Source organism: Teleopsis dalmanni, chromosome 1 (assembly GCF_002237135.1).
Source record: "Teleopsis dalmanni isolate 2A chromosome 1, ASM223713v2, whole genome shotgun sequence".
Classification (NCBI taxonomy): Eukaryota; Metazoa; Arthropoda; class Insecta; order Diptera; family Diopsidae; genus Teleopsis; species Teleopsis dalmanni.
Window position 1 is genome coordinate 199845911 of NC_051846.1, and position 144179 is coordinate 199990089.

A 144179-nucleotide genomic window follows, 5' to 3' on the forward strand; every position below is an offset into this window, starting at 1 on the left:
TTTGCTGCCTCCGAAACAAATCCTTTGCCTTCAATATATTAGTTATCACTAAAAAAATCTCATCATCTGCAACTTTAATTGAAATTTTACAGAAGTTGCAGAAGTAACTTTATTTTAATCGGTACTACAAATATATAAATTAGAGTATTTATGCAGCAAAAACTTAAATAAATGGAAATTGTAGTTCTTATTGATATATTCAGCAGTATTTAATAAATATATTATAAATAGACTATTAATTCCGGCTTTTATAGATACATACTAACTACACTTTCAAGCAATATCTTTATAATCTAGTACTCAGGTACATAACATGAATTAGAAAGAATTGAGTTATCTTGCGAAGGTTACCTAATTGATATCGAAAATATTGGGAAAATGTTCTCCCCCAAATTGCTTTAAGTGCTGGTTTGCTGTCTAAAGAGTGCTAAAGGTGGCTTTCATGTGGTCGCCAGATAACATATAATATAGATTTGGATAGAATCTTCATAACACACTTTATATGGAACGATTAACTACTATTTTTATAGTGAGGATTATTCATTTTTTTAGATTTCTATTATTATTTAAGTTTTAGAATGCAGGGTAGATAAAACTGTTTTGCTAAATTTATCTCTCTAATATCCCCCAGAGATATTTAATTTTAATGAGTCGCAGCACTGAGTTCGTATAAATATGTGGTTAACGGACGAAATGTCGGTCTAATATTATCTCCCTGTTCCACATCAGAGCGAAGAAAACCCAAAAACAATATATGTAGAAATTTTTGCCTCTTCTCAGCAAAAGAAATATTTAATTTCGTCAAGTAAACCTATTTAGTTGAGAACAGGAAAACGTAGGTGAAGGTTTCCGGCAGATAGTCTGTCAGTAAATTCATCAGTAAATCCGATTGCTGAGAACTTGGATTTAATAATAGAGAACAAAAGTTGTGATTACTGGTTTTAACCTCAACTATTCATATCAATTTCGGAACCTTTTTAAGTACAGAAATATAATAGGTACAAATTAAACGATTTTAATTACACTAATAGCTAGTATATGATAATCTATTTGGGTTAGCCATTTTTAAAGTAATGGTGGTTCATTTACTTAATATTTTTGACTGTCCATACAGTTATTTCGAATATTGCCAAATGTCCATCATCAATGGTCTTGGAATATTTTCTTAAATTACTAGTAATTAATTTTACTAGTAAAAATATTTTTTAAAGCTAGTAATAATAGTAATAAGTAGTAATAATAGTAATAATAACTAGAAAATAATTTTTTAAAGCTGCTAATACCAAGAGTTGAAATCGTGCGCTACCAAATTTAAAGCTCAGAGTCAGTCTTCATTAACCAACTGATCCAAAGCCTTACTTGATATATATGTTCGAACTTGGAGTTTTTTCTTAACATTAACAAATTCACTTGCTGTGTTATTATAAACCACCTGTAGAATAATTGAATTAATTAATTATATTAATTAATTAGTGTAACCTTGGCAACTTGTGGAAAAACACGTTCACTCATCGCTTCTATTTTGACAAGCACGAGCCTGGCACTTGCACAAACTAATCAAGAAATTCGAATATTTACTAAGACCACTGATGATGAGTACTTGGCAATACTCGAAACAGTGTTGTATGGTCAGTCAAATTTCAATAAATTAACTAAAATTTTTGTTGTTGTCTTTTCATTTCTATTCGAAGCCTTTTAACTTTTAAATGGTTTGTTTTCGTCATTAAAACATTAAAACTATATTTTTATTTTTAATTGATATATTTCAATACTATCCTTTTGTAGAGTTATTATTTATTGTATGATTTTTATTACTCTTTTTTGTGTATACCATAGAACTTAATCTAGGAACCTATTACAGTAAAAGTGCTTTCTTCTGAAAAAAATAGCTTATTTTAGGAATTTAATTTCTTTGGTTAAGACGGACGTTAAAAGTTAACTAAATATTTTTTTCCATTGAGGGTTTCTTCCACATTCTATGTCTTAGTAAATATACGACAATTCTTCATTTTTGGAGCAGAGGAGTTATTTTCATAATTTTCTCTAATACTATTAGAAAACCCCCTATGTAATTTATTAGTAGAATATCTGTGAAATTCTAAAAGCGTGTATTAAAAATACATTAAATTAAATGTGAAACATATTTAAAGCTTGTTACGTATTTTTCCGGTACTAATGTTTATGCTGCGTTGAAGTCTTTCTGAAAAACTTCGAAATTTATTTTTCATGCCAAAGTCATTACAAAATGTAAACTCTTAAAAACATATAACATTTGTGGCTTCATTAACGAATTTCTGTTTTTACTGTATTTTTTTTTGTTTGTTTTTATATTTTTTGTTGTAAAGAGAAAATAAAACATTAACAAAATTGACCGCAGCTATTCGTGTTTGAACATGTAGCATTTCAAATTTTTTGGAAATTTTACAAAACATTAGAAAAACACAAAGTATGTAAAAAAATCTTTACACAAAAAGTAATTAAATGAAACCAAAAAAGGACCCACTTTGGAAGCTTTCTTTCTTCACAGCTAACAGAAAATTAGCTTAACTCAATTTAAAATTGTGTCATAAGTAGCCACAACTTTAGCAAATCCTGTAACCGTGAGTCCACTTTAGGTCAGAATGCGAGTATATTTCAGCTTATTAAGCTGATTTAATAAGGCTACTTTATATGTCTGTATTAATCTCAATTTCAGCAGAACAGAAAAAAGGAAGATTTGCCTTTGCATCATAACTAACTAACTTACTTACTGTAATGTACGCACGAAATCCTTGTTAATGCTGCTCCCTTTTATTAAATCCTACGTTTTGAAGTAAATTATCCTTACTTTGCACTTTAACACGCTCCTTGCTGGAACCGATTTTGCTAAAGCTGAATCCGATGCTGATGCTGTGACTGTGACTGAGACGGAGACTGATGCTGATGCTAGTACTGATGTTATTCCACTTCTGCTGGTGGCGTTGGGTGTTGAGTATATTTAAAATTCTCTATAAATCACAAATGTAGGAGGAAAATATTGTTCGCACTTAATTTTCTTCTCATTTATTTCCATGTACTTTTTTACAAGAATTCCACTTTCTTTAGGTTATTTTTTTTGCTCAACTTTGTGCCTTTTTCACTTTAAACTACCATATTATGTCCTTCCATTTTGATGTAATCATGTTTTTTCGTCCACTTAAATATGCGGAAAGATAAAAGTGGCAAATCCTTGCATTCAACGACTACGGCACTTTTTATTGTACGATTTATTATGAGTTTTTATAAGAATTTTTCTTTTAAAAATTTTTTCGCCCTTATCAGCGCTTTGTATTTGTATTTATGTTATTTTTTTAAATATTCATTGGTTTTTTATGTTTTAATAATTTTTTAGTTCACTCGCATTTAAGATGAAATTTTTTCCTTCACCTCTTCGTAGGTAGTTTTAAATCTGAAGTCACAAAGGACTCTATATATATTTCCTTATCCTAATGCCGCAGGTTGGTTGCTTTTTTTGTAAGGGTTCTACATTTAATTTGCGGTTTAGTTTGTTGAGATTTTTATTTAAATTTTTTTGATTTTATTATCTTTATAAATATTTTATGAAAAGTTGATAAAAAGTTTCATTAACATTATTTGTTTATTAATTAAAAACATGCAATATTTATTTAATAAATAACATAAATAATGACATAAAATTAATAAATTTTAAATATTAGATGAAAATCTACCAGGAGAGAGAATGCAATAAACATAACCTCTCTTAGTTAACATCAACTATGTCCTTCTCAAAACACATCCCGCATATACTAATGAAGGTTCAGGTAAAAAAGCAATAATAGGAGCAACCTTGTTAATATCTCTGCAGCAGACAAAGGCCTTAGCAAACGCAAACTATAATATTTGGAAAGTTTCGAAGTCACATAACAACAACCACATCGAAGGCAGCATCTGTTTCACCAAACTATGGATCAGAGGCGATAGCGAAGCTAAGATTATGGCAAAGGGGTTAGATTAAGTTGTAGTGGCATTGTGGGTAAATGTTAACTTGAGCTCAAATAATGGCCCGATGTGCTACCACGAATTAGCGTTGAATTTTCTGCAGAACGGAAGGGTTCCCAAAAGAACTGCAGTGCTTAGCCTATGAGCAACGCCGTGATTTCATTAACTATCTTTAACGATACTTATATTACATTCATACGGAACTGTGAGGTCATTAGGAGATCTCGACCAACTGAATCTATTGAGTAGGTAGATTTGTCAGGTCTAGAAAAGTATTGTCAGGTCTATACATGATATCGACTAATCAACTCCACCTTCCTACCTTCACTAATTGTCTTTAAGAATTTGGTATCACTTTACATCCGTCAGGTCTATATATAATGTAGATCCACGCTCTTTTAACCTATTCTTCTAATTTTTTTTACTCCTTCCTAACTCCATTCCCACCTTCGTTAACTGCCTTTAAGGACTTCTTTCTGATATATCTATGATTGTATCAGTTCTGTACGTGATATCGACCAGCAAACTATACATAACTTCTTTTTCATCTTTATTAACTGTTCTTACCTATCCACCTAACTTCTTTGACTGCTTTTAAGGATTTGTAAGATGGTATAGATCCATCTTACAGGTCTATTATTAATGTCGACCAACCAAATTTACCTCTTTACCATCCAATATTCGTTAACTGCCTTTAAGGTCTCCTATATGTTATTGCTAAGGATCTGAATAATCTTGGCTAATCAACTAATCCACTTAACTAAAGCTTTAACTAAATGCTTTAGAATTGATAATCTAAACGAAGTTTTGGCAAAATCTTTTTTCAAAACTAAGAAAAAACTAAAACTTTTTTTGCTTTTGAAAATCAAGTTGATTTAAGCAGTGAATCAATACTTTAAATTGTTAACAATCAAATTTTATTTTCACAAGTGCATAAGTTTGTTGTTTGTCCCTTTGTAAACCATAATATGGAGTATCCTCCAAAACTTTCTACCAAGTTGTGCTAATATTAAATTAACATACAAATGAGCATGACTTCATGAACTTCATAAATTTTTTGTGTCTTCTTTTGTAGTCTCTCAACAGTGGGAATCGTAAAAGCATCTTTAACTTGAACAACTTCTCCCAAAGGAAATAAGTATTTTCTCATGCATATCCTTAAATTTATTTTTAAAATTCAGTCATTTCGGAATCTTTCTTTGTTGACATTTAAAACACAAAAAAAAGGGAAATTTTAGATTCTAAAAAAAATATTAATATATTTATTTCTTATTTCTTAGTTGAGGATATAGATTCGAGGACATTGCACCACATATTTATCGGCAATATTTTTCTATTATTATCTGTACTTAATACTTACACAGAAAGTAAATATAAAAACTAAAATAAATGAAACTATGAAAATCTGTGCTTCGTTGGAAAAAGCACAGGATATCTAATAACAGACAGGAAAATTAAGTACATCTGCAGGAACAAAAATTCAATTTGCAACTAAGGACTATAATGCACTTCCAGAGAACTTTACAGAAATGTTTTTGAGTTCCAATAGTTTTTTGTCATATTTTTGTAAAATTGTAAATATGAAAATGCTCGAAGGCAACATCCTTAAAGATAGTGTCATGCTTTTGTAACTAAAATATATACACGCACTTTAGCATATGCGAGGCAACAAAATTAAATTGTACACTAACTCTTCAACATAATCCACTTAAAATAAAAAGAATCCTTTGAAGGGATTCATGAAATCTCAACAAACTCTTAACCTTTTTATATTCACACTTTAAACGCACTTAAATCACGCGGAACATTGTTTGTATGTGAAAACTCAAATAGTTTCGCCGTCTGCTTTGTCGGCCCAATTAATACACAGAAGATTCACTAGAATGTAACGCTTGTTGACGTGGTTAAAAGGAAACTGCAACTTGTTGTCTGTTTTGACACTTTGCGAGGCTGCACGAGCAACAAAGTCGTAAAGCTGCTGTTAACTTAACATAGCGGTTAACAGTAATGTTAAATTGGCATCTTTTAACACAATGAAGCAGTTTGCTGATTAATTTTTAAACTGTTAAAACTGTTAACGTTTTAAGAGAAATAAACAATTTAAGAAACAATCAAGAGAAGTTCAAAATTATTTAACATAAACAAAAACTGTTTTTGTCATGTCCTATATTCGGTATTAAATTCCGAAAAATTATAGTACTTTTCATATATTGAAATATAACGGTTGAAACTATAAACAAAAGCTTATTATAAGCTCTTTGCTACAATTATAACTAAAGACCGTAAGTTAAAACAGGCGTTTGTTCAACCACAATTATTTCACGCTACTGTTTATACCTATATACATATGTATATATAAACAGTAGCGGGACAGTAAAATGGTTAAAGGTACTCATTTATTTAACGCTACTGTTTATACGTAAATACATATATATATAAACAGTAGCGTTACAGTAAAATAGTTAAAGGTACTCATCTGTTTCACGCTACTGTTTATACATATATATAAACAGTAGCGGGACAGTAAATTGTTTAAAGATATTCAATGAATACAAAAACATTATTCCTCTTGTGTATTGTTTACTCGAGCCCAAAATTCACTTATTAAACAGATTTTAAAATCAATTTTAAAAGCATTGATTAACAAATACGAAATAATTGTAATTTATTTTAATTTATTAATTTAATATATTTTAATTTAATTTAATTAATTTAATAAAGAGGTTTTTTTTTCGAAAAGTATTGAACTACAACAACAAAAATTCTTTTTCTATTATTTTTTAATTAATTTAATTTTTGGCTGAACATACAGTTGTTTCAAGTATTACCAAATACCCATCATCAGTGATCTTGGAAATAATTCTTGTATATATTAAACGTAAATAATTTTTTACGAACTTCAAGTACCAGGAATCGAACTCGTGTCCTGCCAAATTTAAAGCTTAAAGTCAGCGCACCTTAACCAACTGACCCAAAGCCGTACTTGACTTTTATGTTTACAGATTTTTCTGAAGTTTTGTTAATTTTGGAATTAATAAATTTAATTTATTTTACGTAATGTTTCACTTACTTAATTATTTACTTAAATATTAATTTACTTACTAAATAAAATGGATGTTAATTTGCTGATTTATGGTATATAAATGTCTTATAGTTTGTGAGTTTTTTCCGCTGCGAAAATCGTCGTCAACTCATGGAGAACCAAAGATCTTACGATAACACCTAGTACTACTTTATCATTTGGTGACAACGTCAATGCTTCTGCGCAATACAGAAGCAATAGTAGGATAAACGACCTACTGTACAAAAAGCATGTATATTGTACATGAATATATAAAATACATATTTTCTAATTTTTAAAAATACAGTATAGTATATCAGAACATTAACGTTTGCGTCGTATTAAAAATGAAGTAAGAAATAATTGTTTAATTTTTACAAATTTTAATGAATTAATTAAATTAAAAAATTAATTAATTAAAATTAGAAATGAACGTTTGTATTTTTAACAATAAAACATGATTTTATTAAAATAAGGGTACGCATGCAAGGCAATAAAATCGGCAAACGTACAAATTTACGAGAATGAAAACATAAAACTACTTCTAAACACATTTTATGCTAAATCTGTGCAACTATCAGCTGTTCATTTTTCAAAACAGATAAAAAAACATAAAGATTGAAATCTTTTAACTACAATTATATATTCTGTGTTATACTACGTTTGCATTGTGTGATTAAAAAAACGGGATTAAATTAATCTTCATGTTTTAATCTGCACCGTTTACATTATACATTGGATGTTAATTTTGAAGTTTCTCTTGTTGTGTTTTGTTTCGTGTGTTTGAGAAATCCCTGCAAATAAAGCATTAAATAACAACTTTGTACAAACAAATTATAATATACAAATTTTATTTATAATTATGTACAAAACTATTATTAAACAAATTTAATAAGAGTTTCACTCATACAAGTATTTTACAGCAATTTTGCGAATGTATGCGTCAGATTCTCTGGTATACGTATTCAAATTTTTGTTCATTTTTATTATTTATTAATGATTCATATGAGTTGAAGTGTTTAATATCACCGTGACCGTAAAATTACGTTATTATCTATAAAAAGAGATGGTAACTCTACATTTGTTTTGCAGTCAAATTGCGGATGACAGTTCATCGTTTAATTTGGTTATTACTGAATTGTTGTGTAAACAAAATTTCGTAGATTTTGTTAATAAAAAGTATTAATTATGGGCAAAATGAGCACGGATGTAGTTGAAGAAGGAAAAGGTAACGATAAATCTGACGAGTTTGATTTCATCATAGAAGAAGAAGATGCTAATAGTAATAACTCCGACAGTAATGATTCTGATGTTGGCACGGAGATGTCGGATTTATCAAAATGTAAAAAGAACCAAAAAAATAATTTAATAGCAGCAAATACTAAAAAAACTTCACAAAGAGGTCGAAAAAAAAAGAATTTAACTGTTGAAAATAAAATAAAAATATTACAATATTTAAAAGAACATGGAACGACAATGAAAACAGTCCGGGATGTAATTGCCAAATTCAAGCTGCCAGAATCTTTAGTTTTAGGTATAACAGCATATAATATTCTTTATATTATTTATATAAAAATTGACTACATATTTCCCATTTAATTATTAGAATATGTAAAGCAGCAAATGCAAATTGGACAGAGAAAAGCGGCAGAAGAATGCAAAAATGAATCTTTCATCAACGCAAACTTGTGGATTAAAACATATGAAAACTATCAGGTTTCTAGTCACACCGATTTCGAACTTGCGTATCTATATAATAATATTGCTGATACCGAAGAGCATCCAGACCCAGCAGAATTGGATGGGATTGACTTAAAGTAAGTCTTAGTTCTTAATATAAACATTAATTTTTTAACACAAACTATAATCTTTAAAGAAAAGCATACAAGTTTTTGGCTAATGCATTAGAGGGTAATCCTCAAATTCCACCGGATGGTCCAACAAGTGAATTCCTAAAGCAACAATTAAAGGCAAGTATACATTAATCATAAAGCAATTATATAATATATGAACATATATATTTCTTTTTTAGAAATTAGAAGAAACTTCTGTTGAAGAGGAAGCTCAAACACAAACTAATAATATAAAATTAATGCTTGGAAATAAACATCAGCAAGAAGGTACAAATAAGAGATCTAAGATAAGTCTTGATCCTTTAAATTACATCCCAAGCATAGAAGGACATATATAAATATATGATTTTTAATATTGAATAAATTACTTTTTATTTGAATAAGTATAATATAACTTTTTATATAATACAATTTCCTATATTGATTTCAATATAGCTTAACAATAGTCAAACGAGGTTAAGATAAGTAAATTAATTTATTTATTATTTTAAATAAAATTGTACAATCACTTCATCAATTGTATAATTTTTGTCATTTAATTGAATATTGATTATAAAAAGTTTATATTATTAATTTAAAAAACAATTATTAAAATTGCAAATTTTGAAGTGGATGACTGTCTTAAAATGGGCAAGCCAAATGAAAGAAAAATTAGATGAGGCATCAGGAATTCTTAACTACAGGCTAATAGAGCACCCAATCCACAGTGAAGCAACAGTCTCTGGCTGCTCTATTAAATATAACCAGACCACAGTGCAATCCATCAGCACCCTGTTATCTGCTTACAGGTCCCAGCAGACTATACCGACGCGCTCACAAAAGCCATACAATAATGTAATACATTGAACACACTTGTTTTGAGGGACCGTTTAGTGTTCTTCTGAAAGTTTTCTTCGTGAATTGATCAATTCGTTTCTACCAAATAAGTAGAAACGCTCTCGTTTTACCACGTTGGATAGATCATATTGTATTGGTAAAATAAAATAAGTTCATTATCAATAAATCAGTATAAAATGTCGAATGCAACCTTTAATTAATTTTTCACAAGAGAAATTACCAAAATATGATATATGTGTCATATGTTTTATATGTAAAATGTAAACAAATAACAGCTGAGCTGTAAACAAAAGCACTAAGGAAGTAAGTATTTAATAATATCTTTGTTTTTATTAATTGAGTATGTAATGGATATATAAAATTTATATTAAGTGATCAATTATATATTTAATTTTTTTGTCTGATATATTATCAAATGAAGTTTATAAAAGTTTAATCAACTGCATAAATTAGCTCATAATGTAAACGTTCACTCATTATTATAAATGAGCAAGAACCTAAATGAGATAGTCTGAATGTACTATTATATATAAATATTTATTTTGTAATTACAAATATGATGAATTAATATAAATCATATATCATACATAATATGTGATTTGTATTAATTAATACAATATTACTACGAATATCTTCTGATAACTCGAGGAACTAAATTTTACTTTAATTTGATGTTATACCATTTATGTATTATTAACTTTATATTGTAATTCTTTAATAACTTTTTTTACATAAGTGCTAAAAGATAACGACCAATTGTAACTTAGAAGGTAACCATAGAATTGGAAATTATTGAAAAATTGGTTAAGTAAAGAATTGATAATAATAATTAAGAAAATAATTAATATAAAGGTTGTTCAACGTGAAAGAAATTTCTTTGAAAAATCAATTGTGAATTTAAATATTTACGAAATAAAATTACAATCTATTACATTATTCTTCATAGAAAAATTTGATAACTCTAAAATGCATTGTCCTGTCTTCTTGTGGACGCCATTTCTTTGATTGCTATTGGTGTAGTACATTAAATGTAAGCGGCAAAACAGTGTACAATAATGTCTGAAATGGAAAAACCAAGTGTAAGCAAAAAAAAAGATAACTAGGAACTCTAATAATTTCAAAGCAGATGTTCCAATAGGAAAGACTGGTATGCGTACTCGTAAGACATCATATAAAATTGCACGCCACAGTCAAAATCGCAAAAAGGGGCCGATGTTAAAAATAACAAGAAGTGCATCCATTATAACTATGCGCAAGAAGAATTCCAAACCCAATGTGCAGGCAAAACAAAAACGGGGTGCAACAAGTGCATCTAATAAAACCAAGGACGAAAATCTTGACTCACACGAAGAAAATGAATCGGAAGTGCTCACAAAAGATAACATGGAAACCCTTCCGGAAACTGATCACATTGATTTGGATACACCTTTAATAAAAAGCACAAGGCGTGTAGTAAAACGTCCAGGACCGAATGTCCAGGCAAAACAAATACAGGGCACAGCAAGTGCATCTACTGAAACCACGAAAAAAAGTCTCAGAAAAAATCTTGATTCCCACGAAGAAAATGAATCGGAAGTGCTCACAAAAGATAACATGGAAACCCTTCCGGAAACTGATCACATTGATTTGGATACACCTTTAATAAAAAGCACAAGGCGTGTAGTAAAACGTCCAGGACCGAATGTCCAGGCAAAACAAATACAGGGCACAGCAAGTGCATCTACTGAAACCACGAAAAAAAGTCTCAAAATAAATCTTGATTCCCACGAAGAAAATGAATCGGAAGTGCCTACAAAAGAAAACATGGAAACCCTTCAAGAAACTAATCACATAGATTCGAATACACTGTTAATAAAATGCACAAGACGTGTAGTAGCACGTCCAGGACCGAATGTCCAGGCAAAACAAATACAGGGCACAGCAAGTGTATCTACTGAAACCACGAAAAAAAGTCTCAAAATAAATCTTGATTCCCACGAAGAAAATGAATCGGAAGTGCCTACAAAAGAAAACATGGAAACCCTTCAAGAAACTAATCACATAGATTCGAATACACTGTTAATAAAATGCACAAGACGTGTAGTAGCACGTCGAAAAGCGAATGTCCAGGCAAAACAAATACAGGGCACAGCAAGTGCATCTACTGAAACCACGAAAAAAAGTCTCAGAAAAAATCTTGATTCTCACGAAGAAAATGAAACGAAAGTGCCTACAAAGGAAAACATGGAGACCCTTAAAAAAACTAATGACATAGATTCGAATACACCGTTAATAAAAAGCACAAAACGGGTAGTAAAACGTCCACAACCGAATGTCCAGGCAAAGCAACAACGGGGTACAGCAAGTGCATCTATTGAAACCAAGAAACAAAGTCTCAAAGAAAATCTTAATTCTCACGAAGAAAATAAATCGGAAGTGCCTACAAAGGGAAACATAGAAATCCTTCCAGAAACTGATGACATAGTTTCAGATACACCGTTAATAAAAAGCACAAAACGGGTAGTGAAACGTCCAGGACCGAATGTCCAGGCAAAACAAATACAGGGCACAGCAAGTGCATCTGATGATACCACGAAAAGAAGTCTTATAGAAAATCTTGATACACACGAAGAAAATGTATCAGAAGTGCTTTCAAAGGAAAACATGAAGACCTTTCCAGAAACATGGAGACCCTTCCAGACTGATCACATAGATTTGGATATCCCGTTAATGAAAAGCACAAAACGTGTAGTAAAACGTCCAAAACCGAATGTCCAGGCAAAACAACAACAAGGTACAGCAAGTGCATCTAATGAAACCACGAAAATAAGTCTCAAAGAAAATCTTTATTCACATGAAGAAAATGAATCGGAAGCGCCTACAAAGGAAAACACGGAGACCCTTCAAGAAACTGATGACTTAGATTTGGGTATGCCGTTAAATAAAAACACAGGACGTGTAGTAAAACGTACATTAAAGAAAAATTCTCGCAAAACTCTCAATGAAAGGAAAAGCATATTTAAAGCTGCAAATAAAACTTTGTTCAAAAGACGAGAAATCTTAAGTGCCGAAAATAAGATTGAAATATTAAAACAATTAAAATCATTGGGAACATCTATGCAAACAGTTCGAGAAATAAGCTCCAACTTGAAGCTTCCAGAAACTTCAGTATTAGGTATAAGAAGAAATCATTTTTAAGGAATATTTAGATTAGCATTAAATTGCATGTTGTTCTTTTGTGTTAGAGTATGTGAAGAATCGAATGCAGATTGCAAAGAAGATGTTAGCAAGCGAATGCGATGATGAACACTTTGTCAATGCAAACTTATGGCTTAAAAAATTTGAAAAATCGAAGATTTCTGATCACAGCGATTTTGAACTCGCCATAATATATCATGAAATTGCTGATCATGTACAGCATCCAGATCCAGAAGAATTGGATGGTATTGACTTAAAGTAAGTTTAATTTATAGATATATAAAATATGTATTTATTTTTAATACCTATTTAATCTCTATAATAATCTTTAATATATAATCTTTAAAGAAAAGCATACAAGTTCTTGGCTAATGCATTAGAGGGTAAGCCACAAATTCCACCGGATGGTCCAACAGGTGAATTTTTAAAAGAACAATTTGAAGTAAGTACACATTATTTATCTTATATCTTATTTATCTTATATTTATTTGCTTTTAAGGATTTAAGAGAGCTATGCGGTACAAAGGAAGCTCAAGCGCAATTCAATGCTTTAATAAATAACGGAGCTAAGGTACAGGATACAAAGAATATCAGTTTAGATCCATTAAACTTAATGGCTGACGCAGTATAAATATTTAAGATTTTTTTTATCGTGCATTGGCAAAGTATATTTCTTATTCTTACAATTGCTATTTATACTTTAAATTACAATTTGGTGTTTAAGTTTAGTTTCTCAATTTGTCAAGTAATCAAGATCTTTTCTTAACTGTTCATAATATTATTAATAATATGGATTTAATATTACCATTTATGAATGAACCTTTTTGTATATTAAAAAACACGTTTTGTTCAAATAGAAACACAAATTTAATCTAATCTAATGTAAAATCTAATATCTAATGCAAAATTATTCAAAATATATTAGAGGCGAAATCATCCATACCTCTTTGTATACGCCACTGTGAAGATAGAAATAAAATTTCATTTAAAAATATTATTAATATTTCATTTTACACCAATTACTATTATAAGAAGAAACAATACAATACTGCAACTTATAAAATCAATTGTGTTGTCCTAGAGAGACTCTCCTAAGCTCATTCGAACTATTTATGGGAATTGATAAGCCTAATAATATCATTAAGTTGAGAATTCCAAACCTAATTCGATTTAATGGAAACAGTATGGAGTTACTAAACACATTTTCTGAAACAAGCAGAGAAAATAGGAGCAAGTTAACTCTGCAATCACAGAAATATATTAGTGTCAATAACCTGTGAAAAAAGCTACCGAACAGGAGCATATCCAGTTAAAAAAGCAGTTTAGAATCCTGAGTTTAGATCTATTTAGACCAAGAAATCTGCCAACATTTTTGCTGTTAATTGAAATGGCCTGTCTACTTTTGCTTAGACAGGCCAAAATTGACCTAACCTTCTCAAGGGCTTTATATTCGGTGTATCCTATAGACACTAATGCAATATGATTAGTGAATATTCTGCACAAAGGTTTGGGTTAATTTGCTAAAGTAAAATGTGAAAATATGGCAAATCTAAGTCATTAGCGTAATTTAAGTCAAAATCGTAAATAAAGTCTCAATACTAACTTACGTTTCCAAGTTAGTAACGACTGTCAAATCTGCTTCAGAAGAAAAAAATTAATAAAAAAGTGCATACATGTAAATCTAATAGGTGGTTTATGTATGTATATACGAGAGTTTGGGGTGATAATTTTTATAGAGACGATAATTTAATCTAATGGCTGAAGATGTCACCCACTAACAATCCAGTCGATTCAATTCATATAACTTCTGGTTCAATTCTTGAAGAATCTCATCCATCAATGTTAAGCAAATTTATTCATATTTATTTATTCATAAATCAATATATTATTAAGATTATATAAATATACGGAATTAATAATATAATTTATTAATATAATTCATTTATTAATTGATATGAAATAAATATTTTTTAAACGAATAGGCTTCCAGAACAAATCTTAAGTTGTCAGGTAATTTATCGAAGTTTCTTATTATAATACTTTAATATAATTGGAAACTTTATATATATATATATATATATACAAATATAAAAAGATATCAATTAATTCACATTACAGAATACATACACATGCCAGAAATATTTAAACTAAAAAATTTAAGTACTTCACCCTTTTTTCTATCATGGGTCTTCAAAATATTTCTTAAGCATTTATTTTTTTATACTTTCTTAGATTTCCAATGTTTAATATCATAGTCTTGTTAATATTGAGGTGAATTATCTGTTTATCTGTTTAAAAGCCTTTAAATTTATGGACTATATAATAACGAAAGTATCTAAACACGCCTTTTGAGCATAGTATTCTTTAAAACTTATTAAGAAACCTGTAGTCACTGCATAACTTCGGGTTTAGTGTGAACAACACAAATTTCCAATCATAAATAAATTTTCCAAGAATGCAAGGAAAAGTCCGTATAACCACACATCACGAATTTCAAAAAAAAAAAACAATTATAATTAATGCAGCTTTATACTTCCACGTTAATACCCTTTAATTTCTTTTGTTGCAATTTATTCCGCTTCACACTGCTAGTCGAAAGTCTAGTAACCAAATTCTTGTAAAATAACTCCGGCTCACCTTGTTTTTTCCAATCGTAATCGAAATCCAATGTATATTTTAATTTTTTATAAAATAAAATGCTAAACATAGTTCTTAAAAAATTATAATTAGGTTCTTCATCGAAATTTAAACTGCGGCAATACCATATATAGTAACTGAACTCATCTGGAAGTCCTGTGCAAAGTTTCTCGATCGGTATGCTTAGTTTCAATTCAGTCATCTTCTCAAATTTTTGCATGGGCCCACAGGCCACTAGATCATACCAAGGTAATTTTCCACGATGAAAATGTATCAACAAATAACCTATTGATTCCAAATCGTCGCATCTACTTTGTGCTAAGTTTTTAACAGAATTTATCGATGCATATACCAATGTTCCTGCGAACTCTTTGCGCTCATTGGGTACATGTTCGTTGGTAGTCGGATTGCGATACAATTGAGCCAAACCAAAATCAACCAAGTGTAGTGTTTGAGATTGATCACCAACGCCTATAACAAAATTTGCAGGTTTCAAATCTCGATGGACATAAGATTTTGAATGAAGATCCTCGACACGATCCAACATTTGATTGAATAGCATTAAAATAGTTTTTAATGAAAAATGTCCTTTACAAGTCCTGAGCAACGATTTAAGCGACGGTCCCATTAGATCTAAAACTATAGCACGATAATTACCCTGATTTCCATAATAGTACATATTCGGTACTCCAGTTGACTCCTTTAATAAACGATAGATCTTATTTTCAGTTAGCAATTGTGATCTTTTCAATTTATTCGATTCCATTTTTATGGCCACCAATTGGTTGCTTTCTAGATTTTTACCCAAAAACACCCTACCAAAGCTTCCCGAGTCTATAAATTTCAATACTTTAAACTTTTTGCCATCAAAATATTTTGGATAACTTCTATATTTTCGAATAAGCCTTGACATATTGAAGAATTTAGGTAATTATAAAAGATTAGTACATGTACATCAAATTTTTTTTTTTTCCATAAATTAATTTTATAAAAAAAAGTTTTTCTTTTAAATAAATAAATAAAATAAATTAATTTAATTTTCACTTGGTTTGACATTTAGAAATAAATTTTTATTACTGAAAGGAAAGTATTTTATACTTGTGGGATTGGGAGAGAATCGTATGCATCTCATAAAAAGCTGTAACCACTCTGCGTAATATTTCAAGCTGAATACACTTTTAAGCCAATATCTCAAATCTTTTGATTACACGGTATTTGTAGTAATAGCAACATTTTCTCCCTCATCCTTCGTTCCTAATTACACACGGGCTTCCACAGTCCAGTACTTAGAGACACTTCACAAGGAGCTTAAACTCATACTGAACGCCCACACAAAATAATTTCTAAACAAAAAAATTATGTAGGACAGTAAATTGTTCAACATGTACTCGACTTATTCCAATTCACATGAAATTTCATTGCTAAGAATGCTTTTTTGAATTGCATCAAAATCGTTGTGGTGTTGATTTTTATAAAAATACAAGCTGATGATCAAATCTAGTTGAGCCCGCGTTAGAAATTCTTGCTGCTCTATTAGTAAAACAAAACTATATATATTCACGCGATTCAACATTTTATCTTGGTTTGATTTATTCTGCCTTCGCTGCACTGACTCCATGTAATTAAAAAGAGTAGCTATACAAAAATAGATCTTTTCCAATAATGATCTTTTTCCACTCTTTTCTGCGTTTTCATGCGATATACTGATTTCTTTGTGTGATGCAATGAATGGGCAAAAATCGACAACCACCAAAGTGGGTACATACACCCAATCATGTAACTCAAGCAGTTTATGTGTAATTTCAGTGATACTCTTAAAATACCTGAAATATATTTTGAAATAATGAATAAATATTGACTGCGTTTACATTTTCAATACATACATTATTATTAAATATTGCAAATCCTTTTTTGATATTTTCAAGTCCTTCACCAAGGTCAGAATATTGTGTTTATCCCGTGTCATCAACAATACGGTTTCTTTAGTTTTTATTTTGTTTAAACATAACTGAAAAAAAAGAGAAAAAATTTTAATTATGTATAACTAAACAAATAAATCAAAATTACTGATTTTAATGTGAGAAATATTACAACAAAAAACTAAACATAATTTAAAATATTTTAATTTATTTAAAATCCTTTATACTTTTTCAAAATACTATCATTTATATACCCTTGTACCCTACGTCCTCCTTAGGACTGTTCAGCTTTAACAACGCACAGAAGAAACATGTTTCATGTGGAAGTTTCTGTCACCAGTATAGCTTAAGAACTCCACTCCAAATTTACTTCTGAACGTTGTTCACAAAGCTTTAAATGGCTTTGTATAATTCAAAGTGAAATTGGTACAATGGGACTCTTCTGGCCACAGTACCGGTTGTTGGGCGAATTCACGACAATAATTTTAATAATAACAATAATGCCCTTGCATACATTTATCGTTTGTAGTATTATAATAAAATAACTTCATACTTTGTAAACGTTTTCGTTTTCACAATCCTGATTTGAAATAAATACATAATTGTATATGTTTTCTCCTAAAACATTCATATTGACGTTTAGTTTGTTTAAAATTAAGAAAACTTGCCGCATTTATAAAGGCTGCCACTCAAAAATGCTATAAAAAAGTGTTGGAAAACAAATAAAATATTCTGCTTTATTTTGATACAAATATGAAAAATTTATGTTGTTTAGTAATATATATATAAATATTTAAATAATTAAGTAAATCATATATATTAATCAGAAAATCAATTTTTAAATGTTAAAAATATTAATTCAATAATTCAGTGTGCAAGAAATAAAGAACAATAATACGTATTCGAGTGCAATTCTGTCAGCCCGTCACATTGCTTGCGCTCTGTTCAATAAATATTATTAAAACATTTTGAAACTATTTATATTGCAGCATAAAAATTTTGTAATTTTGTAATATTTTATATAAAATAACATAATTTAATATTTTAGAAAATCGAAATCTTCCTATTTAGGCATATCGTTTAGCATGCTAAATAGTGACAACGTTTCAAATATTTGATAAATATTAGGTCTGTTCCACAAACTACTCTTAGTAAAACTCAAGTAAAATATATAAGTAAAGTACAAACTGAGAGCGTAACTCAAATAAAGTGCCAAATTACGCTCCTTACACAGATTTTCATGGAACAGCTTTATGTAAAGTCTGGTGAGAACACCAGTGTCGTGCAAATAAACAATACAAAAATTTAAAATCAACGCAAAACAGCTGATTCACACATCAACACAATTTTACTTGAAATAAATTGTACGATTATTGTCTGTGTAGCATTTTCAAATTTCGACAGGGATATTACACTCTCAGATGCTTTCATTTACTTGAAAATTTGAAAAATTTAAATTAAGTTAAATAAATTTGAGCTGATCATAAAAATATTACTACTGTAGACTGAATTTTTCTGACACAGTAATCTGAGTTATTGATTTATATGTAATAAATACCCAATTAAAGAATAATGTGAAAGTCATCATTATGAGTGTGTTCCACAAGCTACTCATAGTAAAACTAAAGTAAAACAGAAATAAAATTTACACGCACTTGTGTATTCACAGTGTTACTCAAAGTTACCACGAGTAGCTCGTGGAACAGACCTTATATGAACCATATGAATACAGAAATTTGTAATAAACAGTTCGATCACAATAAAAGATTCAATTGTGAATGTACAATAATTCATCTTGTTAACGTTGACATTAGAAAAAAAGAGACAACATAATATATAAATGATTTTGACAGCGGTAAAAAGGAGCGCGAAATGGAGATGCTAAATTCACCTCAAATGATAATTACCGAAAGTCAAAGCATAACAGGCAAAAAAAAATTTCATCAAGTGTAGAGAAGGAAAACGCATCAAAGTAAAAGTTCTAAATTCTGTTCTATCTTGGGAGTTTGTAAAATAGCATTTCTATATTGAATGTAAATTATATTATATAAATTCTGAGAAATTACATGTAGTTTGAAAACAAATGAATTAATTCAATATCTCCAAACATAAAAAACACGTTCGTTAAGAAGCAATAGACAAAACGAGCGGAGTCCCAATTAGCTACGTGCGACAACCCGCATTGAATTTTATGATTCCGATTTTTGGTCTTAAGGAAAAATATATTAATTGAAGTCGCAATTTTATAACAAAAAAGAAAGAAAACAGCAGACGAAGGGATCGTGCAGAATTTGCATTGATGGTAATGCATGCTAGAAAACCGCAACGTTTGAATGATGGGTAATATTAATAATAATCATTTGTAGATTAAAATTTGTTTCAGCTTTTTGAATTTATTTACTACTTTTCTTACGAGTTTTTTCTTAACACTTTATTTATTTATTTGTAAAACGTTTTAGCTGGCATTTTTCCGCTTTATATCATTACCTGGCCATTCTTATGGCTTTGATTTCATAATCTGCTTTGTGTTTATTTTTCCACCTTACTTGCTCTCTCTCCCTTTGAATTTTTTTTTTTTCATTGGTTCTGTCGTTTTCCGATTTCTTTTAGGTGGAAAAATAAAAAATGTCTGAATTAAATTTTTTTTGCTCCAAATTGTATGTGAAATTTTCATAATTTCCCCGCAATTTAGTGAATAAAAATATTTGTTTTTGTTAGAATAAATTTGTTAAATGTGAAAACATATGCCATTTCCGCCATTTTCGGCTTTTTGTCAACATTCTTATATAGCCAGTAATTGGATTCTGTGTATCTGAATTCGTCATATTTTCAGTCATCTGTTCTTCAACAAATTCCTCATATGCGGTAATTATATCGACATATTTACATTATGTATATATGTTAACACAATTAATATTTTAATTTTGATTAATTTTTTCGGTTTTAATTTATTTTTTATTTGTTTGTAAATTTTCAGAACATTTGGCCTGCCTTGCCTGCCTTTAACGTTTGTTCCCATTTGCTGTTCTCTACGGAGCTTGTGCACTCAATCGACAGAAAATTTGCAATTAATTAATTCCATAATTGAATAGTGCATTTTCTTCACTTCTTTAAATATGTGTCACTATTCATATGCACATATTTTTCCAAAAATTCCTTTCGGAAGTGAATTCAAAAGAATAAGCTAAGAAATGGAATAAATATATATCTTAGCTGTGGAGCGATATAGTATGGCAAGTAGATATTGTCACAAAGTTTATTGATGTTACGTGTAACCAAGGTCAGTAATTATATGCTGACTCGTCTTTAGTGATTTCTTGTTTTTAAGAAACTTCAATTGAAAACAAAATAGAGTTCAGTATCAGATTAATAATTAGCCTCACAGCGAAAAGCATTTGTTTACTGTTTGCAACAGAAATTGCGATAAATTTTCTATTAATTTGAAAGAATTACTTATTAATTTAAAAGAATTAAAGTATTTTAATATTATTCTTGCTTTCATCAAAATTAATTAATTGTATCTTGTGATTTTACGACCGTCCGGGTCTACGTTCTGTAGCTGCTCATATTTTCATATGGATAAATGCTACTTCCTCCCCCTGGACACTGGATCAATTGCAAGAACTTTATCTTGTACACCTTAACCAGCAAATGTTTTTGTATTAATTGTAACAAATTATCTATAACTCTCGTAGTTAACTTCTCCCTAATCGTCTTAAGCACATTTAATAATTAAAATTAATATGCTCCCAACTTCTTGCTTCTTTTGTTATTAAATATATCCAGTTTAATGAATATAAAAGTTTCAAAAGTGATTCGTGATCTTACAGAATGTTTTGGAGAATTGTTTACTATCGAACTACAAATATTAAGAAAGTACACTGAATGTTTATTAATTATAAACTAAAAACAATATCGAACTTCAAAATATTCCTTTCCTTATAATTAATATAATCTTTTGGTTTTGTTTAATCGAAATGTTTGTGTATCATATTAATAATAGTAGTATATATTTTAATTGATATTAGTTTCTGAAATAGTGTACTGTGTTTTCAAAATTACGATTCTATATTCTTAGAGTCATGTTCAAAAATATTACTGTGTCGAAAATTATATATGTATGTATGTGATCCTTTCATTGCAGTAAAGAGTACTTCAGTTAACACTCCTTGATAGTCCATTGCTTCAGTAAAAATATGTTCTTGATAAATTCCTATTAAATGTTGCTTTCTTCAAAAGGGAAATTCTACCCTAAGATAATCTATAAATACTTTAATCCATTTTTTTCCTAGTGGTTAGCTTTTGTACGTTATTGGGCACTGGATATATACTTAAAACGCGCCACTGCTGATTGCTGAATGATATGCAATTAATGTTGTTTAATGTACATAAATTATAATAGTAATGGCTTAGGCCTTTATGTACTGCGACTAGCTTGATCTGTTGATCTACATAAACTATAACATAACTGCATTCAGCTACATATATATATCGTCAATATGAAATAACCTGTGTAGATTATTTCTTATTTCTATAGGACTATATACTTAATTTAAACAAACAGTTGTTTTTGTATATAATTTTTATTGCAAAGGAAATTGGGTTGTAACGCAGTTAAATAGGAAATGATCAATTATTTGGTAATAGATTTTCGCAGTTTATTCTTTAACTTAAACTTGCAACTCTTTCACAAATATCTTTCAGTCAGATATCCTAAGAAGACACTGGACACCGGCTTAGATATGCTGCAATACCAAACCCAATCGATTTGTGAAACATGTACGTCAGCATTATTCTTCAATAAAATAATATATATGGGCAGTACTTATATATAAAAGGGAGCTTCATTCAACAGATTTATATTATTTTCTGTGTTAAACCAACTTAAGCTACCAACAAACCGCCTCCAAAGTTTTGGCTCAATAAAACAACACTCGAACCTCTTAAGATCTTACCAGAAATCATCAACGTTAAATATTTTCTCTTCAGAAATAAAAACAGAATTCTTGGCTGTTTTATGTCGTATATATATGCTGTTTTGCAAAGTACAATATATCTTATGAGAATCTTTCAAATCGGTCTTTGACAGCGTTTTTCTTTAAACCAGTCGATAACAACCAGCAGGGTTTCAAGAACGGCCAGCTCTACGTCCCGAAGTCATTCTTCAAATTCGACGAACAAGTCCACAACCATAAGAGACTACACAAGCAAGCAAATCATTCCGGATTACAACAAAAACAATTGAATTACCAACTAATTTTTGATAGAGACTATTTTAGACAAACCAGCTCGAATATTGGGTGTTTTCTTCAATTGAAACTTTTTGTCAATTATGTTTTTGTTATTGTTTGTGCGATTTGTGTTGTAGTTTTCTTTTAATTTGATCACATTATCCAATTTACGAAAAATTGCATAATTTATATATCCATATCTGCATCATTTTAATACAAATTTTCTTTGATTGATAGTCTTAATTTGTTTTTCTTTATAGATTGTGTTTACTTCTCTTGTTTTGCAGTCATACCGTACCTAATCTTTTTTTTTTATTAAATTTGCAAAGAGTTTAAATAAATTTCGACGTTATGATGACGTTTGCTGCATCTTTTAACATAAACATTTTAAACTAATTTTTCAACATTCGTTATTAATATTGCAATTTGTACTCTTATTCTTTTTATCTATGAGTATATATGTTTTAGCTAAAATTTGTTGTAGTTTTGTGCTTTACAGAAGAACAATGCGTTTCTTTCATATGTTGAACCAAAACAGATGGTGAATACATTGTTTTTCTCCCCCATATTGGCAGTATTTTTTTTCTGGATAACAATCTAGATAAACAATTTGGAGTGTTAGCACCACATTTAGCATTTTAACATTTTGTAATGTCAATAAATCTGCTTTCCTTGGTAAATAAAAAAAAAAATATACTTTAATGTCTTAAGATCCTTTACAATATCTGTATGCTATTATTATGTCGCTCTTATGGAATAAATAGTGTATAGTGATATTTCACTAGAAGATTGGAAGTGAACATTTAAATATTTATTCTTATAATAATTGTTATATATAATTAGATAACTATGATTGTAGTACTAACCTTCCATTTTTAGATTTTCAGATGTACTAGTACCTCTATAACACCTGCCTTGCACTTTTGTATATATTGAAAAGACAGAAATATTTTAAATAAACATTTATTTATTCTTACAATAATTCTTTGAATATATAAATAGACTTTTGGCTGTTCTAGTACAATGTAACCATAACACCTGCTTTGCAAATTTTATATATTATATATTGAAAAGGCAGAAATTTTACTTCTGGTTTTGTGAATTTTTATTAAATATTTTATCTATTGAGATGACGATTAATATATAAAACCTATTAAGACAATGAAGGTAAAGAGTTTACGCACCAATATCGTTTTAACGACCCATCTCAAATCCGATTAATCACAGAAAATGTTACAAGTATCCTTCCAACGGCCGACATTTTGGCCTTTATTCGAAAGGCGGAATGTCTTCTATTCGGTTATGGTCTGTTGCATCACTAAAGTTTAATCATGTTCGCAGTGCTCCGCTTTGTTGGGAGCTTCGTTAATCCTGTTTATTCCTTCCACTTCTTCCAGAGAGATACTGTATTCCATTAAATCAACAATTGCTGTCTTGTTAAGATTGTAGGACAGGCCAAAGTGTTTCTTTAGAAAAACTAAACAATATTGTTGTTTTTAATCTTCTTATATTTTTATTTTTATTTTTATTTATTTATAATTTTTTTATAATAATTATGATAATTATCTTTTATGAGTCGTTGTAGATTCGTTTTCAAGTCAAAAGGCAAAAATATATTTCCATTGAAATTTGTTTACATTTATTTTAGTACTTAATTTCATTTTGTTAGTTCCTTTGCACCTGAATCGAAATGTATATGAGAATGTCAAACAACAGTTGCTTTCATCTAACCCCCGCCCACAGGAGGATTTAGGCATGTTACCGACATTTCTCCCAATGCAACAAAGATGAACACACAAGCGAACCTACAAACTATCCTGTTAAATTTTCCACCCTGCAAAAGATGACTAGAATTTATAAATTTTTTGCTTCTATGTAAATTTATATTAATTTAAAAAAATATTGAATTGCAGTTGAACTATTTATTTTATATAATTTATTATACATTTATGCTTAAATTTAATATATTTTAATTTTCAAATATTTAATAAATTTTTTTTTTTGCAGCTACTTTGAGAAGCATCAATCCCATTCTTATCAGGTGAGTTTCGAAGGATTAAAACAATTGCCTACTTGTTTAATTGTTCTTGTCGAGTTTTTAAAGTGAATAGTTTTAATAGAGTTTTAGTTAAACTAAAGTTAATTTTAGTTCGTTTTATTTATCTTAAGTTATTTAGAGGAAAGTAGTTTTAATATTTTTTAATTGTGTTGGTATAACAAAAAATATGTTTTGTTTTCTTCCTGTCATTTTTTTATTGTTGTTAAAATTTAGTTGCCACTTTCGGCTTTTTCCTCAAACACAAGAGTTTTTGAGAATTCAAAAATAAGTTGATTAAAGAATATATTTATTTTTATGTGATATATTGAAATGTCAATGACTTTTAATATGTACGAAAGTTGGGATTTAATTGCAGCTTATGTTAAAAATGTAAGTGCCAAAATAGAAGTAATATCAAGAAAATGGTTCAACCATTTCATAACAAAAGTTCTAAATAAATAGTTCATGTCAACAATAATAAAAGTGGTTGCAAACTGTTGAATTGAGTAGTTATTCTCTTCAAATTAGTCTTAGATGATTTTTAATTAAATAAACCTATGTTGTTCTAAAACGTAATTTTTTAACGTAAATTTTTAATGTAGTAGTACTCACAAATCTCATCAATACTGTAATATTTATATGTATTCAAAGTACTCCATATTTTGTTCGGGTTTCCTAATTGGTTTTATCAAAAAATAGAAACTATTTTCGAACATGTTAATGAAATCCTTTGTTAAACAGCAGAACTGTTATACATGACGCATTAAGAAACAACTCTTATAATTTAGGGTGTTAAAGCTATTAATTCGTTCTATATTATTTCTTATATACAATATGTATATAGTAGAATAGGGTTTATTCAGATAATACGCACCATCTTCTACCAGGATACCAGTGATAAGTTGTCTATCGAAAACACAAAGAACAAAGTGTGACTATTTGTGGTGTTATAATTTGTAATTTATTCCATGCTATTTGTTATGTCCTATATGTATGGGAGAAGAATATTATACAGTATAACATATTAAGATAATATGTATAATTATTTAACAGTAATAGATTGCTCACCATAAACATAACGCTGTAAATATTTAGGGTGTTATAACTAGCAAAACATTCCATTATACTTCTTATGTGTTGTATGCTATATGCTATATAGTATAACAGATAATATCAGTAAATGACTTTCATTCGTAAACACTTAGGACTTTAAAATTTCAATAATTGGGGAATTATTACATTAATTTCTTCCATGTTATTAGATTCTATTCAGATATTACGTATAATCTTAATAATAGTAATAAAATTCTCATTGTAAACAGACAGAAATGTTAAGTTTAAATGTTATGAGTATTCTAACCATTAATTATTTTCTTTATATTTCCTATACATTATATCCAATTATTCTTATGATTATTAAAGGAAAATAAACGTAAACTTTGTTTCCGATATCTGTAGCTTAAGCTTAAAACAGTCTTATCTATGTCAACAGAGATCAAATGCTTTGTTTTAGAATGTAAACCAATCTAAATGCTTTTAGTTTTAATAAAATAATTAAATCACAATATGATAATAAAATAATTAACTCAATTCTGGTTCGCAAGTACAAAATATATGGGTTCAATCAGTCATATAAAGTCAATATTATATACAATTTATTTTATTTACAATATAAATTGGTTTGGGCAAAAAGTACTCAGCGTATTTTTTCGACAAAATTGAAAACATTTTGAACATGTTTACATTGAAACTGAATTTTCAGGTTTGCTGTAGGGTGTATTCACTCTACAATTTGTATTGTCTATTAATATTTTATTATTCTAAATAATTTGAGAAGCACAGATTTCATTAATGCTATTTATAAGCAAAAACAAATTTGCAACAACAACGTAGCTGTTATCTGTATTATAGAAACTTTATTAAAGTCGTTGATGTTTATTTCAATTATTATACAATATTTTTGTAAGACACTATTATACTGGATCCAATTTTCATCATCGGTTACCTTACACCATATGATTTAAAGCAGCGCAACAATTGATCTTCAATTTCTTAGTAGTATTGTGATCATAATTTTATCTACTTTTTTGGTAATAGGCTAATCAGAGTATAGACAGTCAATAGTACTACCATTTCACACGTTTGCACTTTCAATTTAAACTAATAGAAAAAACAGTGAATATTTTTTGCCCACACTAATATTTCTGAATTGAAAATAATTTTACTAGGTTTCTAGTATTTAAGCTATTTATTTTACTTCTAAGAATTTATTGCAGAATGTTATATATCAAATAATTTTTAATTTAGTTTTATAATATATATTATTAATTTTAGATTATTGTTTATTTTTTTTTTTTTTTTTTTTGGTTTCATTAATATCGGTTGTTGGAGTTGTAATATAATAATGCAGCAAATAATATAATTAAAAATATGAAATACAATTTAAACAATGTCTGACAGCTTTGGTATAAACTTTGCCAATAGATTAAGAATATAATAAATATTCATTCAGTCTAAGTAAAAAATATATATTTAAAAAATTTTACAAGAATTACAACTAATGATTTACCTATGTTTTTATATAATTATGGTTTATTAAAATATTAAATTCAATTAGAATTATTTTGCTATTTGTTGTTAAGAGAAAATAATTTTTATTGTTAGTAGAAAATAATATACACTATTTTTTTTAACTATTTTTTTTTTATACTTAATGGACTAAATATATCTTTTTATGTTTTTATTCACAAACTCTTTTTCGTAAGACTACTTGGTTGATTACTTATACACTTATATAGATATCATACAAATCATTAATGTGCTATGTAATAGTACTTTAAGAAAAATGGTATATTTACTCTAATGACATTAATAAATAGAATGAGAGACGGGAATGTTTTTCTTTTATTTTATAACCATTTTCAGGATTTATTTCTGAATTATAAATTCATATAAACTATATAATAACTTAAGTTTATATAAAAACTAAATATCCCTGTTAATATTATACATGCAACTTACTAAATCTTTTAATAATGGATATTAATTATCCATTATTAAACATCGAGCAATGGGCCAATAGGCCTAAGTGGTTCCACCAGCGAGCGCCGGTACAACCTAACCTAATCTATGTGCACAGCGCACCATATGAAAATGCTGTTTGTACAGATTTAAATTTGCAGAACGAAAATAAAGTGATACATTAAATAGAACAGTACGTATTCGAAAACTATAACCACCACTTCGAAAAAGTCGAACATTTTCGAATATTTGAAGTGTTCGGTAAAAGAAATATTTGAATTCGATTAAACTCGAAGAACTAGTCATGTATCGTAATGCTTAAACGCTTTGAGACACTAATTCTAATAAATTAGCATTTAAATATGGTTTAATCAACTTTGAGGCCACTATACCATGATCATACCTTAGACAAGCAGACAGACAACTGTTAATTTTCATCCTTTTATGTTCATTTGAACTATATTCAAAGTATAAGCTTAAAAAATCTTAAAAAAATACTGGTGTCTGAGTGTCAGTAATAAATCTTTTCATAGATTTACAACAATACTTATTACATTTATTTTTACATCTACATGTTGTTGTTGTAACCCACCGGGACCTGCTTATGGAGTCCCTTTGGGAGGTGTTGAACGGTACTTGGTCGTCGTAGATGACGAGTGGCTCCGGGACGTAGACCCGACCGTTCTTGGAACTTTACATCTACATGGGCGTTTAGTTCCATGTGGTATCAATATAGGGGACCAATAAGTTTATGCATGGCTTACGGCCAGCTAGTTTAACGTAACCCTACCTAACTTATATAAGCTCTTCTTGCTGTATGTTTTTATATATCAATTGTAGAATATAATTTTATAAATAAACCAGTTAAATTTGAAAAGTATTTGTTTTTTAATACTAATTGCTGCATTTGTATAATAACTTTAATTATAAGATGTAAAATATATGCATCATTTATTTATAAGTTACCACTAAATTGCTTTACTAAGAGTTTCCTTTGTTATAGTAGCAATCAAGTTAAAAATCACGCCTATGAAATCATAACAAAAGGACAATTTTGTAAAAGTGTGGATGACTTTATACGAACTTCTGCACCGCAATAAATTTTTAATACATAAATTAAAACTTAAATATCAATCGCTTTGACTTTAAAAGAAATCAAAACAAAACTAAACAAAACAAAAACAAATGAGAAAATCATAAAAGGTAATCAATCAATCATCTTCTCGCCTTCATATTATAACATAAAGGGGCTTAAGCCCAAAAAAAAAAGTAATAAAGTAATAGTTTCAACAAAACTTTAATTTAAACAAACAAAAAAGTTTTATTAAAAGAGTTCTCATCACAGTTTATGACTACCACAAATAGTATAACTGTAGACTTATCACTGGCACCCGGCTGTAACAAAAATGCTGCTGTCGGGCTGTGTCGCATAGATGTAAGTAGCATTATTTTAGTTTCAGCGCTAGCACATTTGTAAACATTTAAAAAACAAAAAAACAAAAAAAAAAAAATAAAAAAAAAAATTAATAATATTTATTCATCATAACTACTTTTTTAATTAATGGAAACAAATACAGTCGAAATGGTTTTAAATAATTTATGGGCTCATTGTTTTTAATCTATTTATCCAAATTGTGTTATTGTCAAATTGAAAACTAATCCAAATTCGACTGTGTTACGACTGTAAATATATAAAAACTTATATTCTAATATCTATATTGCATTCGTTGTTTCTATGAAATTGGTAAAAAAAAAAATTTTTATTGGCCAGTTTTGTCTTGTTCCATATTTTTGTATTTTGAAATCTTGCCTCTTTGCTGCCTATCTAATTAGATATTATTTATTATTAACAATTATATATATTAATTTATTTCAGAGTTCCAAATACAGTTCAAAACGCGAATATGAACGTGAACGTTCATCGAATTATAGGGATCGTGATATCTCACCCATTGGTGGAGGCTCATTAAATAATGGTAACAGTTCATCGTATCGATCACACACGCCTGAATTAGATTCACCGTCATCAAGGCACGGTGGATCACACGATATACGCGATCGTGGCGATCACCGTGGTAGCGGATTCAGTTACATTCAGAAAATGAGGGATAGAGATCGTGATGTCTACAAAAAAGATAAATATTCTTCAGGTAACTTTCAATGTAAATATCAGATGTAGTAACTTTTTATTTTCAAATAACTAACCGTTATTATTTTTAATTGAAATAGATAAACGCGATAGAAGGGGAGGTAATGATAGAGAATCAGAATCGCATCGCACTAACCACGATCGGATTGATAGACGTGGTGGCGGAACGAAGCTTATTTCATCAAGTAGTGGTGAAAAAAGATCGGGTTCAGATGATCGCGATAGAGATCGCGAAAGAGATTTAAGAGATAATAAACGCGATAGAGGTTCAGATCGTGATCGGGATAGAGAAAGAGATCGTGAAAGAGATAGAGAACGCGAACGTGAAAGAGAAAGAGATAGAGATCGCAGTGATAGAGGCGAACGTGAAAGAGAACGGGGAGGGGGAGATCGTGGTGAACGGATAGTGAGATATGGTGATTGGAGTGAACATGTTAGTTCTTCTGGTAAGTAAAAACAATTAATAAGAATATTTAAATAGAGTTCGTTCAAAGATTTTTGTGTTGCTGATTTTATTTGGTATAGAAAAACGCAGTTAAATAATGCACTTGTTTGTAGAGTTGCCTAAAATAAAATTAAATTAAAATCGAATAGTATTATAATAGCTAAAAATTAAAAAAAAATATTTACTGCTACATCATTACAGATTATCGTCAGACTGGACGGATGTTTATCTTTTCGATTAGAAATAAGAGTCTTTTTTTACATAGGCTAGTGATAGGTTACCTAACATAATGACATACTCTCAGTTACTATCTTAATTAGAACGGACCTTATATTGTGACATTATGATATCTGTTTGCAAGGTGATGACACCTTTTGACTTTATCTGTTAAGTATATGTAATAGACAATAGTATAGGTACTATTAGTACCTATGAATAATGAGATTGTGGATATACTTTTCCGAGAATTTTTAGCGATTTCTTTAAATGATAGTATCTCAACAAAAAAATATTGAAGATATGTTAAGCTCGCAGTACTTTTCTGTATGGTTTGTGTTGACTTCTATTGTTTATGTTACTCTTAAGCGATGTAACTTGCAGTAAAAAACATATGTTAAGATTGTTGTGAAAGCCAGTAAAGGAAGTATTATCGCAGTATTATCGCTCCATTGTGAGCTTTATTTTTCTGTATGATCAAAATATTCACTGAGTTTTTAATGGTATATTATCAAAACGAAACGGAAATATTTTGTAAATATGAAATATCCCTCCTTTTTAATACAATATTACATTGTTTTATATTATGATTGAATAAATTAAACAGAAATATTTGTTTTACTGCTTATAATATATTCTCTTTGATAATATTATATTTTTTTTTTATTTTATCTGTTATACGAACTATACGGCACTTTAAAGTTTTTTTAACTTCATTCTCATGGCGGGTTAACAATCGCGATATAAATTATAACATAAAAAAATGATCAATTTTTAGATGTCCTTAAAATATATTATTTTCTTTTTAGGAAAAATGTATTACTATAACTGTAAAACTGAAGTCTCTCAATGGGAGAAACCAAAGGAATGGATTGAAAGAGAAAGGTTGGTAAAATTTTTTGTAAAACCTTACACATTTTTGCTTTACTTTATAATGAAAAATATTTATAAATATTTAGAAACCTGGCGCGAGATCAACATAGAGAAAAGGATTATCGAGATAAAGATCGTGACAGGGACCGTGATGATCGTTTTGTAAGATCTGGTAGGTTAAAAATAAATATTTGATTCCTGTTAAAAACTACAATATAATTTGCTTTTGATTCTTGCAGCATATACGAAACATTCCAGTTCTCGAGCAAGCTCACGACTGAGGTGGAATTTTGATAATGATAATGGAGCACCAAGTCAGAGAAGGCGAATAGATGGTAAGATTAAATGATAAAAATTTAACAGTTTATAAATTATGAAGTTTGTATTTAATTAAGAAATTATATAAATTTTATTGATTTTTATTTAATCTCTCTAAAATTGGTTTAGCGAGGATATATTTATGTTTTAGTATAATTTGTTTAAATTTTACTACTTCTAACCACTATTAAAATAGTATCAAAAATTTTAACGATACTACTACTAATGTGTTATATTATTTTTATATTATTTAATACAAATAAATTAATATTTAATCATTTATAGGTCGACTAGAAAATACTGATATGGATATCAGTCCAGGTGATTCAACTCCCACTTCAGAGGCCAGCTATCCACTAACTGGCACACCTACAACACACGGTGTTGGTGGATCCCAGCAAAACGACCAATCATCTATTCCGTCTTCAACAATTGGTTTGCCTAATGCGCTGCCTAGATTATCTTCGCATCCTAATACAACAAATATGTCGGCATCAACAACTGCGTCAGGCTCGGCATTACATTACTCTGCTGCAGGTGTTACCGGTAGCAGTGGCATGGTTGTTGGTGGTGCAACTATGCTACCGACAACTGGGCTCTCGTCTGTATCGGTGTCATCAACATCAGCAGCAGTTGCAGGCATTCATGTTCAAAATAACTATCATAGGAAAATAGATACAGTGACGATGCTGCAACAAGGACAACATTTAGCTACAAACGTATCGCCAAATGTAAGAATATTTTTTATAGCTCATAATATTCTTTTTTATATACTAAACGATTTCTACTAAACGATTTCAAACAGGACACAAGTTTACCATTATCATCAACAAATCAAGTGGATCATCATTTAAATTCAAATACTCCAGGTCCCCCGAAAATGGGTACAATGGATCAAGATTTATTGAGTAACCTGCAAAAAACATCAATTTTAATGAGACAGCATTCACATCACCATTATTTAATGACTTGTGCTGCAGAAATGTTACCTGCTAACACAGTGTCTTCTATTGATGCAACAAATCATGCATTAGGTTCCAATGCTGTACCCCCCGGAGTAATTACGCTGAGGTATGTAAAAGTAAAAATCAAATATTTTAAATAAACTATTTAACTTTAAATATGCTTTCTTTTTGTTTTCAGGGATAATTCGATGAATTCACCTTTATACAATTTAACTCATGCTATGTCACCTATGAGCTATACAAAAAGTCCTAGCACATCTGTGAATAGTGTAGCTAACGCTAGTAGCGTTCATTCAAATAATGTAGGTGTACCTATTGGAATGGGTGTTGTATCAGCACCATATCCTTGTAATACACCATTTGGACTTAAGACTGCGGAGGGCGGTAACACTATCAACCATGCAATTGGCAATAGCGGTATTTGTCCCTCATCTAGCTTAACGAATATTGCTGCCATTGGAAGTTCTAGTGGCGTAGGCATAGTTTCTGGTGAAGGACCACCAACACCTACACAAGAACTAGATATAAGTAGTTCGGTTATAGAGCAACAGCAACGAAAGCGTAAGTAAAAAATTTTATGCTTATGCATATTTATTTATTTTATTATTTCAAACAGTAGAGAGTACAACATCTGCATCATTAAGTTCTTTGCAAAGCTGTGTTGCATCATCAGTACAAGTTGGGCGGCCACAAGGTCCTGAAATATCACCGAAACTGGCAAAATATTTTAGAGGCGATTTAATAATGCATGTGACCAACTGGCAGGCTGATATTATAGAAAAACAGGTAAGCTTTAAAATTGTAAAATTGTTTAAGATATTATGAATATGTTTTTAACAAAATTATTTCTGTTGTAATTGCTAGGCGCAAAAATGTTCAGAAGAAACACACGTATTTGGAGATTTACAGTGCACAAAAGTTTCTACAGACTTAAAATGTGCTAGAAGTTTGGTTAGAGTAACCGAAATATCATCAACATTACAAGATCAAAAGTAAGTTTTTTAATTAATTTTTTAAGCTATATATACATTTATTTGTGAACTGTTCAATTAATACCTAATATTCATATATATTCATCGTGAATACTTCTCTTGTGTATCTTGTTTTCAATGGTCTGTTCAGATTTCCAAACTACTGTAGTAGAGTATAGTATAGTATTTTTATTTTAATTTTAGTTCAAAAACAGTATAAATATTCAATCTTAAAACTAATCTTACACGTTTATTTATGCTATTAATAAATAAATTACGAAATATTTACACATTAAAATATTGTTAAACTATTAAACTAAAGGCATGGCCTAAATGCCGTCTGCCAAATGAAGATATTAGGACTTAATGAAATCAACTGTGGTACAGTTGTTTAGAAAATTTAATAAAAATAATGTAATTTATTGAATTTAAGAAAATAAAAATACTTTAATTTAATTATTAGATTAATAATTAATATTATTTAATCATATTACAATCAATTATTAATATATTTATATTTTTTTCAGATTAATGTATCTACGTGAACAGATTCGCGTGATAGAGGAATCAAAATCACAAAACTCTTTTATGTCTGATGATCTTTAGCCAATAAATTAGTTATACTGAAGAATTAAGCAGATTAATAAATCAACAAATAATAATTTTAAACAGAAAACATCAATTTAGCTGATTCAATTTTTTTAAGTAACTAACAATAACTGATTGCAAATTGCAAATTGCTAATTGCTAGATGAGGAACAGCATTGATTGATACATTGTGACAACAAATACAACAAAGAAAATAAAACAACCTGTGACTGTTATGATTACAGTATATAGAACGCGTTAGAAGCGAAGATTATAAGTAATTATAGTAATATTATTTATTAGTACTAAATAATAATTATACGATTACTAATAATAATATAAACGCAATAAGCAAAATTAAATTTACATAAAAACAATAAAATAATAAAAAAAAATAATTAAATGTTCAAAACTATTCCTATCGAAATTCAAATCAGAAGAAAATTAAATAATTTTTTGTGCTGCTTTGGAAAAATTGTAAAGAAATAATCTAACAATGTAGTGGGCGCAATTACCATTTGGAAGAATTTGAATTTATAATAAATTTAATTTTCTTTTTATTTTTGTAATTGCAAAACACAATTAGACATAATTTTTCAATGTTTTTATGTTATGTTTAAATTTTAATATACCCATTATGTGTATCATATGGTATCACACACAACTTCAACACCACAAATTACTTACCTTATCATACCTACCACACACATACCTTATATAACCTTCATAATGAAAGTAACTCATCTAATTGAAAACAAATATAGTTAATAAATAAAAATAAAAAATGATTATTGTAAATGGATAAATATGGCGAAAAAATATGTTATTTTAAAAATATTTGTTGTATTATTGGATTGTGTAAATTCAAATGATAAATTTCATCCATACACTTGCTCCTTAAAATATCGCATACAAATCCTAATTTTCTCTTATAATATAAAGATTATTTTATATATATTTTTGTTTTATTTAATTTAAATTTAATGTAACAAATTTTGTTTATATTTATTATGTTAAAACTAAATTGCTTTTTTCAATTGTCAGTCTATATTCTTTTTATATATTTAAGCTAAAGGAAAAGATTCTGCACTTAAATTTACCATTTAGTTTTTTATTAGTATATTTAACGATGTAGATATATGTAAGCATATTAAATAGAATTATATAAAACAAAAAATAATCAAAATTTTTTATGTATTCTTTTTATTTTAAATTAATTTTGTAAAAATAATTGCGAAATATTAGTTATTCATTAATTTTTAATTTATTGGATTTTATAAATAAGTTGAATGGTGTTACAATTTTCAATTTAAAATATGAATTCCATATCAATTTTGTATATATTTTCTACTGATATTTTGTTATTGAATTTGTGTGCATACAAAATCAATGCAAAATAAAATTAAATTCGTCAAACCGTATTCAGAAAGTATTTTGAAATTTTCTATAAACTGCAATTTGAGATATTATTTTTATACACAATATTTAATTTATTTTTTTAAATAAAATATTGAGGTAAATTTCGGATCGAATATTGAGAATATTAAATTCGCATTTGAGTCAATGCGAATTGTTGTAATCAGTGCTATCGGTTCATCGTTAGAATAATCAACTTGATTCGCATTCGTTGCAAACAGTGAAACTCCAATGGAGGGAAGTGGTAGCCTACATTTGGTCTTCATAAATAATAGCTATGCTTGCTCAAACAATGATCTGATCGACTAACATCATAATCACACTCTCCGGTGAACTAATAATTGATCTGTATCAATGTGGAATATATATACTTAACGACAATAAAATATAATTGATAAAATATTGGTTTAGTAAATATATGTTGTTAACAAAAATAGAATGTAATTAATGAAAAATGTTATTGGTTTATGTTGAATATATAGTAAGCAACAAAAGTGGAAGGTAATTACTGAGAAATGTTGGCACTAATTTTCTAATTTTAGAGTAATCTCTAACCGCACGGGGCGGTACGCAGATCTTAGATCAGTCATTGAATAATCACGACGCTTATGAGGAATACACAAATTAGTCAGTAAGATGGGTGGGACTCTGCAGAAATCCCCCCAGCTATCAAAGAGTAAATGTGACCAGGTGCACTAACTCGGAAAAGGTCAACATAATAAAAAATGTTGGCAGAAGTGGAACGTAATGCATGAAGTAATATTAACATATTAGACAATAAGGCAATATTGTAAATGGTACAATGAGAATGTTAAGGCAATAAGACTTTTTATATAATATCGTAAACTACGAAAAAAAAACAAACAACAAGTGAAGCGAGTCGAAAAAAATTCGGAAAAACGTAAAATATGATGCGTTGTCAATTTGTAATTCATATCGTTTCAGCAAATGAGATCCAGATCATTGTTTACAAAAGTGAAGTTAAAGGTGGTTCCGTTACTTACACCCGGCCGTTCTTTGAACATGACTGTATATCTTATGTCTAAGACTTATTTTTTAGTATTTTTAAACTTTATATCTATTAAAATTCTATGACTAAATAATGAATAATATAAATTAGACTTTAGCAGTAAAAAACGACTTCCTATTAAACGCTTAACTTCCAGTTGAGCGATATAACGTTAGGTTATGAAACTTATTAAATATTACAGGACTTGATAATTTATTATTAAAGTAAATTTTTTTAGTTAACGGAATTTCCATTGCTATTGACATCATACTAAATCGAATCAATTTATAAGCGTGAAAGGATACATAAAGTTGTAAGAGGGAAGGTGATCACATCTTTCTTGTTTAAGGAACACTTTTTTTCTTCACGAACATCAATTTTCCATCTATATCTATTATACATTCTGATAAAGATTTTGTTTCTGGTTCAGAAAATGCTTTAAATTCATCATAAAATTTATTACGTAGCGATTAGCGCCTTACCTCGAGTTACTCCACTGATAAGGGCAATTAATCTACACTATAACATGTGTATTCTGTTACCTCGTTCTGTTGCGACGTCATCATCAAATTAAGGGTCTCATTTACAAATAAAATGTTACATTTGGAGAAGGTAACTTTTTTCAAAAGCAATCACAATCATGACTAGAAAGAATAGGGCTTAAAGTATAAAATATATACCAAGTTTCTTGACAAAGACCGAATTGGTATTATCTAAAACTCTCTATTTTTAAACACATAGTAGCCATTAATTTCTAATTTGATAACTATATGTGTAAGTTTGAAGAATTAAAAAAAATTATGAAATATAATATCCGGCTGTTCGTTTATCTTTTCAATTCAAAATTCCAAATTCAAAATTCAAAATTCAAATTCTAATTGTTGGAATGCTGCCATGCTCTGTGCAGGTGCATAAAGTGACCCGCGTACATTGTAAACCAAGCCGTTGTCCATGTAAAAAATGTCAAGCGAAACAAAAGGCAATTGAAGAATGCTCGCGTTGTCCCCTTTGCGAAGAGAAAAGAACGTGCGAAGCGGAAACGGTTAACAGTCGGATGCAATTTCTGAATGTATGTGTGGAAATTGTGGGTTATATTTTGTAAGTTGTACAGAATCTTCCAGATAGCAATTTTAGTTTATTTGTCTTGAAAATTTACTATTTCAGCTGGTTTGCATTATCTCTAATACTCCTCTGGGGTAAAATAATTAGTTATGCAATATATTATGGCACAAAGTTGTACAATTCGGGCAGGTATGTATTAAGTTATATGAGAAAAATTATAATTATGACGTACCATATTTTTGTATTCTTTAGAAGAAATCGTCGTATTGCTGCTATAATTGTGGGTATACTTATCTTGGCCATCATATGTACAGTATCCGTTCAGAAAACAAAGCACTACTTGAAAACTAGAAAATGTAAGGCTTCGACTACTAGGGCCTCCATAATGGAGAGATTATGTACATGGAGAATTTTCAAAAGATTGAAATATTGTTTGAAATTTAAATCTGCTCCATCCATAACAGAAAGATTATGTAAATGCAGAATTTTCTGCAGAATGAAATATTGTTCTCAGAAAATAACTACTGATCAAACTTCTCCCTCTAAAACTATTCCTCGAACTAGTTCCACTAAAGTGGCGAAACTTGTTCAAACTAGTCCTAAAATAAAACCTGCTTGTCCCAAAATAAAACCTGCTCATCCCAAAATAAAACCTGCTCGGCGTTCCATAATGGACATATTATGTTCATGTAGAACTAAAATCAAACCAGTTGGTCCTTCCATAAAGGAGAGATTATGCGCATGCAGATTGATTAACAAATTGAAATATTGTCCAAATAAAATAAAACCAGTTCGTCCTTCCATAAAGGAGAGATTATGTAAATGGAGAATTTGCAGGAGATTGAAATATTGTTCGAAATATGCTCGTCCTTCCATAAAGGACAGATTATGCGCATGCAGATTGATTAATAAATCGAAATATTGTCCAAATAAAATAAAACCAGTTCGTCCTTCCATAAAGGAGAGATTATGTAAATGGAGAATTTGCAGAAGATTGAAATATTGTTCGAAATATTATCGTCCTTCCATAAAGGACAGATTATGCGCATGCAGATTGATTAATAAACTGAAATATTGTCCAAATAAAATAAAACCAGTTCGTCCTTCCATAAAGGACAGATTATGCGCATGCAGATTGATTAATAAATTGAAATATTGTCCAAATAAAATAAAACCAGTTCGTCCTTCCATAAAGGAGAGATTATGTAAATGGAGAATTTTCAATAGATTGAAGTATTGTTCGAAATATGTTCGTTCCTCCATGAAGGACAGAATATGTGCATGCGGAGTTTGCAAGAGATTCAAATATTGTTCGAAATCTGTTCGTTCTTCTATGAAGGAGAGATTATGTAAATGTGGAGTTTGCAAGAGGTTGAAATATTGTTCGAAATATGCTCGTCCTTCCATAAAGGACAGATTATGCGCATGCAGATTGATTAATAAATCGAAATATTGTCCAAATAAAATAAAACCAGTTAGTCCTTCCATAAAAGAGAGATTATGTACATGGAGAATTTTCAATAGATTAAAATATTGCTCGAAATATGTTCGGGCTTCCATGAAGGACAGATTATGTGCATACGGAGTTGGCAAGAGATTCAAATATTGTTCGAAATATGTTCGACCTTCCATAAAGGATAGATTATGCGCATGTAGATTGATTAATAAATTGAAATATTGTCCAAATAAAATAAGACCAGTTCGTCCTTCCATAAAGGACAGATTATGCGCATGCAGATTGATTAATAAATCGAAATATTGTCCAAATAAAATAAAACCAGTTCGTCCTTCCATAAAAGAGAGATTATGTACATGGAGAATTTTCAATAGATTAAAATATTGTTCGAAATATGTTCGGGCTTCCATGAAGGACAGATTATGTGCATACGGAGTTGGCAAGAAATTTAAATATTGTTCGAAATATGTTCGTCCTTCCATAAAGGACAGATTATGCGCATGCAGATTGATTAATAAATTGAAATATTGTCCAAATAAAATAAGACCAGTTCGTCCTTCCATAAAGGACAGATTATGCGCATGCAGATTGATTAATAAATTGAAATATTGTCCAAATAAAATAAAACCAGTTCGTCCTTCAATTAAGGACAGATTATGCGCATGCAAATTGATTAACAAATTGAAATATTGTCCAAATAAAATAAGACCAGTTCGACCTTCCATAAAGGAGAGATTATGTAATTGGAGAATTTTCAATAGATTAAAATATTGTTCGAAATATGTTCGTCCTTCTCTAAAGGACAGATTATGCGCATGCGGAGTTTGCAAGAGATTGAAATATTGTTCGGAATATAATCGGCCTTCCATGAAGGAGAGATTATGTAAATGTGGAATTTGCAAGAGATTCAAATATTGTTCGAAATATGCTCGTCCTTCTATAAAGGACAGATTATGCGCATGCAGATTGATTAATAAATTGAAATATTGTCCAAATAAAATAAAACCCGTCCGTCCTTCCATAAAGGACAGATTATGCGCATGCAGATTGATTAATAAAGTGAAATATTGTCCAAATAAAATAAGACCAGTTCGTCCTTCCATAAAGGAGAGATTATGTACATGGAGAATTTTCAATAGATTGAAATACTGTTCGAAATATGCTCGTTATTCCATAAAGGAAAGATTATGTGCATGCGGAGTTTGCAAGAGATTGAAATATTGTTCGGAATATAATCGTCCTTCCATGAAGGAGAGATTATGTAAATGTGGAATTTGCAAGAGATTGAAATATTGTTCGAAATATGCTCGTCCTTCTATAAAGGAAAGATTATGCGCATGCAGATTGATTAATAAATTGAAATATTGTCCAAATAAAATAAAACCAGTTCGTCCTTCCATAAAGGACAGATTATGCGCATGCAAATTGATTAATAAATCGAAATATTGTCCAAATAAAATAAAACCAGTTCGTCCTTCCATAAAGGAGAGATTATGTAAATGGAGAATTTTCAATAGATTGAAATATTGTTCGAAATATGCTCGTTCTTCCATAAAGGAAAGATTATGCGCATGCGGAGTTTGTAAGAGATTGAAATATTGTTCGGAATATAATCGACCTTCCATAAGGGACAGATTATGCGCATGCAGATTGATTAATAAGTTGAAATATTGTCCAAATAAAATAAAACCAGTTCGTCCTCCCATAAAGGAGAGATTATGCGCATGTAGATTGATTAATAAATCGAAATATTGTCCAAATAAAATAAGACCAGTTCGTCCTTCCATAAAGGAGAGATTATGTAAATGTGGAATTTGCAGGAGATTGAAATACTGTTCGAAATATTATCGTCCTTCCATAATGGAGAGATTATGTAACTGGAGACTTTTCAATAGACTAAAATATTGTTCGAAATACATTCGTCCCTCAATTAAGGACAGATTTTGTGCATGTAGAATTTTCAATAGATTAAAATATTGTCCGAACAAAATTAAATCAGATCGTCCATGCGTAAAGGACAGAGTATGTGCATGTAAAATGTTTCATAGTTTGAAATATTGTCCCAATAGAGTTCGACCTTCTATACAGGAGAGATTATGTAAATGGAGGATTTTCAATAGATTAAAATATTGTTCGAAATATATTCGTCCTTCAATTAAGGACAGATTATGTGCATGCAGATTGATTAATAAATTGAAATATTGTCCGAATAAAATTAAACCATGCATAAAGGACAGAGTATGTGCATGTAAAATGTTTCATAGTTTAAAATATGGTCCCAATAGAGTTCGACCTTCTATACAGGAGAGATTATGTAAATGGAGGATTTTCAATAGATTAAAATATTGTTCGAAATATATTCGTCCTTCAATTAAGGACAGATTATGTGCATGCAGATTGATTAATAAATTGAAATATTGTCCGAATAAAATTAAACCATGCATAAAGGACAGAGTATGTGCATGTAAAATGTTTCATAGTTTAAAATATGGTCCCAATAAAGAAAAACCAGTTCGTCCTTCCATAAAGGAGAGATTATGTAATTGGAGAATTTTCAATAGATTAAAATATTGTTCGAAATATGTTCGTCCTTCTCTAAAGGACAGATTATGTGGATGTGGAATTTGCAAGAGATTGAAATATTGTTCGAAATATAATCGTCCTTCCATAAAGGACAGATTATGTGCATACGGAGTTTGCAAGAGATTGAAATATTGTTCGAGTCGTCCTTCCATAAAGGAGAGATTATGTAAATGGAGAATTTTCAATAGATTGAAATATTGTTCGAAATATGTTCGGTCTTCCATGAAAGACAGATTATGTGCATACGGAGTTTGCAAGAGATTGAAATATTGTTCGAGTCGTCCTTCCATAAAGGAGAGATTATGTAAATGCAGGATTTTCAATAAATTGAAATATTGTTCCAGTCGTCCTTCCATAAAGGAGAGATTATGCGCATGCGGAGTTTGCAAGAGATTAAAATATTGTGCGAAATATGCTCGTCCTTCCATAAAGGACAGATTATGTGCATACGAAGTTTGCAAGAGATTGAAATATTGTTCGAGTCGTCCTTCCATAAAGGAGAGATTATGTAAATGGAAAATTTTCAATAGTTTGAAATATTGTTCGAAATATGTTCGTCCTTCCATGAAGGACAGATTATGTGCATACGGAGTTTGCCAAAGATTCAAATATTGTTCGAAATCTGCTCGTCCTTCCATAAAGGACAGATTATGCGCATGCAGATTGATCAATAAATTAAAATATTGTCCAAATAAAATAAAACCAGTTCGGCCTTCCATAAAGGACAGATTATGTGCATACCGAGTTTGCAAGAGATTCAAATATTGTTCGAAATATGTTCGTCCTTCCATAAAGGACAGATTATGTTCATATGGAATTTTCAAGAGATTCAAATATTGTTCGAAAAATGTTCGTCCTTCAATAATGGACAGGTTATGTAGATGGAAAATATTAAGAAAATGTAAATTTTGTCCAAGAGGAACAAAAAAAGTACAGAAAAAGAAGAAGCCGTTGACTGACGCACAAGCAAAGGAAATGTTTAGAAAAGCTAGACTTTATGCTATACCTACAGAATTTAGGCAACCACCCTCAGTAATTATGTATTTACACAATTTATTGACAGGACAGGAAAATCCACTGGGCACCAACACACCAAATTAGAAAAACAATTGGAAATATAATAAAAATCAATAAAGTAATCTTTAATTATCTTATAATCAAAATTCAGGCTTAGACAACAGCTTCGGTACAGACAATACAGATTCTATTTCTTGGATATCAAAAAAATGTATTATATGTAGTGTATTAAATTGTTTATTTAAAATATATGCTATTGTACAAAAGTTTAATTGGATTTCTAAATTTTGATGATATATTCATCTTTCATTTGGTGATGAGGTGTATAGAGATATGTGTTGTATTTCTTAACCACCGTTTTTTACGAGTAAATATATTCCATGAAGTTATTAGAATGGATATCATATGCTTATGGTTATAGTGCAATATTTAGCTAAATTAACATTTTCTGAAAGCATGAAACGTATCAGTTGTGCTCTAGAGTCAGTAGAAATTTAAAACTAAAATAAATATATAATAAAATTATATCCAGAACAATGCTACAGTATCGTAAATATCTTTTTCAAAAGAGGCGCAGTTCAATATTTCTCATTTTGGATACTTCAAAAATGTGAGAATAAGATAGACAGTGTACATAGTATAACACCAGATATACATATCTATAGACTGCTACTGGTTACTTGAGACCCTGTTCCTAATCGTATTTGAGAATTTAGTGGCGGGTGAATTTTAAACAACAAAGAAATCTGATCGTCCAAAAAGTAATCTAACCTGTCTTACGTTTTGGACAGTAATTTGACTTAGTGTTGTCATAATCCAATAATACACATCTTTCTTCTGGATGAATCCCAATTTTAGAACGATTAATATTGCAGATATTAATTTTGCAGTTGCAGAAATCAACTTGATTTGATTTTCTTGGAAACAGAAATCAATCGCACTGACGTTTTGTTGTCGTAGAAGATGGCTTCAAGACTCAGACCCGGTCACTTTGGGAAGCAATTTGCGTATCAAATAGTTTGATTATTTCATTATTTTTTATCTTTTATTAATAAAAATGTCCTAACTAATGCTTTAGTTAACAACGCTTGTATCGTTACTTAGTTGACTTTATAAAATTGAACAATTTATAATTATAATACAAATCAAAAAGTATTATTTGGTAGATGTGTTCTTTTATTGAAGTTGCATTGCAATATGATTGCCTATATGTAGCATAGAATTATCTTAAGCAAAACTCAATAGTTGTGTCATATCAAATTTTATTTTAAAAATTATAATAAATATACTCGTAAATCTACACAATAAATATATGCCATAGAAGAACATTGTATTATACGCGTATGTTAAACTAGATTGAGAACAATAACTTAATATAATATCATGTATATACAAGGAATAATTAGCAGGTCTTTGCTATGTGATGTAAAGTTTCTTTGATTTAAATATAATCCAGCATGGCTGTTACAATCTCAAAAGCATCCTTAGCAGTTTGCGCTATAGATGAACTTGGCAATAAGTAACCATGTACCCCATTATCTGCTAATTGTAAAGTATAGCTGAAGGGAATTCCTGCCTCATAGGCTGCAAATGAATCGGAGCAACCTGAAAATATGCGAATAATGCTTAGGTATATAATATTTTATATAAAATGCTATATACGTAGGCTGAAATAATAATAGCTGTATTCATAGGGATTTGATGACAAATTAATAAAATAATCGAGATAAAAAACATAAATTTTGTAAACAATAAGACATAAAGTATTTAAGGAGGCCATAAAATTTAAATCTGATTTCCATTTCACACCATAGATTATTTTTCTAGATGAAAAGATGAGAAAACGTGAAAAGTATTTAATAAAAGTTAAATATTGTTAGAATGATTTTTATATTTCAAAGATATGATTTAAGCAACTTTAACAGAATAGCTGAGTTGACTCATTCTGATTTGGTTTTGAGTTTTGTCTCCCGATTGTTTTCTTTCATCTATAAAAAGCATTTCTGTTTATTTGCTAAACAAACTAGATTTTAAGTGAAAAATTTGATTTAGGAAATCAAAGTCTCTTATTGAGATGCCCCGTAGAGATATCAATCTTGTAGTAAGTTTACTTACAGGTCATTCTATTTAAGGTAACCATAGCAGAAGACTAAATCTCCCTTTCAATCATACCTGCCGCAGTAGTGAAGAGGACGATAAAAGTACCTCCCATCTGCTCTGTTTCTGTCCAGCACCTGCGCGGCGGTAACTTATCACTTTAGGTGCTTTTTTCTTTGAGGACCTTGGTGAACTACGTGTCTTTCCCCTGAATAGCATTATAAGCTATGCCAAAGGTTCTTAGTGGTTCTAACCTTTGAGCTTTTAATTATACGATAACACAATGGGCCTATAGGCCTAAGTGGATACCTTGAGATCGCCGGTATTACCTACCTACTATTGATACACATAGTTTCCTACATAAAGGTTACTAATGAATGTATAATTTCATAAAATTTAATAACCAAACTTTCTTTAGTGTTACGATCTTTTTACAAAACACAAATCAAAAGGATTTGATGTTTGAGTTGTTCTTTAAATATCTAAATTATTTAAATCTAGTATTTGGATTTTATTCCTTAAACAATATAGTGTGGATGTATATTCTGATGTTGTTCAAACTTTCTGAAATCACTGTAGTGATTTAACTAATAGAGGTTTAATAGGCTAATAGAAACTAAAGTAATTTAATTCTACACTAACCTGTGCGATGCTCAACTAAATCTCTTGCAGAATCAATTTTATAGCGCGTTTTACTGCCTTTCTTACGCAAGCCATCCATACCAACCATAGCTACATCGTTTAGGTCATCCATAATATTGGAATTGTAAGATACGTTCGCTTTTATAGGAAATGAAATTATTTGACCGTAGGCTTGCATGGATACGTAAAGCTTTAAAAGATAAGATAAAAATTTTTCTTAAAGAATTTATATTTTTTAAAAATAATATTATAAAAACCTTAATTTGTCTTCTATTATCCATTAGAAAATCTGATAATGATTTTGTTTCCGGTTCAGAAAATGCTCTGGGTCCAGCATAAAATTCATTGCATGGAGATTTTGCGCTACCTCGCTTGCCCCATTGATAATGCCAATTCCTGTCCAAATCTACCCCGTAACAAATTTTTTCTGTTACCCTTTTCTGTTGCAACCATGTCATAGCCGAATTTATGATACCACTTGGACGTGTTACATGTCGAGAACGTGACTTTTTCCAAAAGCGATCATATTCATGACTATAAACATAACCATCGGGATTTAAAAGTGGCATTATATACCAAGTTGTTTGTTTAACAAAGTCCGATTTGGTATTGTCTGAAAATAGAACAAAACTCTTAGTAAGCTTTTACTTTTACTTTTAGTAAGCTTTTTTTATATTAATATTTGTTAAAAACAATTAATTTAACAAACTTATTATGCCTTAAATATTTTTTCAATTCTAAATTCAAAATTTATTCGTTGGAATGCTGCCATGCTGTGTGCATGAGAATGATGCGCCTCGGAAGCCGTGTTTACGGGAGCCTTGTGCCTGTAAAATATGTAAATTAAAACGGGATGCAGCTAAAGAAAGAGCTCAATGCCCATGTTGTAGAGGCAAAGCAGATTCCGAGGCTCGAAATAAATGTGCAACACGAATACAATTTCTAAATGTGATTGTAGAAATTTTGGGTCGTGTTTCGTAAGTAGTCCATAACATCTTACTATGACTTTCATTTTATTGAAATAAAAAATTGACTATTTTCAGATTAGTTGTAATTGTATTATTATATTACCGTATTATGTTTCTGGGGCACTATAATCGGGTACGGGATATGCATCGGTAAAAAGTTATACGAGTGGAGCAAGTAAGTTTCGAATTATAAGAACGAAATTATAATGTATCACATTGTTTTTTTTTTTGTTTAGGAAAAACCGTCTTTTAGCTATTGAAATAGCTAGTATAATTATTTTTATTATCATATGTACGTTGACGACTTGTTATGTATTACGCTACAAGCAAACTAAAACAAGTAAAGCTTCGGCCCGTTTCTCAATAATGGACAGATTATGCACATGGCCAATTTTCAGCAGACTAAAATGTTGTTCGAATAAAATAAAATCTCCTCTAACTAGTTCCTCCAAAATGGAAAAATTATGTGGATATAGAATACTCAATAAAATGAAATGTTGCTCAAATAAAGCAAAAACTTTCGAATCCAGCCCTCCCCAACTGGAGAAACCATGCAAAAACAAATTTTTCAGTAGACTGAGATGTGGTTCGAATAATACAAAATCTCGCGATTCTGGCCCTTGCAGACTTAGATAATTACGCACATATAGAATTTTCAATGCACTGAACTGCTGTTTGGATAATATAAAACCTTCTGAATCTGGACTCCAAAATATATAATCTGTTGAATAATATAAAACCTTCTTTATCTAGCCTCTCCAAAATGAACTAAATATGTATATATAGAATTTTTAATAGTCTACAATGCTGATCGAATAAAATAAAATATTCACTAACTGGATTCTTCATAATGGACAGAATATGTACATGGACAGTTTTCAGTAGACTGAAACATTATTTGAAGAAAACAAAACCTTCTCAATCTGTTTCAGCATTGAGAGATTTTGTATATGGAGATTTTTCAGTAAACTGAAATATTGTTTAAATACAACGAAATCTGCTCCCACCAATCTCTTGAAACACCTTGTATATATTAAATTTTTTCTAGACTGAGATATTTCGCAAATAAAGTATAATGTTTTGATTATGTCTCCTCCAAAATGGATGCATTTTGAATTCAGAATTTCATAAGAATTTCAGTTCAGACTTTTTACTAGACTGAAATACGGTTCGGAAAATATGAAAACTACTGAATCTCCAAAATGGACTATTTATGTATATATAGAATTTTTAATAACCTGAAATGCTGTTCGAATAAAATATTAAATTCATTAATTGGACTCTTCATACTGGGCAGAAGACGCACATGAACAGTTTTCAGTAGACCGAATTCTTATTTGAAGAAATCAAAATGTCTTAGATCTGATCTAATTATTGGACATGAAGATTAGATAGAGATAGAGATTATGTATATGAAGATTTTTCAGTTAAATAAAATATCGTTTGATCGGGTCAAACTCTTTTTTCGATAATGCATAATATTGGTTTGTGAAGAATATTAAAGAAATCATATTGTTGTTGGGATAGAACACAAGTTTCACCGACAAAAATAATACCGGAATTGTGTTCTACAATAAATAAACCACTAACAGATGTGTAGGCAGAAAAAGATGTGTCGCAAATTTGCAGCTTTACGAATCTTGGCATTTACGAAATTAAAAAGTATTTCCATATATATTAAAATAAAAGTTTGTCTAAATAAACTTTCATTCGCAAAAAATTCTAAAAAATTTATTTTCTGTTTGATTATATATTTCAAAACAGAACTCATTATAGACTGCATAAAAACTGTACAGATTCTATTGTACTTCTGAAACAGAAAACTACGACTTTAAAATTCTGAAGACAACCAGATAAATATTTTTAATTTAATAGTCCCAACAGAATGGAAATATAGCGACTATGGTACCTATAATGTTTTCTGCAACACAGATACACATGATATCAAGTATTCACATATTTAAAATTGATTTTAAAATAATTCCTATAAGTTAATAAGAACATGTTGTTTTTAGCAGTTAAGTTACTATAAAACCCTTAGTACACATCGATTTATATATAAAACAGTGCTAAGCTCTCCCTGGCGGTCTTATGCCCCACTAGGTGAAACGGATACTAAGAAGAAACTCTCCCTGATATCTATACAAGAAATCGACGCAGTTCAATATTTCTCTTCGATATCTGGGATACGAGTATGGAGATATTTTTGTAAAGCGCAAAAATTGCATACGCAGTGCATATATGAGAACACTAGAAACATCTGAAGAACTGACTTCAATGATAGTTAAAACTTTAATAACAAATTGCATATATTGTACCTTTATAAAAGGTAGTCATTCTAACTTTTCATGGTTTTAATCAGAAAAATAGATTTTTTATATTAGGTTACTGATAGAATATGATAAGTATTGAAGTTATTCCTGCAGGAAAATCACACTTATTAATTCTTGCATGTCTTATGAATGAGATGAAAAAATATTTTCTATTTGTAGCTTATTTAAGCGAATCGGTGTTTACTTGTCTATGATTATATTTTCTAAGTAAAATTATAAAACTACTTAGGTTTTATTCAAAGTGTAGGTAAATAGACCCTCAGATAGACCCTCAATTAATTTAATTTTTGAAAATAATATCATGAATCGATTAATAATATCACTAATCCAACTAAACTTACTTTAGATAAGTAAAGTTTTATAGCAATTATATATACGGCTATATAGCTTAAGAAGGGTTGTATATTTTGTTAAATATAAATGCTACTTTATATTATACCATAAATACTGTTAAATCCATGATGATATAAAACTGAGAAATTTTTATTTTAGAATGGTTTTCCATTAGTGAAATTTCTTGATGATAATTATAAATATTACAAATATGTAGTATTTCATACAATTTACTATAAACTAAAGGCACATGTTTTTTCATTTTATATAAATAATTCTACTTACGCTTTTACTAATTATATTTCAAGACTGCATTACTGTAAATACTCACTGTTGTTCTTCATGATGCGTAACACCTCGCTGATCATCCATAACGCTGTCGCTGGTGCTATCCATTCTAAACCATGTATGCCAGCCTCAATAAATACAGCATTTGCTTCACCTGATTTCTCTTTTAAACGTAGTTTCTTTCGTTTGACCTCCGCATGGTTGTTGCCATATTCTTCACTGTCTAAATTTGTTGTTGTTGTTGTTGTGTCTTTGGATTCTATTTTAACGACTATCAAAGGTCTGCCCTCATATGAGCGTCCTATATGTATCAGTTCAACTAATTGCGGGTAACGCATGCGTAAAATTTCTAGATATTTTACAATGTCATCGTACCCGTGATATTTGTTCCATGACATTGTGATAGGCTGTACTTTTGTTTGTTGTTTCTTTGGTCGCTTAGTTGTTGCAATAACAAATTGTTCTCTAGATTTTTCATAAGCAATTGCTTTCCCAACATCAAATATAAGCACCTCATGCGCTACACCTTCAAAATTTAGAGTACCTTGAAAATCGATAAGCATTTTTGGGGGCACCAATACATCAGTAAGACCTCTGGACAAGTGAAAATAATAAATAATAAATGAAAAATAAAATAATAATAATTATAATGTACTAATTAAAATATGAAAAGTATTAACCTTAGACTAGGACCCTTAAGCCATTGTAATTTAATACCATCCTCGCTTCTTTTCAAATCTTCCAAAGCCTTCTCTTGTATTTCGTCTTGTGGCTTAAGACGCCAAATTTGATATTTATCATAGTTGATACGTGTAGGCAAATCGGGATTTTCTGTTGTTGTCGTTGTGGTTCTAGTAGCCCGGGTGATTGCTTGAAAGATTGGATTTTGTGTTGTAGTAGATGTTGAATTGATAATGTGATGTGCCAAAATTCCTATCCAATTTTGTGGATTTTTTAGAGGATCCACAATTGTTAAAATAGGCACTTGTGGTGTTGATGCTGTAGTTGTGGTTGTCGTAGTGGCTTTCTTGCGTCGACTTGTTTTCGGTTTTGATTCAAACCAACTTGAGAACCATTCTGCAATTGCCAAAATAAACTTAGTTTAGATAAAAGCAAAACAAATTGCTTCTACAAATTACAAATTGTGAAAATTAAGGTCAACATTTTAAGAGTGTTTGGGAGATGTTAAAGAAAGCGTAACAAATTTGCAATTATTTATATTAAAGTAACTAAGAGGTGAAGAACAAATTTTAGGGTTTTCACAGTTCGACAGGTGAGTATGAAATTTAAAAAAAAAATTTTAAATTTGGGTTTACACCGTTTATAAGTGTAACAATCTAAAAGTTAATTAGTGCAGATATACAAAGGTCATATTTAATTTAAATTGAAATTTTAATTTATGTGTAATTTTTTCAAATAAATAAAAAAGATACTTGAATTTCAAATTAAAGACAAACCTATAATAGTTATAATCAATACAAAACATCTCCGGATATAGGTATTGTAAAACAGAATAGGTAAAGCTCTGAAGTATAGTTTGAGTACGTAATAAGAAAAAGTAATGAAATGGACCTTTTTTCAAATAAATAATAAAGATACTTGAATTTCAAATTAAAGACAAACCTATAATAGTTATAATCAATACAAAACATCTCCGGATATAGGTATTGTAAAACAGAATAGGTAAAGCTCTGAAGTATAGTTTGAGTACGTAATAAGAAAAAGTAATGAAATGGACCTTTGAAATATTCTTATTGTAGATAGACTGTGCATGCACTGTGACCTGGAAGTTCTTTTGTGCAGCCTTTCGCCCAACTAATCCAATTCCAAACTTTAGAATAATGTACCTTTGAGATATATATAAATAGATTTTATTTTACCTTAAATATTTATTAATGAAAAAATAAATATAATTAATTCCATTACTCGGCAGCTGATTTATGATTTCATTCTAATATAACACAGCTAGTCAATTTGTTAATAAACTTTCACAGCAAATCAACAAAACTCCGGAAAAAAGTGCGAACTTACAAGTCAAGTACAGCTTTGGGTCAGTTGACTAATGAACGCTGACTCTGAGTTTCAAATTTGGCAGAGCACGAGTTCTATTCCTGGTACTTGCAGTCTCAAAAAATTGTTTATGAATAATTAAATGCAAGAAATATTTCTAAGACCACTGATGATGAGTATTTGGGAATACTCGAAACAGCTGTATGATCAGCCAAAAATTTCATTAATTAAAATACTATAAAATATATTTTTTTTTTTGTAGTTCACTACTTTTCGAACCTCTTCATCTAAGGAAAAAAACAAAGCTGTATTAATTGTAATAATAAAGCATATTGGGTGATCAATTAGTAATCAACAACTCAAATCATTTTAAAATACATACAGGTTATGTGTATTTAAAAAAAAAGATCACCTATTTAACTTTATAACCATTTCTGAGTAAAATATATATATATATCAAACGGCAATCAAAATCATGTTTACTAAATACCTTAAATGAATGATTTTATATCATTTTATATAATTCATGTCCATTAAAAACTAATGATGCATAACCTTCCTTCATCACTACAACTCATCAAGTTTTGCCATGCGTTGTCATAGAGCTCTTAGTACCTATATATTTTTAATATTATAATCACTTATTTTCACTAAGACTAATACAATTAATAATATCAATGTGGGTACGAGTAATATTATATCGTGATCCCGACGTATGCTCACTTAAACTAATAAAGAATAATGTTAAATCTGTGCTTCATAGGGGATTTAAGTAGTGAAGGTTGCTAACCCATTTGCTAAGCGAATAAAGTGATAATTTTTATAATATTATATTATAATTTTTACAAATTAGAAAACATGTAGTGATCAATTCATATAATTTATATGGAACTTTAAAACGCACCCAATCAATTATGGACTCCATTTGAAATATAGTGTACAATCCATTGCAGATGGATTGAAAATTCTGACCTATATTTGTTTAGATGAAATCCATAAGGCTATGGTGAAGAAGAGTCACAAAATATTATTGGAATAAGATCTGCTAAGAATCACGGTTGTATGCTTAACTTCTGATTTACCAAAAGAAAAAAAAATATAATAATAACTGATATGTTACTTCTGAAGTACCATCTTTTATCATAAATAAATAATCATCTTAAATCTTGATTTTTTAATTACAAATATTTCAAAAAACAGAAAGTGGAATAATAATTGTACCTACGATAATGATAACCATCATATTTCCTCTTGTCTTATGTGATTATTTTTATAACTCACTAATAACAAGTTACTTCCGTATGCATTATCTTTTATTATATTTTTTACATTGTAAAAAAATCTTATTTCCTTTGAATGTCTTCAATAAGAGCCATTTATTTTTCTAGGCATGCAATCTATTCGTTCCGTTTAATTTCAGTGGTCAACACATAAAAAATAATTTTTTTTTGTAAAAGAATAAACAAGTTTAATAGTAAAAATATAGTTTATTTAATAATAAAAAAACAAATGACATTATTAAAACTAGTTTAAGGTGTAGTGTAACTAATCAAGTGTATAATATAGATATTATTAAAGAATTAATATACACATTGTAAACCAGAGATATAATAAGGAGACATGCATTAAAAAATAATATATTTTATAGATCACACTACTGAATCTGTTTATCACTTACTATCATAATCATTTTCTTCCTCTTTAGATCCATCCGTCGTACCGCCATAACCGAATAGTAAATCAAACCAACTTGGCTCCTTTTGTTTATTTTGTGTTTTTGCTGGACTCTCTGAATTTCCAGTTGCTATTGGAACATCATCTATTTTCTTTGTTTGACGATTGAAGCCAAACCAAGAACTAAACCAATCACTCCAAGAATTTTTTTCATTATCTTCAGTCTCTTCACTCTCATCATGTGTTATAGCATTATTATACAATGTATATGTGGGATATTTAGTTTTAATTTCATCATCATCGTCATCATCATCTTCGTTACTACCTCTATTGTTACCATCAATTAATTTCGACATTACAACTTGTACTGGATAGAAAATCATGCGAAAAAAGCCACCAACGCCGCCTTCATTATCATCATTTTCTTCAGAATAATCATTGTCATAATCATCTTCAAATGAATTTTGTGGTCTACGACGTATGCGCTTTTTACTACTTGAAGTTTTTAAGCGGTCGCTGTTATCGAATGTCTCTTCACTGTTATTGTAGTCAACGTGCAGATTAGTATCTTCCTCCATAGCACCATAGTCAGCGCCAGCTTCTGCGGAGCTACTATTTTGTTGCGTTGATTCTTCCTTTAAATCATCGGCAGTAGAATTTTCAAATGATTCGGTTTGTTCTGTACTTACTTCAGTTTTTATTTTATTTCGTTTGGGAGGTTTGCGTCTTGTGGGTATATCGTCGTCATCATTCTCATAGTAAGATGCATCATCATCGTCATCGTCATAATAATCATCATCTTCATCACTGATTAGATCGAATATATTGAAACCTGAGTCACCACGTTCTTCTTTTCGCTTTTTCTTCTTACGTTTTTTTTTCTGAGAGTTTGACAGGTTTCCCAATGATGTCGCACCTTTAATGACAGTTTTATTTCCCAAAGACTCGTTTTCTTGCGTTGCATGGAATTGTTTTGGGGTGCCTTTTTTATCTGTACTATTACTAAGCGAATTAGAAAATAGGTATGTTCCTGTATTATGTGTTTCTGTTTCTTGTGTCGAATTATGCCTACTTAAAGCAGTCAATACTAAAAGTTTAGTCTGATTTCGCTTTGGTATGTCCGTTTGCCTGGTGTTCTTTACTTTGTTTCGTTTTGAAGTCTTTCGCTTACGTGGTGTTTTGGGGTTGTACTTATTTTGACGCACAATTCTTGTAGGATTCTGTTTGGCAATTATATTTGATTCTGTGGTTGGCCAAACAGTATGTGTATGAGTTCTGTTAGACGTCTTTCTAGCATTATCAACTTGACTAGTTAGACCATTTATTTTTGTTAAGGATCGTTTTCGTCTTTTGTTTTTTGATTGAATTATCGTAGGAATGTCATCTATATTTCGTTTAGTACTTCTCGGGACCTTTTTAGTAGAGACGCTTGAAGTTTTATTGAAAATTCTGGTAGGAATGTTTGGTTTTTCTAACTGTGTTGATAAACGATTAGTATTAGTTGAGGGTTTTATTGTTGTTGTGCGGGTGCCTATTACAATTTTTGGAATTGTAGATTTTGTAACGGTATGTAACTGTGATTTCTTAAAAGCAGTGTTCGCAGTTGGTTTTCTAATTGGACGTTTAATTTTTTTGCGTTTCTTTTTTTTAGTGGAGGGCTTGTTTTTTGTTTTCGGTGGTCTATTGACATGATCATTCACGGTTAATTCAGTTTGCACCATCACAGGTGGTGGTTTATTAATTTCACTTGGAAACTTTTCAGTAAATAATTTCGTTACAGAATTTGACGGTTTTTGTAATCTGATAATATGTGGTCGACCAGTTGTATTTGGTGAGGCTGATAACACAGAGGTTATAGTGGTAGGTGTTAGGAATTTATTTTCAGTGCTCAAACCATTACTCTGGCAATTGTATTCATAATGTCTTCTAAGCAAATACATATCACGGTCATATTGTTCTTTTGTTATATAAATGGGTATACTTTCATTTGAGGTAGTATTATTATTTTGCATTTTGCCGATTTCGGTTATAGCATAGACAATGCCAGTGGCAGGATTTGTAAAGAATATGGGAAACTGTGCTTCACTATTATTTTGATAGGCATTAATGAGTGATAAATTATTTTCAGTATTCACAATTTTACTACTTTCAGTAGAATCTTCAATATTTACTATGTCACCATGAGTTTGTTTAATTTGATTGTTAAAAAAATTTGGTCTCGTGGACGCAATACTTCCCACAGAAGGTCTGTTATTCGTTACAAATTCAACACTTTCACTTAAATGCTGTTGCATTGGTTTAGGATTTTGCACTTTATATATTTCTGTTGCTGTTGGATCATTGTTTTCATCACTGAACATAGTAAAATCTAAAGTGGAACCTATGCTGTTTCCAGCATGTAATATACTTGATGCACTTTCTTGATCAGGAAATTCATTACGATTATGTGATGTTGGTTTCGTTACTTTCTGCACATATTCTGTCCATTTATTTAGCGTATTTAAATTATTAAAATTTTTATAATTATATTTTGGCACAAAATCACCTGCGTCATTGCGTTTCGGATACGTTTGCGTCCACGAACTACGTCTTTGATTTGCAAGCAAATCTCTGGTCCAAGTTTTGCTCGTTTCACGTAAGAACTGATCGAATTCTTCTGCACTTGGATGATACCCATACTCATATCCACTCAGACCAGATATACTGGCCAATAAAATTTTTAATAGTAACAGTTTTGTTACTATGAAAAATGTCAGCATTTTGAGGCAGTATTTGTATGTTTGTTCTATATGCAACTATCCCAAAAGGATATTACACATCCGGTTGTTTTACTTCCTTATGAATAATTTTAATTTCACACTCGCGCTTATACACAACCAGTCTCGTTAACGTCTTCGACATAAATGAAACGTACTTTTACCAAAGTGAAACTTTCCATACAGTCGCGTATGAGTACTTTGAGATTTCATAATTTGAATTTTAACGTTCCAGTGCAGATGTCACTAAATATCATCTTTACCGATATTAATCGAAGCGTTACGAATTGTTGATCTAATCATAGGTTCTACGAAAACGTTTGCGAATAATAATAAATATGTAAAAATAAAACTTTTACTTGTACTTTTCGACTTATTGGCCACGGAAGCCTCTCGAATGTAGCACTACGTTAGTCATGTAAGGCGCTTTTCACTTCAATAGTAAACCTGCCATAATTTTTCATTACCAGTACATTACTCGACCCACACGCTTCGACTTCTGTTGTTCAACTGAAGTGCAAGCGAATGTGAATTGCAAATCCAATCATCACACATGGCTCTGCTTATCCGTTGAAGCTTGGCTCGTATTAACTTGGTCAGTTGAAATTGTTAATGTTTCTGCTTAAGCATCTCCATCTTAACGTAAGATTTGCTTGGTTACTTCCAGTTCATTTTTTTGAGGTGAAAAGTTGCTAATGTGGAGCAACGGACATTATGTATGAAAAACAGTTGCTCGAACTTGTCTCATTCAGATTCTGTGTTAAATGTTATAATATTAGATGGAGTTTTATGGCAGATAAGCAATTATTTAATTGAAAAAATTTTTCTTACTGGAACTGGTTTTATCTAAAGAAACTAAGAGTGTTAGAAGTTATGAAAACTCATTGCTCCACTTTTACTAAAAAAACATAGTTTGTTTTTTAATAATAAAATAATGCAAGTAGAGATCATCTTTGAACTCCATATATATTTCGTTCAAATGTTTTTTCGTAGTAAAAATAAATAGCATATAAACAGAATACTAAATCACTCTAGATAAAGTAATTATAAATCTTCTTAAAATTATTATATTTATATAAATCGTTAAAGATAAATGATAATTTTTATACCTTTGACTCCTAGGAACAGCATAGGTCCGCAAGAAATATCTTCTACTCGGTACGATTGTTGGCTAGTACAATTTTTATTAAATAAGATTAATTATTTAAACAAGATATTTCATACAACTATTGTCATTATGCTCAACTTAGCAATTTGCGATAGACTACTTACATCTCATTGCTAAAACCTTCAACTGCTATGTCTCATCTTTAGGTCATATAGAACCTCATCAAAAAAGTGACAAAAAACTTGGAACTTGAGCATTAAACATTTGTGCAGCCTTGACTAGTTGTGGTATAAGACGATTTGCCATCGTTTCTAATTTGACAGGCACGAGTACTAAGTCTGGTACTTACAGTCCAACAAATTATAAACGTACTATAAACTAATGAAATAAAAATACGAGTGTATCCTAAGATATTTGACAATACTCGAAGCAACGTTGTATGGTCAGTCAAATTTCAATAAATTAAATAAAAAATTTTTGTTGTTGTTGCTTCATTACTGTTCGAATACTTAATTCATAAATAGTTTATTTTCGTCATAAGACGCACCATATTTGACTTAAAAAATTAACATTTTTTTAAGGTTGATATCGTCGTCTATCGACAACAGCAATAATAATGACCGCTCCTTAAATGATTCTGTGTTCTGGTGATTTATCTTCATTGTTCTTTGCCAGTGAAATAATGAGATTCTTATGAATTCCACCAGAAGGATGTGGTTTTTCTAAATCTTCTAGAATTGCATTCAATCAAACCTTAAATTAATAAATAAAGATAGTAATAAGATTATATATTACAATAATATTATAATAAGATTATAATAAAGAACAATAATCTTTAAATTGATTCTTTTCAGGCCCAAACTATAGCACATTATAATTAAATGGACAGTGTTACAAAACGTTTAAACTGTAGACAAAAAATTGGAAGATTCAATCAGATATAGCGTCTCCACTCTAAACTAAGAAAGGCTGAGAGACAATGTTCCATATTTGTCTCTTATATATTGGTCTTATATATTGGTACAACCTGATCCAACTGACTTTTTGGCAGGAGGCATTTTATAGCTCAAGATTAGCATCAAAATATACGAGATTGTCCAAGTGAAAGCTCTTCTTGAATCTTCATTCTATAGATGTCCTTGCGGCGTGTGACTACTAATTTAGAAATTTGACATGAATCTAAATAATTTCTTTCTTTCACAATATGTTTTCGATTGCTTGAACGTTCATATCATCCAACAATAATAATGATCGTTCGATTATTATTAAACAATATTATTAAAATCGGTAAAAGATAAATGTACGTTAGTTGTCTTTTAATAAACTCCCACTTAATTTAACTTCATTGTATCAAAAAGCCATCTAATCAAAAAGTCTCCGATCGCGTGCATTTTGATGACTTTGTTTAATATAAAATTATAAATATATATCAGATTATTTAAATTCGATGATCCATTGACTTACTTTCAATGAAAATAAAAGCATACATATAATAATAACTTATTTAAATTGCAATATATAAATGTGGCATGTGGCTTGTGTTATGCTTCATGCTGCAAGTTGCAAGCTCATTTTATGTACATTTTTCATACCCTTTATATACATTTTTTGGAATAGGTATATTAAGTTTATCGAAATGTTTGTAACATATGAAGAAGAAGTGGTATGCTATATCCAAACTCTATATGTTATATAGTATTCTTGATTAATAACACAAGACGAATCGATTTGATGATGTCTATCTATCTATGTGTATGCTTATTATTATTTTCTTGATTCTTGATTCTTGATTCTTCTTCTTAGTTAGTGCTATTACGCACTTTTACTCTAAATGGCTGTGGGGCTTATCTCTACCCCACACTAGTTTAACTAGGCTAAGAAATCATATCATTTATTTGTCTTTTAGTTGATGACGGACTTGAAATCACATAGTTGGTAATTATTAATAGCCTTTAATAAATGTAGAATCTTAGAGCAGCTATTCCGTATTCTGTATTTCAAATGTTTAAACTAATTGAACCGTTTGTTAAAAGTGATCCCCAGATAATTTATGTTGTCCTCCCACCGTATCTCCGTGTCACAAACGCTCACTCTTGAAGGATGCTGTCATGTTCTGTACAATATGTGATTGTATAAAATTAGCCTATTCACAAAGAGTTTGTACAAAAATTTTCCAATTTTGCCTATTTCGAGCGATATATCTTAGTTCACCTATCGATTATGTGTATGTTAATATAAAAACTAAATTCTCGGTTTTTGAGGCAATGGAATATAATTCCTACAGTAGTTTTTGTGAATCCATATAAATATATTAAAATATAAGTCAAAAATATGTCTATGCCTTAATTTTTTCTTTCAGTGTAGCAAAAAAGTACTCGCAACTTACGAAAGAAACATGTGAAGCAACAACAATGCTCTTAAAAACTTCAGAGTTCGGTTTTACTCACAAAAAATTTCACGTCTTAAGTTTCAGTGCAGTCAAATTCAAAAATCAGTCTATTGTGAATGTTCACTGGAAATATGTTTCATAATTCCAGTTATCCGTTAAAATCATATGAGTATTACATTTACTAATAAATTTAAATATGTACATATAAATAAATTAAATAAAATATATAAGATGCTTTTCTAATATTCATTTTGTTTTCTTTTATTTAAATAGATTAATTTTTATATAATTTAATATATATATAATTCATATTATACACAACACAACAAAAAACATATGTAAAAAAAAATCATTTAACGTATTTTAAAAGTGATACCCATTGGTTTCAACCAGACTTAATGCTGTTTTTTTACAACTCTGAAAGAAGAAAAATTACAGCTTATGTAGATAATAAATAATTGCTTTGCACTCTAACAAACTGTGTGAAGGGTGTCACAGCTATTGTGCAGCCAAAGCTAACTTTTATTCGTGTTTCATGTGAAATTTGTAAGTAAAAGTTTTGTTTTGATAAATTCATGAAAGGTTTCTTCGCATTTTGCTTAATGTTTCGTTTATGAATGAATTAATTATTTTGACTTTGTTTATATAAATGTCATATTTGTTTATTATTTTATATAACGTGATTTTTCTTACTAAAGTTTTATGGGATTCACAGCTATATCGTTGGTTGTACTTGTACTTCTTGCAAGTTCAACTTGTAATTATTGTTAAATTACTTTCTTCTTCTTCTTCTTTAATGTATTTGCTCAATAATACTTTATAGCTCATCTTAGCTGGAAAAGGTAAGGAAATGTTATCGTTTTAGTTTCTGTTTCAACTCATTTGTAAAACTAAATAAAAATTATTATACTTATTTTTTTTTATTGTTTTTGTGAAGATAATTGGTAAGAGCACGCCTTTGTAATTAGTTTGTCATGCATAACTAAACTTTATCTTTCTGGGAAATTTTTAACTGCGATGTACGACTTTAGTTTAGGATAGAATTAAATGATTACATGTATATATATAAATAAAAATTAATAAGATCTTGTTATATTTTTTAAAATTAAAAATCACGCTTATAATAATAAATATACAAAACATTAAGTTAATAAAAGTTGTTAAGGACGTAACAGATTATACGAAAAGCATATACTCTTCAACAGATAAAACTGAAAATCTCCTTCAGTTTCTTATATATAGTTAATGAAAATCTAAGAAAGCATATAACCATAGCGATTTCAGTAAATTTAAATGGACTTTTCGAATTAGAAACATAACCATTCACAGATTATAGTCTTCTTTATCGTAAACAATTTACCACAAGAACCATAACTGTTTTAAATATTATATCAAAGCTTCTACATACATATACATGACTTAAAAATGTTCAACTGAAAAGAATTAGCTGTGCCAAAACTCTTCATCACCTCCAATCGCTATACAAAAATGAAATAAATCCTAAGAACAGGAAGCTGATATATAATCAAATAATTCGACCGTCACATATGTATGTGTAGTATCCAGCAAGGCCTCAAACACTACTATTCGCCAGCTAGAATTTGCAGAAAGGCAGGCTCTGAGAACACTTTTCAAGGTGTCATGGTACATTAGGACCAATGATATCATCAGGGATCCAATGAAGAAATACATAAAGATTAGAACCCTGGAATTATTTACGAAAACTGACAGGCTTAGCAACACCGCGTTATCGAATCTCAGAATGGTTACAGGTTTCTCGGAAATATATGCAGATCTGAGGTTAAATATTTTTTAGTTTGATGAAGTGATAAACAATAATTCAGTAATGGCTTAGAGAGGGATTAGGAAGAAACCTCGCAGTTCATACAAAATAAAAATACTTATGTGCACTGACTTAACTAGCCTCAACATAATACAATATGTATGAGAAAACAAGAATTTATCAACCAGTTAAATTACTAAAAGCACGCCTATTACTAAAAACTTAGCTACTTTATCCACTATTAGTAATAATATACACTAACAAGAACTTATCACTCTATTCCACAAGCCTCCCTTATCCCTTGCTCTCTATTTCGACGGGATGACTTGTTCCCTCCACTTCAATCCGCTGTATAATCGCGGATATCGTAAACCACTCCACAGAGTATACTCTTAAGTAGTCTCAGTCTCTATCTTACCCATCATTTCTCATTAGTTAACGCTCACTACGTCCTCTCCATTAGCTTAGATAAATTTGTAACTACAAATACTAATACTAAGCTTCGTTTACCTTCTCCCTCTGATTACTGGAATGAGGTTGCATCCACTGAACGCGGCTGCAATCTTTTACTATTATTTCTAAGATGTGGTTTTAGTAGTTTTTATATTACTTTTCACCTACTGCAAACAAAAACAAAAAAAAATAAAATACCTGACTTTATTACTGTAAAGAACACTGTTAAGGACTCTCATGCTAATACAGACATTTATTTTATATGAACTATTTTCGTTAAATATTTGGAAATCACTGTTTTTTGATTTGAAACAGTGTTTATATAGCTTTGAAGCACATGTGGATTTCTTATCAGTTACAAAGATAATAAATTTTTTATCTTTGGTTACAATTAAAAAATCAAGAACATTTGTTTGTCATTAAAAGTAAGCATCTTAAATTATTATCTTTTAAAGAGACATTTTTCAAGTATATTTCTCTTTATGACATAATTCTGCTAAGGTGTTTATGAAATTAATACCCTCTTGGAAATTGATGATGTTATGCTATATAAGATTATTTGTTAAGATGTGTGTAACAACGTTAATGAGAATGTTTGTTGTTAATTTCAGTTTTTTTGTTTTCGTTGTGTATTGGCACTCACAACTGTCGTTAGAACTTTAGAAACCTGTTTTCAAAAGCATTAGAAGTCGTTTCATTATTGGAACAAAACGTGAATACGTTAAAAAAACAATAAATATTTAAGTAGATAAGAAACATATGAAGCAAAATATATGTATATAAAAAACACACGAGACAATTGTGTGGTGTCGTTAGTGGAACACGGTGCCGAGATCAAAACGCTCGCAACGCATTCAGAACGAAATGCGGTACATAATCCGGCTAAACAATTTCAGCGCAGTCTGAACAATCCAACGGAACGTTCAGTCTTCAAGATTTCGCCAAACGACAAACATGCAACAGGTCGTTATGTAAAAAGTGTAACAATGTTCAAATAAATGAAAGTGGAAGAAATGCAAAAATACATATAAATATATAATTAAAAAATATTTTTACTACTTTTACATGAAAGTAAAATACTTCACTAATTAATTGAACGAAGAGTTAAGCGTAAAATAAATCTCTTTTCTTACATAAAAAATTATAAAAATAAAAACTTGAATAACTGCAGAAAAAACAACAAATAAAAATATTTACGAAATTTTGTAGAACAACAAAACAACAAAAAAAAAAAAATTACTCAGTGCGTAAAAATTTATTCAAGTTTTGTAAAATGGATGTAGAATCTTCAAAGGTGCGTGTGATATATAATTTATTAATTTCTTAAAAAAATGTAATAAATAATTTTTTATAAGTTCTACATATTTCTGTAATTATTAACCTAAATGCATTTCAATGTGTACATTCAATATAATAAAATAGCGAAAATATTAGATCATATATAAATATAATATGTGTTTCATAATTTTATAATAATTATTATGTTTATTAATTATAATAATTATGATGATTATTAATTATAATAATTATTATGTTTATTAATTATAATAATTTTTATGATTATTAATTATAATAATTATAATGATTATTAATTATAATAATCATTATGATTATTAATATTAATAATTTTTATGATTATTAATTATAATAATTATTATGGTTATTAATTATAATAATTATTATGATTATTAATAATAATAATTTTTATGATTATTAATTATAATAATTATTAAAAAAAAAATTAGGTAAATTAGGTGAAAATTGTAAGAGATGTTTAATGAATAAATAAATAAATTTGAAAACTTTTAACCAAAAATAATAAATAAGTGCAATAAATAAATAAATATATCTTTACAGTGCCAAAAATCCCTAAGAAATTTCAATTTACTTTATCTTAATTTCCACGAACTCGCACACGGTCTAGATTACACATTATTCACTTGTTTCAGGAATCAAATACGCAACGTCTAAAGACCTGTAATGTTGTGTAAAGACCTGTAATGAATCCATAGGATAGAATTCATAGGATAATAAATAGAATGCAAATATTAGATTAGGATGGCTTGCCTAAAAAGAAATTATTGCTTAACGCTTATTGTAATTCTATTTTGTATTACTTCAATAATTTGGTTCTAGGGCACCGAGCATTACAAAGAAACTATAATACGGATGAACTAGCCAAACAAAGATTAAAAGCATTCTCTGCAGTAAAACAAGTAGTGATCTAATTAAAAATGTTCGACAATATATCCAAAATCATTTTTTGAGATATCTAAACTATCTAACATGTAGTTGAGAAGGGCTGCGAAAATTTATTGAGAACGAAAATCCCACTGGGCAAATGTAGGATTAGAGTGGCACAATCCGAGACGATATTGACATAACATTGTCTAATAAGCACCTATGTGACTCAAGTTTATGTCTCATATTCTTATTATTTCCTGGTGATCGTAATAAAGAAGTACCATTTAGACTGTCAGGCGGCCATAAAATTATTCTTATTGAACTCAAAATATTCTTTATAAAATTAATTTATAATAATTAATGATAATAATGATATATAACATAATGATCATTTAAATAATTATAATTATAATATAATGATATTTTATAATTATCATCTAATTCTTATCTAATTCTAATTCAACCATCTTCTACGTCATTGGGATTTACGGTGTATTATCTTTATATCATTCAAACTAGACTGAGTGTAAACACAATCTTAACATTTTAAGCATTGACTCACGAGTTACTCTACATTAAACTCTTAACTATGCCATGTTGTCGAGTTTGGAATAAGTGCATGTACTCTAGTGCTTAGAAGTGTAGACAGGTAAAATTTTTCTATAATGGTTAATATAATGGTTAATACTACAAATGAAGTTAAATACATAAGACCACAGGTGGGTTATTGAGCCTAATTTTAAATATGCTTATCGCAGCCTACATTGTAGGATATATTTCGAATATTGGAATCAATCTTATATTTGACTGCTGGTTAAAATATTCCACACCATTTATGAATTTTAATAATAAAAATGATGTTAACTTTTATCAGTTCCGCTTTTACAATTGACTTTTTATTTATTAATGGAATAATAATTTAAAAATATTTGCAATAATTTTTTAAAATCCTTAATTGATGTCTTAATAATTTTCAAGAAAAATAAATCAATTATTTGCATAAATCGATTTAACGAATATCGTTGCGTATCACAGAAAATACATCGAAAGCCTCGATGATTTGCAGTTGGCATTGTCAATGCTAAGGGGCCAACCAGACAAACACTTGCGAGTGGAAAATTCCCACAAAAATGCATTCTCAGTGAAAAGAAAAGTGAATGTAGTGAAGAATGTAGTGTCTTCGGCGTTGCACTCATTATGTCAAACGGTTGCATTTGTGTGCAAATATTAAAAAGTGACAGTCAAAACAGACGAGGCGTTGAATCATTGTGAATAAATGTTGAATGTGTACGCAGTGGTTGCATTCAACAGTCAAAGTCTCGTGTGTCTAGAGTATCTCATACAACGCCGAAGCCAGTGCAACAACTTTTGAACGCAGAATGAAACGTGACGAAGTAAGGAAATGCGGGTGTGATTCACTTGCTGTTGAGTCCGACAATACTCTACAATAGTTCAATACTTCAATGGGGTTTTGTTCTCAAAATAGGTGATCAGATAAGTAATGGAAAAGTACTTAAATTATTGGTTGCATAGAATTTCAAATGAGCATTTTTTTTTAAACCTTGGAGTTTTTCCCTTCATTGACAAGAAAAACTATTTGTAATTCAAAACCGTATTAGGCACCACGTTTTGTTACAAAGTTAAATAATTTTTTTAACATTAAATATATAAAGTTAAATATATTATTCACTATGTGACTAAATAAAACCTCAAAGAGCTTGTTTCTGTAAGTTGGAGTTATTAATTTTCAATGTATTTTTAGTTCTTATTTACATACAGAAAATGATTATAAGATATTAGCGTGTTTTAATATATTCTTTTGTATTTATATTTTTATACCTTCCACACTTTCGTAAAAAATATATTAAGTTTGTTAAGTCGTTTGTGACCTAGTGAGAGATATATCAGTGAGCAGGTTGTCATATATATATATATATATATATATTAGGTCCGAAGAATGACAGACTTGGAGCATATCTAATGAGAAATCCATGATATTTAAAAGATTGCTCATTTCGTCACAATTGCTTTTTATATTTTAAGTACAACGGATTCAAAGAGATTACGTGTCTTGACACGACAGTGAGAAATTGACGCTAAGTGCTACCGGGATTCTGCCCCATCTAGATGAATCTAGATGGTAGAGAAATGATTTGCTGTACATTTTAAACGCGATTTCACAAACACCGAGGTTATGGCAAGTTTATAACGCCCGTATTATGGAATATGTATGGAATTATATTCATCAACAAACTTGAAAATGACTATACCATCAATATAGATCGTTACATGGTTTGCTATATCGCACATTTGAAGGAAGAAATCCCGAAAAACGATCCCGTATGAAGAAGAAAAAAGTCCTCCTTAATCAAGTTATTGTCTACCATGGCAACGATTGCACAAATTATACTTCAAACTGTATTCGATAGATTTGTTCCTTAGCGAGTAAAGTCATCATCAAAACTTAAACATATTTTAAGATCAAAGATGAATCAATCTACAAGAAAGGTATCGAAATATTACACAAGCGCTGGAATGATTAAATTACTTTTAAAAGAAACTACATTAATGAATAAAGTCACATTTTAACAAAAAAAATTTTTATTACTTATCCTACGGACTATATATGCTCATAAATTATATATGTTAATTACTTTATCGATCTCTGTCTGTTAGTCTATATTTAGCGTATATTTTGTTAGTTTCTTTGTTTTTCTATATGTCTGTCAAAATGCCAGTAAAAATATTAGAGAGTTTTTATGAATCTAGGCAGATAAAGCCGACAAATGTATTAAGTTACTTGATTGACTCTATCATAAAACTATACATCATGACTATACATAATAATTGTCATAAATAGGTTTAAAGATTTAAAACATATATAGTAGATATTAATAAATAATGGACTCCATAACAGCTTGTATCAAGGGTATTAAAGATTCAGCGATTACAATTTTTTTCATGTTAATTATTATATATTTGTACTTAAATCTCTTTTACTTTAATCAGTATAGCATTGATCTAGTCAGGGTTATGAGTAACATTTGAAAAGTTAACTGAACGCAAATTAATTATACTTCAATTACATTTAATTACAATTTATTTTAATTGATTCATTATTATTATTTTATTGTGTTTACATTTAATTATATTTTTATGCAATTTATTCTTGAATTATTCACACTAAATTATTTTTCAATAAAATAGCTACTTTGAATATAAAATAATTAAATACATATAATTATAAAAAGATTATTTATATTTTAATATATTTAAGTAATAATAACTTCATGTATATAATTGAGCTGTAAATGTTCAGTGGCGTAGCCAGGGTTGTAGCAACAATTATACTAAAATATTATACTGTATACGATATATAATAGAAAAATTGTTTTTTTAGTATTTTTATAGTTCAATAAAGTTTTGTATAATCTATTATATTGTCAAGGAAAGAGGAGTTTTTATCTTCCAATCCTTGACTCACAAAATACATCAGTGTCACAGGTTTCAAACCACTTATAAATATAAACTGCGCTGAGACAAAATTTTAAAAACTTTATAACTTAGTTATAGTTGAATAAAAAATCTTTAAATTTATAACTTCATTATATAAATAAAAATTTAATAAGTTCATATACATACGGTTTAGAACGTCAGTTTAGTAAAATTGAATAATTATTGTTAATAATTATAATTTATTTATTTTCTGCTATTTCAACTATTGTTGATAGTCGTCTTCTGATTCTTCCTGATTTCATACAATCTAGAAAAGTGAATTATATCACATCATATAAACACAAACACTGTTATTACAAAATTAAAATAAAAACATAATTAAAAATAAAAAAAATTACTAAAAAAATTAATATATTATTATAAGTTTATTTTGTTTTAATTATACTATATCTTATAGAATATTCATCATTGATTAGACCTTCAATATATTTTGCAACGAAACCCTAAAATTTGGTCGAATACTTGTATATAAAATTAGAATTTCGTATCTTTATTTTTCTTTTATTTTTAATGGTTCCGATGAACTTGACCTAGTCTTCATATATATTCATTATGTGTAAATACTATATGGTTGACATACATGATATATATGAATGATAACCCATTAGAATACAACAATTCCACCTACAGAGCACATGAGAAGCTTGGCCAATAAACTTAAAACATTTAAAATATATAAAGAAAATATGTTTAAAATTTTTTAATATTTTTTTTTTGACTCTTTGAACTTGTTTTACAATTATATTTCAGTTCAATTTATAATAATATTTTAAATATAAATTTAATTTAATATATAACATATTTATTATTACATTTGACCATATAATGACATTACACAGTTCAGTGAGAAAAGCAAAAAAAGGTTTATAATAAAACACAAAACATAATTAAACATTGTTTAATTTAAAACAAAAATTTTGAAAAATAATAAATTTATATATAAATAAATCAAAATTATTAAATTAATTGAAATTAATAAATTATTTTGAAAAGTAAGAATTATTTCTTTTTGATTTTATGTCAAGTTGCCATTACTCAACTCTTTCCGCAATAAGATAATGTATGTCAAAATAATTGTATAATTAATCGATCAATAGTAGTTCTTTATTTAAGTCTACGGTAAGCACGGCAAGCACTAGTTTCTATAACATCAAGTATCTCAAACGTAAAATTAATAACTTTATCATCGGTAAATACCTTATCCGCTTTATTGAATCTTTTTACCCGTCATGTTTCTAAAAATAATCGTTTAATTTAGCTCCTAGTTATCTGTAGACTTCTTCTTTATTTAAATCAGCAGTAAAGATAGGAATCTCTTATTTGACTATTTTCTGGAACTTTGGGTATCTCAGTTACATATCTAATGACACCAACGTAATTAAGCGTCTTATACATTTAATTTCTTAATATCTTGAAAGGCGTCAAATTGCGTCAATAATATCTTTTTGCAATTGCTTTTAATCATATTTAAATAAAAAAATTTCCTGAAAATAGAATTGATTTAAAAAAATATATATATATTATATATATATATTTCTTACATTATAAGACAATGTAGCAATGCACTTCTTAAAAGCAAGCTGTTTCTTTTATCGTTGAAAACATTAATGAACTGAAAAATTTATGCAATTGTTTGTGAACCTCACAAATCGTATACTTACACAACTCGATTACTTCCTGTAAAAAGTACATATGATAATCATGGAAATAAAAATCTTGATAGAATTTAAAGATAATGAAAATTTTGTTATGCATTGATTGTCAATTTTATTATTGTCGACAGGAAATTTAGAAATTATTAATTAATTTGTACTTGATCGTTTCGTTAAGATGGATTTATCTAATAAACAAATAAATTGCAATCAATACTGATTTTATAATGTAAAATGAAAACAAGAGATACAATCTCATTACAAGTTGGGGAATCACTTGCATTATGATTACGAAATTCAAAAGTAATTATCACTATAAATAAATTTTAAAGTTATAAATAATCAAACAAAAATTAAAAAATTATAATTACATTTTAATATAAATCACCATAAGGCATGTTAAATAAGTATATATTAATATATCAATCATATGTATATAAAAATATAATTTATAAAATTTTCTTTTCATTTAAATTTAATTAATTTGAATCAAAAAAATACAAATGTGTAAAAAACGACTAAAAATATTCAATAAAATACCAAGAATCTCATAAATGCAACGATTTTTCGTTAATTGAGTTCATTGGCATCGTGCAGACAAAAAAATCATCAAAAAAAGATGCAATTTCAATTTCTTCACTCTCACAAAATTTTGTGAATAGCCATAAGATTCTTTTCTTCAACTGCTTGCATTGGGATGAGTCCGAAGATACTCTCAACTAAAGATGTTTAATGCCAATTGTGTCAAATATATACATATGTATATATATACACTTAACTGTGCAAACTGCAATATCTCATTTTTTATTTTTTTGCTTTTATTTTTCAATAATAAACAATCAACAGGTTAAAAGTATCTCGTAATGAACTACTCACATCAATAACGGAAAAAATAAAAAAAAAACTACCGACAATGAAAATAAATGTTAAAATTATTTTATTTATTAATTGTTGCACGCTTTGCGAAATGGATTAAACGTGATTTTACAATTTTTAAATGAATAAATAAGTTTTATTGTTTTTGTTGGAAAAATATTTATATTCATTTCAGTTATAATAAATTATAAAGTTACTTTAAGATATAAATATATATGATTATTTAAAGGTTTTTTCGAACAGTAGTGAACTACCACAACAAAAATTATTTTTATATTATTTTAAATAATTGAATTTTTGACCGACCATACAGCTGTGTCGAGTATTGCCAAATACCCATTATCAGTGGTCTTGATCATAACTCTTGTATTTAATTATTCATAAATAATTTTTTGAGACTACCCTGCCAAATTTGAAACTCAGAGTCAGCGTTCCATACCCAACTGATCTAAAGCCGTATTTGACTTTTATGTTCGCACATTTTTCTGGAGTTTTGGTAATTTGTTGTGGAAGTTTCATTAACAAATTCACTTGCTGTGTTTATATTAGAACGAAATCATAAACCAATTCATAAACCGAAATCATGAATTAATTAATCATATTTTTATTTATAATATTTAAATTTAAATACTATCTGTGTGATTATTTAGTAAATACAATTATACTTATCAATTCATATTTATATGGCCACATTGTTGAATTTTCAGATTGTTAGGTTAGGTTATGACAGTGCTTCTAGGTATTCATATGGGCCTAATGGCCCACTTTATTACTGTAAAAATTTCAAAAGATTAAAAACCACTTTAGATCTTTAATGAAGTCGTAGATACTTGAAGAAATAGGTCGCCGGTATGAAATTCGGGTCAAGTAAAGTATAGTCGTCAGCATTGAAACAAATGCCGATTATAGTGACCTTGAGGACATGTTACATATATTAGGTAGTTGACAAAAATAAAGTTATTTTGTCGAAAAAATATGCTTTATTAAAAAAAATGACTATCTAAAAATGAGTAACTACCTCCGTATCATATTAAATACAACAATTGATACAAAGATTACGACTACTAATTACAAGAATCATTGTGCGATTGAATAATTTGTAACTAATATAAGTATATGTATCTGTATTAAGTAATATCTATTAGTACCATTAATAGCTTAAATTAGATTAGATGAGAACAGTGATTAAGATATCTGGGCCATTATAGACAATTGTGAATCTTCTTTAAAAACTCTTCTTTAAATCTTTAACTTTACACTTTACAATGCTTTAAAATTTAAGTAGATACAGTTTTTGTAATTTGTGAGGGCTATAAAAAAAATATGTTCGATCTATCAGTTAACTGAACCATCAGTTGGTGGTTTAGTTTCAGTGGGGAACCGCGATCATCTTTGTCATGATTGAATTTTGCTTTTAATAATATATTAATCATATATATTTTTTTTAAATTGTTGCGAACAAAAAGTACATCATAAACATGTTTAATTTTTGATTTCAATACTGCGTAAAATATTTAAAAATAATATTCAAAACAATTTTTTTTTAAAAATTTTTTATTTTTATAAATAAAAAAAAAATCAGTGGACAAAATCAACATTTGACGCAATTTTACTCAGCAATTAAAAAATAAATGTATTTGTTATTTTAATAGGACTAGGGGTATGGCTTAAAATAGCGTTTCTTAAATTGTGATCCATAAGCACTTGGTCAAAATCATTCCCGATTTTCCATAAAATAAAGTGATTATTATGTATTAACATCATAACAGTGTATATAAACAATTGCGGGATAAATTTTAGTCTTCGGCATTGAATTTCTAATTTCAAAGGTGCTCTGCGATTATAGAAGTTTTTAGTTTATATAAGCAATAAACTACCCCATAGTTCTCATACAATACCAATCATTTATACATAAGTTTAAAGTTCAGTTATTTATATAATAAATGTTTTAGTAATCAACAAATTGAAGTAATATGTATTTTATTACTATTTGATTACTATTAATAATTTTATGATGTATTATATAAAAAGTTGTAAATCACTGTTGAATTTTGCCTGAAACTAGAAAAACGTTATTCAAGACAGCTTCATATATACTAATTTAACATATCAGTCGACTCCTTTTACATATTAGAAAAAAGCACTTAGACAGAAAAGAACTCAGTTATAGCAAACTTAATACACAGCGAAATATTTTAGCAAAATATAAATTACAATATATATAATAATGTTCCGAATCAATGTTTTTCCCAGGACTTCAAAACAGAAACTTTTACGATTTTGGTTCTGGTTCATTTATAATAAATTATATCGATTTGAAGTTCTGGTTTGTATCCAAATAAAGCTATAGTTAATAAGCTCGTTCTAATTTAATCTCGGCAAGTGCTTTGGTTAGTGTCACTTGTCAGACACCGAGTTTAAATAAAACACGTCCGTTTGATTAAGAGTGTCTCGTCAAAACTGACTTTCATTTCTTTATTATATTTCTTACATTAATGCACTCCGAGAGCGTAACACTTATGAGAGAATGAAAAGATGCATAAGAGCAATGATAATAGAATTAACAATAAAGCAATAAATAAAAGTAAAAATAACAAAAGAGTGACAGTTCGACCATCCTGACATTAACTCGTCCTCGAGTTTCAAGTTTACTATATGTTAATATCGTTATCTTCATCGTAGTCATCGTCGACTGTAGGAAATAATGAACACCATGGTTTCAGTTTGTCACTGCTAACGACTGTGCTATACCGGCGTTGTTTCCTTTGTTCACCCACCATGTCTCCAATAACATACCTGTCAAATCGCAGAATTTTCTTCACTTCATATGGCCCGCGATATTTAATGCCAAGTTTTCTTGATTCGCCTGTGCTTGGAAGCGTTGCTTCAATAAGCACAAGATCACCTTCTTTATACGGTTGTGGAGTTTTATATTTAGCATCGAATCTAGCTTTCCAAACCTCACGTGCAGCCTTAATGTTCTTTTTAGCATCCTCACGACGCGCGCTTAATTCGTGACCATCGACATTGATATTTTCTTCTGTTACAGCAGCCAACAGTTTATTTCCACTGATGTCTTTTAACGGAAAATCGTAAATTAGTTCAATGGGTGAATATTTTGTTGTTGAATTTATTGTTGTATTTATCTTCCATTGTAAGCAACGAAGTTTTGTGTCCCAATCTTTTGTATCTGATGACGTCTTTAAATAAGAGAGAATTGATTGATTCACACGTTCAGCAATACCATTAGCTCGTGGTGTGCGTACGGCAACTTTAATATGCTGAATATTGTTACTATTACAATAAGCTTCGAACGCTGAAGATGTAAAAGCTGTACCTCTATCAGTAACGATTTTACTGGGAAGACCAAAATACAATGTTAGTTGATTAAGTGTTTCTAATACAGGTTTGGTTTTCGTTGATTTAACAGCGACAGTTACAACATATCTAGTTAGTGCATCCACGATCACTATGATATATTCATTACCACTGCAGCTTCTAATAAAAGGTCCTAGATGGTCCATATGTATTACATCGAACGGCACCCTCGGTATCTCCATACCATATAGTTGACATTCTTTCTTTGCTGTACTTCGATTATAACAACATTCAATGCATGATTTGATGTACCCCTTAACAAAATTTCGACATCGAGGAAACCAAAAATGTTGTTTAATACGTTTTATTGTGCCATCCACACCTGGATGACCAGCATCATCATGACAAAGTTTCACAATTCTCCATCGTATTCCTTTTGGTATGACCAGTAACTCTTTCCCATCATGATGTCTTCTATAGAGCCGATTTCCCTTTAAAATGAATTCCTTCTCATGCTGCTCTCGCTGTGTTGAATCGACACGACCTTTTAAAATATCAATGATCTGTTGTAAATTTGCATCTTGCTGTTGCATTGTCAAAATCCAATCCTCATTCGAAATGTCAATCATCATTAAATTTGCAGATACATCATCAACTTCGCATGGCGGTTCAACAGGAGCTCGACTCATTGCGTCAACGTGAGCCATTAAATTACCTGGGCGATGACTTGACGTATAATCATATTCGAGCAATTTTAACAGCCATCTTGCGACTCGTGGAATCATTGGTGTTACTGTTTTAATACTGGAAATAGCTGAACAATCCGTAAAGATTTTAAAATGTTTGCCCAAAAGATACATTCGAAAACGTTGACATGCTTCAACTACCGCTAAAACTTCTAATTCATATCCATGATATTTGCTTTCAACATCTGTACATAATCGACTAAAATATGCTATGGGCTTTGATATTCCGTTATCTTCACGTTGCATTAATATCGCTGCAAGTCCAATACTGCTTGCGTCAGTATAAATTTCTTGTTCTTTATTAATGTCATATATTCCCAAAAGCGGCTCATTAGCTAACAATTCAATTAGTTTGAGGAAAGCATTTTCACATTCCAATGACCATTTAAAAGCAATATTCTTTCTCGTTAACTGTGTTAACGGATGAGCAATTTGTGCATAATTCTGAACAAATTTCCTGAAGTAACCTGTAAGTCCCAAGAAACGTCTGACTTCTGTTACATTCGTTGGTATAGGAAATTGTTTTATCGCAATGGTTTTCGTTATACCAGGTTTTATACCATTCTCGTCGACTTCATGACCTAAAAACGATACACTGCCTTTCATAAAATAACATTTCGATAGGCGTAAGGTCAATCCTTCATTACGAATAATTTTCAAAAATTCTTCTAAATTCTCAAGCCCTTCTTGTGCTGTTTCAGATGCCACAATGACTTCATCAACATAACTAACCACCTTACCTCTCAGCGGTTCCACAAGTTTCATCATCATCTTTTGAAATACGCACGGAGCGTTTTTGAGGCCAAATGGCATTCGGTTAAACTCATAGTGACCATTATGAGTGACGAACGCTGTCAGCTTTTTCGATGATTCAGCAATCTCAATCTGATAATAACCTGACATCATATCTAAAGTTGTGAAAAATCTTTTCCCCGCAAGAGTTGATAGAACACCATCTACTGTAGGCATTGACCATGGCTGTTTTTCCGTTACAGCATTTAATGCCCTGTAGTCGATGCATAAACGATCTTCACCATTCGATTTCGGTACAAGAACAATAGGAGACGAGTATTCTGAAGTTGATGTTCGAATAATATTTAACTCTAATAATTCGTCAACAATTCGTTCCACGACACGTTGTTTAGGAATTGGTATGCTGTAAGGTTTTTTTGTTATCGGCGTTGGAGATGTAACCGCAATCTCCATTTTCGTTGTTTTCGCCTTACCAAGTTCATTTAGATTTTCGCCAAAACAATCATAATAATTATTTAACAAATTACGCAACTCATTTTGTTCGTTTACCGATAAATTCTCGTTGCACTTAAAATTTTCAGGTGTTATCGCAAACACTTGACAGTTTCCATTTTCAATCACAACGCGACATTTGGACAATAAGTCAATACCGATAATAACGTCATATGCCATGGTATCATCTTCGACCACTAGCATTTCGCACTTGTACTTTTGTTCATCAATAGTAATTGACAACTTATCTGTCTTTTCGGAACACACATATTCACCGCCGGCAAAACCGTTCAAAGTTTTCACACATTTTATTAGTTTACATTTCAATATAGTGGCTATATTACGCTTAATTATTGACACACCACTGCCTGAATCGATCAAAGCGTTACATAAAATATTGTTTATACATATTTCTTTAATTATAATACCAGGTTTTTCAATCATATTTACTGGATTTCGTTTATTACACGTTTTTGTGTCATGGTTTCCTGAACACATTGAACAACGCGGCTTTCGTTGCGGTTTTGGACAATTTTTCGAAATGTGCCCATTTTCCCGACAATTATAACAAACCGGTCCCGTTTTTACCACACGAGTTACACTGGAGTCACTGTTATTTTTATTCGGCATATATTGATTATCATTGTAACGTACTGCTGGTTTTCGTACGCTTACATTACTGTTCTGTAACGACCGCACAAAATCTGAGCAATTTTTAAATTGCATAGCAGATAATGTCTTCCGCAACCCGTCGTCATACAGCCCGATGGTTACATATCTTATGACCACTTGGTCTTCGAGTTGTCCACGGCGTCCAATAGCTAACATTCGATAATAGTACTCAACAACGCTTTCATTTTTTCTCTGCTGATTGCTCATTAACTGCATATGAATATCAGCAGCATTCAAAACACACGGAAAATCATTTAAGAATGCGATCACAAATTCACCCCAGCTACGAAATACTGGTTGCGAATCGATCCACAATTTTGCGGCACCTCTCAATTTACTTCTTATAGCAAATAGAACAATATGGTCATTCCACTGGTATGCATTCTTTAATTGCTCAACACTTTGAACAAATTGCACTGATGTGACGTCATCACTGTTGTTGTCGAATGACGGCAAAGCATCTCTAATTTCTCTTATATTACAGTAATTACTCGCACTCTGCATTGCCATAGCAACATTCGAATTCATATTTGTTTCATACTGCATACGCACATTGGTTTGATCTTGTCTGTTCTGCATGTACGGTGCGTATTCTGCTGACGTAGCAGCTACAGCTATGTTCGGCGCGATCAACGGCGACTTTTGCACACACTCAGGGGTTGAAAAGATTACTGGCGCCAACGTAGACGCATTAGGCATATTCATTACATGTGACGCTGGCAGAGGCCACACTGTGCTTGTTGATGCACACGAATATTTGTTCATGTATTGGTTAGGTACAGTTATCGAAGGCAAAGAAACACTCACTGTATTTGTTGTAGTTGTAGTTTGACTTGGTGCATGTAGATTAGTATTCGGCACAAAATACTTATTCGCATTTAATTCCGGCATCGACGTCGCCACCGCATTGATAGGCTGTATTAATGACTCCAATGTCCGCTGGAGACGCAATACTTCGGCTTTCAATTCCAAAACGGTGGTGTTTTCGTTTGCCGTATTAACATCGGCGACACTTTGTTTCTCCTCATCATTATGTTCATGCAATTGCGTTTTCACATTACTTTCCTTTACCGAAGGAAAATCATCCAAGTCAATTGCATTTCCCATTGTGTTCGAATCCATTATTTTCATTAATAACTGTTTACACTTATTACCAATAAATTATTATTTGCACTCTTTATTTTAAATCCCACTTCTGAATTTGTCAGACACCGAGTTTAAATAAAACACGTCCGTTTGATTAAGAGTGTCTCGTCAAAACTGACTTTCATTTCTTTATTATATTTCTTACATTAATGCACTCCGAGAGCGTAACACTTATGAGAGAATGAAAAGATGCATAAGAGCAATGATAATAGAATTAACAATAAAGCAATAAATAAAAGTAAAAATAACAAAAGAGTGACACACTTAAAAAGTAAAAAGTGACAAAGAACTTGGAACTGAAGCATCGCTTTTAGTTTGACAGGCAAACAAATTATTTACAGATTATAAACTAATTAAAAACAAATTCGAATATTTCCTAAGAACATTGATGATGAGTATTTGACAATACTCGAAGCAGCGTTGTATGGTCAGCGAAATTTCAATAAATTAACAAAATTTTCGTTCTTGCCTTTTCTTTTTCATTCGAACCCTTTAAAATTAATGAGAATGTTATTACTAAAATATTAATTGTTTATCGAACATGTCTTTATGATAAAAACAAATTATTATTTCAGTTACTATAAAAAAGTTATTACTTTACTAAAAATTGTTTTTATTAATTATTTGAATATTAAATTGGCTCATCACGTTTCAATAATTAAAAAATTTATAAAAGGCAGTGAGAATTACATATTTATATATCACTTAAGGCAGCACGATATGTGGAAATGTGAAATTAATAAATAAAAAAAATTTAAACAAAATAAATAGTATAAAAATAATGCACGAAATTATATTAGTCGTCAAATATTAATTAAGTTACGTATACGCAACGTAGAACATTTTGTGTACATATTTTTTGTTTATAGTGCAGAAATACATTTTATATATAAAGTATACTAGAAAAATAAGTTAAAATTATTCCAACTAATATAGAACATATTTTATATACAAATATTTGCATTCAAAATAACATTTACATTAATTATTATCAATTAAAATTTAAAATATTTATTATCAATTAATAATTAATAATTATTATGAAATAATAATTATTAATTCTTATCAATTAATAATTAATAATTATTATCAATTAATAATTAATATAAATCTGAAATGAAAATACTCATTTATCACTTTTGTATTCAATTTGTTTTAAATAATTAATATTAAGTATATATAAGAAATGAAGTATTTATAGTCAAATTATGCAGAACTGAAAATTAATATTTTCGGTTAAGTAAATTTTAATTCCAAATATATATTTTTTAACTGCAAATCCATTTAATAACAATTAAAATTTGACATTTTAGTATTAAATATTTAATTTATTTTAACCGAAGCACGAGAAGGCAAAACGCTTGCTTCATTAAGAGCAGTTGAGATATTTTTTAAGTGTTCCACAGATCAACAGAGACACATGAGATATTTTTAAAATTCATCATCAAGTGTCTGAAAATATGAGTTATGTTTATTTTATGTTAATTTTTGAAAGATATAATTAGAATAGATCATGTTTGAGCAGGCGATTTTTATTTTATTGCATATCCATTAATTTTCATACAATTAAGTATAAATATTCATACAAAATCATTTAAATTCGCTCGATATAAATAAAAAAGATTATGAGTAGATAAATCATTTATAACATGATAACTACATTATATGTTTAAAAATATTATATATTATATTATAAGTATAATATTTCCCTTAAAAACATTTGTGCAATATTTAAATATTTCTATTTCTATATCGTTTTATTTATTTAATAACAGCAACAACCTAATCAATCAGATAACACGGAACTCTCGAATGTTACTTCCGACACTAAAAAAAAAGATGAAAGCAAATCAAGCGGAACGAACCATCCACCTACGAGGTATTACTTATTATAAACAATAAGAGTTAATAATATTTTGAAGTAAACATTTTCATTATTTTTAGTTACATGGAAACTATAATTCACCTATTCAAAGGAAACATTGGCCCCGGTCTGTTTGCAATGGGTGATGCATTTAAGAATGGTGGTATAGTAGTTGCACCAATTTTAACAATCGTCATCGCGTTTATTAGCATTCATTGTCAACACATACTCATTAATTGTTCCGAGAAAATGCGAGTACTGCGAAATGATCCTACTTGTGCTGATTATGCAGATACTGTCGAGCAATGCTTCGAAAATGGTCCGCAGAAATTGAGAAATTGGTCAAAAATTATGAAGACCGTTGTGAATATATTTATATGCCTCACGCAGTTTGGATTTTGTTGTATTTATTTTGTCTTTATTAGCTCGAATTTTAATCAGGTGAATTCCCCGACTCTTCTTAAGAAATATCTTTTATATTTAATTTTTATATGTAGATATTTCATGCTTACAACATCACAATAGACGTACACATAGTTATGCTTTTAATTTTTGTGCCCATACTCTTGGTGTCGCTTATAACGAATCTTAAGTGGTTAGCTCCGGTTTCACTGATTGCTAATATTTGCATGATAGTTGGTTTGGCAATTACCATGTATTACGCATTAAAGGATGGTCTACCTGATATAAAGGAACGCGAATTGTATACAAACTCACGTCAATTGGCGCTCTTCTTCGGCACTGCCATTTTCGCCTTTGAAGGTATCGCCTTAGTCCTGCCACTGAAAAACACTATGGCCAAGCCATACAATTTTGAAAGTCCTTTGGGTGTTTTGAATGTTGGCATGTTCTTGGTCACTTTTATGTTTATGTTTGCTGGTTCTGTGGGCTACATTAAATGGGGTGAAGGTGTTGGCGGTAGTTTAACTTTAAATCTCGGCGACTCAATGTAGGAATTATTTTCAAAATTTACATAAATGAATTTTTGAAAAAGATAATAATAAAACATTATTATTTTTATTATTTTCTTTTTTTTTTCATTATTTAGCTTAGCTCAATGTGTTAAAGTTATGGTATCACTGGGTGTTCTACTAGGATATCCCTTACAATTCTTTATTGCTATACAAATTATGTGGCCGAATGTCATGAATTTATTCAATCTACAAAAGAAACCACTTTGTGGCGAATTAATATTTCGTACAATAATGGTTATTGTCACATGTGAGTATTAAAATTATAATTTTTAACATTAAATAAAATAAATTTTAACAATATTACTGTTATATTTTCAGTGGGTGTTGCGGAACTTGTGCCTGCTTTAAGTCTATTCATATCGTTAATTGGTGCGCTTTGCTCTACAGCGTTGGCCTTGGTTTTTCCTCCAATGATAGAGTTATTAATCAAACCAGATAATGGTAACAAAGGTCCTGGCTGTGCGTTACTTATTAAGAATGTTTTAATATTAATTTTGAGTTTACTTGGATTTGCTACTGGCACTTATGAAAGTTTAAATCAAATTATTAAACACTTCGGAAGTCCAGATCCTATATAAAACTACAAATTACAATCCACATGCGATTTACACTAAGCAATTTTGTAAAGTGCCTTTGATATTATTATAATGTTAGTATTATATTAATTTTAAGCTAGTTTTAATGATAATGTAAGATGTTATATAAAAATAAATATACCTCAGGCTGATTTAATTATTTTAGTTAGACTCGTATATATTAAAAACTTATTACGCATCGTAATATATATCGAAGCATCACATACTCCAGAAACTGGGGCAACAAGAAGCAGAAGGTAAAAATCATCAAATATCTGTTGTTTTCTAAAGCACTATAAAAAGAATATAGTTTGATTGTCATATTCCAATAGATTGATAATTTGGGGTAAGTAATTAAATTTGGCGTTTTGAATGATTGTAGGCGCATATTAATTGGCCTAAAAATATGCAACTTTTTTTTATCATTTTCAATTCTATCAGGTTAAGTCAGGTCAGGTTAGAATGCCGGTCTTTGCACCAAAACCCATTTGACCACAAATATGGATCGTTTGTGACATTACGGATAAACGTTGCTCATACGCCAGAGCAGGAGGACCAGCAAAAAATATTGAAGTAGTTAACGCCAAACAACGTTAAAAAAAGGAACCGCTGCCTTATTTAAGTAAAACTGAGCCCATCTAACAAATCTATAAACTTGGCTATGTTCCTGACATACCAAATGATCATAGTTGTGTTAGGTGAGAAAGTAAAGGTGATTTGACTAAACATATTTAGTCAAAGATGGCACTGACACTTAAAGTGAAATTAAGTTATAATAAATTAAAGTACCAGAATTTGTTTATAAATAATATATTGAAGAATAAAATATTTTTAATAAAACATAAGTGCACAAGACACATTTTAATATATTAAATTTATTTATATACTAAAATTTTTCATTTGATTATGTAAAACAAATTAAAAATTATATAAAGCATTTGTGTACCACCGCGATATAAAATTCTATACACAATTTACTCCTATTGTAATATTTATATTTTGCTAGAACTACTTTCATCTATATGTATACATCTATATATGTACCTACATATGTATAAATTTATTCATCGGTATATGCATAAGTGCAATTAAAATTAACGAATTGAATATTACAGCCTAATATATGTACTAAGAGTTTAATTATTATGATTTATTGTGTTACTAAATGTTGATAAGAACTAATAAAAGATATACTAGCTTTAAATAGTAGAATGAAAAATGTTTCTTAATATAAACCGAAGAATTTAAAATAATTAAAATAATTAAACTTAAATAAAAATTCTAAAAATACACGTTCAGCGATTGTGCTCGATTCTATAATAAAATGTTATTTGTGAGTTACTTTTATGTGTTAATTTATAATTTACACTAATTTGTATCACTATTTAGAAAATATGTATGAGATATTTTTTTAAATAATTTTTTTTTTAAATAGTTTCAATCAATTAAATTTTTTAATGAGCTTCTTTTTGTTCAAAAATATTTTGGATTTTATTTAATGTATTGAATTAGATAACTGTTACATTGAACGGTGAATGTGAATCTAATATGAATCTAGAAAATCAATTTTCTAGCCATTGCAGAAATAATAGATTAATAACAATAATAATTATATTACTACTATATAGTTTATAGAACAATATATATAAAAAATTTATAAATCTGCATTACCTTTGTTATAACAGCGCTGAAGACCCTCAATTTCATCAATGATTTTGCTTAATTATGTTAGGAAAATACCATAATTCCTTACTACTCCATTGAAGAGTAGTGTACTGGATTGGACCTAGATAAAGAAGCCAATTAACTTTTTTAACCATTCTTAATTAGTTCTTTGTATGATATTTTTATTTATTTAAATTCAAAAAATAAACAGAATAATAAACTTCTATTTATGAAAATAATTAAATGTATATAAAGAAATTGATTTAGTTTTGTATGACATATGGGATTATTTTCGAAATGTTGCCAGCATTAAAAAATGAGAAAACTGTCACACAACTCGTTTTTAAAAATATACTATTCTTATCTATATAAGTAAAATTGTAAGCTGAACTTACAGAAATAGAAATAATGAAAATAGATTTTAATTAAAATCAAAGTAAAACCCTTTTGAAGTTGATGAGAAAGCGATACAATAATCATAAATATATGTCGTTAAATGTGCGAGAAAATAATTGAGAAAATTGATATGTGTAGTACTATTAAAGTTACTTCATAATTAATTCTGGAGAATATAATTATCGGCAAATTTTTTTTTTTTTTTGTAAAAAAAGTGATATAGTAATATAGTAAGGAAATGTTTTAAATTCCATAAAATTTATAACTTTTAATTAAATCAATTCTTAGGCTCAACATTCTACTCCTTAGGTAGTATTGTCAGATATTCACTACTAATGCTCTTGGAAACAACTATTGGTTTAGTTGTTTGTATGTAATTTTTGGACTGCAACATAAGGAAATGAAAACTGTCAAATTTGAGCTCTGAACCTCGCCTTTTAAGACACGAAGTCGATTTGAAATTTATAGTTTTAATTATTATTCGCATAAACGCATAAATAATTAAGCACAAATCTTCACCTCAAATAAATCTTCATGTTTCATATGTATGGAAGAGTGTCATTCCATACACGACTTTTCTTATTTTTAGCCCGTTTTGTTTTCAGGTCGTGGGCGAGTTCGAGTAAATTGGTGGTAAATTAAGGGAAATAGTAAATTATGTCGATATGGCAGCGAATGTTGGTATTTACCAGAATTTCGAGTAAGGTAAATTAGATAAAGATTAGGTAAATTAGGTGTTACCATTGTAAAAATTGTATAAGATGTTTAATAAATAAAAAAATATATGTGAAAACTTTTAATCAAAAATAATAAATAAGTGCAATAAATAAATAAATATTTACATAAATGCAGTGCAAGAAATCCCTAGGAAATTTTAATTTACTTTACCTCAATTTACTCGAACTCGCACACGGCCTTAACCATTTTTTTTTGTGACTACTTGCATGAGGAAAGAGATGAGGTTTACTGTATAATTGATGTAAATTTAGTTTAGTATAGTTTAGGCAATATAATAATATTGCCGTTTCGACTTTTGATTATTATTTTAATGCTGTTATATGTGAGTTAAGCTGAGCACTGACTGCTTGCATGGGTAAAAAGATGTCGTTTACTGTATGATTGATATGAATTCAGTTTATTAGAGCAATTTATATGCAATACAATATTATAGTGCACTGTATGATTTCCTTACTTAAGTAAATGACGTTAAAATATTTTTTATTGTAATTATTATTAAAACAATTAAAAATTATTATAATTACATATTTACAATAATAAATTTTTAATTATTGCTTAAAGATATTAACTGAAATATTTTAACTATTATACAAAAATACTTTTTTAAACAATTTTAAATATTTTTTTTCCACCTGTAATGACCCTGACAGTGTCGAACGTGTTTTATAAACATTTTGTTCATGCGAATTTCCTTATATAAAAGCATGTATCCCCAAACTTGACTAAAACTCAAAATCATTTTAATTTAATTTCCGTGCTGATATTTAATAAAAAAAAAAAACCAAATTAATTAACAATATTTACAAAAACATTGTGCAAAATCACACTATCGACTAATTTGCCTTAATTTGCTTAATATAATATATGACAAATAGAATGTAATTTTTTTAATTAATTGTTTACGAATGTATAATATTGATTACGATATTGACATATAGTAAATATAAGTAGATTAAATAAAACAGAATTTTTATTAAAATTAACTTACTAGTCCATTAATGAATAACTATATTTACAGTAGTGGATTTCCTAACAATAAATTTTACTAATACCTTTTTGTGCACAGAAAGAGTGAATACAATAATAAAAACAGTAACGAAGGGAGTGATTACTATAGTATACTATATTTATTTATAATTAAATATCATTTTATGAAGCAAATAACTACAAATCAGTTTATCACTGCTGCCGCAGTAAATTCAAAAGTGTAACTACTCAACTGCTTTAATTAACAAAAACTTCGTTCGTAATGAACGACGCTGAGGTTCATTATACGTTTTAGCCAATATTTGCACTGAGTTCGGAATTGGTTCTCGATGCGGACGGTTCGTTAAATTTGAAAAATTCGACACCAAAACTGAAGCGAAGAAAATCGTTGAATTACTTCATTTATTTCATAATAATTATATACGTAATTTAAATTAAAAAAAAAAAACAAAAAAAAATTATTTTGTATGCAAAAGAAAAGATATAATTATTGTGGTTTGAATAATTTTTTTTCAATGTGTAATTCAAAATATTAAGAAAGAAAAGTTTTTAAAAAAGTTTAAAAAAAGTGAGTACATAATATATTTTTTTTGTTAAATATTTATTACTTTTTACCTATATGCATATAAAAAATTATATATTAAATACCTGTTTTCGAATATTTTAAAACTGACAAGTTTATTTTTTTGCACTCTTTGTTTAATTTTAATTTGTTACCTTTTTTGCATGATGAATTTATATAAAGAGTTTTTTAATTTATTCGCATATATGTGTAACATTAATATTAATAATGAAGTAATGTTTAAATAAAAATTAGAAAGCTTGAATGACCTTTAATAAAGCCAAACTTGATCTTTCGGATTAAAGATTAACACAAAAAGCAATACTTTGCGATTAACTTAATTAAAAATATGTTATGTGATATAAGAGTTAAACTAACCCTAAATTAAATTACCTTTAATTTAACTAAATTACAGAATAAATAATAAATGTACTTAAAAAAATGTAATTAAGGGTTAAAAATACTCACTAAATTACAGAATTATTATTTATTCTATATTCTATTTATATATTATTCTATTAATATATTATAAAAAAAATTTAATTAAGGGTTAAAAATACTAACTAAAGTAGAAAACAAATAATAAATGTATTTAAAAATATTTAATTAAGAATTAAAAATACTAACTAAAGTAGAGAACAAATAATAAATGTATTTAAAAAATATTTAATTAAGGATTAAAAATACTAACTAAATTATAAAATAAATAATAAACATATATGAAAACAAATTTAATTAAGGGTTAAAAATACTAACTAAAATCAGAATAAATAATAAATCTATTAAAAAAAAATTAATTTAATTATTATCAACTTGTATGTTTAGTTCAATAACATTTTACGTTAAGTTATTAAAAATATTTTAATCCAAACGCTTTGGTTAGTGACACTAATTAAAAAAAAAGTAACAAAAAACCTGGAACTTGAGCATTGAAGGTCTTTGCACCCTAGGCTACTTGTGGATAAACACGATTAGTCAGCGCTTCTAATTTGATAGGCAACAGTTCTAAGCCTGGCACTTGCAGTCCAAACAAATTATATACGGACTATAAACTAATTAAAAAGAATTTCAAATATATCCTAAAACCACTGTTGATAAGTATTTGGCAATATTCGAAACAGGATTGTATACTCAGCCATATTTAAATAAATTAACTAAAATTTTTGTCCTTGTCTTTTTTTTGCTATTCGCATTCGTTTAAAAATATTTTATTTTTAAATAAAATATATTAAAAGCGCTTCTAATGTATAAAAGACTAAACATATAATTTGTTAGCATTTATTAAATTTTTAATAATGAAAATAAAGACAATCAAAAAAAAAATACTTGATTCATTTGAGTTTACTTACTGTTAATATTTTCCTTTTATATTTACTTGTATATAAAATCTTATGTAAAGTTTTTAATGAGAACAGTTTTTTGTTATTATAAACATATGTTTTTATTTTTTGTTATTTTCTATATAAAACTGACTACGTTTCGAAATCGAGTCGTTATAACTTCCCGTCATGCGAGAGAAATCAAAAAACTCCGAATTGTTAGTAATTTTATATAGAAAAGAACCACAGAAACACGCGATATATAAATAAATTTATGTATAAAAACAATAATTTACTGATTTTTAATAAAAAGTCTCATTTATTTTTATATACAATAACACATATAAATTAAAACAGATTTATTTTATATGTTAAATGTAGCACAAATGACCCATCCGTGGTCGCAGTCTACAGTGATCTAAGGAACGCAATCCTCTTAGCATCCTCTTTAATCAAAAAAAAAATTTAAGTTTAAACAAACAAAAAAAATTAAGTTAATTTTGGCTTTCAAATATAAAAAATTGTTATATAAAGTATATATGGAATCGAGTTCTATAATGAAGGATTATTTTCTCATATTTTATATTCCATAGTCAAATACGAAGAGTTTTCATACACACATATAACATTTTTATTACTTAAATTCAATGACTAAATTTATTTGTTGACAATCGTATACATTAATTTTTTTTTTTTAATAATAATACATTCTAAAGAAACAGAAAATAATATTTTTCAAAAGTCTATTTGATTTTGTCTTACATTAGAAGGCTCGTACAATCTTTCTTAGTGAGATGTGATATATTATTACGAAACTTGATTCGAAAGTTCTTAATTCAATTGTCTTCAGTCAATTCATCGCTAATTGTCTACGAAATATACAAGGTATATAAGAAAGTCGAATTGAAATAACTCATAGCAGCTAAGTTACCCAATTCCATAAATATCATCCTGAGAAAAACTGAAACAAATTTTTGAATTAAATTGCCTTGATTGCAGACCGACTCTTCATCAAAATAGTGACATTTGTAGCTCGTATTGTACAAAGTTATTTTAAGATTAGATATGGGAATAATGAAAGGTTCTTTGAATTTCTATAAAAACGTGGAACTCATATACTTATTGAAGTACTAAATGGGACTGGAAAGTAGCTGCATAATAAAGGAAAGAAGGAAATTATCTTCAATCTCACTTATTAAGTTTTTGTCTAGCACCGCAGATTCAAACTCTAGGAGTTAGTTTTTTTACTGGGAGAAATAACGCACGTGGAGATATTGCTTCTTCGTAACTGCATCTAAAAGTTTAAATGCCTTAGCAAACTTAGTACTTAGAACTCTAATGGAAACAATGATTAGTGTAGTTCGCCTTCCTTGCGGAAAGACTAATATTTTTAGTGCATTAACATGCGCCCCTTCAACTTGACCTAACCGTCTTTTGCATTAAAAATTAATAAATATTTTATTATAGTTAATGATCATTTACTTACGCAAATTAATAGTCAAACTGAAGTGTTTTTGTTATTTACGTTCAGACTATTAAAATTATTAAAGCACATTTACTTTTATATTGCAAATTCATCTTAAAATGGTATGCAAAATATAATTATTTGTGAATAAATAAAAATTATTCTGGCATTACGGAGTCAACAAAAATATTTCTAGTAAAGCATACTTAAAATTTATTTTAATCATATTTTTAACATATTTGAAATATAAAATATATATTTGCATATATAAATTATTTTTTATTACAGTCATTAAGTTTTTATTTATTTCTTTGGTTATTAGTTTAAAATAGCAGATGATATTCTCCAAGTGATCTTCATAATAATACTAAAAACCCAGACAGTTTTAGATAACATAACAGCATAATAATATATATTAATATTGTGTTAAGAATTATTACTAACGAAATCTACATTTTTTGAGTAATCAGTGGTAAGGTGATAATTACACAGAGATATTATCCCCCATATCGAGTCCACGGCTAACGAAATAAAAATTTCGTTAGTGATCTTTTCCAAGGTGGTAACAACTCTCATTTACGATCACCAATATATCGCTCCTTGACAAACGAAATACACATTTCGTTAGTAACCGTATAAGCCTTGGCAGAAATTTACATTTCTACTACAAATCCATTGGTTTCACAGCGGAGAAACCTAGATTGGACTAAACCTGGAATCCAGTGAGCGAAACCTCGGCGTAAAATGTTCGTTATAGCATGAGTTAAAGCTTCCACTGAAATACTTTCAACTTTTCTCCAGTACACGAGTGCACAATTAACATAATGATTATAATTTTGCTATTTTAGTTCTATATAAATCTCGAATCTGTTTCTTCTGCATTTATATAGATATCATAATGTTTTTTACCATGGTGCTAACTTTTTTTCCTTCAAAAATCTATTTATATATGCTGTCATTGAAGTATATTCATGAAAGTTGAAATTTCTGTAACTACACTTTAGTGGAATCCAAATACAATTAAATCTTATTCTTGAAATCTACATAAAATGTTTTTTTGAGGAGAAGGGCTTGCTTGAGACCTCTATATACGGAGCGTATATATTTCAATAAAATAAGTACTACGAAAAAAGATTTTAATTTGTTATACATTCCCCATAATCTTCACTACAGAAGTTGTGAAAACCCGCAGGTGAAAGAAACTATAGTAAATTTTCTCTGTGAATGCCCGGCTTTGGCGTCCAGAAGAAATAGCTTCTTAGGAAGATACTTCTTTAATAGTTCATCAGATTGTTCATCGGTGAAGACAAAAGACCTACTTAATTCGGAGGGATGGATTTAGTCTCTACTCTTCCATACTAGGGTTCTTGCGCGGAATGTGGTAGCAAAATGGCGAAAAATCGCTAATTGAGGTATAGCTATGGAAGTTATCTAATGGCCTGCCACTGCAACCAACCAACCAAATTAAAAAAATCTAATAACATTCACAAATTTTTGTTTTTAATTTTAGTAGAAAACACTAAAAAGAATACCAACTGCTATTAAAGTTTAAAAGTTATTATTCCAGTTTATTATAGAAAAAATTTCTAGCCAAAATTTCATGATAACCAGTTAAGGCTAGATTAATTTTTTTACCTTTACGTCAGAGAAATTTTTGTTCAATATGCAAATCTTGAAAGTTTTTATTGCAATAATAAATAAAATAAACAATCTCTTCATTCATGAATTTTTATCATCAACCAAAGCAAAATTATATATTGTACAACGACTCCAACGAGTCGAGTGTCATAATTTGGACTTTAGTTTAAAAAATCACAAAATAGGGTAATCCATGTTCGTTCCAAAAAAAGTTTCCATAAATTACTCGTATATAATAAAATTAATTTTAAGGGGCGTGTTTGGACATAACATATCAAATACTCGTATATAATTTTAACTTCAATTACGTTAAATTCCCACTAATCAGCGAATCCAACTTGTCAAACTAATATACAATGATCTTATCTCAATCAAAAATGCAAAGGAATATGAAAGGTGTTCACAAATCAAAGTACATATAATGCAGAAACAATCATAAATTTTTTATAATCAACAAAAAAAAAAAAAATAAATAAATAAATAAATATACGTCCCCACTTAAGGTTTCATATCTAATTTCAGTGTTGATTTTAAATCAAAAAGAATTTTCAAAACATTTCCAAGTTATCTAATAAAATGAGAAATTGTAAGACATTAATTAACTGATTGACTCTAAGGAAACTTGGTCAAGAAATTTGCATTTCTGGCTGTACTCAAGCTTCCTCCATAAATACTATCCATACCGAACGATCCAGTGCTTTGGTATTATAATTGCGAATGTTCAGCTTCTGTAAGTAACTTTCAACTTCGACCTAGGGCTTACCTAGCGGTTTTTCAAACTATCTCGTCCTATGGATCCGTAAAGGAATTAAAGTAATTTTAAAAAGTAACGAGTTTTCAGTCAATCTCATGTTTGGAATCAGTTACTCTTACTCGTTTAACAATAAACAATAAACTATACTATGTTACTACGAGAGAACCTAATTGAGAGAAATGTCTACATCAATTCAATTATTTTAATTAAAAATAATAAATAATAAAAAAAATAAAATGAATAAAAATAAAAAATAAATAATAATAAATAAATTTATTATTTTTGTTTTAATTCTTAAAGTGAGAGAAGTTAAATTATCGCAAAGGTACAATATTCTCAATACACTTATAGTGAGTTGATTGAAATTTGTGATAATATAATATTATTATTTGCATTGTTTATTTTTATTTAATGATTTTTTCATTTTTAAGATTACTATTTTTAATGGGTCTGTTTTTTCAAGTAAAAAATGGCCCAGTTATTTTATAGTAAGTTTACTAATATTAGGTCGCGTTCAATATGCTACACTTTTGGTGAGCATATCCTGACTATGTACACACATGTATTCAATTTTTTTAAAAATTCTCTATTATACAATTTATGACTACATATATTTTATGTACAAAATATAAAAAAAAAAATTATTATTATCATGTCGGTTTTTAGTTTTTTATATATTCCCATATGTTTTTGAACAGTCCAGAATTTGGAAAAATATACTGCTCAAGGTACTGATATATAGGTGTATTAAGGTTCAAACAATTATATTTGCCTGATACTCATAACAAATGGATTATACACATATGCATATATGACTATAGGAAAATAGAAAAATTTTGAAAATGTCCATTAAAGCAATCTGAATAAATTTATGAACTATACTCGTATCATAAACCGTAAATTTAAAATAAATACTTAAAATAATTTATTTATGTATATATGGTATGTGTGCATTAGATTTACCTTCATACTTATATGCTACAAGCATTACTACTCAAGACGTAGAATAAATCTTATTAGTGTTTAGTAGAGACGTGGGCTTAGAGAGAAAACCAAGCAAAAACAGTCTTATAAATAATTTTAATCAAATAGGATAAATAAAAAATATATCTGCTATTTTTTATTGCTGATATTATTTGTATTTATTAAAAATAATTTTTATAAGAATATCTTATATGACTATTATTGTTTATTTTTTAAGACCAAATAATTTTATATTGTTTGTTTAAAATATTAGCTAATTTATAACTTACATTAAAAATGATGAAATAAAAGAAATGTATTCATTTTTATATATAAATAAATATTTCTAATTCGTGTATAAAATCTATCATTGAATAGAAAATTTATGTAAATAAAACTTTTAATGCATAACTATTAGTTAGCTTTCTCATGAACTATTAAACCGAATGTAGCTATACAAACGACACTTATAACTAAGTTTAAGTTACTTCCGTTATATGCAAAAGAAAATAAAAACATTACAGAATAAAACAGAAAACAGTTGCATTACCAATAAAATTTAATAATGCTAAGTATATATAATTAATTATTAATTTATAATTTCTTAATATTAGTTATACGATTTAAAAAAATATGGGTTTACCTATGGATATAAAAGCTGTTACGAAGTCTTCCGATGAAAATGGTAATGTTGAAGATGTTGAGTCTACTGTCAAGAAAAGGAATACAAACGGGTAAGACAATTAAAGTCAACTGCATTAATTTTCATATTTTAATATTATTTTTTCCCTAATAGAAGACTAGCAACTGCTACTCATCTCTTCAAGGGCAGTGTAGGAGCTGGCCTATTCGCGATGGGTGATTGCTATAAAAATGGTGGGTTGATTGGAGCAACTGTACTGCTACCGATTTTGGCTGTGATATGTGTTCATTGTGAAAGAATGCTAATTGACTGCTCAGTGTCTGCGGTGGCGAAAACTGCAGGTGCTACATTCTATGATTATCCTGAGACTGTTGAAAAGTCCTTCGAATATGGTCCACTGCCTTTAAGACGTTTCTCGAAGTTTATGAAGTTTATTGTGGAAATGTTCTTATGTGTAACGCAATTTGGTTTCTGTTCAATTTATTTTGTGTTTATAACAGAAAATGTACATCAAGTGAGTTTATAGAAGATATAAAGTATTTTTTAAATATTATTTTATTATTATTTTAAAGGTACTTGAACAAAATGGCATTCACATCAGTCAGGAACTTGTGATGTTAATAACATTATTACCAGCTATGATACCGTCTTTATTAACTAATTTAAAATATATAGCTCCAGTTTCTATGTTAGCAAATTTCGCGCTTCTATTTGGTTTAGTAGCTACACTAACAATTGCATTCCAACAAGGACCTATGCCACCAATAAGTGAACGTAATTACTTTACGAATGGCACACAGATGTCTTTATTCTTTGGCACAGCGCTATTCTCCTATGAAGGCATTGCGCTTATCTTACCGCTTAGAAATTCTATGAGAGAACCCAAAAATTTCAGCAGTAAATTTGGTGTTCTAAATCTGACTATGATTGTAGTTACAGCTCTATTTCTTTTCACCGGTTTCGTCAGCTATTTACGTTGGGGTGAAGAAGTACAAGGCAGTATAACTTTAAATTTGGAAGTGGAAGAAGTGTAAGTTGTATAAAATTTTTAGTACTCAGTAGTGCGTAATTCCGATTTCTTCCACTCTTTAATTTGACAATGGATTTTAGTGAAATCAACTAATTTGAGCAAGTTTTTCCGCTCTGGTTTATAAGATAGAGTTAATCTCGAGAAGTAAGCTCCCGCTATTGAGTATATGTAATTTTTACTTAGATTAGACAAACGAAGAATAAAATGGGTAGTAGACGCGTCTACTTGTTGTTGGTTTCCATTTAAATATTTTCAACTTGAAAACTCGATATCTGGAAAACTCAGCTATATTGATATGCAGCATTGTAGAAAAAATTTCTCACAATAGTTGTCTTCACTAAAAACCGTTATCAAATTGGCGTGCCGGAAAATTGGAATCGTGTTCTCTGTAGTTAATATATGAAAGTTTATATACTTATTTAATTTCATTCACAGCATGTCACAAGTTGTTAAAATTATAGCCGCTTTAGGTGTGTTTTTTGGCTATCCAATACAGTTCTTTATTATGATCAGAATTATTTGGCCACCAATGAAGGAATCATCGAGCTGTACTCAGAAGTTTCCAATAACAATACAGGTTATCCTACGATTCATAATGGTCATATTAACATGTAAGTTTAAAATGCGCACTGCACTCATAAGTGGAATTAAAAGTTACAACAGAAATCTACTTTGACTCTTGATTAGTCTAGATATCAGACTGCACTATAGACGTCAAGAATTTTTTCAATGACTTTCATATCTCTGTCAACTACTTAATTGTTATTAATTTGAAGTACTTTAAATCAATCATTTAATATGTAGCACAGTTACTTATTTCTTTTTACCTCAAACATTGCTAATCAATGTAAATATAGAGAAATTCGATTCCATTTTATCAGTAGAATAATATTGTTATGAAATATTTTTATCTCTTTTATAGTTATCGTGGCCTTAGCGGTACCTAAACTAAGTCTCTTCATATCGCTAATTGGTGCAATGTGTTCTACTTCGCTGGCTTTTGTCATACCAGTATTGATTGATTTTGTAGTGCGTGCTCAAGTTCCTAAAGCGCTTAACTTTTGGATATATCTGAAGAATATAGTTATCATGTTGATAGCAGTACTGGGTATTGTTACAGGAACTTATCAAAGTATTGTAGAAATTATTAAAGCATTCGGCCTGTAAATTAGTATTGTTGTACTTATTACTTGTGAATAGTTTGTAATATTGTAGTTGTAATAATGTTATGTTAAGTAAATGATTTATTTTAAATTGTATTAAATTTGTGAATTATTTTTTAAGTATTTGTCTTATAAGTGTTTGATATTATATATAAGATTTTATTAAGCTGTGAAAACTATTGTATATAACATAATATTCTTAGAAGATTTTTAAATGTATTCATAACAAAAAATTTATTTAAGTTACATTTATAATTCTCAATTACTTAAACTTATACTTTTTATAAATCAATCAAAATTTCTATATTATAGTCTTTATAATATTTAATAATAGCACTAATTCAAACCACAACACCAATATCAAAGTATGTACATGCGAACTGTTATAATTGTCTTTATGTGTGATTTCATACTATAAAAGTAAAAATATGAAAATTTTGTTAGTAATTTATAAAAAAGAAATAAAATTTTTTAAAATACCTAGTATTTAAAAGCATATTTGTTTTATTAACTAAAATTAATTCAATATTAACCGTAATTAGTTAAATTTTTTTACCATAAATATGGTTTTATTTAAAATGTATAGATCAATTCCTGTTTTAACATGAAATATATTTATACAGAGATTTTTGTCAGAAAGTTTTAGGCACAGCAATTTATCTTTCCCATTTTCGATGCTGTTAGTTAGCACTTTTACCCATTTTTATAGCTATTTTGACAGTTTTTAATGGAATGTTTCTGAAGTTGCTCTTGTGCCTCAGTTTGTTATACATTTTGCTTGCTTACGGTTGGTGTTACATATATAACACTTTAGATAATACTTCCTTACTTTAAAACGGTGGTGTTAGTTTTACCCACTTTTCACTCAATGACTATTCATTATCATAAGAATATTTAAAGCAAATAGACAACTTACAATTGTTGAATTCATAAAGAATAAAGTAGTTCTTCTCACTATAATAGATATACTAAATTATTTTTTTACGTGACATTAGTTTGGTTATATAATAAAATTGTGTTATTGAGGTTTTTAATATATAAAAAAAGGAAAATAGAAACATACGTCATAGTAAACATTTTTACTATTCATAATTTATTTTACAAGCTTGAGCTAAATAATTTATTTAACCACAATGCTATATATTATACATAAAATCCATACCGTTTACCAAAAACATTGAATTATGTGTATATTAATTACACTCAATTTTTAATTTTTTTTACAGTGTGTTCATTGTTTTAAAATTCAGAATGAATATGATGGCGTTGGCAACACTTACATTTCACGTGTGACATTTGCTGTCATTTTGTGCTGTATAATACGAAACACAATATCCAAAACATTTCTTCGATAAGTTTAATATGGTTAAAAATAAATTAAAAGTAAAGACTAGAACGAAAAATGTTAAAAAGTCTAAACAATGTGGTCCACCACCGCCGCCATTAGAATCAGAAGATGAGGAACAGTTTGAAGTAGCCGATGAACCTGAAAAAAATGAAACCGAGTCACTTACCACAAAGGAGCAACCAATCACCGAAAGTGATGATGAAATGAATTTAGAAAACAAAACAACAAAAGATAAAGCAAAAAGTCCTAAAAAGTCTAAACACTTTGGGCTGCCACCACCACCACCAGCAGAGTCAGAAGATGATGAAAACTTTGAGGAGACAGTCGAAGAACCGGTAAGTAATGATGAGCCAGAAGTAGATAACACTGACGTACTTTCTATGGAAGACCAACCAATGAATGGCAATGATGACAAGAATGACGATGATGATGATGATGATGATGATGAAATGGATTTAGGAAATTTAGAAAAACCTAAAAAGAAACGAAAGAAAGGCATTGTTTACATATCAAATATACCAAAATATATGAATGTAACGCGAATGCGTGAAATTCTTGGTGAATATGGAAAAATAGGACGTGTATATTTACAACCAGAAAAAACACCAGGTTAGTGTTAATGGAATAATTTATCACAGATAATAATATACTTTATATTTATAGGTTGGTATAAGAAGAATAAACGCAAACCATATCTTCGTCACTTTACTGAAGGTTGGGTCGAATTTGAATCAAAACGTGTGGCTAAACAAATTGTACCAATGCTCAATAATAAACAGATTTCAACACGGAAAAAGTCACAGTTTTATGATTATATATGGACTATGAAGTATTTACCACGGTTCAAATGGGTGCATTTAACGGAACGTATGAATTATGAACAAGCTGTACATAAGCAGCGTATGATGAACGAGGTTTCACAAGCGCGCAAAGAAACTAACTTCTTCCAAAATAATTTGGATAAAAGTGAATTTATAAAAAAGAAAAGCAAGAAAAATAAAAAAGTGAAAACAGAGGATAGTGACTAAAATGTAATGCAATGTGTTTTATTTTTTTTGTTTTAAAAAATGTATTTCTTTTCGCTGCTGGTTTATAATATGGTAATGTCCTTTGCACGAAAAGTTTTGTATTAAGATTTATTATTATTTATATTTTATGTAACAGACAAGAATATTTACATAGTTTTTTTAAAAAATTTTTTATAGAAAGCAGTCAATTGATTTAGTTCTTAGTTTTCACAGATTTCTACTGCAAAATACTGTTTAAAACTACCATAAGTGTGAAAGATTTATTTCATTCGAATTCCTACAGTATCTTACAATTGCTATAATCACGATAAGTGCTATGTATGCAAATGTTACAAACCTTGCTATTACATATTTTCTATTAACTTAAGAATTATAATAATTTTGGTTTTTTAGGGCAAATTAGTCAATAGTTAAGTGATAAACTTTATTTGTTCTTAAAAGATTTTATTTTAACCTTATATAATGACGTTTGTTAAATAATAAATTATATTGTTAGCTATTATTAATTCTAAATTCTTTTTTAAAGGTTGTTATTAAATGAAATATTGTTGTGTATTAACGATTAGTTATTAATTAATATAAGTATAAGTTTTATAAATATATATTTTATAACTTTTCCATTTATTTTTTTAAGATACATTAAATTTTTTTGTTTCTTTGTTGGAAAAAACTCTATTGGCAATTATTTTTATAACATAAAGTTTTATTAAATAATTCTACAAAACATAGAATGAAATCATTATATATTGCTGCTTTTATTAAGTATTTTTATATATTACGTACACTGAAATATGACAATTTAATTAATTAAAATAACATAAAAAGAATTTTTGTTGTTATATTGTTGTAGTCCACTACTTTTCGAACCACTATATATAATATATTTTTAAGATTTTGTCGCTATGTCAGAAATTTTTTTTAGGAATAGCACCCTGCAGTTGTCACTGACAGTTAATTGCTGCGCTACAACTACAAAACTGCAAATTATACTGTCAAAAACACAAAAATACGTTACAAACCTTCAGTTAACGAACGTAAATGCAGTGGTTGGGACGTGTAAGAGTGCGGACGAGCACGGGAAATTTATTATTTAAATAATAAATAAATTTAATATATAAAAGCGCAAGTGCTTTAAACACGAAGAAATATACATAAATAAAATAATTAAAATGCGAAAACGAATTTGAAAAGCTATAACGTGACAAATTTTCAATTAAAAACTGTTAATAACGAAAGCTTTAAAATTGTTACCTACTTAATAATGAATTGTTTATATAATTTTATTAAACTATGCTGTACATTTTATATTATACACTAATAAAATACTAGTAATAAATTGAAAAATAATTAAATAAGCAAAAATTCTTGCAATTGTTTCATTTGTACCTGTTTTTGAGGTTGCAGAATGCTTGTGTAAATACCAGTTTTTAGTACAAACATTTTGCCGATCTTCATTTTTCGTATTTTGTTTTAACTTCTAGCTGTGCTTGTGATTCATAAATTGTGGGTTAAAACCAATAACAAATATAACAACAAAACAAAATAAAATTATTTAACGAAATACAAAGCAAAAAAGAATTGTAAAATTAAACTAACTATTTGCAACAATAAATGCGAAATAATGTATTTAAAAATTTATAAAAATATGTTATGGCAAAAATTTAAATAAAATAAAAAATATAAATATTTATACGTTAATTTTGTTCTCTTTTACACCTTAACGTGGTTTACGCTGCAGGAAAAGTGTTTGTAGATCCTGGCTTCAAGTTGTTTCACTCTAACGTGTGTTTTACTATTCGCGGCAGCTGCATAATATAAATAACCATAATTCTTGGGAGAACAGCAATTGCTGCATGCAACCACCTTAATGATAAATTCAAACAAAATAAAAATATGCAGCTAACAAATAAATGAAAAAAGGCACCAGTGTAGAAATTGTGTGCTTGTGTTTTGTATTTGCTGGTTTTTTTGGTTTGTTTTAAAGTAGAGGTTTATGCCGTGTGTAACGAATTTAAGTGATACTTTTTAGTAAATAAAATATTAGTGTTAGAAAATGAAGGTCACCGTTTGTTTTGGTGCTGTACGTATAGTCGTACCTTGCGGAAGCGGCGACTTACTAGTTAAGGATTTAATTAATGAAGCCACACGACGTTATAAGAAAGCAGCCGGAAAGGTAAGATTATTAATATTATTTTTATATATAAATTCAAAATTTATTATAAAAAAAAAGTGTGTAACAAAGATTTGTTGTAAAAAATTAATCATATTTAATAATATGTATGTGTATTAAAATTATCGCTACTGTTTGATAATAGGTGCCAAAGCACTTACCCACGAATAAAGTTATTACTTTTTTATGCATCACAAAAGTACTTCTTTATTCACTTTTATAGTTTAGTTCTCTTTCTGATTTATCATCTATTTATTTTATCATCTATTTATTTATCATTTATTTAATATAATAAATAATCAATATATCTGAATAAGTTTTGGTTTTACTTTCAAGCTCATAGAAATACTAACATCAAGTTAGAGATCGGGTAAAAAATAGTTTCACGGATATATATACAAGTGGAATATTTACTCTTTATGTGTTTTCTAATCAAATTGATATACGGAGTACTTAAAGATAAAGATATTAAAATTCTCTAATTTTTTTTCCTGTAGTCTATTTTGATATGGTCTATTGGAAAGTAGTAAGATGTTCTCTTTTTATTTTATCATCTATTTAATGTAATAAATAATCACAAAACCTGAATAAATTTTGTGTCACTTTCAAGCTTAAAGATATATTGACATCAAGTTAAAGATCAGATAAAAAATAGTCTCACGGATATATATATATATATATATATATACATATAAATATTTTTGTATTTTCCAACCAAATTAATATACAGAGTACTAAATGATATTAATGTGCTCTAATTCTTATTTCTGTAGTTCCTTATTTTTATTCTATATGTTGATATGGTCTAACTATCTATCTATTGGAAAGTAGTAGGATGCTCTATCTCTCTAGAAAATAATAGAATGCGCTATTCAAATCAGTTTGTAAATATATGGCGTTTATTTTTTGGTTGAAATCTATAATTATTCTAGTGCTTCTATGTAGTATTGACAAAAGATAACTCTTACAGATGTGTTTGTTTTCGTAATTAATTCAGTTTTAAATTATATATACAATTACACAGTCCCCAACTCAATAGTAGAATAATATTCTGACTTGATTTTTTTTTTAAGTTTAATTTATACATCATAAATTTTGACTTTTACTCTTATGTGTTCCTTTTTGTCAATAATTTTGGCATATTCTTTACTTTGAGGCTTTAACGATATCAATTATATACGTCATAACACCACCTAAATAAATTAAGTTGTTTATCTCTGTTAAAATCCCAACAAAATGTTAATTCAACATATGTACAATATGTACAATGTATATATGATGTAATGAAATATGTAGACCTAGGGGCCGTTATATATGCAATATATAACTCTCGCGATCGTTTCAGACAAAATGTTAACTCCTTAGATCATTTTTATGTTGAACATTATGCAGAGTTTGATACACTCGACTTATGAAAATCAGATGTTTTGCTAGATGTGTTTAATTTAATATACCAATAATATCTCTACGGGTCTCTCAACATCTGTCAATACTAATCTTTTTTTGTCTTTGGGACGGTTAGTGTATCTACTGTAAATAAGTTCTCCATATCATAATCTTAATTGTATTTTCAAATTACATTCTCCCTCTATAACATCCTCTATAACATCGCTAGGTAGTTCGTCTATCCCCGCTTGTTGTGCTACCGAATAATTTTAATATGAATCAAAAATATTTAATTGGTTGTAATATCAGTTTGCCATAGCTGCGATGTATCTGTACAACATCCTAAACACAGTCAACAGTCCTTAGTTTATACTACTAGTTAGATGATAAAGCTAATTTCATAAATTTTTTATCGGCATATACTTCTATTAATACTATATTTAATTTATATCTTAATAATCATCCAACGAAAAAGAATCTTCTACACTTCAAAAAGGAGAAGTGGTGTAGTGAAGTAATATATGGCAATTCTCCGTGGTTAAAGATAGAGATGGAAAATAAGTATTATCTATAAGAACACAAAATTGATATGATCCGGGACAGAATAGGAGACACTCAAACCAATTATGCAAAATATTATTAGTCTACAGTGATAAGCTTATTAGTGAAACTCTGTGTTTCATTATGTCCAAATTTTGCCAAAAGGCTAAATGAAACACCTCCAGATTTTTAACGAAACTGCGAAGAGAACAAAACAAATACGTTTATCTGTTTTATAACTGTCATCAGATTATCTATCCACCATTATCAACAACCTCATGGGCAAGTTGACAATATATATAACAGAAAAAAGATAGTTCTCAAAATAAGAGAGCGGGAAGAGAGTGCTTCTGATAACGGCTAATAAATTATACAAGTGTGTTGATACTCGACAACAGTATAGTTTAACCCATTTATTACTATTTATACAACTTACAATAAATGCAGTGCTAGGAAATATTTACAATTTGCGCCAATTATAATTCTCAACAATCATATTTACAAAAAATTGTTTATTTTATTGTGCGTTTAAATAAAAAAATAATTAGACATTAAGATGTCTCTTTTATTAAAATTCTTTATAAAAATTTAGCCAAATTTTCCTCTTGTATGTCGTTTTAAAGCAGATTAAATATTTCATATACACACACCACTTTTAAATTTATAATTAAATATATAATATGTATTATACTTCCTATTGATTTCAAATCTTTATATTTTTGTTATAATCAAATTAATCGATTTGGCTTCTGAATAACTTTTGATACAGCAAATCTTAATTGAAATCGTGTAGAAAGTATTTATTTCTTATCAAAGATCAACTAAACGATTTTATGACAAATCAAAAAACTATCCGTATTTTAATTCTGACTTTAATGATTCAAAATCTTAATTAAGTCAATAGAAAATAAAATTATCTCTGGAAATGATAAGAACTAAAAAATAAATTAAAATATTTATGGAGACATAAACGTCTTTCATAGGCGTTTGAAATTTAATGAACGCGTATAACAGACATACTCATACTGCATTAAAGTAAATAATTAAACACTAAAAGGGGACGACTTATTTGAATAATGATAATGATAAGCAAAGTTAATAAAGCATATGAAATAAGGCATTAAATACGTAAGTTAAAAAGTATTTTTCAAACTTTGAAAAAATGTAAAAAAATTAATATTAAGAAAACTTAGAAATGCTTTTCTTGACCCTATTTGACCTCTAGAAGCCGCACTGGTTCAACATGAAAATTCAATTCTTCAGTGTTTTTCCTTCAATAACGTTAAGGTAAGGTTACCCTTTTTCCACTTGCTGCAAAGGCATGTAAAGGTAAAGGTAGAGGCAATTAATCAAAACACTCGTAAAATATATTCCGGATAGGTAAATAGTATAACCAGCTCACAACTAGAATATAATCAGAACAGATACTTGAATGTTAGTTTATCAAAACAGACAAAAAAAATATTATAAAACAACTTGTAAATCCTATAATGTGATAATTCTACATAATTCGTTTGCTACGGAAAAAAATCTTTAAAAAACCCATAAACCCACTCGACTCTTCAATCGATGAAATCTAAATCGAAGCTTAGCGTCAAGAAAATATTTGAAGCGCATGATAAGCGTTTTATTATTGTTGTTATTTCATTTACTTAATTTTTAATAATTATTTTTTTTTTAAAAAAAAATTTTGAAAAATTGAAATTCATTGTTACTTACGAGAAATTGGAGTAAAAAGTGCTGCTTTGATGTTAAGCTGCATTCAAAACATTCAAAACGCTAGGCAGGCTCATTTTGCCTTAAACTTCGTTTGTGAGTATTTTGTGAGTATAAGTCAAGAACACACCCACCAAACGTCAAAATGCAGTGGTTGGTTGGTACTAGGCTTATGTAGATGATCAGACAAAATTGATAGCTTTCTTGCACGTGTTTTTTATGGGCATGTCTGATATATGAGTTTGGTTCCGCATTTTTGACTCTTAATGCATTTTAATGCATTATCAATTTTATAATTTTGTTTTGCTGCGTTTTGTTTTTAATAGTTTTTTTGAACTTGAAGTTTAGATATAAAATTTCATTATGAGGAGAAATTTTTTGGTAATTGGTAACGGCAATAATTTGACAAATAATTTCCGGTTGAGATACGTTTGATTTATACAAAAACAAAATTATAAATAAGCGATCTTCAAAAAGGGTTTGAACTCAATTGTGTTTTTGAGGATCAATCAGAATCTGCATATCCATTCGTAAAGTAAATTTTTTTTAACCTTTTAGAATCTTAATATTTGAATTTAAACTTGTTATTTCCAAAAACCTAAATGTCTATAAGAAAAATGGGTTGCATATTTAAGCTAAGCAGTTCCTTCCCAATTAACCTAAAGTCGTTGAAAAAATAAATAAATATATTTGAATTTTTATTGTGCAATGTTATTTATTTTTTAAGAATCAGGATCATACACAGTGTATTAAGTGTGGAAAAAGTTTTATTTAGTATTTCTACTTTTATCAAATTTTCATTAAAATTTTTAGTTATTCTTAGTCCTAAAATATTAACGCTAAAATATATCATCATTGTGCACTCTTTTTATCTATAGATTATATTGTTAAAGGGGGATCTATTTAATCCTAATCCCAACTGAATATACTACTGACTGCATATGTTATATCAACAGGAAAAAGAATCTGCTTAGTTGTGCGAACATTTTCAATGTCCGATTTAATTATTTTAATATATGATGTTGAAGATTTTTTTTATGTTCATATATATTTTTTTTGATTTTATGTATAATATATGTATATGTATCTAAATAAAATGTACGCACCTTTCTTAAAGAATTTATGTAACAAAATCAGAGCTCAACAACTTTATTACCCCAGTAATATCAGTTAGTACCAGAATTTCTCAAAATTTCTTTTATTTAATTTTATTTTAATTAAATATTAGGTTAGAATATCCGGTTATTTCACATGATTCTATTTTTAATATTTTGTAATCAGTTCACATGAGACTTGAAGTATAAAAAAAAATTCTTCAGAAGTATATATATATAGCAAGCCTATTTATTATTTTAAAACACCTAATTTATTACACAATACACATACTTTACTACAGTTCCTGTTTGTTGCTCCCAAGATAATATTGGGAAATCACAGCACACGAATATGTCAACTGGCACATTGAAGTGCATTGAAAAGATTCTCATGGTTTTTGGGATTGTATGTCGCACCGCTACCCATCACCAAAATCACTTGAGATACTTTTATAATCTTTCAACTTCCTTAAATTTTCTTTGATGGTATTCGTTATTGCTTTTTATAAAATAATATAAACTGTAGTATGTTTACGCTTATCTACGAGTATAACATAAAACTATGTTGTATTTTTATAGCATGAACTCACAAAAGTGCATAGACAAAAATTTCATGTGAATTATGCTCAGGAAATAAAGATTTTTTTTTTGTCTTCAACTTCAAATGAAAACTATGTCAACATAATTTTATTGTTTTATCATTATGTTTGCATTTTTCCAGCGATAAGAAACTACGTTACTACTTATTTGCTTTTCTTAACATAATGCTAACAAAATAACCCGAAGTTTAGTCAACCCACTCACGTGCATTCTTGCACTTTACTTATACATCTCAATGCATAGATATTTAGGTATATGTATGTATCTGTATACGTTATTTTAGTTATTTATTTTGTATGCATTATGCAATTTGATGCAATTAAACGCCAAATTGCCACCAAACTCTACCGAAAATGCTGCACCAGCATTTTGCCATGCATTTTTGCATGCAAATCGTCGAAGTGACCATTTAATGTTTGCTTTACGGTACTACGCCTTAGAATTCATTTTGAATTTTATTGCAAAAGTTGAATATACAAAATACGATTTGTGCATAATTGTAAATATTTTCCATTTATTTTCCATTTGTTGTGCATTATTGCAACGATCTTAGACTTAATGTTGCATTCAGTGAATACCAAGACCAAGACCCAGACGAAGACGAAGACTAGAGATTTGAAATTTTGCATGCGGCGCATATTCCCACGTTTCTAGTTTTTTGTTTTAAGTTCATTGGTGGGCGAAACTGATTTGTCAAATTTACAATATTGATTTTAAAAATAATTATTTGTTAAATATAATATAAATTTAAATTAGGCCGAAATCTTATATGATGCCACCAATGTTGTGAGTAATAAAATAGTTACACATCTAAAAGGCATAATAAATTACACTAAAAATACATTATTATGCCTTTTGTTTATATAAATTGTGAATTTGGTTAGGTGTTTTTATGGTTAAATATTCATTTAAAGTTTATTATTAAATAAATCAATAATTTTATTTAATTGTTCCAAAGTTGTATTTTCACAAACTTAAACGCACACTGCATATATGTATAATAATTATTGCCTTAATATGTGTATGTGAAGTTAGCAAGCAAAAAATTTAAAATAATAAATTAAGGGAATAGTAATTAAAATTAAACAGATCTAAAATTAATTTTAGAATATTTCAATATTATTTTTTATGTGCTAACAATAAACAAAAATACCTATTATTGTATCTGTAGATAGATTGAAGTGCGCACGTTTGTATGTTATTTAATACAACTAATATTTCAATAACATTTTCTAGTAATAGTAGTGGTATAGAAGTATTCTTTCTATAATCTCTGATATTAGAAATTTTTCAAGAAAAGACATTCAGGGTGGTTGTTTTAGCTACTATGATCACAGTTTTTTCAATTTGATGAAACCCCAAAATCTTGTTAATTTATTATCTAAATAAACTGTACAACCCTATTAATATTTTATCTTTAATTATTATTATCTACAATGCTTTGCAAAAAGAAACGTATGGACTCTAGTGAATTAGATTATTTGCAAAATATTTGAAGAAAAGGTTCGATTTATGGAGGGTCCAGTTAAAGAACTTTTTTGTGATTGTTGCTCTCTATTAAGTTCGAGTTATAGAAAATTCGTGTTATAGAAGTTTAAGTTATGGAAGTTTGACTATGTTCTGTTTAGCAGAGTCTCCACTTAAAGGACCGTAATAGTTATAAAAAGTCTTAATTTTAAAGAAATATTTTTACAGAAACACAACTCGACACTATAGACATAAGACAGTTCAAACAGCTTGATCATATTATTAAAGAAATGATTGGAAAGTTTTTTAACTTAACTTGAAATAAACTTAGTTGAACAGAGGGTTCTTTATAAATATGTTTCTGATATAAAAACCTTCTTAAGATAAGAATTAAAGAAACTATAATAATCACTAACTCAAACAGCATGTAATATATTCGTGGTTCATACAATGAGATGATTGCAGCGTCTTTTGCATTACAAACCAAAATAAATCTGAATAATTAAACCCAAAGACTATAGTGATATACACGATTTCGAGTAATGAACTCTATTACCAAAGAGCAACAAAAAAATACAATGCGGGTATATAAATTTGTTGTTGCTGTCTTGGATCATACAAATATAATATTCTTTAAAAAATATTTTACAGATCTATAACTCATGAATATATAAAAACTGAGAATAAACCAGAAATATATCAAATACTTTAAGTACCTTCTGCTCAAAAAGTACTCGGATTTTGTAAATAAAACACACAAATTTAAATTTTATTCCAAATTTATTTTATGTCCTTCAAAATATGCTCCTTCTGAATCGATACACATATGCCAACGCTTAACCCAATCTTCTATACACTTTTCGTTGGTCTGTGAAGGTATGGCTTTTAGTTCCTTCAGCGAATTCTCTATTACCGATTCAATCTACTCAAAACGCTTACTACGAAGGGGCAATTTGAGTTTCGGGAACAGGAAAAAGGATCGCACGGATCCAGATCTGGCGAATATGTTGCCTGAGTGATGACAGTGGTGCAACAAGAATTTTCTATAGTCAAAATCGCTATGCACTTCAGGTAGTCTCACATGATTAGCTGCTGTAAACAAACTAATTGACAGATGGCGCTTAAATTTGTACCATATGTCAAGAAAGGGTGTCCCAACATAACAAAAAAATTTTTTAAAAGGTCAATTACTTAAGGAGTAGTTAACAAACATAAAATCCGGATACTTTTTGAGCAGAAGATATACATACAAATACTATTTTCTACTTAATACTACTTTTTCTTTGCCTCTTTTTGCATTGATTAACAATAATTTTTATATTAAATATTTTATAAAGAGGTTTTTTTTATATATTTCATAATATTATCTCATTGTTAATAATGTACTGTTTTAATTATGGGCGTAACAATAAAAAGGGGAGTATGAGTATTTGTAAAATCTACAATAAGATTAAATAAAAATTTTTTTATATAATTAGTACACATTTAGAATAATTTATTTATATTGTTTACATATGACTTATGCAATATATTAAGTTGTTTATTTTTTTTTTTATAAAAATGTAACTTGCTAATATAAATAAAAAATATGTATAAATATCTAAGCACATGCCGCACTTAGCAATTATAACAACTTCAGAGTATAGCAGGTGGGCGATTATTATAATCTAAAAATTCAAATTAAACTGCTGTTGTACGTATTTATACAATAATTTAGCACATGTACATTATTATTTTTTAAAATATATACCACAATTCCATTGATAGTTACGAGTTTTTGTTTTTATATGCAATTCCATCAAAACAAGTTTCATTTGTTCAATATCTTTAGAGTTGCCACTGTTATTTTAAATATTAAAACTTTACCATATATTGTATTATTGCAAGACATTGTTTTTTGGAAGCCAATGAGAGCTTAATATTTTGAACTACGTTTTCTATATTTCACGAAATGTAGGTAATAGTTTATGATCTTTGATAGATGTGTAGATATATAAAGTTTTGAGATTTCCTTTCCAGATTTATGCAAACATACAGTTTTTCCCTGATTTCATCATTGTGTTATTATATGTCTCCAATTCTTCCAATTCTTTAAGCTGCGATAAAACTTCACTCTTGAACTCTAAGTTCCAATCTTTATTATTTATGTCTAAGAAAATTTTCTTCACTCATCAATCATAAATCATATGTATGTTTTAATATTCTTGGTTGCTGTTAAACTCTATTTAATCTACACTTAAACAGAACTTGCAATACGATAAACTGTGAGAATGACAAACGACTTTTGGCGGCAAGTGATTTTTGCTCTGCGTCTTAGAGGTGTGTCAAGTAAAACGACATTCATTCCATACGAGTATGAACATAGACCTGTTGTGAAACAGATTATAAAAACACACATTAAGCTTAGAAAATAAAAACAGCGAATTTATTATTTAAAAAGCGCATACGAAGTGATAAATTGACTATAATATCAATTTAATATAGAAAATAAACTTAATTAGAAATGCATTAAGCTCAACATATAGGCTTTTGAATATATGATTGATTTATTTTTATTATGTATTAAACTTTATTGAAATTAGTAAAATAGAACTTGTAATTTTGTAGCCATCTTATATTATATTTATGTTTTATATTAGTCTTATTTTTAGCTGCGAAATATATCTTATTTCTACAGAAAATTGACAATATTAGCATGAATAATTGTGATAAAGAAAGACTATTTTTTTGTCAGTTTTTACATATTTGCGTCACAGTGTACTATACACTGTGATAAGTATTTAATTGTGTACTAACATAATATTCCAAGACATAAAATAAACTATATAATAAAAAATTGTCACTATACAATGAAAAGAAAATGAGTAATTCGGTAGTTCCAACGCAGTTTCTTTTGTGATTCATAAAATCGTGCAACAATTTAAGATACTCATACTCGTACGATTATTTTTTATATATTAAAATTGCCAGATAACAATAATGTCTCGCCAAAATAGGCAAAAGCTCACTCATTGGCATACGAAATTTATTCACAGCTATTGTAAGATTTCTAGATACTTTTTAGGTAGTAACGACGTAAAGATCTTGAAGTCAAAACATTCGTCCAAATTAATTCATACGTTTCTGATTCGTGTTTATTTCCATGTTGTTGTATGTGTTGTATGTTGTTGTATGTTGTTGTTTCTTGCAATTTAACTTGACTTGTCACTGCAGCTGTCATTGTTTTCGAATTTGTGGCTAAAAATGTTTCAACATTTCCCTAAATCAACTATTGCCTTGTGGTTTTCTATACGTTTTGTTATACTAATTAAATTTTCCACCGATACATTTCTCTATAGATACTCTTATTGGTATTTCTTTCTTTCTTTACATAAATATTTCAATGACATGTAGTCGAAGCGTGTCTCACATTTTTTCTTACTGTATACGGTTTTAAAAGTGAGCCGAGTCTTTGTGTAGCTTGTGTAGTTTACGATAATTGTGTATTCTTTAACATAGCATTGGCTTCTGAGGTTCCATTACATTAAATCGATACACGTAAAACAACTTCAAGTTCATCTACTTCTTTGTCTACTTACTACTGCTGCAGTATGTTCAGTTAATAGTATTGTAGATACGCAGGCACGCATTGCATGCAAGCAGACAGTCTTCGATGTCTTCGTAATTGATGCTAATGCATTCATAGAACAACACATGTGTCTATTTCTTTTTCCTCCATTAGTCCATTGTTTGGCTGTGAAATATGAGTTAAATATTTACAAACTAATTAACAATAGTTTGAATAGATTTATAGAATTATCTAAAGAGAGAGGTGCAACTTAACGGAAGTTTATAGTATCGCTTTCTTGTTCTATAAAAAAATTATTTAAAAGATTCAAAAAATGGTTTTTATATAATTGAATAGAATATTAGTTTCATAACCATGGTTTAAAATCAATTTATTTTATCATTTAAAAATTTTATGTTTTCAGTTTTCTTCAGAAATCTTCTTATATTCAGAAATTAATAGATTATAATATAAGAGAAAGCAATAAACACAGATTAGAACCTGCCTTCTGAAAAGGATCTTGAGGTTATTTATAAGCATTGGATGACAGTAATATATATTGTCAGGATTGGTTTATAGGTTGTCTTTTAAAATAGTAAAGTTAAAGACTTTAAAAAATGATTTATTTTTAATGCACTTATAACATATTTACTTAATGTATTTATAGATAAAAATTTATTATAGTACTTATATAAAAGAAAACAATAAGACCAAATTGGAATCTATCTTCTCATAAGCACCTTATAAGTTGTTTATAAGCATTGGTTGACAGTAATATATATTGTTATTAATAGATTAATAGACTGCCTCTTAAAATAATAGTTAAAAACTTTAAAAAATGATTTATTTTTAATACTCTTATAACATTTTTACTTAGTATAGGTATTTAGATAGTAATAGATAAAAAGTATTTATATAAAAGAAAGCAATAAGCGTAAAATAGAATCTATCTCCTAATAAGCATCTTATAGGTTATTTATATCAGATGAACGAAAGCAATATATGTCGCTACGATTAATATAATGTTTCTTAAACTTGTAATTATTTTTATTATATTAGTCTTAATATATGATGATATCTGACTTATCTAGTTTTTTATATTGATATAATATTTACAAAATAAATAGTCTATATAAATAAATTTCTACGAGCGGGCGGAATAGTTTGGCTTTATAATATCATATATGTGCATGAAATGTGAACCTGAATTCTAATTTGTGTTGCTTCATGAAACGCAAGTTAGTGTCTAAAGCACTTTTTCTCAATAGCGTCTGTGACCATTTGGATGATTCACTGTAACAAGAGCTGCTAACAAAAATTCTGATAATAACCCATTCAGGTAAATTTCCAGAAGAATGGTTTAAAGTTCAGTATATCTACCTGATAGGGTATATATTGCATTTGATTTGAGAGAATGCAATTATGAATTAGTATGTGCATCCACAGAATCGAACAATTTCAGCACTATGTCAGCAACTTTTGCACACTCTCGATCTTTGTATACTTTTTCCTTGTGCTCAAAACTCCAGCTTCTGGAGCTTTGTCTCTGTGACGGCCTCATAATCATATCATGGTTACAAAGCCATGTATGTATTTTGTTATAATTTGACTCTAATAAAAAAAAAACTAATATTTTAAATATTTTGCTGTTAAATTTTTTTTCTGAAGTTGTCAGTGTTCAAATATATATAAAAGGCCTTCACTATTTCCTTTCTAGTACTTAAGAAATATAATTTTAGCATGTAATGAAGCCTCATAATGTTGTAATTTTTAAACTTAAAGTATATTCTAAGTACTAACTAATGAGTCAATCGCTTTTCTAAGTGTTATTTTTTGACAAAGATTGACCTTAAAGAAATACTGCTGAATAATTATCAAATAATTAATGTCAGTACTATTGGAGGTACCTGTTCAATATATTTTTATTATTCAAACATTTGTTTACAAATTTTTTTTTTATTTTTTTTTTCATTAAGAAAATAGTTTTATTTATTATAGTACTATAAAAAATCCAGCCAAGCATAAAATAAATTATTAATAAAAATGTGAAGTATGTGCTGAGTACTTGAAGCGTATCTGGATGGGATCGGAGTAGTTGCAGTGAAATTAAAAAAGATGTGAGCTGTGTGCTGTGAGCAGTGCATTGCAACTGATCTAATAGTAAAATCTGATTAACGCTAACGATATCTTATATACTCAAGTGTATAAGTTGATGGTTCTACAACATTAGCAAGATATTTTATAGGCCTTAATGAAGTACTTTGTTTTTCTTATTAATTTTAATTGCCGCAGATATATTAAGACAAATGTGTTTATTTGTCACTTCACTTTATGTTGTTATAAAATAGTATTTCTCAAGTGTACATTAACAAAATATTTTAGATACTAGAAGTTACACTAAAAACTATCAAAAATATTCACTAATTTACCTTGACCTTTTCGAGTTAAGGTTTTAATTGACAACGCAAATTAAGTTACACTCATTCGAATATTATGTGAAAAAGCGTTTTTTTTTAGTTCTTAAATGAAGTAAAAATTGTAAATAGTTAAGAATTGTAATAAAAAAGCGATAAAAATAAGAGGCTTGGTTTAACAAACTACCCACCCGCATTGTTATTTAAATAAAAATGGCTTTAATATACGTTAGTGCATACGAGAATCTCTCTCTATTAAGTGTTTGATAATTAAGCCACTGTGGTTGTCTTGTACAGCATAATTCAAAAATGTGTCATTTAAACTATTCTGATAATTAAGTATCTTTATACAAACATATATTTGTGAAGGTGTGTGTTGATTTACCTTTTTTAACATAACTATATTTCTCTGAAGAATTACCTTTCGGTACACAAAATATAGGCAGAAATAGTACAGCTGCACAAATAGGATTTAATTAAAATTGCCTATATTTTTTGTTTGTTTTATGACTCAATTGATTTATGAAATTTGATGGAATTATTTTTATATTTAATATTCATTATAACCTTCTCATTTTTTTATGTTTCGAAACTAAGTTTATATAAATAGAAATAGCCGTTTCGAAGTTTTCGTATGAAAAACTTACTGGTATAAACGTGTGATTACTATAGTAACCATATGTTGTTAAAAAACCGATAAAGATAAACAAACTTTAACTATTGTAAAGTCGATTTTTGCTTTTACACGTACATTGTCGAAACTAACCCCCCACTTGCACCTTCAAATGCAATTTGTTACGATTGCCTTCCAGCACGCAATTGTCAACAAATTCTATGCAACTTTTCGGCAGGGGTAAGTGATTGCGGGAAACGTTCAATTAATGTGTAATGCACCGGAAATTCTACCAGAACACCCTTCTGTTTGAACAGTATCGTATAATTGAAACCCTATTGTATTTATACTTAATTGCCTACAGTGATGGTGATGTAAATATGGCATCGTCGTACTTAAGCTGCCATATATAGAAAATCTATAATTTTCAAACTTATTACGTTTGTTAAAATTATTTTTAAACTTATTTCTAAAATAGAATTTAAATTGTTAGCAATTTTTGCTAAAATACCTATAATATATATATTTTTAAAATCTAATGCGTTTGTTTTGCTTTTGCTTGCAAAAATGGTTGCTTAGCATTTTAATGTTTGTTTTAAATATATAGACTTACTATAATAAAAGTTTTTAACTATTTTTATACACTATGCAGAGACGGTATATGAGTTGCACAAGTTGTTTGTAATAGACGTGAAAAAGATCTATAACACAGTTTTGATTTGAATGTAGTGAATGCCACACAAATAGATACTTTAATGTAACTTCTTAACTACCTCAATTATATCCAACATCAATATATAACGGTTTTTTAGATATACAAATATATATTTATAAAGATAATGGTATATTATTATTATTCTATGATAATAATACTATAAAAATATTACAATTATTATAATACTATTATTATAATAACACTCTATTTTTATATAGAAGTAGATTGATATGTAGCCGCCATATAAAGCTACAGTTTTGCTTATATGCGTGCTTATAGTTGACTCTCCATGAACCCAAATAGCGTTTTTAAACTATTTCATTGCCACATCTTCGTTACTTAATAATTATGTGATTGTAGGTCTGAATATCATGATAAGATCCATTGTGTGCGGTTTAGAAAACACTAAAAACTCGTGATTGTAATTATCTTCAGCTCTACAAGATAGTTGAAGAACCCGGTTTATCTAGGGCATATATAGAGAAAATGTTAAATAGATCCTTTTTCTCTATGTGGTTGCAACACAGACAGTGGGTATAGTATACTCTAAGAGATTGGGATTTATACCCTCTACTTTGTAATATGACAAAAGCTAGTAACTACTGCTGTAAGTCTAAAAGGATCTTTTCTATGATACATTTCTAGTGCGAAACATAACTCTTACTGAATATTCAATATGTCTATTTAAGAGGACTAAAGCTTTTCAAAGATAAACCCCGAAATTGTCGGAAAATAATTGGTGATGGCTAAAATAAAAATTTGTTAATATAATTGCTTTTAAAATAAAAAAAGAAAATGTCTTTCTAATGTTAGTTTTTTCTTGCCGAAAGTGACGCGTCTATGACGAAAAGAAAATGTTTTTTATTTTGCTTTAAAAACGAAGTATACCTTTATTATTATTGAAAAGTAGGAATTGTGCACTGCGACCTAAAAGATCTATTGTGCCCCTTAGTCGGATAAGAGTGTTTTTCCAATTCTTCGATTTCTTTAATAAAAGACAATATAGAACCTATCTTTTCTAGTCTTGGGTCCTTATGATGCATTAAATAGTCTTCTAGATGTTTCTTCCCAAGCACATGGTATGTAGTTTCTCTCTCTTCGCTACAGTATCTACAGTCTGAGTTGGATTGAATACCTAACTTCGACAGGTGATAATTCAATCTACAGTGACCGGTCAATAATCCCGCAATAATTCTTTAGTTACTTTTTAATTATGTTATGCAATTTTTGAAGCGTTCTAGGTTGTAAGTCCCTAAAAGCATTTTAGATTCTGATAGTCTTGGTAGCTTTTCCCAATACAGTTGTTTTTCTTTTTCCCCAGCGTCGTTCATTAGAATGGATAAAGTTCCTTTGCCTAGACTACAGAATAGTTCTAGGCCTGACATTCTTGAAGCCACGCCTCTTCTTGCAAGTTTCTCTGCCATTTCATTGCCTTGGATGCCAGCATGACCCGCAGTTCATATTAGATGTATCTGATTGTTTCAGCCGAGTATGTTCAGCTTGTCAATGCACTCCCATACCAGTTTGGATGTTACCAGGTAGAATATGACGGCCATTATGGATGCCTTATATAGAATTCTGGAAATAAGTCAGTCGAATATTATCTAATAGTTCCTTATACAACGAAATCTTCATATATACAATAATAAAGGAATAATCTTTTTAAAAGTGTTTGAATAATAAGTAAATTTTTTCAAAAAAATACTCTAAAGTGAACATGATATGCGATGCAAACTAAATTTTGCGACATTTTTTTGTTGTGTTGTAATTTTCTATTGAATAATAATTTGTCGTACGTGCTTTTTAAAAATTTAAATCAAATCAAGTTGAAACTAGACTATAATTTAGAAGTTGAAAGCTTGTAAATATGTAGAACAAAATCAAAAATTATCTTCATTGTTCTTAAGATAAATAAAACTGAGTCATTTGATTTCAATCTTATCGGACTTTTGTTCTGTTCTGTTGATAAAGACGAAATATATTTAAACCTTTTTATTGCAGTTATGTTAGGTAAACAAACTTATTAAAAACTTTATAAAAATACAAAAATTGCAAAAAAAAAAAACGCAATGCTGTTTATATGACGGAGCGAACTAATTATCGTGTCTGTTAAACCGCAATTCCGATTAGAACGAATGCCAAACATGCTTAAGGAACGTGTTTGCTTTCATGCTCGCGTTGTTCCCATTTAATTTCGTTTCTACTAAATTTTTTTCGAAATCATTAATTTGTTTATGTTGAGCAACTACACAATCCAGAATAATGGCCAAAAATGAAATATTTTTATGTTTGAGTCCACAAACACTAACAGTTTCGCTACGTTTATGCAATATATGCTCTTAACCATAAACAGCTAATGTGACAATTTTGTCCAGTCCACAATTTCATTGTTTACACTTGGCTTCGCTTACTTGGCCTCCGTACGTAGTTTATAGAGCTTTTCTAAGTAAAAAAATTATTAAAAATTATGGATATATACTATATATAAAATTTAAAGTTTTCATTAAACACGTTTTAGTTAGAAATACAGTAATCTCTCTATAACGCGGTAGATTGGTTCCGGTTATTCCCGTATACCCCGTACACAGACGAGCAAAGGTACGCGAAGCTGATTACGAACTGTACAAATCCCCGCGTTATATGGAGAAATGCCTGTGTTATACGAGAGATTGAAATCGCTTAATATGAAAATGCGTTATAAGGGTACCGCGTTAAGGGGGGGATTACTGTAATAAGTTTTTTTATTTTTTTTTTATAGATTTCCTTATATTGTCCGATCCTAACAGTAGCTAATTTTGAAAAATTTATTGCTTTTTCATTAGTTGAGAAATTTTAAAAAATATTTAAGCTAAACTGCTTTTACGGCCTTTGAGGTACCAATTAATTTCAACTATATATGGCTTATGATAGAATTAAATTGAATATTTTCAACCTACACTTTTTAAAGAAAAACTTAATTTACTTAATTTTTTAATTAAATAATTACACAAATAAAAGTTGATTTATTGACGTTCAATTATAGTTAAATGTGTTAAAACAAAAGCACTCATACACTCAATTCAAATCGCTATTTGATATGACAACACTTGACTCAGTAGAGTGGATACTATTTATGGCATCTACCAACCGGAAGTATAGAGCTTAATTAATAGAACTGTGGCATAGAGTAGCCACATTTGTAGAAGCTAACCATTTAAACTGCGCTTTGTTGTACTGCAGCGTGGGGTGATTTGTTAATGTTGTTTAATATGTTGTAAGTTGATTCTGGAATTTTAAAAGTGAATGCATTACAAATTTTGTTAATAAATGTTAAGTCAATTAACAATTCGACGGAAATATTTTTCCTTAAATGAGTCATTCAATTTTTTTTTACAAAGAACTATTAAATTATTTTAAAATAATAGGAATAATATCAAACTGTTAATATCTTGTTAGGTTAAAGAACAAATAGATGATTATATTACACCATTTAAGCCAATATTAGTTCATAACAGCGTTAAACAGTTAAACGGAAGAAAGCTTATTTTTCACAGTCAATCAGCTATTGATGTTACGCCAGAAGTTTACATCTGTTCGACAAGTATAAACGAAACATTTGCTCTAATTGTAATTTAAATTACTCGGGATACAAATATAGTAAGAAACAGGTATGCTAGTGAGAATCATTGCCTCCTATGTCCATGTTTCGTTTAACTTAATCAACACAAGCAGACGAAATAGTAACTTCTTAAATAGCATTTTAAAGGTAATTCTTATACAGGTTACTAGTTATGCAGATATATTATAAAACAACTCGCTGCCAAGCAGGTAAGTTTCGTTGACTCTGGAATAGAATATCTCTTAGCAGTCCTTGTACCGGTCCTATAACTTTTTGCTAGTTGCAAACAAAGCTTGATATGATGATTACATTTTTAACCGGACCAACAGGAATTGTACCAATTCTTGTATTGCCAATCAAGTGTTATATGATCTGATAAGTTTAAATAATAAAATTCTAACTTGATCCATTCTCACACAATTTCGCATTGCAATTCCTGTACATCATGCGCTTTACTGTTCAAGTATAAGATAACTGAGTAATTGTTATGCCACTCTCCAGGTTTATCTAGATCCAGATATTTTATAGTATCTCAAGTTTTAAAATCAGTTATATAGATACATATATCAGTGCATACAGTTAGTTCTAATACTCCCTCTCTTAACTAAACTACAAAACATCTGAAATCAAAAAAGCTTTCTAGCTAATTAAACACTATCCACTTCCAGTTCAACTTTAAGAACGTAGCAAATATTACTTCATTATTATCTTAAATAAAAATGTATTAAAATAGTTTTATTGTGTATTATTAAGTTATATGACCTGATCTCTTTTTCTAAATCCAAGCCAAAATTATTATCATCAAAGCAATGAAGAAGGCATACATAATTTCTCTTTTCTTCTCTTTAAGAAGTGTATGTTAATTTGTAGCAGATAACATCATCATAATTTGTAGTAAATAAATTAGTCTGCAAAAATAATTGTCATGTTTGGGTATAAATTATTTAGTCATCATACTTCTGTATAACATTAAAAATTAATCTTAAATGTGTATCAAGAGTATAACAATCATAAGCATTGTGTTTACCTTTTTAAGCTGTTTCCACAATAAATAAATAAACAAAAAAATAAATAAATTGTTTTATAACTCAAAAATACGTTGAAGTATTTATCATCTTTGCCCAGGTGTTCCATTTAAACTCCACCTCCCAAACCGCCTTTATACGTTCAATGATTCATCATACATTATGTTATGGATCAAACTGAAGTTGCTCTGTAATGTTGTTGTAATCTTTAAGTTGTTAAATTTTTTAAAGAAAAAACTTTAAGAAACTGAAGTTAATTAATTTAAAAAACATTTAAAAGAATACGTAATAATTGTTGCAAAATTCTTAGCTTAATTAAAACTCCAAATACTGCTAAATGTATCGGCAAACAAATATATTTCACCTTGAAGGCCATATTTGTTTTAACATAACGATATCTTGTTCTGTGCGTAACTATTTCTTCTTATTTTTTGTGAAACCTCAACGTTCGATCATTTCAACATTCCTCAAAGATACATATAGATACACGCGTGTGCCAACGTTTCACTAACGCATAATTTGTACTTTTTTCATATAGTTTTGTCTCGCATTTCTTACTTTGTTGCTTTTTAGGTTTTTATTTGGTTAGAATCTTTTTGTATCGGTTACCTTAATTTTGTTGTTGAAGTATTTTGGTAATTCAGGGACGGTTTTTAAATACTTTCTAAAATTTATATTAAAAGCAGATTATTATCGAAGCGACTTTATGTAGATAAAAATTGAAAAGAATAATATGTTTCAGTTCAAGTTCAACCTTCTATTCTCTCTCTTTTTACTAGTTTTTAAAATAAAAAAAGATACATCATATCTCAAAAATATCTTATAAGAACAATATTACATAAGTTTTATGATTGCCTATAATGAAGCAATTTCAGTACTTTAATCATGCTTTCATTAAATCAAAATCGTAAAGCAAAGCATATTGTAAAGTTTGCAGATTTACTTATCTGCTGTATACAAAGTATGACTTAACAGTTCTCCAGTTAAAGCAAATCGAGACGCAGATATGATCGACTGTAAGATAAATCTCAATAACTTGAAGTATTCTCTTCTAGTGTACCTCTCAATATAATCTAATATAGCTCCCAAACTAACATGGAAACCAGGTAGCCCTCTTTCCTAAATACAATAATATGAATTTAAATATCTCGCTCAATGCCGATATAACCAACCTATCACGTTTAAAATTTAAATCTGAAAAATCCCTTTGGCTGCAACTGTAACTCTTTGCGAGCGCAAAATTTGGCTCATTATTCTCTTCAGATTACCATCCAACCAATCTGAACTTGTCTTGAAGAGATTTGCGAATTATAAATGGACCGTATATATCAACAGCTATATCCAATATAGTAATGACAAAATACGATCTAAAAAGTGATAGTCCGGAGCAGACAGTCCTTCATATTCCGAATATTCTACTACTTTTTTACCTGCAATTTCACTGTAAGCTACAATTACTAAAGCCATATTCTGGTTTCCCTCCATGACAAGTTCAGATTGGTTGAATAGACATCTGATAAAAATTATGAGTTGAATTTCAAACAGTTATAGGTATAGATATAGTGGTTCCTTGAGATTTCAGCTTTAAACGTGGTGGGTTGGCTAAGTCTGTATTAAGATTTTTATAAACTGTGTGACATATTGTCTAGAACAATGTGTCTTGATTTTTTACTGCTTTCTAATGCTCTATGCATTTTCATTTAATATGTAGTAATAATAATTTTAATGTAAATTCCTATTCGTAAAAAATTCTTTTTTAACAATTTCGTTCTTTTTTAGTGATTATTATCTCACTCACGAGATGAAATAATGTTTCAAAATATACAATTATGCTTAATTCGTATGCGTTCCATATTCTCTGATTTTATAAAAAAATTATTAAATAGTTAATTTCAAAGAAATAGACAAAGAATAGATGTATATTATCTACAAAAACTTATATTATATATGTAGGTAGTATATTATATGTAGATATATACAAATAGTGGATATAGTATTTAAGTTTTTTGTAATAGACCTGTTTTTAGTAATTCAACTGGTTGATAATTTCTTATTATCTCATATATATTGTATTATGTTGAGGCTAGTTGAGTCAGTGCACTTGAGCAGTTTTACTCTATTAACTGCGAGGTTTCTTCATAACCCCTCTCTACGCTTTGACTGGATTATTGTTTATCGCTTCATCAGACTAAGCAATAATTGACCTCAGATCTGCATATCACCCCGACGAGCCTGTAAGCCATCTGAGATTCGATAACGCGGTGTTGATAAGCCTATCAGTTTTCTTAAATAATTTCTGGACTCTATCCTTTATGTATATCTCATATATCTCTAAGTTCTCTTAGGTTATTGCAACATTTCGTTTAGCATATTAGTTGATCAACTCACTAGACTTTAGAACTTTCCTGCTAGAACTTTCGTGCGTCCAAGTCCTAACTACTTTTACTACAAAAGATACTTTTGTTATTTTGTAGAATTAAGTCTTTTTTCAACCTAACCTAAACTGTCGTAGAAACAACTATTTTAAAATACTCCAATATTGCATTTAATATTTAATTATATATTAATCTCAAAATTATTTGTTTGTTTTAAATCCGTCAATGCATTGAAGAATTTTATGCCGCTGAAATTTGTTTACTTCTTTGATTGAGGTAAGCTTGGGAAGCTTGAAATTTTCGGTTTTTGAGGTCGTGATAACATAACGAAAGGTTTCTTTTTTCTGCTTTACTTATTTTATTATTATTTTTTTTTGTCTGTGTTATTAACGCTGTATAAACACTACAGCGATACAGCTGTATCTGTATCCGCAAAGGTTGTGTAGCTGTGTTATAGTTCTGACATTTTTTAGCATCTTTCTGGGTTAAGCGGAGGTATGCGCAATACGGAAAAAGGGCACATCACAGATATTTTTAAGTAAAATTTATGTTTTTTGCGCAACAGTAAAATTTGGTATGAAAAATTTTGAAGCATATTTAAGGATGGGCTGGCTGTATTAAAATTTATTATTGATTATAATATTCTACTTAATATAAAAGCATAATACATTAACTGACAGTTTACATCCAGATATAACACATTAGCCTATTCCTACGTATAAAAACAAATATTATTAATCTTAAGAAAGTAATTTATTCTGCGATCTATTATGAATATCAGTTTTAAGTTTTATGCCGCCATTTTCAGTTGCGTGCATGCATGCTTCAAGTTCAAATACGTGTTCAAAATACCAATCAAAGCCTGGCACGTTATTTAAATCAAATGCGAACTTATCTAAAAAGAGGGTTTATCGCATGCAAATGGAATTTTAAGTATCCTACCATTCAATCACTGTTGCTGAGGCGTTCATTTTAGTTGTTTTTCAAACTGTCAGTTGCTGTTGAAAGAAAATTCTTAAAGTCTTACTTTATGTTAAGAATCAAAGACTGACAGCGACATAGAACGCTGTATGCTATACGCCTTAACTAAAAAATGATTCAAAAATTTCTGAGTACTCCTACAATAGACTTTTATGTTGCCCCGATCGAACGAAAATACCAGTAGACAAGGCTGTGAGCGCATGCGTATTTTAGCACTTCAATTAACGCGGTTGTTTTTGTTTGTTCTCGTAAAATATCTTTTAGACACGTAATTTTCTTTATGGGCTTTTACGCTTGAGAAGGTAATTAATGATGTGGGCGGTATTTGTAGTATAAAATTATAATGTAATTAAAATGCACTTTAAATTAGAAATTGGAAAATGTTTTCAAATTGTTTTAATTTGATGCAGCAAAGTCACGAATTAATAAAAGAAAATTTTGAATAATTTTCAGTTGTTCCAATTTGGGTCAAATTAAATTGAAATTTAATTTTATAAAATGTTAGAATAATAAAAAAAAAAAAATTCAACATATCAATTTTTGAGAAAAGAACTCAAAAACAAAAGACTTAAAAAACAAACTTGTAGATATTTTCTGAATATCTACACTCTAATCATTTTATATTTTATATGAAAAGAGACTTAATATTTCTAATTGAAGTACAGGATGTAATAAATATAGTAGCAATTTTTTTATATATTTATATATTTTTATATATTTATATATTTTTAAATATTTTTTTATATTTATATATTTTTATTTATTTATATATTTTTCTATATTTATTTGTTATATTATTATGTTAAGATTTTTCCGCGTTAGTGCGTCTGGGCACTTTTACTATATAATAGCTGGGGGGATTCAGTAGAGTCCCACCCATCTCACTGACTAATTTGAGTATTTCTGACAACCTTCGTGATTATTCAATATTAATTTAAGATCTGTGTACCGCCCCGTGCGGTTAGTGATTACTCTGAGATTAGATAGTGCTAAGTAGGGCAGCCTGTCGGATTTCGCATATAGCTTCAAAGCTCTGTCCCTTATGTATTTTTTGACCGGATCTATTCTAAGGTCTCTTAGCATGTCATTTGTGCGGATGTACCATGGTACTTTGAAGAGCCTTCGGAGAGCCTGACTATGAGCAACTTGTAGCTTTTGGATAGTAGAGTCGGCAGCTTTGCTATATGCGACACACCCATAAAGTAGCGCTGGTCTAATTATCTGGCTGTAGATCAGCTTTCTGTTCTTCACGCTAAGATTGTTATAATTATTATTTATTTATTCTTACTATTATATATTTATTGTAATTATTATTAGTATGTTTTAATTGTTAGTTGTTATTTTTTGTAATTATAATGTATTAGAACTGTGATTTATACATTAATAGCATTGCTCCGTGTGCTTCATTTTATATAAAAAGAAAAAGGTTATCTCTTTATATTAATTTTGTTTTTTTGTTAAATAAGTGTTGTGGGTTTTTATAAACTTTGTAAAGCCTATATATTCACATCTCTCTCTTGATTATTAAAATGAAGTTTCCTATTCATTCCTAAGAGGTGGTTTTAGTGACTTCAACATAAACTTTGATAAACAAAAAAAGTTGCTATTGGTGCTAGGCTTAATTCGTCTTATTGCTGTGGTTGGTGCGTCCTTGCTCAGTTGTATGGAACTAATGTTGTTGATAGTTTATTTGATGGGTCACTACAATCAAAATTACCATCCCAACTAGATAGTTTTGTCTCAGGAAATATAATATAAGCTCTGCTTAGAATCAGATGACCGACCTTGACCGATTAGAAGAATACTAGCTCGGGATTTTCTATCTCTGTTTAATAGTGACTATCTCAACACGTACGGTTATTTTCGACTCTCTAAAAGCTAAATGTTTTTTGTTTACTCAGATGTACCAGAAAAGGGCTGCAGTACACCGGTTCGGTGAAACGAAATACTTCCGTTGCTTTCTATTCTATTCTATTATATCTATTAAACAAGATCCTTTCCAGTGTTTTAATTTTATTTAATTTAGATATATATTCCATCTATAAAAAATTTCTTTACCTGAATTTTTAAAAATATTTTAAAAATTTAAATTAAAATCTATTTAAATGTCTTAAAATATTATAATACAGTAAGTATTTATATATACTTGTCTATTTAAAAAAAAAACAACCTATAAATAAATAGTTGAATGATTCATTGATGGATGAAATATTTATCGGTTGAGCTGTAACCGCGCAAAATTTCAATTTTGAACAAATTTTTGTCTATAAAAATTTTTATTTCTACTAAACAAATTGTTTAAAAATATTTAATTAATAGTATGTAAGGAAAATAAAATAAAAGTTTGTTTACATTTTTTTTGGAATTTTACCTTTTAGATACGCTTGCATGGTTTTCTTAAAGTTTTGTGACTTGTAATTTTTTGGTTTTTCTCTACTCTGAGTTTTTTTGGATTCGTTTTTTTTTAAACCGTTCCATATCAGTGAAACCACAGGTTGTGCAGGTGGGTGTGGATTTTATCTTTTTTTGTATTTTTTTAAATACGCGTAGCGCCCATTTTTTGGCCTTGAAAAATTTGCGTTTTCTTTGACATTGTGAAAAAAAATTATGCCAAAAGCAAAGATAAACAATTTTTTACACGTGTGAGTGATTTTTTATCTAAAAACTTAAGCGGGTCAAAACTCCATGTATCTAAGTGCAATATGTAAAAATAATACTTATACTATATATGTTGGCAATATCGTATTAAGCTGAAACTACTTGTGTGGCCTAGATCTGTAATGCACACTAACTATTATTCATAAACTTCACTTTCAGTTTAGGCATTTTTGCTTTTATTTGTTAAAGATAATAAAATTGGTTGTTTTTTAAGTGCAATCATACTTTAAATAATAATAAAAATTATTTTTTTCACTTAAAAATTTTGTATTTACTATGTTGTAAAATTAATTACAAATTGTACATTGTAAATTTTTGTATATATAATTGTAAAAAAATAATTAACAAAATTAATTTGAACCAAAAGTTCAAGCTTGGCTTTGTCTGAACTTAAAATTTTTTTTAATTTTTTGTAACTTTTTGTAATTTTGATTTTAAAGTAAAATTTCGACCTGTATCTTACAATGTAAGCACTGATGTAAACACAACAAAGAAAAAGGGTCAACATACGCAAAATATCGCTTTCAAATGCAGCTGCAGTCACGTTGTATCTGCTGCAAGTCAAATGCAGTAAATGTTGTAAACTAAACAGAGAAACATTTTCATTTTTATATATTTGTTTTTTTGTATCTTGGATAAAGTAATTTTTATTTTTATTTATATTTTAAATTCAATTTGAATAAACGCCTGCAATGTCGCTGATTTCAAATTTGGTAGCAATGAATTGACATCAAGTGACTCAGCACAGTTGACAGAGAGACAATAAAACTGACTGAAATACTTATAAACGCTTACCAAAATTGGTATTTCATTCTGACTGAGTTTATTTGATTTTTTTTATTTTTTAATTTGTACACATACAATCTTTATTTGTTTTTAATTTTTATTTTTTATTAAGTATTTTATTATTATTTTTAAAAAAATTCAAGTGCAGGAAATCGCATCAAAAAAAAATTCATTATTAATGTTAAACGTTATTGACCACTTTTTGTGATTATTTTAACACCTCTTACCTACTTATTTTGTAAATAAATTATTTGTCATAAAATTTGAGTTAAAATTGTATAAAATATATGGTTGAAGTTAACTCTTAATGTAAACTGATATATAACTGAGCTGAAGAAATTAGCAAATTAAATAAGCATTTATATTTGAGCTGAGTGTCTTGTAGATTTATTGTAAAGATGTTTTATAAATCCCTATAAATAAATTTTATGAGATCTCTTCTAAAATAAGTGTTGATTTTTAAGTTGACAACACTCTTGCTAGTACCAACCGTTGTAACAATTAATTATATGCTTTTTTGATATGAACAGATTTACGCTAGAAAATTGCAACAATTTCAAAACAAATTCTTTAACTTCACTCAGTTATGCAGAGTCAATAATTTTTTAAAGTAACTATCTGTCGTAATAATATTGGTTTGTGTTTGGATATAGTTTCCCCCCTTGGACGAAGGGAGGTCTATCTAACATTTCTGCTTGTCTTTGCTTTACAACACCCGATCGGAGAATACAACTCCACATCGAATCGAAGTACATAAATACAAACATTCCACTCGCATAACTTTGCTTTTTAATCACAAGCACCATGATACTTCCATTAAAAGTGGCAAATCACTATTTATTCAGATAGCCAAAGCTGTGTACCCTGACCTCAGTGTTACCAGATTTACACCTACGGTCGGGTAGGACAAGTGAAACTCACTCACTACCATATATACTTCAAATAGTATTAGGTGATGTTTACTGAATTTTTTTCGACTCCTACCATAGGTATGCCTTACCACGGGAACATGCTAAACCCGCGGTGGTTTTCAGACGTACAGTCAGTGCTCAAATTAATTCAAATATAATTGATGTTTTTTAGAGATGCATTTTTAAGTTGGTTTTGTCCATTTTATCAAGAAAGACAACTAAATAACAATAAGTTATATATTAAAAATGTATTTTGTTGCTGCGTCCCAATATTACACTGTTTCTACAGACAATCATTGCGACAATTTACAGCTGATTTAAATTCAGTAAGTTCTGCTGTTTAAACTTTAATTAATTGATGTGCTATATAGAACAGTGGAATCGTTGTTCCTATTTTTCTAGTTATGCTACCAGCTGAAACGTTAAGATTAATGGAAAGTCCTAAACGCCCATGCTTAATGAGTTTTTTTCGTACTCCAATAAAATGGCACGACTGTATAATAGATTTAGATTCAATAAGACGAATATGGATGAGTGCACAATTCCACGTTACAGAACTATTCTGTAAATCAGTGCAGACGATCATGTGATCTCTCTTCTCTGGATTATTTTTTATATGTATTTGTGAAGTAGCTGGTATACACAGATAAATCAGAGACATTGAAACTCTCGAAATTTGATATTCGCAAAACTGTTGCCAATATAAGGTGTGAGCTACAAAAAATTTGAATAATTATAAGTAGTGAAATCATTATTAAAGAACTCCTTCCATAGGATCTACCCAATTGCGTTTTAAAAGTTTATTGCGTTTTCCGTAAATGTGTGAACATTTCACTTTAAATTCTTAGAATGGATGTATTTTTCTTTAGTATTCATTGGTTTTCTCTATCACTTAATAAACCAATTTTATTGTAATCAGTTTTAATAATTCTTTTGTGTATCCTGTTGTGAATCAAAACCGCACACGCAATAGATTTATGGGTTTATTTATTGTCCCGCATAAGACACATGCATGATTATACGTTGAAGTTTGTAGATTCTTAAAATAATAGCGAACTGTTTGTGAGATATTTTTTCACTGCTCGTTAATACGTTAACAAACATCTATGAAAGGCTAAAGAATCTATTGAAACTTTTTGTTTGCGTTTTATTGACTATCAAAGAAACAAGACTTGACAACCAACAAATGAGCCGTGATTATCATTGTTTGTGGTCTATTATTATTATTGTTTTTGTTTCTTCAAACTGATTCATATTCAACACATAAAGTATGGACTTATAATTTATTTTGTACTATTATTATCCTTAACTGACTGCAATTATTATGCCATACTCGTACGTGTACCACAAACAGCAATTTACACTCTTTTATTGTACTCTTATACTCGTACTGTACACTCGTTAGTATATATGTTTAGATTCATGTAAGTTATAACGTCTTTTGAATTTGTATCTGCAGCGATCTTAGATTGAGAAAATGTTTTCTAGAAATATTGTTCACTTTTTTTCTCTTCATAGTAGCGACAAGGAGAAAAAAATAAGATCCCCTGACACTTTTCAAAATTCTGAAACGGAAAAGGGTGTTTTCTTCTTGTGCACTCAATAACTTCACTTGACAATTATAATAAAGATACGAATTTTTTTAATAAGAGCGTTTCAAAGATACACATTTGTTTGAAAAGGGTTTCGTCGTTTGCTGCTTATATAAATAACCGAAATTACTTGGAAATTCAAAACAGGTTCTTTTTCCTTCTCCTTTTATTTTATTTTATTTTATTTAAAATTTTTCAATTCATTTTGCTTTGTGTATTCTTTTCGAATGCATAAACCTCTTTAAGATCCCGCAGGTTTTCAATAAAGCAATAAAAACAATTTAGTTTGAAAATTATTATAAGAAATGAGATTTCCGGAGCTCAATGAAAATTATTTAAAATATTTCTTGATCAGAGTTTTACCGTTAATAAACTCAGTTAAATATATACCTCGTATAGGGCGAGGTACCACAAGTTTTCTACAATAGAGTTACTCAACGATCAGTCTGTGCACTTCTGCCGATCCTCAGCATTGGTCCGTAAAATATATATTAAATTTTTTTTATATCGTTTTGAAATCAATCAAAATAAAAATGTAGATTATATTTTTAGATATTGAAATTTTCAAATAACATTTGAACTACATATTAATACCTAAAAAGATACTTTTAGAAATAAATGACAAGCTCAAAAACTGTTGTCATTTGAATCTTACCTTTCGAACAATTATACTATTGTATAAGATTGGGCCTTTTAAATTCCTTATTCCTATGCTCAATAACGCAGAATATGAACCCTATGTATCTAGTTTGTTATTATGTCTAATATTACTTGCCTATAAATCCCATTTTTATTCAGTTTCTTATTGCTTTGGATACAATATCATATCATTTCCTTTTCCCTAGTGGCGCATAAGACCGCAATGATTCTCTCAAGTCTGGCTCTATTGGGTACTTCTCTGTATATTACACATCGTTTAACGCATAAGACCGCAATGATTCTCTCAAGTCTGGCTCTATTGGGTACTTCTCTGTTTATTACACATCGTCTACTCTATTGTTTTACAATACTTGCAATATTTTATTATTTTCATATTATTAAAAGTATACATAATGTCCAGACTTTTCCAGCTATCAATTAATTGAGAAATATGAATTGTGCGCTCATTATTTTAGTTCAGAGATACATTTCATTGAACAAAAAATAATAATGTACATGCTGAGTAATTTTACTACTAAGATACAAAATTCTTAAAATTAACTTAATATGTTTCTTAAAACCAGGGGTTGGATTCGGATTGCCTGTGTGTACTATGTTTATTTTAATATTTGTTTTTTTAGATGACAAAGGATAGTTGTTGTTAGTCATGGATTTAGATTCAAGGATGTTTAGTTTGGGTGTTTAAAATACATTTTACTGTCATGATAGTTTTGAAAGGATAGTTATCAAACACAATAGTTTACTGTTTAGGTTGTCGTAAAGAATTTTGTTTAAGCTATGTAAACATTTTTAGGCTATTAGTTTGTACCTTAAATAGGTATAAAGGTAATAAAATTATTTACAATATTCATTAAGTATAAATATATATATAAATAGCGGATGTTTAGCTATTTTAATATTTTTACCATACATCTTAAAGACGCTTGTTCTTAAAATAATATATGTTTAAATATTTATATTTTAAATACCACTCTTTGCTATTTACTTCTTCATTTCTTTCAGGGTCAAATAAAATTTTCATAAATTATTATATTGTTGCGTACGTTCGTACATTGACGTAGTTATTCGCGATCATTGGATCCCGATTAATTTTGTATAACCATGTTTTTATTTCTCTTAGTTTTTTATAAAATACCAATTCAAAATTTTCTCTAATCCTTATTATAAATAACACTTATTTTCCAACAAACTAACAAATACTTAGAAAACTATTTCTAAGTTTATTTGGTTTTCAAATTCTTAGAAATATTAATATAATTATTATGTTGAGCCTTTTCCGAGTTCGTGTCTCTGAGCACTTTGACTCTTTGATAGCTGGGGGGTTTCTGCAGAGTCCCACCCAACTCACTGACTAATTTGTGTATTCCTCATAAGATTCGTGATTATTCAATGACTGATCTAAGATCTGCGTACCTCCCTGTGCGGTTAGTGATAACCCTGAGATTAGATAGTGCTCAGTAGGGCAGCCTGTCGGTTTTTGCATATACTTTATAATTTAAATTGTAATTTAAATATTCTTATAAAACGAAATTATAATAAAATTATATATTATACATTTATAATTTTAATTTGAAATTATATATTGTATATTGCTTTGTATGAAATACTAAAATTTTAATAATTAGCACTTAATTATTTCAACCGAATTGCACTAGTATTAACGGGTATGAAGTCATGAAGTCATGATAAGATTTGTTAATAATAAAAACATATTAAATAAAAAATCCCACAAGATAAATATTTATATTGTATATTTTTATTTAACATAGTGTTACATATTTAATATTTCTGTTTAATATTTTTGTTATATATTTCGTATTACAATTATTATGGGACTGCTGCATGGTTTGGTAAAATTAAAATACAATTTTACATGGGAAGTTTTATTCCATAAGTTGATTCACTAGCTTAAGATACCAGAGCTTATCAACAAAGATCAACTTTTTTTATTTCATTTTATGGCTGTTAATTTAACCAAAATGAAATTTTGTTTGAGTACAAGTTTTTTTCTCATTATAAAGTTATTTAATGTAATACTTACTATATATATATATATCTAAGTTACACTTAATGTAATTTTGTTCAGCTTAACAATTGTTATTTTGAATTTTTTACACTTTGTCAAACAACAAACTGTAATTAAATTTCTTAGCAAATAGAAAGAAAGTGGTGTAATTTACTCCAGAAACTGAAAGTAGTTACTATTAAATGTAAAATGATCACATAAAACTATAGTCAAAAAATTCAAGTGTGAATTTTTTGTTGAAATTTGTATATACTTTTTTAACAAAGAGATTTATTGAATCTTATCATATTGTATTATTCATATATACTTTGGTTTAATTAAGGAAAACAGAGAAAATATGTTACCATTGCGAGATAGTGGCAGTACTTTGAATTATATCATTATATATATTGTACTTTTAATTCGAGCTTATATTTATTTAATGGGTTTATCCATATCTGAGGTTTGGTAGCAAATTTTTAATTTAAAAGCTACATTATAAGTAAAAATAATTTCAATTTAATTATTTGGTTTAATTAGTATCACATTAGGATCGATCAAATTCAGCAATGTTTCCTCTCGGTTATCTTATTTTACCTTGTAAATAATCAAAGTATGAATATATCTCTAACTTCATTACTATCTTTATAATCAGCATTACCTTTAACTTCTATCGAATCATAGGATCTCTACAGAATATCTCTAGTGTACGGTTTTGTTGGTTAATGCTTTAAATACGCTATAAAACTTTTAGAGCACTACTATATCTTTTAATAAACTATATTTTTAAAGTGGTTTTTAAATAAATTTTTTTCTGGATTTTAAGAATTTCAAACTAAATATTCGTAACCGTGTTCTCTATGGTCGTCTTAGAACCCACATAGCCATTTCGTTAATAGAATTGATTAAATATTTTTATATTGATTCATGTGGAAAAAAACGTTGATTATCCAACATTATGAAGCAGGAAGAAAGCTCTATATTAGATTTTTCTATGTTATATTTTTGTGAATTTTACCAATTGATGTTATAGTAGATCTTTCTTAGTTTTTGTTTTTTTTTTTAAATACGTATACATTTATTTATTGTATCTTCTCTTACAATGAGATTAACAATAAATTTTAAAATCTTGTCACTAATTACTTAATAATAAAATTTTTATTGTGTAATATACATTGTGTAATATAAAATAAAATAAGTAAACCTTATATTAGGCGCGTCACCTAAATCAATAGGTGGTTCATTAAGAAATCAATAGAACTTTATAAGATCACAAGGAAAAGAGTGAAGTTTTTACTTGTACCTATTGAGTTTTAAATAATGGCTGTACGCACAGCTCTTTTTAGATAGGAAGTAGTGGATAAAAGTGGGAGATTCCTAACTAAGGGGTTAACATGTTCTGTCAACTTTTTATTGCATTTTTTCCTTATATTGTCAAATTCAGCTTTAAGTAAGAGAATTTGTAGATCTCGGTTGATACTTTATTTTTGGATATACCATGGAGCACCAGTGGTTGTACTCAGTATTTTTAACTGAGCTCTTTGAATATTTCATAAGTATTATTCTTATGAACGAAAAAAATTATTATAGTCTTGGTTGTCATTTGCCTTTGCTTATTATGATGATATATTTGATTGATTTTACATCTACAAAACTAAAATTGATTTATTTAAATTATTATGCAATTATCAAATCATTTTTAATAGTGTATTATTATTATATTTAACTAGATTCCTCAAGTCTAAATATTCTAAATAATTAAATAATGAATTATAGATAATTAAAACTAAATAACTATTACCAGATTTTATATTTCTTGTTTTACAATAATAATACTCTATTATTAATTTTATAATTTTAATTGGTATATGTATTCCACAGTAATGGAGATTATATCTGATAATTACTATAACAGTTCAAAGTTTTTTTGCTACAGTTTTTTAAGGTGAAATTAATTCTTTTATATCTCTAGGTTTTATTCTCCTAATCCGGTAATAATATGTATATTGTTACTATAATTAGTGTTGTTACTGCTGCACTTATTTCTTATTATTATTATTATTGTAACTGCTGATTTGTTTAGGATTAGAATTTAGCACTCTGAGCCTTTAGTTACTTTATACTAAATATATAATACATACGATAAAATAATTGTTTTACGTGATGATCTGATTTACTCGTATTTTTTGTTTGTAATAAAAATTGCAGTTTTTTTTTTTAAATTACTGTAAATATCGATTCGGTACTAAAACTCGTAACACAAAGTATTTACATAAAATATTATAACAAATTAATTTTTGTGTGTAATATTAGCAAGTTTCATTTTTCAATTTAACTAATTATCTTAATCTGTGACAATCTCAAAGTTTTGTTATTTATTTTTATATATTTTAGTTAAGCTTTGACTGTCGAGCAAAATTAGCAAAGATTTATTTTGTAATTTCCGTTTATTAATTAAACAATGAAACCTGTTGCTCTCCACTGCATTTGACTAACAAACTAAATCATTTATATATACATATATCTATATATATATCATGAATGTATATTATACACAAATTATAATGAATTGCATTATAATATGAAATACTATATTAATAGTTTGTGTTTTGGCTTTACTGAATTACTGAATTTGAAATACTTAATTGGCTTACTTTGACTTGACTTAGTGACTTCAGGCCAGCGCATGTCATTTTTCAAATCACTGTAGTATTTTCCTTTTTACATTTATAAATAAAATAAAATAAAATAAAAATAAAAATAATATTATAAAAAAAATAATTTTTTTTATTTTACTGCTGATGATTTGCTTTAAGTTAAGTACGAAATACAATTTTAAGCTCATTACTTGCATTTGGGGCGCATTTAATTCCAGTGCGACGTTACATGAAAGCTATTGTCTACTCTTACAAATTCTGCTACTTTTACACGAAGAGTTTGCAGTTTTCAGTTTTCAGTTTTTGCTTTTAAGGTCTTTGGGTCAAATACCTGCAGATAAATGTAGAAAAGAAAATATGAAATTTATCAAGCAAAATAAGATTCATTTTCATGATTACTGCTGTAATATTTCAGCTGTGCAGTTAATTGTATCTGATAGTTTTTTATTTTTTTATTTTATTTTTAAATTTTTTGCTTTAGAAAGAAACCTCAAAAATGTTAACAATTTTTTTTTTTGCGTTACTAATAAACGAAAGAATATAATGATTAATTTTAATGCTGTCACATTACATACAAAAAATAAATGCTAAAATATAAAGTTGTACAAAAACAGAGTTTTAAGGCTAATTGCCTCAATTGCTAATTGTACTGCATTTATGTTAAATATTAAAAAATGTTTTAAATTTGTTGTAATGCTTGTGAAATATGGTGTTTACTAACACCAACAAAATAAAATGTTAAAGGAAGCAATAAAACTAGCCATTGCCAGAATAAAAGAATAATTTTTACACTGATTGGGGTCACTAAACTCAGCTAAAGTTGTGGTCTTTACATCTATCAAGAAGCAGACCGCATCATTTTACACATTCACTTAGGGATTTTCATTTTTACTTCTCTTTTACAAAATTAACTAACTAAATGTTAGTATGTATTTATATTTGTTGTAATTCGTCCAACTACTTAAGGTAATAAATTCTTCAAATTGCGTTTGTCCACTCAACTAAAACCATTCAACTTGATTGCCTACCAAACGTACTCATATCAAATATCAGTGGGTGGTTTTTATCATTTGCAGTTCGTTTTGTTTTTTTTTTCTCGTTGGAATGTATCTTCTTGTGCTCATTTGCTTAGACTTTTACTCACACTAATTATATGTTACAAATCACTGATGTTTACAGTTGAAGTTTTCGGTTTCTTTAACTTTAAAAGGACAAAACCGAAGGTTATTCACCATAATTGAGCTACACTTTTAGTTAGTGTTACGGTTTAATGGAATTTTACTTTTAATATATAGAACTCAGCATTCCATTTTTAAACCGAATTTCTTTGAGCTTGAAGCAAAGTATCAGTTTTCTAAATCTCTTAAAACGCGGGAAGATGGGAAGAAAACTGGTGGGGGCACATTCGTCACTGGATTTGGTTAAAAACGGTTGTAGATTTGGTACATACTGCTAGAGACAGAAAGAACTACTAAAATATTATTTCTAACATATTGTAATTTATATGTTTGTATAACATTCAATTTTGAATAAACAATTAAAGAAGAAGAGGTAGTAAAATATAATTCTACAATATCTTGAAGTTCAGATATTAAGTAAGGTTAGGTTGAAGTGACAGCCTCATGCACCAAAGTACGCTTGAACATAGATAATTGCCCGAAGTGATATCATGAATAAGACATTAAGTTCCGAAACTTGCTTCAGTTTAGCAGACTGTGTTTTCTTATCTTTGTTATTTTTAAAGAAACTTTTGGGTATCACTGAAATGTCTGACCCATTATTACCTTAATATCTTTTTCTCATCAAAAGAGCTCAAATCTGCGCTTGCAAATGATTGAAATATATAAACCCAATAATATTGAAGTTAGTAGCACCGACCATAGCATTCCTTCTCGATTTCTTCTTGCGCATCATAAGGTTTGCATGACCGCTTTTCTGGCTTCATTATTTTTATTCCACTTCCATGAGCGTCGTTTTCAGCTGTACAGCCAAAGTTGTTGTGGTTTATATTTACCTTTTTTTCAAGCAAATTTTTTCACTTTAGTACTTTTGTCAGGTCGTGTTACGCTTAAGTGGATTTGTCACTCACGTGAGCGGCTCAATGTCTTTGGGAGGGCGGCAATTGTACCAGTAATGAAAATCTATGTTTATGTATGTGCGTCTAGATTAAATTTGCATGCAGTCGAATTACGTATGGTTACCTCTAACTGGATCAATTACATGTTAAATAGATTTCTTTAAAGCATGATTCAAAAGAAAGTATTCATTTAATAAGAGTAGAAGTGAGAGTATTTTTAAAATATTATACCTATATAGTACATAAACATTAACAAATAACTTTAAAAATTAGTAACTAAAACAAAGCTATAAATCCTTTCCTAAATAATCATATTATATATATAGTGGCAGATATATCTACTTAATATTTTTATTGAATCAAAGTTTAAATAGATGTTTATGAGCAAAAAGTTGAACTTAAAACTGACAAATAATAATTATAAAATACAATATATGTATATGTCTTTGTTACTATACACAGTATTTACATATTTATATATAAAAATATATATATGTAGGTGAATAACTTAGTATTAAGTAGCATTTTATCGCTGTAGATAATTGGCTTAGGTAATTGGGGCCGCAGATTCGAACGCTCTTTAACAAGTTTGATTTTTGATACTTATGTCAGAGTACAAAACTGATGTCTTTATACGATATTGTTAAAGTATATAAAATTAAAATTAAAGCTAAAATTAGTACTAAGGCAAATGTCTATATGGTCTATATATGATTCCTATTCGTATTAATAAACTGAGGTCAATCAATAAACGATTTTATCATTTTTCTGGTTAAATTTATTATTACATATGTTTTTAAACAAAAATATTATTTATTTTTATATATATTTTAAAAAAAAATTATTAAAATAAATTTTTATTTTCATTTCAGGTAAGAAGCTCTACATACAATACATACCACATGCCACTTAGACTGTGAAGCTATTTCCTGTGAGTCATTAGTCAAAGACATTTTAAATTGATCAAAATTACAACAACTAAGTGACAATTTAAATAGTTAAAATATATTTTTTTGTTTATATTGAACTTTTTTATATACATATATATTTGTATATATTTGTGTTTCTTCTCTAAGCTATCATTTTATCATGACGAAATCTAATTAAAAATTTACCTGCAGCTCAAAATTCCAAAAAATGAAAAAAAAAAACATTTTCCTATAAGACTCTCAGACGATGATCATGTGTGAATCTGTTTGATATTAGCCATCTATTATATTGTATATACATCACTTTTCATTTCTTATTTAGCAATCGATTTTTAACATCAAATTGTTATTGACATTACCCTAAAATTATCTACAAATTCAAAGGTGCTTCCAAAAAAGGTTTGCTTTGAGGCAAAGAGGCAATAACGTATAAATGACGTGTTTTGTGTTGCAACACCAAATAATCATTATCTTATCGTAATTAAACAATAAATGGAACTTTCTTTAATAGTAAAATAGGCCATTTGAGCAAATATTTAACCTATTGAAAAATGTTTTCCTTATCATTTGATTAAATGAGTTATTTTTAAATATTTAACTTTAGGCTTCTTTCTGCTGATATCGAAAGTTATAACCTGTTGAACTCATAAATTTCCCCGAAATCGTATTTCATATGCAAACATTCAAAAAGAATGTTTGGTTACTAAACATAGAATTGAGCTTAAGGTTATTTATTATTTACTTTAGTTAATATATTTGTTTTGAATATACAAATATAATATATGATTTATGGTATAATGATTAACTTTCTCTAATAAGTTATTTATAAATAAACTGAAACTATATCTTAAATTTAAAGTTTAATGAATGTTGAACTTGATAAATAAAGAGAAAAAAGTTTCTTAATTTTATAATGGTTTTTATATATTTTTTAATTCGGCTATAGGTCCCTTTTTTGTTAAATAATTCAACGTTCAATATTTTTTATTATACTCTATATTTCAACCCTCCTTGAAAGTCTTCATCAGGATCACGATCTAACATAAATTAATATTACTAAAACTATATCTGCGTCATTCTCTTTATTCTATCGTCTATATTTCTAAATTTTTAATTTATCGCTCAAAGTTTAGTTTACATTTAACAAAATATAGGATTACCCAAAGCAATGGTTTCCAATTCTGAAACAATTATAACATAATTTTTGAAACATTTTAAAAGTAATAAAATAAGAGATTTATTTACTTACTTACTTACTTACTTACTTACTTACTTAATTAGTTGGCCATTACAGACGTGAGTCGTCCTTGGCCACATCGAGTACCCTCCGCCAGTCAGCCCGATTAGTTGCTTGCTGTCGCAAGTTAGTAGTACTGAGCGCTTGCAAATCGTTGGTCACCTAGTCTTTCCACCGAAGATGTGGACATCCTCTACCGCATTTTCCTTTCTAGCTGGAGCACTTCTTTTTTCATCGACTTATTAAAAATAATAAATGTTTGCATCTTCTGTCTACCATCTACATACAGTTTTGATCTGGAGTACAGAAACTACTGAGAGTTCCTATCCCCGTCTGGTGTGAGGATGACATATCATTCAAAAGATGAATAATCTTTTGTTCATTTAGAGTCGGTTAGCAGCACAAAACATCAGTTATGGTCGTAGTGCTTGGTACAATTATTTCCTTTTCATCAACTAAATATAGTTTAAAAGTCATATAGTAATTCATAACACATAATTCAGGTTGTAAACATTTAATTGACGAATTTTGAACAGCTTTTCAGCATAGCTGCTTTCTATTATTGTAGTACTTTTTCTATTTGCAATGGACTCTTATAGTAGTATTGCTGCAGCTCTTGGCCTCTATTTTGTTATATTAAATAGGTGAATAATTAATTAATAAGTGAATAATTACATATTTATTTAATAGGAATTATGATTTCATGAATAAAAATAAGTCGAATATTATATATCTGTTTATTTATGCATTTATATTTTAAAATTTATTTATTTTTGCAAATTCAAATGCATCTCTAATCGTTCTCTTTAATGCAAGCAAATGCAGAAATATTGCAGACAGACGACATTGGGCAATGAGTGCGATTGCTGCCAACACTACGTGTGCCAAGTTAGAAATTTATATCCACATTAAGCAAAATCATCAACACGTTTTCTGTTGCTGCAACTGCAGCCACCGAGGAGGAGTTCAGTAACGTGATGTTCATGAAAAAGATGCACTTGCATTGGTTTTTGTTATATTTGAATATTTCAAATAAAAATTCTTATATGCATAAGATACAAAACTCACAGATGAAATATTAGTATAAATAATTTGTTGCTAATTATTTGCAATTTTTTTTCCCTTGCAATGCAATTTGCAGTTTCTTTCCTTACGAGATGAAGTATAAAACTATTATAAAGCACAGCTCAACAGATTTTTATGTGCTAACTTATGACTAGCATATTTTATTATTTAAAAGCACTGTATGAAATTCATTATATAATAATTTTTTAATACTTTGCAGTGTTTAGATATTTGCAAACTAAAAATAAATATTCAACTGTGTTGTTATCAGCAAAAAAATTTATTTCATTCACTAACCTTTTCCTTTAGCTTGCTCTGGGTATAGTAATATTTTCTTTATCTTATAATAAATTAAATAATAAAAAAATATTTAATGCGCGACTTGAGATAACCTTTTATGCAACTTAACCATTGAAGTTCAAATACCAAATTGGTTCCATTAACGTTTTTGATCCTACATTGAACTGTGAATGCTTGATTGCCTAATTCCCCTGGTTAGTGCAGTTAAAATATTATTGTTACTTTTTTGGTTTCCATATTAAATTACGAATTTCCTGATAAGTTTTAATTATATAAAAAATACATAAAGATCAAAAACTAAGATTAAATCATTAGAAATATAGAAGCACTAAAAGAAGGTAACCACCATCAAATTGAAATTCCATTAATACATCTCAACTCTTTTTCCTAGGTATACTAAAATCTAATTGAATAAATTTTCTATGCCAGCAAGCACGGGTCTATAAAAAGATCTTTTTATTAATAAAATGATTTGATCAGCTTTTAAAATTAATTTCTATCTTTTCGTAAGTTACAAATAATTAATTAAATCTACTCGTTTTGTTTTTTCTACTCTCTACTCGTTCTGATCTTTTAACTCTCAATTTTTGTTTTGTTGTTTTGTTGTTTTGTTGTTTTGTTCATTGCATTCAAAATCTTTAGCAGCAGTTCAAGCAGAAAATCGTAAAGAAAAATCGTTAAGATCGGCCACGACAGAAATCGAAATAAAACTGCATTCCATTGTGAAGAAGAGAGGAAGACATGCATATCTTGAAGGGAATTCCAAGCCAAACAAACAACTCTTTCATAAAATAAAACAAAAACAAAAACAAAAAACGTAAAACAATAACAATAACAATAGTAGCAACGACAATAACTTTAGTACATAGTAGCGCTGGTATCTATAAGTTAGCAACTACAGGCAAGAATGCACAGATACAAAGATAGAAATTTCTTTAGATTAGCAGCTTCTTTTTAACTTTGTGTGTTATGCGTATATTGATGATGGTTTTAAGAAAAGACTAGGCCATAAATGTAGTCTACTGTATTCTGTCGCCCTACATCAGGCATAATGAATGTAACTAGTAATAGTAATGAAATGAATAATAGTAGTTATAAGAATTTTAGTACAAGACATATTGCATTATGCAATTACTATTGTTTATTCTAATATATATTCTATATTCTAATATATATTCTATATTCTAATATATATTCTATATTCTAATATATATTCTATATTCTAATAAATATTCTATATTCTAATATATATTCTATATTCTAATATATATTCTATATTCTAATATATATTGTATATTCTAATATATATTCTATATTCTAATAAATATTCTATATTCTAATATATATTCTATATTCTAATATAAATTCTATATTCTAATATATATTCTATATTCTAATATATATTCTATATTCTAATATATATTGTATATTCTAATATATATTCTATATTCTAATAAATATTCTATATTCTAATATATATTCTATATTCTAATATAAATTCTATATTCTAATATATATGCTATATTCTAATATATATTCTATATTCTAATTTATATTCTATATTCTAATATGTATTCTATATATATTCTATATATATTCTATATATATATGACGTCCCTTAACATGAAGAATTCACTAAACGAGGAGCCCAACGTCAATTAATTGGTTTTGTACCATTTTGTACTCTGTGTAAAATATATATACCCAGATATTGGAATATAACTTATAAAATAATAATAAACTGATCGGTACTCATAGTACAATCTCTAATAGGCTCTCTGCTAAGTACAGAGAGGATATCAAAATTCTCTCCAGGTTTCTAACAGTGCTTTGAAGACTGAGATGCAATCGAGATGTATTATATTTATCGCTTAATTAATAACGGTGTCATGCACATATAGTCAATAATTATAGAAGTTCACCATAGTTGTTCAGAATCTATATGTTATATTTTTAAATATAAATCGATATCAAGATTTTTTGGTAGTTTTCTTATTCTTGAATTCATAACTACACCTGAAAGCAGAACTTTATGTCGGATTACACACTGATTAGTCCATACTTTTCCATTTATCTCATTTTATAGTCGTGTAAGTATGGCCAATATTTATTATGTATGTTATTACAATATTGGATCGGTAAACACATTAATTGTGATCGATATTTAGATAGAAGATCTTTTTGGAGAAATACATTGAAATCAAAATAGATACTCGTACAGTTAGGAATATTTTTATAGAAACTTAGTATTTTTTAGGTGTTTTCAATATTGTCTTTAGAGTTATAATTAAAAATAATATTGGAACCATAATAAATAATAAAATACCATAATTTTGGTTAAATTATTATTTTCTACAAAATCTTATCTAAGGATACGAAATAAATTTTCATCCATTGAACTACACTCATTACAGTATCACTGCAGTAGAGTGTACTGAGTGCGTCCTTGCCGCCATCAACACTATGAGAAATTTACGTTCACTTAAGCACAAAGTCGGCACTACAGAAAACAATTCTGTTTCCTTCGGGAATGCATTTTTGTTTGGACCAAGTACCATACACATAGTGAAGGAATACACAACTTAAAAAGGTGATAGGGAATTTTAAGAACAGGTTCACTGAAAAAAGGAAAAAACTTATAAAAACCTTGAAAAATATCCAGCAATAAAAAAAGAAGTAATTCAAAAAAATTTCCTTAAGATAAAAAAATTTTGTTTTATCAAACAGAAGGGACAAAAAACAACCATAGTTAGATAGATATTCACTGAAAAATAATACTAAGCAGAAGAAGCAGAAGAATATGATGATGATGTCGAAAGCTACCACTGCAGATGATGTTGCACGGTCATGGTCAATGGAGAGAAGCATGCATTTGTTGCACAGCCTTAAGAAACTGTCGCTTACTGAATTAGTAGTCTAAGTTTTTGGTATATACGAGTATAATACTTCGTTATCTACAATAAATAAACTTAATATTCAAATGGTTTGTTATTTTTTCTTGCTTTATAATTTGTGTAAAAATGCACGAATAGGGTAAAGAAATGGAAACGTTTTAGCATTGGTCATAGCATTTGCTGCAGAAGAAATATGAATCTTGCCTGCCTTTCTTTGTATCTACTCAATTGTAATCTAGCTGTGAAGTGAAAAACAATTCTCTTAAAGACAACAGGTGCATCATTTAACACACTATGAGACGTTTACTAGCATTCCCTTCCCCTCGGCTCGTTGCTCTATTGTACGTATTGCATTTGTGATACTTTTATAGTTTTGTTGTTATTCTTTGTATGCATATGCAGTTTGTGGTTTAATTTCATAAATATTTTCTTTATGATAATTAAACTTTTATATGTCCGTAGTATCCGCGGTGTCCGTAGTATTTTAGTATATCATATCATTCAGAGCGAATCTTTATTCGTTGGCTATCAATTGGACACACACAGGTGTAAATATTAATTTTATAAAATTCTTCTTCATGCTTTCGAAGCAAGTACGAAGGGCTAGAAAGTTCGTAACGAGAAACGTTTTGCTGCCACGATACAATAATATTCTGCATGATATCAGATACTTTAACGCTATCAGATTATCATATTTTCACGCAAATTACAAACAGTTACAGCTTTGCTGCGTAAGAACTAAAGATGCTATTGATTTACACGGAAATTAAAGTGCGGCTAAGTGAATGCAGCAGATTTATCTTATTTCCAAAGAAGAATTCCTCGAAGAGAAATCAAAACAATTTAAGTTACTTTTCCGTTAAGTTTTTATTCAAGAAAAATTTATGTATATTGCAATTTTAAATATTTTCTACAGAAGAATAAGTCTGTATATGGTTTCAGTATCTGATTTATATATATGAGAAAAGTGCCTGTACAGCACTTGAATGCTTTCTAATAACGTTTTTAATATATGTGTAGATTTTTTTTAGTGCAGATATACTTACTTATTTACTTAGTTGGTCGTTACAGACGTGAGTCGTCTTTATTCGCGTCGAGTAGCCTTCGCCAGTCAGCTCGATTAGTAGCTTGCTGTCGCCAGTTGGTAGTTGGTAGTTCCGAGCGCCCACAAATCGAAGGTCCACCAAAGATGCGTTTTCTACCTGCGGATATCGAATCAAACACCTTTCTAGCCTGAGCACTTTCTTCCTTTCGCACGACATGACTAAGCCAGCGAAATCGCTGAATTTTTATTCGCTTAACTATGTCAATGTCGCGGTATAGCTCATACAGCTCATCGTTCCAACGCTTGAGGATCATTGATCTTCCGAAGAATTTTTCTCTCGAATGCTCCTAACGCCTTCTCTCACTGTTGGTGAATGTCCAAGCTTCTGCATCATACAGCAGGACGTGCATGTGAAGAGATTTGTAGCGCGTGATTTTTGTTTGTCGTGAGAGGGCTTCATTTCTCAATTGCTTACTTAGCTCGAAGTAGCATCTGTTGCCAGAGGAATTCTTCGTTGAATCTCTAAGCTGATGTCATATTTGGTGTTTAATCTGGTTCCTAAATAAACAAAATCTTTCACAACTTAAGACTTATAATTGTCAACAGTGACGTGGGTCCCAAGACGATCAGGAGAAAAAAAAATATCTTCAACAAATTGTTAAATTAGGAGAAATATATTTAGTAGAAACGTTAGGGGGTTTCTTCCTCTCTTTCGAAACTTCTTAAAGTAAAAAGATTGTAAGTTAGTTTGAAAACAAAAAAAATGTTTCTCTTTCTAGACTTCTAAGCATAAGAAGATCGTAAGTTAGTTTGAAAACCTAAACACATATACAACTGCAACAACTCACCAGGGTTGAGAAGTTAATGTACATTAACTTGTGCCGTTTGAAGTGCATATAATCTTCAACTCTGTTTCTTCTCTGTATATCTAAAGCTGGTTTAAAAATTTGAATCTAAAAGGTTCTAAATTTTATAAAATGTCTTTGAATTGCTGATTCTCTATTTCGTCGCATAATATACAGTAATACCACCCCCTATAACACAGTAGATTGCTTCCGCATTATACGGGTATTCCCGTATACCCCGTATACACACGTGCAAAGGTACGCGAAGCTTATTATAAACTGTACAAATCCCCGCGTTATATGGGGGAATGCCTGTGTTATACGGGGGATTGAAATCGAGTAATATGAAAATGCGTTGTAAGGGTACCGCGTTATAGGGGGGATTACTTACCATATAGCTTTGTATATTCGCACTTATAATATAATATAACAATAAATTTATAAATTCAAAATTAATAAACCAATTCAGATATAATTTATTTAAATGTTTAATATTTTATTTTTATTTTATTTTTTTTTATAATTTTTATTAAAAATGCATCCATCCAATCCGAAATAAACTAAAAGTAATTGAAAGCCAAATTCTTTTCAATCACGCAAACCAAAAAAAATATTTAATTTTATTGTGAATTCTTGCTGATTTTATTATTTGTTTATATTATTATTTTTTTGTTATTGCTTATTTAGTTACTTTGTTGTAGTTATTGTATTTGTTGTTGTTGGCATCATTGTTGTATCTCTAATCGCATTTAAAAGATATTTTGTGTATTGTGTTTAACTTGTTGACCCGATGACTCGCATATCGCGTATCGCGTTTTTCGTATCTCGTATCGCGTTTGCTTTATGCTTTTTTGTATCTTTTGTCGTCAGGCTTTTTATCAATGATGCAATTTTTTACCACTCATACTTTTCTCTACTCTTATAAGCTTTTATTTATTATATTTGTTATTGTTTACATTTTTATTGATTGTTGCTATATGTCCATAATACATTGTAGTTTATGATTTTTATATTGCAAACGTGTTTTTTTTTTTTTTATATAAATTTGCCTTCATATGTATCTCGTATCTCATTTACTAAATTTAACAAATTTTGTCAGTTTTCTATAGTTTGTTTCTTTTTTTTTCATATTTTGTTTACGAGATTTTTAATATCAAAAAAATTAAAATTTTATTTTATTATTATAAATAATAAAAAATATATGAATATTAAAAATGTACATATTAACTATATGTACATATGTATAAATGAATTTCTCATAATAATTAATATTTTATATAGTTGTTTTTTTTTTTAATTTTTGAATTTCAAATTCTTTAGTGCATATATAATTATTTTAATTTAATATTTGCTAATTTTTGCGGTTTTTTCTTCTTCGAGACTTCAGGTGAAATGATGTAATTAACATTTTGCAGTTTATTTCGGATATTTCTCTTTTTATGAAGAAAAATATGTTTTTTTTTTAAACTTTTATCGCATATTTTTATATATGTAATATATTGTAGTTATGATTGGATGAAGTTTATTTTAAACTGCTACAAATTAGAGTTTAACTTATAAACAAATAAGCTAAAATAAAGTTTAATGAATTGCCACTTTATCGCTTACCAATCATAGCATCAATCAAATGTTTCAACAATCCATTTAATCTACTTATGTTAGTTTACACAGTCCTTACCTAAATCTGAATACTGACTTAAGTTAACAACTTAACTTTGGTTATCAACTTTGTTGATTAAAGTCATACTTAAGCCAATATTGAGACGTGATTTATGGCTGCCCTTAAAGTTTCAAACACTAATTAAGGAGGTTGTTAAAAATAATACTTAAAAAAGGAGCTCCATAATGTCTAACCCCGTACAGTTATTTCGGGTACTGCTAAAACTGTTTAAGTTTAATTGTATTCGATAAACTAAGTCAAGAATTGTATACTATTAAATCAGGCCAACAGCTATAAGAAACATTGAAGTAGCAATGTATTCTATTATCTGACTAACATATGAAATTTTATACTTCTTCCAAACGTTAGTTACAATATAAATCTATAAATCTATTCAATACTGTGGTATCAGTGCTGATAAGTCATTATGTGATAGAAAGACATACAATAAGGCTTAGTCTATCCTATAATGACCTTTTTCTCGATGTGACTGCAT

At 28.7% G+C, this 144179-nt stretch overlaps 10 protein-coding genes across 16 annotated transcripts; 6 read left to right on the forward strand and 4 right to left on the reverse strand.

The window, feature by feature from the left end:
• The first annotated feature begins 8155 nt into the window (after positions 1-8155).
• On the forward strand, positions 8156-9341 carry LOC119674008. Its single transcript, XM_038085133.1, has 4 exons — positions 8156-8573; positions 8646-8856; positions 8916-9009; positions 9072-9341. Exons 1-4 carry the CDS (start codon positions 8228-8230, stop codon positions 9228-9230), a joined length of 810 nt encoding a protein of 269 aa, XP_037941061.1. The 5' UTR covers positions 8156-8227; the 3' UTR covers positions 9231-9341.
• A 1309-nt stretch (positions 9342-10650) lies between these two features.
• On the forward strand, positions 10651-13859 carry LOC119671258. The gene is made up of 4 exons (XM_038081801.1): positions 10651-12883; positions 12954-13164; positions 13255-13348; positions 13406-13859. The coding sequence occupies exons 1-4, from the start codon at positions 10879-10881 to the stop codon at positions 13535-13537; spliced, it is 2442 nt and encodes an 813-aa protein (XP_037937729.1). The 5' UTR covers positions 10651-10878; the 3' UTR covers positions 13538-13859.
• LOC119667048 (casein kinase I-like) lies at positions 13779-16309 on the reverse strand. The gene is made up of 3 exons (XM_038076329.1): positions 15669-16309; positions 13850-13865; positions 13779-13802 (listed from the first exon to the last, which is right to left on the reverse strand). The coding sequence occupies exons 1-3, from the start codon at positions 16307-16309 to the stop codon at positions 13779-13781; spliced, it is 681 nt and encodes a 226-aa protein (XP_037932257.1).
• Positions 16310-16590: 281 nt separating this feature from the next.
• Positions 16591-18137, reverse strand: LOC119671259. The gene is made up of 3 exons (XM_038081802.1): positions 18016-18137; positions 17427-17551; positions 16591-17366 (listed from the first exon to the last, which is right to left on the reverse strand). The coding sequence occupies exons 1-3, from the start codon at positions 18133-18135 to the stop codon at positions 16937-16939; spliced, it is 675 nt and encodes a 224-aa protein (XP_037937730.1). The 5' UTR covers positions 18136-18137; the 3' UTR covers positions 16591-16936.
• Positions 18138-19368: 1231 nt separating this feature from the next.
• On the forward strand, positions 19369-34637 carry LOC119671260 (WW domain-containing adapter protein with coiled-coil homolog). Of its 5 annotated transcripts, none has more exons than XM_038081807.1 (13): positions 19369-19802; positions 24701-24734; positions 29629-29914; positions 29982-30347; positions 31372-31447; positions 31522-31607; positions 31675-31770; positions 32039-32484; positions 32559-32824; positions 32897-33279; positions 33335-33504; positions 33583-33710; positions 34217-34636. In XM_038081807.1, the coding sequence occupies exons 1-13, from the start codon at positions 19762-19764 to the stop codon at positions 34293-34295; spliced, it is 2457 nt and encodes an 818-aa protein (XP_037937735.1). In that variant the 5' UTR covers positions 19369-19761; the 3' UTR covers positions 34296-34636. The 5 variants fall into 5 exon arrangements, with proteins under 5 accessions (XP_037937735.1, XP_037937733.1, XP_037937732.1 ...); XM_038081805.1 differs by having other exon boundaries at positions 29629-29902; XM_038081804.1 differs by lacking the exons at positions 19369-19802; positions 24701-24734 and adding an exon at positions 29038-29187 and having other exon boundaries at positions 33338-33504; positions 34217-34637.
• Positions 34638-38019: 3382 nt separating this feature from the next.
• On the reverse strand, positions 38020-43045 carry LOC119671262. 2 transcript variants are annotated; one of them, XM_038081808.1, is made up of 4 exons: positions 41949-43045; positions 40482-40919; positions 38868-40337; positions 38020-38633 (listed from the first exon to the last, which is right to left on the reverse strand). In XM_038081808.1, exons 1-4 carry the CDS (start codon positions 42592-42594, stop codon positions 38401-38403), a joined length of 2787 nt encoding a protein of 928 aa, XP_037937736.1. In that variant the 5' UTR covers positions 42595-43045; the 3' UTR covers positions 38020-38400. The 2 variants fall into 2 exon arrangements, with proteins under 2 accessions (XP_037937736.1, XP_037937737.1); XM_038081809.1 differs by having other exon boundaries at positions 38608-40919; positions 41949-43044.
• Positions 43046-44148: 1103 nt separating this feature from the next.
• On the reverse strand, positions 44149-55924 carry LOC119667049. The gene is made up of 7 exons (XM_038076330.1): positions 53170-55924; positions 50162-50558; positions 49525-50075; positions 47442-47444; positions 45817-46172; positions 45560-45749; positions 44149-44425 (listed from the first exon to the last, which is right to left on the reverse strand). The coding sequence occupies exons 1-7, from the start codon at positions 55922-55924 to the stop codon at positions 44262-44264; spliced, it is 4416 nt and encodes a 1471-aa protein (XP_037932258.1). The 3' UTR covers positions 44149-44261.
• Positions 55925-62859: 6935 nt separating this feature from the next.
• Positions 62860-80564, forward strand: LOC119671263 (proton-coupled amino acid transporter 1). The gene is made up of 6 exons (XM_038081811.1): positions 62860-62948; positions 78785-78888; positions 78954-79314; positions 79371-79822; positions 79922-80094; positions 80166-80564. Exons 1-6 carry the CDS (start codon positions 62928-62930, stop codon positions 80423-80425), a joined length of 1371 nt encoding a protein of 456 aa, XP_037937739.1. The 5' UTR covers positions 62860-62927; the 3' UTR covers positions 80426-80564.
• Positions 80565-84737: 4173 nt separating this feature from the next.
• Positions 84738-93828, forward strand: LOC119671264 (proton-coupled amino acid transporter-like protein pathetic). Of its 2 annotated transcripts, XM_038081813.1 has the most exons (6): positions 84738-84776; positions 91524-91643; positions 91706-92066; positions 92125-92582; positions 93018-93193; positions 93505-93828. In XM_038081813.1, the coding sequence occupies exons 2-6, from the start codon at positions 91543-91545 to the stop codon at positions 93747-93749; spliced, it is 1341 nt and encodes a 446-aa protein (XP_037937741.1). In that variant the 5' UTR covers positions 84738-84776; positions 91524-91542; the 3' UTR covers positions 93750-93828. The 2 variants fall into 2 exon arrangements, with proteins under 2 accessions (XP_037937741.1, XP_037937740.1); XM_038081812.1 differs by lacking the exon at positions 84738-84776 and having other exon boundaries at positions 91478-91643.
• Positions 93829-94994: 1166 nt separating this feature from the next.
• Positions 94995-96122, forward strand: LOC119674019 (activator of basal transcription 1-like). The gene is made up of 2 exons (XM_038085144.1): positions 94995-95702; positions 95757-96122. Exons 1-2 carry the CDS (start codon positions 95108-95110, stop codon positions 96119-96121), a joined length of 960 nt encoding a protein of 319 aa, XP_037941072.1. The 5' UTR covers positions 94995-95107; the 3' UTR covers position 96122.
• The last annotated feature ends 48057 nt before the right edge of the window (positions 96123-144179 follow it).

What these genes read in the sequence shown, in the direction of transcription:
- LOC119671262 (XM_038081808.1), bottom strand. Translation starts at nt 42,594, where the DNA reads ATGGAAGGACGAACATATTTCGAACAATATTTGAATCTCTTGCAAACT. An exon ending in TAATCTCTCCTTTATGGAAG is followed by an intron (nt 40,920 to 41,948) that starts GACGACTCGAAC and finishes CCTTTATGGGAG; the next exon opens with GACGAACTGGTTTTATTTTA. An exon ending in TAATCTGTCCTTTATGGAAG is followed by an intron (nt 38,634 to 38,867) that starts GACGAACTGGTT and finishes CCTTTATGGAAG; the next exon opens with GACGAGCATATTTCGAACAA.
- LOC119671258 (XM_038081801.1), top strand. Translation starts at nt 10,879, where the DNA reads ATGCGTACTCGTAAGACATCATATAAAATTGCACGCCACAGTCAAAAT. An exon ending in TCCAGAAACTTCAGTATTAG is followed by an intron (nt 12,884 to 12,953) that starts GTATAAGAAGAA and finishes CTTTTGTGTTAG; the next exon opens with AGTATGTGAAGAATCGAATG. An exon ending in TTTTAAAAGAACAATTTGAA is followed by an intron (nt 13,349 to 13,405) that starts GTAAGTACACAT and finishes TTTGCTTTTAAG; the next exon opens with GATTTAAGAGAGCTATGCGG.
- LOC119671264 (XM_038081813.1), top strand. Translation starts at nt 91,543, where the DNA reads ATGGGTTTACCTATGGATATAAAAGCTGTTACGAAGTCTTCCGATGAA. An exon ending in TAACAGAAAATGTACATCAA is followed by an intron (nt 92,067 to 92,124) that starts GTGAGTTTATAG and finishes ATTATTTTAAAG; the next exon opens with GTACTTGAACAAAATGGCAT. An exon ending in CATAATGGTCATATTAACAT is followed by an intron (nt 93,194 to 93,504) that starts GTAAGTTTAAAA and finishes TCTCTTTTATAG; the next exon opens with TTATCGTGGCCTTAGCGGTA.
- LOC119667048 (XM_038076329.1), bottom strand. Translation starts at nt 16,309, where the DNA reads ATGGAATCGAATAAATTGAAAAGATCACAATTGCTAACTGAAAATAAG.
- LOC119671259 (XM_038081802.1), bottom strand. Translation starts at nt 18,135, where the DNA reads ATGCGGCAAGTTTTCTTAATTTTAAACAAACTAAACGTCAATATGAAT. An exon ending in AAAACGAAAACGTTTACAAA is followed by an intron (nt 17,552 to 18,015) that starts GTATGAAGTTAT and finishes CTTTTTTTTCAG; the next exon opens with TTATGTTTAAACAAAATAAA. An exon ending in TTGCAATATTTAATAATAAT is followed by an intron (nt 17,367 to 17,426) that starts GTATGTATTGAA and finishes AATATATTTCAG; the next exon opens with GTATTTTAAGAGTATCACTG.
- LOC119671263 (XM_038081811.1), top strand. Translation starts at nt 62,928, where the DNA reads ATGGATGTAGAATCTTCAAAG. An exon ending in TGGATGTAGAATCTTCAAAG is followed by an intron (nt 62,949 to 78,784) that starts GTGCGTGTGATA and finishes ATTTAATAACAG; the next exon opens with CAACAACCTAATCAATCAGA. An exon ending in ACGAACCATCCACCTACGAG is followed by an intron (nt 78,889 to 78,953) that starts GTATTACTTATT and finishes CATTATTTTTAG; the next exon opens with TTACATGGAAACTATAATTC.
- LOC119674008 (XM_038085133.1), top strand. Translation starts at nt 8,228, where the DNA reads ATGGGCAAAATGAGCACGGATGTAGTTGAAGAAGGAAAAGGTAACGAT. An exon ending in GCCAGAATCTTTAGTTTTAG is followed by an intron (nt 8,574 to 8,645) that starts GTATAACAGCAT and finishes TTTAATTATTAG; the next exon opens with AATATGTAAAGCAGCAAATG. An exon ending in TTGGATGGGATTGACTTAAA is followed by an intron (nt 8,857 to 8,915) that starts GTAAGTCTTAGT and finishes TAATCTTTAAAG; the next exon opens with AAAAGCATACAAGTTTTTGG.
- LOC119671260 (XM_038081803.1), top strand. Translation starts at nt 29,101, where the DNA reads ATGACTACCACAAATAGTATAACTGTAGACTTATCACTGGCACCCGGC. An exon ending in TGATCGTTTTGTAAGATCTG is followed by an intron (nt 31,608 to 31,674) that starts GTAGGTTAAAAA and finishes TGATTCTTGCAG; the next exon opens with CATATACGAAACATTCCAGT. An exon ending in CTGATATTATAGAAAAACAG is followed by an intron (nt 33,505 to 33,582) that starts GTAAGCTTTAAA and finishes TGTAATTGCTAG; the next exon opens with GCGCAAAAATGTTCAGAAGA.
- LOC119674019 (XM_038085144.1), top strand. Translation starts at nt 95,108, where the DNA reads ATGGTTAAAAATAAATTAAAAGTAAAGACTAGAACGAAAAATGTTAAA. An exon ending in ACAACCAGAAAAAACACCAG is followed by an intron (nt 95,703 to 95,756) that starts GTTAGTGTTAAT and finishes TTATATTTATAG; the next exon opens with GTTGGTATAAGAAGAATAAA.
- LOC119667049 (XM_038076330.1), bottom strand. Translation starts at nt 55,924, where the DNA reads ATGCTGACATTTTTCATAGTAACAAAACTGTTACTATTAAAAATTTTA. An exon ending in GGAAGAAAATGATTATGATA is followed by an intron (nt 50,559 to 53,169) that starts GTAAGTGATAAA and finishes TGGCAATTGCAG; the next exon opens with AATGGTTCTCAAGTTGGTTT. An exon ending in CTTAAGGGTCCTAGTCTAAG is followed by an intron (nt 50,076 to 50,161) that starts GTTAATACTTTT and finishes TCACTTGTCCAG; the next exon opens with AGGTCTTACTGATGTATTGG.